This window comes from Parambassis ranga, chromosome 9 (assembly GCF_900634625.1).
Source record: "Parambassis ranga chromosome 9, fParRan2.1, whole genome shotgun sequence".
NCBI classification, from domain to species: domain Eukaryota; kingdom Metazoa; phylum Chordata; class Actinopteri; family Ambassidae; genus Parambassis; species Parambassis ranga.
Window position 1 is genome coordinate 5,954,136 of NC_041030.1, and position 144,179 is coordinate 6,098,314.

The 144,179-nt window shown below is 41.4% G+C and overlaps 5 protein-coding genes across 5 annotated transcripts; 2 read left to right on the plus strand and 3 right to left on the minus strand.

Annotated features, from left to right (window-relative positions):
- Positions 1 to 18,920: 18,920 nt before the first annotated feature.
- On the minus strand, positions 18,921 to 82,569 carry nr6a1a (nuclear receptor subfamily 6, group A, member 1a). The gene is made up of 11 exons (XM_028415331.1): positions 82,311 to 82,569; positions 69,264 to 69,311; positions 46,585 to 46,608; positions 24,262 to 24,492; positions 23,179 to 23,234; positions 22,150 to 22,310; positions 21,219 to 21,449; positions 20,816 to 21,070; positions 19,752 to 19,873; positions 19,502 to 19,654; positions 18,921 to 19,051 (listed from the first exon to the last, which is right to left on the minus strand). The coding sequence occupies exons 1-11, from the start codon at positions 82,375 to 82,377 to the stop codon at positions 18,921 to 18,923; spliced, it is 1,479 nt and encodes a 492-aa protein (XP_028271132.1). The 5' UTR covers positions 82,378 to 82,569.
- A 4,995-nt stretch (positions 82,570 to 87,564) lies between these two features.
- olfml2a (olfactomedin-like 2A) lies at positions 87,565 to 102,607 on the plus strand. Its single transcript, XM_028415011.1, has 8 exons — positions 87,565 to 87,833; positions 93,608 to 93,871; positions 94,882 to 94,989; positions 95,078 to 95,254; positions 96,120 to 96,369; positions 98,701 to 99,021; positions 99,189 to 99,374; positions 102,003 to 102,607. The coding sequence occupies exons 1-8, from the start codon at positions 87,765 to 87,767 to the stop codon at positions 102,605 to 102,607; spliced, it is 1,980 nt and encodes a 659-aa protein (XP_028270812.1). The 5' UTR covers positions 87,565 to 87,764.
- Positions 102,608 to 131,034: 28,427 nt separating this feature from the next.
- On the minus strand, positions 131,035 to 132,792 carry LOC114441110 (uncharacterized). The gene is made up of 4 exons (XM_028413889.1): positions 132,476 to 132,792; positions 131,963 to 132,063; positions 131,656 to 131,874; positions 131,035 to 131,180 (listed from the first exon to the last, which is right to left on the minus strand). Exons 1-4 carry the CDS (start codon positions 132,790 to 132,792, stop codon positions 131,035 to 131,037), a joined length of 783 nt encoding a protein of 260 aa, XP_028269690.1.
- Positions 132,793 to 133,984: 1,192 nt separating this feature from the next.
- Positions 133,985 to 136,319, minus strand: rpl35 (ribosomal protein L35). Its single transcript, XM_028414379.1, has 4 exons — positions 136,224 to 136,319; positions 135,562 to 135,698; positions 135,002 to 135,083; positions 133,985 to 134,173 (listed from the first exon to the last, which is right to left on the minus strand). The coding sequence occupies exons 1-4, from the start codon at positions 136,224 to 136,226 to the stop codon at positions 134,024 to 134,026; spliced, it is 372 nt and encodes a 123-aa protein (XP_028270180.1). The 5' UTR covers positions 136,227 to 136,319; the 3' UTR covers positions 133,985 to 134,023.
- A 5,418-nt stretch (positions 136,320 to 141,737) lies between these two features.
- Positions 141,738 to 144,129, plus strand: LOC114441827 (kelch-like protein 10; the record flags this gene model as incomplete). Its single annotated transcript, XM_028414927.1, has 4 exons — positions 141,738 to 142,214; positions 142,861 to 143,436; positions 143,563 to 143,712; positions 143,830 to 144,129. Coding segments are annotated over exons 1-4 (1,464 nt in total), but the record flags the coding sequence as incomplete, so codon positions are not given.
- Between the last annotated feature and the right edge of the window lie 50 nt (positions 144,130 to 144,179).

The following is a 144,179-nucleotide window of genomic DNA, read 5'->3' on the forward strand; positions in this document are numbered from 1 at the left end:
TTGCTTAGTAACACGTTTAACATATTTGAGGGCTCATCTGTTAATGCATGATCTCAGAGAACTGACAATCTGATTCCTTGTCTGTATTTGAATGTAATATTTGTATTACATGTTGCCTTGTTTATCTCATGTTTTATATGGTGCAATGCTTTGTTTCTCTCTTCTCTGTCGCTGCATGGGGAGCATGGTCACCTCCTATGAAGACGCTGTCAGCGGCTTACATTCATCATGAGCACATGTGATGGATGACGATTGACCTTTACTGTAAGTGCAGAGAAGATGAGGGGTTCAGGAAGAAAAGATTCACATTTTTTTGCAAATGTAACTGCATTCATTTATTCATTTATGATGAAATCGTCTGCTTGGAAAATACACACTTAACTTATCAATAAAACTGACAATGAATCCCACAGTTAAGGAGGGAAAGAACACTTCCATGCCCATGATGTCCTACAATTTAAAAATAAAATTCTATAAAACTAAACAAAATACTAAATTAAATGAACTCTTGGACAGATATTAATCAAATTAGAATGTCAGAATCCATTTTAACAAAATATGTATAATCTTGTTTGATGATGCTTGTAGGAACAATATAGATCGATGACTTGAGTTTTGACAATAACAGCCTCTTCCAAATGATGACTTTAAATCATTGAAAATATTTGCAAACATTGCACCGTCTTTCAGAAAGGCCCATCTTCCATTGGCGATGCGCAGTCACAACCTTTACATTTAACTAATTGGTTAATGCCAGTGTGAACAGGTAAGAGCCTTCCACAATAACAAAAGAATAGTGAGCATTTGCACGAAACACCCCACACTCAGTGTCCTCACGTTTGTCCTTGACCAAGCCGGGGCACAACCACAACAAACCACTTAGAAAAGGGAAATTAAATAGAATGACTACAATAGTGCGGAGAGAAAGCAAACTTGGCAGGGTTTTTCCTCAGTGTCGTCCTGCAAGGTCAAAAAAAAAAAGAAAAGAAAAGAGATCCATCTCTGATCCCTTCATCACACAGCGTCTTAAAACTTACTCAAGACTGACCTGCATTAGCTCTGCACTGAAAGGTGGATATATTGAAGAGGGTAATAAATCCTTGCTGTTAACTTGTCTGATCGACTCATGCCCCCTGTTGGTATATTTTAAATGCTGCTGTCTTTTTCATGAGGCACAAGGTAGTGGAAAATCAGGCTCTGTATACATATAAGGGCGGGGTGGGTTATAATAATAATAATAATTATTATTATTATTACAATTTCTCTAAAGAAGCACAATAAACAGTGAGTTTGAGTACAAAATATTTTTATTGATACACAGGATACAATAGTGATGCAGGAGATGACTGAGTGTGGGTGGATTTAACACAAATTTAGTAACTTGTATTAATTAATACAGTATTCTTCTTTTGTTAAAAGCAAGCTTTCATGTCATACATAACTGCAGCATTTTAAAAACTGAAGAGATCTATATTTTGCATCTAATCTGATTTTTTTTTTTTTGCTCTATTTCTTTATACCTTGACCAGTGTGTCAGTGTCTTTAATGGTACTGTTTATTTTATTCTGTTTTTTTGGGCAGAATTTTAAAGATGGTCCCTCATTTCCTTGTGTTATTCCAGGTGTTACTGACCTCACTCAAATGACCACAACAAAAGGGAGACACATCATGATAGATGTGGTGTGTGAAGGGTGTGAGTGCGGGATGAAATCAGAAAATCCAACATGGTGCACCTATAAGCGCAGAGGGAGAGAGCGTGATTAGACCGCAGGCTTGGAGGGAGGGAACCTCAGCACACTGACAGAGACAGGTTAGACTCACCAACAGAACCAACATTAAGATGACACCAGGACTCAATCAGCGCAGAAACATGTGGAAATACTGTAATCAAAGCACAGTATACACTGAAGCCTTAAGCTGCAATATGTCACTGAAGGCTGCTCGTTCCAAAAATGAGCTCTATCTGTATTAATTCTGTGTAAAAGCCTTAATGCCATTTAAAATGCTGATGTTCGACACAATTGTTGAAATTGTATTGAAAATTTCTTGTTTTTTGTTAGTACTTTTTTATGTGTGTGGAACGCAGGTTGTGTAGTTTTTACATTCCCAGTTGCTAATTGGGATTTAAAAATAAAATAAAAAGTGATATTTTGCTTTTTCAAATGAAGGCTCCATTGTTGAGGTTGGAAGGTTTTAAGAAGGCAGTTTGGCTATCGACTGAAAGCTGACTATTTTAAAGAGCATCCTGTTACCTAAGGGAAAAGACATTGTTGCCAAATGTATTCTTTTTATTCTTTTTTTGTGAGTTCCTCTCTGCCTTTCCTTAAAAAACGTCTTACAATTTAGACTAAATCTACGTTTATTTTACAGCACCATCACTTTTTTATTTTAGTGAAAAAATGAAACCAAAGATTACAAAACAAAACAAATAAACACATCATGTAAAGTGATAGGAAGCCCAGAAGCACTAAGCAAAACCAAGAGGGAATATTCATAATAATCTAAAGATCTGTGAGATGTGCCAGCTCATTGGTGGCCATTTTGAATGGAAAGAAAAAGGAAGTTTACAGCAATCCAGCTTAACAAATGCCATATCACTGGAAAGAGTGCAATGTCCTCTACAGAACAGTACAGAAATAATTATATAAACCCAGTGTCCACTACACAACTCAAACATCATGGCCAGCATTCATTCAGCTTAATGTATCATATTATCAAAAATAATATACTATTTATTTAAACTGTAATTTTGTAGCTATTTGGCTTAACTTTAGGGGCAGGCTGTGGTTCTTGGAAGGATGCATCACAAGACAGCAGATGACATCCAACCCAGCCACCTGAGAGCAGTGATTTATGCATGATAATAACATTGATTATCTTGTAAAGGAGTTCCATACTGAGACTGTTCTGTTCATACAGTGCACATCTGTATTTGACCTGGAAAGCGATTATCAACTTGAAATAAGAATTCTTTCTAAACAAATTTCAAATATATGTCATTATGTCATGTCATCATGAAGACAGTGAAAGCCTTATGAATATCAGAACAAAGACATCACCTCAGCAGTAAACATGCAGTTCTCCTAACAAGTGTGAGTGTGTGTGTTGTGAGTAGTGTAGACAGGGCGCATAATAATTCACCAACACCTCTTGCCCTTGACAAGGTTCCTGATTTTGAACAGCAAGTGCTACTTTGAGAATGTGGCTTTTGTGTTCAGCTAACAATAGGAAAACACTGTTAGTTAAGGCTAAACTCAATTGCAACCTTGCACGCTTTTAAATATATCCCATGTATGGCAATCTATCACAATGTGCAGGAGGCTCCTAAATAAGGCATCTGGGTTGCATGGATTCTCATGTGAACCTGCCTCCCTCCAACACAGTCGCCAGTTTCTGTGAACCGAAAATACGTACACTCTCAGCGTTTCTGAGCCGAAAATACGTATAATACCAAAATCCAACCCTGACAGCAAAAAAACGTTTTATGTCAACGTTTTAGTATACGTGTCATTCAATGTAGGCCTACAGTATACCTACTGATCGATGTGCTCCTACTTGGCATAAAATTATACGACATGCTAAGGGTTTCCCCCCATATCTATCTCCAGTTTTTTGTCATTTTGCTCTTGTCATGTCTCAGCAATGGCGTCCAACAGAGCAGAACAGTGCCTCTGTCTGGTGCCACTGGAATAAGCCAGGAGAGGACCGAGGCAAGCCTGAACTCCACATCCTGACCCCTGACCTTTAGTGGCTAATTTGAGGCAAATCAAATACCTGCACCTACTTACAACCAAAGCACATGCCTGTGAGGTGGGTTTAATGTTTTTACTTTTGATCAAAAATAAACGTACATGTCTGTGAAAGAATGACTCCTAATATCTTAAGTTCTTTCATTGACTGACATAATGGATTTTTTTTCACTTTCACTTTTCAAAAAAGCCTGTGAATGGGTGTGAAGAATGAAAAGTCTAGTATATGCTTCCGGCATAAAAAAGATACAATTAGGGGATTTATCAAGTTGTTTAATTGTTAAATGACACAAAGTGATTCCAAATAACTTATTGCCATGTCACTGTATTTCTGTCCATAGTGTTATAGCATGATATATTATGTGTTATGAATGAACATCCAACAATTAAAACAGCCCTGCTGCATTCAGTACAGCATTCACAAAAATATAAATTCCAAAGACAGACCTAATAACTGACCAGAGAAAAACAAAACCACAAATAAGAAACATCTAGGGATTCCTGTTACATCTACAGGCTTTTGTCTGCTTCTGTGCCCACTCAAACCTTATATTATGGCTGTGCTCCACTTCAGGAGCTGCAACCTTGAAACAATGTGGTATACACATGTGTGATGCAACAACAGTGGTTAAATGGCACAAAGTCTGGTCTGTAGGGGGGAAAAAACATGTTCACCAAGACGCACTGGTAAAGGAGCACTTAGCAATTAGCAGTTGACATTAAAAGTTTTTTTAATCTCTTATATTATTTATTATTTAATATTGTGGAGTCAGCTGTGTTGTAAAAATCATTAAACTGTCACTGCTGCACAATGAAACTTAGAGATATGGAGCGAGAGGATCAGATGAATTGATGAATAGTAATCTTCTGGTTAAGATTATATGTTATTCATGGTACATTTGTACCTTAATGTAATGAAATAACATTTTAATCATTATTCATTTCTCTGGTCGATCTTTAATAGCAAATGAATATGGAAGCCTACATGGCCATGCTCATTCCTGGGAGCAAAGTGATGCTGTGAAAACACTGCATATCAATAAAACCCTCTACAGGTCAGGGGTCAGGGTGTGGAGATCAGGCTTGTGCTGCACACAGACTGCATTGAGAGAAACTCTGAAAAGCCATACAAGGTATAAAAAATATACTATATACTAAAGCCAGGGAGCCATAGAATTGGAAGTGCATTTAAAGGGTTAAAATCCTGCAAGTGGTTTAATATTTGGTAGTTTTGAGCAAGGTTGAAGTTGTGTAAGTGATTTATGAAACAAAAAGCAGAAAAAAAATATTGATGTATGATAATTTAATAGCAGTTTTAGGGTGCTGACATTTTTGGCCACGAAGATGTTCAGAGGGTGCCTAATGTTAAATCTGATAGTACATTAAAAAATACTAATGCAATCAAATCAATTTTGTTGTTAATCTTTGACATATCCAAGACCCCAATTACCATGAAAGCCCCATACACTTACTATTTATTCTATAAAAAATAATTCTGTTTTTGTGTGTTTTTTGTGAACAGTTGAATCTGGTGGAATACAGTGGAAATGTTAAATAGCAAAATGAAATGCTAATATTACAAACTGCATGGTTTATACTGTTATGGCAGTTGGATTAAAAAATGTGGTTTGAATGGAAGTCAATGGGGCATTTTTTGGCCACAAAGGTGTCCAGAGGGTAGCACGATGGAGGAGGGCAAAAGATAACAATAATTTATATAAGATAATAAGATAATAAATATGAATATTTGTAATTAGTTATCTAGCCTATCTTCATTGTGTTTCCCCAAAACTCCTAAAGCACATTGATCAGTTGATAACTGTAGGCCTACATTACTTTACACATATAGTGACACGTTGACATAAAATGGGAAAATGTTGGCATTATACATATTATCGGCTCAGTTAAATGGAAACTTTTTTTTGTGTCCCCAGAGTGCATATAAATATATAAATTATAAACTAAAGAGTGCACTCATTTGTGAGCAGGAAGTCTAATGATCGACTAAATAGCTAGCCAATGTGAATTTACAGAGTGTGATTATAAAATGGAGACATTCCACAAGTTGAAAATATTTGTTTACAACTATTTAGTCTGCAGTCTTGTTTAGCAAGGCTAAATGAAATAGGGTTGAAAAAAGGGCACACTATAGTATAGCCAAAAATGTCTTAACCTTGTAGAGTGGGTAGAATGTAAAATATAGTTCAGAATAGTGTTGTTCAAAAAGAGTTGAAAGAAAATGTTATTCTATTGTGCAAAAAGTGCAGTTGAAATTTTTACAACTTACTGAACCATAGCCCTGTCCCCATAGAACCATTAAAGTATAGTGTGAAATGATTTTCTGATAATTGCCATAAGTCTCTGGCTTTCACCACCATGGTAGTGTCAGAATTTGAAAGTTTGCAGTAAAGATGCTGCTTGGTGAACTTTGTACACCCATGGACTGCAGAGGTTTGGCAGCTACAGCTCCACATGGTTTACCAGGTGTTTAGGTGGCACTGCCAGCCTGGTGGCGTCACAAAGGTTCATGCATATTTATCTACACTGGCATTCTGACTGTGTGTTTGTAGCAGCAGGATGTTCTGTGTGTGTATGCCAGTGAAGAATAGGATTCATCGCTCTCTGGTTCACACACTTCACTTGCGTGAGATTTGTTGACAATAGGAAACTTGCTGAATCATCTTCATAAACCCTGAAGATCCGATTCATTGAGCAGGTTGCACAGCAGGAGTGAATCTTTCTGGCACACATCAGTGTTTACAGTATGAAATAAATTGCAATATGCCTCATGGAGCAAATATTGCTACAAGCCAGGCCAGATGCTTTCCAAAATGTCTTTCAAGTAATCCTTGACCTGCGACGCCCTTTGACTGTTTGGACGGAGATCTTACAGGTTCTGCTTATATTTCATAACAACTGAAAACCGGAAATAAAGCAGGCTCCATTTGGTTCCTTTAAATCTCTTCTCCTCACCAGATAATTGACAGTCTTATCACTATTTATGCTGAACATGATTATTATTTTTTTTTATTGCATTATGAGCGTGGTGGTGAGAAATTTTATTATCTGGACACCAGATGTTCAAGTGTAGCTCTACGCCAAGACCACATTCATTCTCAAGGCCGCTGCAGGCTGGTTGGTAATTAGTTGTCATAAAAGATGCCTTTACAAAACGAGCAAAGTGCCGAGGAGAGAAAGGCAATTCTGAATGCATTTACTTACAAAACACACTGACAAAATGTGAACTCAATTAAAATCAATTGAGTCTCTTTCCATGCCCATTCCGATCCAGATTTACTTCTCAGTGTGTGGGAACAGATTAGTGCAGTCAGGGGGCATGTGTTGGTCCAGATGCCACTGACTAATTATGTTGTCAGTGAGCACATTCAATGGTCCACACTGTTTCTGTGGATACTCAGTGCATAACACAGTGACAGCACAGTAGTTGCCTGTTCCTTACATACAGGAGGAGGTACGTGAAGGTCCGCAGAAACGTACCGATTTACCTGGCTGTTGGATGAATGTTGTATTTTTTTTCAATGACATGTTGAATGATGGTTAATGACTCGATTAGATTCAGACTGACTATTGGTGTTCAGGGTGATTCAGGTTTGTATCAATGAGGCACATGGGGTCATGCTAACTTGGCACTCTCTTGCAGTTATGAGGATTTAAGGACTTAAAACAGTGCATGTCACGATGACTGGTGCAAGCTGCCAACAGCTTTTCCACATTTTTAATTTGGTTCCTTTAAAAATTTGCTTTGCTACCCTTACAAATGTTCATGATAGTTGAAAAGCCTTCACCTCTATTATTATATTTTTAATAAAAAGACAGGGTCTGTACTAATTAAATAGTATACTAAGAAATCACATTAGCTAAGATGTTTACTGTCACTGGGTTTTCCACTGTCCACCAGAGTTCTCTGCTTGTGTGTCCCAGTACATCAGCAGGTTAAAGTCACTGCAAACACTTTTCTTCCATGTCTAATGCTCATTTTAAACTTCCGCTCCTCTTGTCTGTGGATGTCCTCATTCATCCAAGTCGTAGTCATGTCCAGCTTTCAAAAAAAGAATAATAATAATAATCCTTGAGTCCAGCTGCCTTGATTTAAATGATTGAACTTCCACTGCTCTTCTTCCTACAGTTACTTGCCTGCTGCTGTCATGTGATTGGCTGATTTGATTTTGCATTGGAAGCTGGGAGTTGGACCCAAACAGTGACTGGTGAGTGTAAATGTCTGTGTAAATTATGTGGCCTAGAAACTTTATATTACATTACTATTCTACCCTGATGCTCAGCTCAGCATCTTGTATGATTAACATCTCAGAGCTACTTCACTGTTGGGTTATATCAGCAATGTGGACATGTATTTGTACAGCTAAGTCATGATCTGGTCAATAAAACTTATGAGCAGGAAGAAAAGGCAACAGAGGCATTGCAGAAATGTGAGGAACAAGGTTATCCCCCCCACACCCCCCAACCCACCCCTGCTCTGGAAGTGTGTCAGTTGGCAAGGGGTGAGGAATGGCAGGGCCGTTGTCCCGTTATCAGAGTCTAGGTCTCAGTGTGTCAGGGTCAAGGGGAATAAGATGAGAAGGAGAGGGGAGAGGAGGACGAGGGGGCGTCAGAGAGTGGCGGAGGAGGAGGAGGAGGAGGAGGAGGAAGAGGAGGACCACACCTGGTGAAGGCACACTTCAGGAGTGTGGTGGAGCACGCGCGGTTAGCTAGGAAGATGCCAAAACAGGGAGAGTTTAGGTAGAGCTGCACAGCCAGTTCTAGCCTTGACACACGTGTCGGCTGACGTAAATACAGTAGGCCGAAACCTAACTGAGGTGGTGGTGGTGGAGTAGGAGGAGGAGGAGGAGGGTGAATCTGCAGAGAAGAACATTGTGAGCTGAAGTTTTGAAACCTTAGTACATCGTTTGATTGAATCAGATTTGTGTGTGTGTGTGTGTGTGTGTGTGTGTGTGTGGGGAGGGGGGGGGGGGGGTTTGGTGGGTGGTTGAAAATAGAGAGGGGCTCTTTATAATACTCAGTGTGCCATTATTCACAGCGCTATTCATATCTGATACAGGTTAAATCAAGCTTTTACTTCCTATGACAGCAAAACCACTCCCTCACTCACACAATGCAGCCTGAAAAGGAAAAGTCTCAACTCAACTCATGCATTGAAATAAAATGTGTTGCATTTGTGACTGTGGTTGGTCCTTAGCTTTAATTTGAATGTGTTTACATGTTCACAGAAACAAGGCTACGAGTTTCTAAGAAAGCACCTACACACAATTTTGATGGTGTAAGATGCTACACAAATAAAATTAAAAACTGAAATTGAAGATGGAGATTAAGCAAGGTCGACCCTTTAACCCTTACACTGTGTTAGAAAGCTGCCGACGTCTTCGGTGTTAGCGGGACAAATTTGACGGAGGACTTAACTCGGCCCAAAATACTTAAAGGATAGATTAAATTAAGGGAAAAAGTAACAGCCAGATTTGTCATTTCAAGCAGGATCTTCTCAGTAGGTGGTGGTATGAACGACTAAAATGCTGTCTTTGCCAGCCAATAATAGCATGCTAAAACCACCGCCACAAATGTTGTCAAAGTGCTTTTATTATTGGATGTCATGAAGCCTCGTTCCAATACTTAAAAAGATACTTTTTACACATTAAAACTTGCAAACGGGTCAAATTTGACCCTAATGGTCACAAACACATGTAGTAAATTGGTCCATTTTCTCTGGTGCACTCTGTCTTCAGCTATTTGAGGTTATTCCACCACTGGACCACAGAAAAGCTTTTTCATTTTGTTGTCTGTTTTGGATCGTTCTCCAGCTGAATGGTGAATCAATTTAAATGCAGTGGTCTGAGTGCAGAGCAGTGTCCATTTAAACCTAGCAACAGCTTCCATGCTGAGAAACCAGCATAAGATGAGCTGCACCCCACTGATAACATTTCTATCATGGGTACAGTGCAAACCCAGTGCATCACATGTTAGGTGCTGGCTCAGCATCCCTTTGTGTGATGGCAAATATAAAGTCAGTGATGCAGGAAGTGGTGATGGATGCACCAGCTTTAAATCACATTAACCCTGTTTTAGCACCAACAGGTTATTTTTGGCCTAAAATTTCATTTTCACTTGCTGCTTACTTTCACTATAATCTTCAATTTGGTCTAGTTACCATGGAAACAGCAACAACTGCAGGCCAGATTAAAATTCATGGTGGCAAAGTCCTACCATTTGTTAGAAGGTTGCTGCCTCGTTCTGTCTCCACCGCATTTCTCCTGAAGCAACCTACAACCAATGACGTCACTGTTTCCTAACTGCACAACAGATTGACGCTATGACTCACAGAGGCACTATTTTTATGTCGAGAACTGTATTTTTTATCAGAGCAACTATTTTTTTTCGCCACTTGTTATATCTGTTGTATTTATAGCAACTTTTACAATCAAATCTGAGGATGTTTAACTGAAACATGTATTTATTTCTCCATAGTGTCACATCTTGAAGTTTTTTCACCAAAGCCATTTCTTTTTGTTTATTACTGAGGCTGTGCTAAAAATAACCACAATGACCCGAAATGTTTTCTTCCAACAAGAACTGCACTTCTGAGGAGGACCATGCAACATTTGTTTTTTTTATTATTATTTCTGATCAGAGGTTGTATGAGATGCTCTGATCAATTTGTTGCATCTTTTCACAGGTTTTCTGTGCAAATGTGTTTTTTTCTCATAGCCTGGGCGACATCTCTGCACATTTTACAGCAGCAAAACTGAGTTGACTGTGTAGAAGCAACACCAAAAGAGTGGATACATAGATTTCTGTGGGAAGAAAAACGCACCATAGACCTTCACAAATGCGACAAATAAGCCTGTTTGCAGATAAGTATGTGACCGTTTCTAGCTTCAAATTTCGATTATATCAATTATGCAAAATACCTGCCTGGAATAACTTCTGCTGGCATCAGAGGCCAAGGGTGTACATTCTGTTTCCATAAAAGAATATTTTATCTATTGATATATGTTGAATAAATGCTTAAAAAGCTACTTTACCTTGGGGTCTTCTTACTTCAAAGAGGATCATGTAATGTTCTGTAGTATCCCTTTTACAAGCTGAAGCAGAAAGTACAAAGATGTGTGACCCTAAGCTGACCTGAATGAAAAGCTTGATTTCAGTTCTGTTAATGCCAAATGCTGTTTAATGAGTTTACAGATTGATAGTGTAGTTTTTGATACAGTGTTAGCTTATTGTATATAGGTGGTAATGGATTACTGCACCTTTGGCGGGTCAAACTTTTGTATGTTTGTGGTGAGTGGTGCAAAGCCAGTACTGAGCCGGGACAGCTGGTGGAGACCAGTTCCTTTTGGATGATTTTTAATTTCAGGGAAGCTTTGGGCCACACTTGGACCAGAGAGAACCAAATCAATCAATCAATGAACGAAATCAATGAGCTGAAAACATTGTATAACAGTGGTGAACTGCAGACTGTGTGGAAAAATACACCTTTATCTGTCCCTGTTTGTGCTGGTGCTATCAGAGTTTAATCTCATCAGCTGTTTTAGTAACAACAAGATGGTAAAAAGCAAAGTGCATTCTGGGAGTTGAAGTTAGATTATTTATATAGCTATATTTACAACTTCCTGGTCCTGCAGCATCAATTTCATCGTCATCCTTTCATTTTTTTTTTTACAGTTAAGAAGACAAAGTCCCTTGTTTACTGTTCAATCTTTAACATTTTAAGAGTTATATGAAGCTCTGGTGTGAATATGTGTAACAGTCTATCACTAAAAGTCTGTGCAGCCTTCCTTATTGAATTTCTATGTGAGATGTATAAATAGATTATTGATAACTTATCAGCCCAATCAGTTTAGCCAAGGGTTTGGTGAGGAGAAACAAGCAGAGGCAGCTGATCTCTTCAAGCGTGATATGAGTCATGCAAATGGTATATATTTAAACATATATATATATATACATATATATATATATATATATATATTCTTCAAACAGCTCAGCTGGCTGAATCAGCTCTTCGTGTTTTTGGACAATTCTCTGATTTGATGTCAGAACTGTTCCATTTCTGAGACACCGGTGACGCAACACATTTCAGGGTCATTCTTTGAAATAACAAGCAACAGTGTGGGCACTTCCATGTACGTCGTGCAGACAAGATAAATAAACACAAAAGCAGCACGCAGTCACGTTCTGCTGCGGAGATACAGCCATGTATGTCATGTACGACTTCAGCTCCGATCTGTCAGCTCTTACAAGGCAACAATTGCACCACTTCTCTGTAACCTTTTTTGGTTACCATGGTGATGAGTCCCACCTTTGGACAATACATTTTAAATGCAGTAGATACATACATACAAACTGATTATATTATAGAAAAAAATATATTGACATGTTTTACAAAACAAGCACCAAAAATAAGAACCAAGAACTCACAAAGTGAGGAAGAGATGCGGACGAGGAACACAGGGAGATACAAGGAAGCCAGACCGAGAGGAACAGGCAGGTAACGCAGGGAGGGTGACAGCAAGCAGGTGAAACACTGACACAGGAGCAGGAAGGAGGGACACACACTAGGACAGGAAGTAACCAAAGATACACAAGGATGGACAATTACCAAAATAAAACAGGAAGCTCAACAAAGAAGAATGAAACGAAGGACGGATGAAGGATTTTTACCAAAAGACACATTTTATTCTAACATGTTATTGACCCATAACTATTAATTGTGAGATGTTATTTGGTGTAGGTGTTATTTGGCATTATAGAGACATATTGAATTTCTTAGTGATATCTGATATGCCTGTATTGTTAAACTCAAGCATTTCCTACAGTAATTGTATAATTGAACTTGTAGTGCTGAAGGACATTTAAAAACTAACACATTAAAAATTGTTATAGTTATATATATAATATTGTTATAAATGGAGAGTAAAATAAAGCGAGGAAGCAGCAGCTGTGCAGTGGATTTGAAGTCCAGTCCAGAAATCTTATCACCGTGTCAAACATCTCTGCGTTTTATCGTAGAAAAAGAGGATGCTGGACTTTTGGTACAGATAACGCAGCAGTTGGTGTTTTTGAAGGGCAGCGTCTGATGCCGTTTGCCAAGGTGAGACCAGAAACACCAACACATCAGGCAAATAAACACTGATAGTAACATGTCTGTTCTCCTGATGCTTATCTTCCACCAAAGGTCCTGCACTCTTATATAATCATGTATGAAATCCATCTTCCACCCCCCCACCTCCACCTTACCACAGTCGGTCAGCCGTGTTGTTGTGCCCAGGGGGATCGGCAGCCTTGGACTGGCTGTGATCTGATTAGAGGCTGCCGGGGTAGGGGAGGGTTAGGACAGCCTGTCAAAAGCCACTCTGTCAGCCTTGAGGAGATAAAGTGATGCCTCCTGGACCTCCAGCCTGCTCCACACTCATGATGCAATCAGCAGCCACACTGACAACCATCACTCACCGACAGGATGACCTGCGTGCGATCCATTCTGATACACAAGAGGGATTTGGTAAACAGAATAAAAGCTGCCATTTTGGGGGGGGATATGTGTATCTTTTATGAGCAGAATGCTTTTCATCTCTGTCCTGTAGTAACCTCCATCAAGCCATGAATGTGCGTCATTTTTAACTCTTGAAACAGTTTAGATCCAAATATGACCGTTTATAAACTGTGATGTCACCCACAGGGTTTCTTAAAAAGTTGTAGTAATGCCATCAGAGCATGCTTAAGTACCAGGTAATTTAAATTTGGGTGGTGAGTGTGAGGTGTTGAGTGTGAGTGAAGGTGAGGCAGACAGATATTAACCTAAGACAACATGCACCCTTTAGTCAAGGCACTCATAAATCTACTTGTTTAAACCTTAATATAATTCAAACAAGTAAATATAATAAAAAAACTCTGTGTAGGCATCTGTGTTTTATATTTGACTGACATGTTTATTTTACACTGTAAAGCTGGACACCTTCGTTGTGTTCATTTGCTTTTAGAGCCCTCAGGTGGCCACTTGAGAAACTACAGTTTTTGCAGCCTGACCTTTGACCTTTCAGATATAAATCACTTTGTTATAAGCTAATTAGTTTAGTTATAATTCAAACAACTAATGATCTGATGCTAATGAGCGCATCCTTGTGTCCAAGTGACTCTTGTTATGTCACACAAAGAGAGTCTAGCCAGTACTGAGTCAATGTTACATTTCCTATACTCTGATAAAACAGCATTACTACAAGAGTTAATCTCCCCATAATTCACTAACAAATCATCAACCAACACCTACAAAGCTATAGTTTCAGTACATCAGGGTTAGGGTTAGGTGGGGCTGAGAGATGAAGGGTATAAAGCTGCAGTTTAGCTGCTGGTGGCTGGCCCCAAGTCAGTCAATCCTCAGACTTCCCTGTTCAAATCTGAACTTTACAGCAGAAATGAACACCTGGGTTTCATACTACATACACAAATAACGAGATAAAGCCAGAATATTTACGTTATTCTCCAAATTTTAACTAACAAACATTCAGAATCTGTGTTGTTTATCTTGAAAAAAAAAGTCTGATCTCTGGGGGAGGCTGGATAATGTTGATGAACCTGAATCCACAGGTTACATCACTGATGATGTGTCCAACGCTGATACAAACTTTAAACAATGTATCCACCTCATGTTTTCATTACTGCACACAGTGAAACATTTGAATGTGACTTTTTCTTGGTGTATAAGGGAAAGTTTCATTGTTGATATTTGAGGAGTAACCTGTTTGTTTATTTTCAGTCAGTGAACTGCATATAATAAGCTAATATGAAATAAATTCTATTTGTGCAGCCCTAGCTTGCAGTAAATGAGTGGACTTGTTTCAAACAGATCACTACCCAGCTCACTTTCTGTGTTGGTATTAATGATGCTATCTCGCTGTGAATAACGTGCTGGAGTGCACCAAGCAACAGGTCAGGGACAAACACATCCAAATTCCTGTCAGGCGCAGCATTCAGCTCTAGACCCTCTGAACAGAACATCATCTCATCAGTTGCTATCAACTCCTGCATATAAAAGCCAAGGACGGACAAACAGCGAGACAGGCGGACAGACTGGAAGACGATCTGTGTACACTTGCATAACGTTCACATTTATTTGGTTTCAAGTCCTAATACACATTCTAAACATGCTTTTAACACGTAATGGATCACATTCTTCACAGGTAGTTAAAGTAACAAGAGCAGACAAGAGATTTCTGAAGTGAAAAAAGTAAAGGCGTTTCAGTTGTTTGATGATGATGATGGCTGAAATTTTTCTTCCCTGAGATATGTCACCCTTCCCCTTGCAAACCCCCGTGTGCTCCTGTGCAGCAGCGCTATAGCATTATAGATGCCTCTCATACTACAAGCTGCAAAAAACAGTGCAAAATGCTGCACGTCCACACAGAGAGGACCTGCTCTGGATATCAATGTACAACGGGGGGCTCCCCAGATCTCTGCAACCCACTGTGGAGGTGTCATCACGTTCCACATCATGTGACCCCACTGATAACACTGCAGCCTGTGGTCACGTGCCACCGGGTGTCAGGGCCGCACGCACGAGCGAAGGCATGTAAACACGAGGAGATGTCAGCCTGACCACAGTTACATTCTCTGATTGATAATCGATCACAAGCAGCATTGACAAGATATGATAGGGTTCCCCAATACTACCTTGAACCACCTCATGGAGTGGAACAGTGGGGGGGTGGAACACACATACACACTCACTCAACACACACACACACACAAAGTGGCGTATCATGAATACAGTGTACACAGCAAGAAATAAGAGATAGCACAGAAAAATAAAGCACTGCAAGAATGCATCACGTGAATGCGTAATCAGTACGCTGACATTGTCATTGACATTCTTTCATCTTTGGTATTGGATTCACAATAACAAGGGCAGAAGTGAAAATATATGATGACGCTAATTTAAAAAGAAGACAATGAGGAGGAGGAGGAGGAAGTAGAAGTTCCACGAAAGGAGAGATAAGGAGTGTTTGACAAAGAGCAGTGTCTGAGGTAGAGAGAAATATGAGGCAACATGTTTACGCATTAAAAAAAAAAAAAAAAAACTGAGCGAAACACAAAATAACAGTACATTGGTGCAATGAAACCAATAAATAAGACAAAAAAACTTGAAAGTAAGCAACATGATGACAAATAAAGAGGTAGTTTCAGTACAGAAATTGCAAAAATGACATATCCCTTGTCTGCACACAAACAAAATACAAATACAGGAAATAAAACATTCTTCAGCCTGTGTGTATCAAAAATATGAGAGTAAGGTGAGATACATTAAAGGAAGAATCCCCCCTTTAGATCCTCCTCCAGCGTGTGATGTTCAGTGCATTCCTGAAGTTACTTTGTTGTCGGCCACCCTGATCTTCTCTCTGGGAGACAGAGAGAGGATCAGACGCACGCCGATCTGACGGCGTTTGTGTTTGCTCTCATGGATCTTAAGTGGGGGGGATTGTTCCTTTAAAGTCACACCAGACTTCTGTCACAGAAAATCATCTGTCCCTGGGTTCAAGTGGTCTAAAGGGTCAGTTCCCCAAACTGTAAAAAACATGGAATTCTGAGACTAAAGTCTGAATTCTGAGGGGATTTTCTCAGATTTTAATCTTAGTTTGAGAAAAAGTTCATTTTTTTTTAATTGAAAAAATATTTATAGTAGTTAATTCTCTGCTGCATGTATGCCACATAAATCCCTTAAGTTTGTATTTTGCTTCCATTTGCTTCAGTTGTTTGGGAATACAGAGAAAAAGCAAATACACAAATCTATAAGGATGGCTCCACACAGCTGCAGGCTAAAATCTGTTCTCAGGCGAAATAACCCTTTAGCACTGTCCGGAGGCTCTTCTCCTGAAGCCTGGTGTACATTTTTCTGTGTCGTTTTAGTCCAATTGGAGTCAGAACTCATATCTGCAGTGTAAAACAATTCAGAGAATACATAAAAAGCTCCATTACTGTCCATATAAAACATGGCGGACTTCACCTGCCTGAGTAATACATTCTGTGATAAACCATACACTGTGGACGAGGGGATGAGCTGTCCAAAAAATAAAAAAGTAAAGAAGTAATTCAAAGTTTAGAAAGTAATAGGGGTTGTCTTCACTCCAAAATAAAAAGACAATGAATAGGTGAAAAACAACAAAACATTCACAATAACTACAAAGGTATATGTATAAAAATCAAAAGAGGCTAACTGAACACTGCATTGGAGTGGTGGAGCTGTTAAGGCTGCACACACAGAGGGCCGATGGAGAGAGAAGTTCATGACACCTCCACCTCCTTGTTTTGGAAAAAGCCTGCCCTGCGCACCCTTTGCCTTCAAGCCACACACACTGTCACTGAATGAAGGGAAATTAGGTGGAAAAGAAAAAAAAAATAACACTTTTCTACCAGAGGACCTACAATGTCCTGGAACCTACATCTACTAATACTACAAGTACATCAGCATGGTCACTGAGGAACTCCTGAATGCAATACATAACACTCACTTTACCCTGTTTAGATCCAGGCCGGCAGGGACCTGAGAGAGAGGAACACACTGGGTGGGCAGTGGCCAAGGTCTCCAAACCTCACCGTCGTGTGCAAAAAAGAGAGTCGTTGCGAGGACTGCATTTTGTCTGCATTTCAAACTTGTTCGTACGTCGTGAAAAAACTGGAGGAATCAAAGAAGACACTTGAAGCGGTCTGAAATGATCATCTCATACTTCAAAAATAAAGACCATTTTTTTATGGCTATTCTTTCTTTCTTTTTTTTTTCTTTTTAAAACAATGTGCATATCTGTCACAGAGGGTATGTGAGCCAGAGGTAAGTCACCTAAATCCTCTAAACCTGGATTCATGGGAGACGTGGCTCGGGTCAGTCACACTGAATACACTCGCAGGTTCGGTGATAATCTGCTAGACTGCTACTGGTCCTGGGTCTGTGCAAAAAATTCTGATTGGACCAAACAGGATCTGAAACAGTCTAAGTTCATCCATGAAGCCAACAGAAGTCAACAGAAGCTAACTTTGAATTGTTCTTGTGTGTGAGCTCATGCATTTTAGCGGCATGGACTGCCACATTACCTGCACGTTGTCATGGTAACAGTATGTCAAAACGCACCGTGTCCCCCTGGCACTGAAGTCTAAAACCAACACCACGAACCCTCTGACAAGATGAAGCGTCTGCTCTATGCATATATGTGTGCACAAGAATGCGCCCGTGTTTAGCAGCATTTAGAATGAAATCCGGCAACATACTTGTCTGTCCAGCAGAGGGCCCCCACCCTCTGACACAGATTGATTCATTTCTTATCCTGATCCTTCATTGATAAGAAAGACTTTTTTTGTATTTGAGCTGTTAGCTCCTTACCCATCGATGGGTGTTTGAAAAAAGCATTGCATAACACTTTGGTCAAGAAAGAAAAACAATCAAACAAAACAACAAAAAACAGCAAACCTAGCTATCCTCCCCTTCCCCTGCAATAAAGCCTTACATCCCCAGTCTATGATTGTAAAAAATACCCGTATGCTCCTTTTTTAAATGATCCAACAACTGTCACCTTAACTCATGGAATGTTAAATTGACAAGACCGCCTCCCATAAGCAGGATGTTTGAGAGTCCATGCAGATAAAGTAGCTCATATTTAGCTAATTGTGCAGTGTAAGAAAACACTGCTTTTCTAACTCTGATTTAGGCAGCTCCTCTCCACATTCAGTCGCTGATTGAGGTGCCAAAGCACCCACAGGGATTTGGTTTTAGACTGGGCAACTCTTCATTTAACAGCAAGAAAAGGTACCTGAAAATAGCAACAACATCTTCCTGAGGTAGTCTCAAAACACTCGTCACATGTGCCTAGCCGCCCCGTCTGAATAAAATAAACTCTTTTAAAGTCTAGCTCTAACAATGGCAACACTGACACATTGAGCAAACTGGATACACACTTGTAAACTCCAAAGACCAATGCATCTACGAGCATTTGTTTTGTACAGAAGCATGTGCACAGTGTAAATCAGCATACATTCAGCTCTGTCGTGTAATAAATATATAAAGAAAAAAGTTACAAAAAAAAAAAGAAAAAGAAAAACAAACTAGCTGCTTGTCACATTCACAAGAGGGGGGACCAGTCCCTCGACTCGGCGGTCAGGGAGGGTTTAGTTTCCAGAGGAGGCGGTCACGCAGGGTGAGGGGCCGGTCCTGTAGCTGGTCAGGCTGGATTTGCAGGAGTGCAAGACTGCTTTGAACAAGAGGGGGAGCTGCTCCAGGGGGACGTTCACCAGCTTCCCTGTGAGGACAACAGTAGCGTGTAGCTTGGAATTAGCCTAGATGTTTCCATATGAAACACAGTGTAGGGCACTCACACACTATGACATGGTACCTCCTCCCATGTCCTCAGTGGGGAGGATAAAACTTTGTTATGAGTAAAGAGCAGAATTTATATATATGTAGGTACATTATATTTTACTGTAATTAGTTTAGTTTGGTGATTATAGGGCAAAAGAATTGGTTAAAATGTCAATTTTTCTCATTATCAATAATAGTACCCACTGCTTGTCTACTAAAGAGGCAGAAAAAAGGCCCATGTGACATAGATACAGGAAATAACTGCTCAACATGTTTGTTGTCATACTCAGTGCTCTGCTGCTTTCAATCGTTTTCATTCATGAATATATTTCAAATCATTGATTCTGTGTACTCCGGTTTACGCTCTGCAAACGGTCCTCGGCCTGCTTACCTGCGATGCAGCGGATCTCCGGCAGACACATCATGATCTCGGGGAAGCGTTTGGGCTGGTGCGGGTACTTGTACTCAGTGTAGTCCTGACACACGTACCAGTAGCGCTTGTTCAGCTGCTCGAGCTGGGAGATGTTGGACAGTCCTCTGATGTCTGCAGAGAGATGAAAGTTAGCAGAGAGTCATGTAGGGAGAAAGTTTACAGCCAGGGCAGCAAGGACAGCCTGGGCTCAGCAATCTCTTGTGGATACCTTGGTTGAGGAAGTTGATGGCTTTCATGCAAGCGTATTCCTCATTGCTGATCTTCAACTGGTGGAACTTGCGGTACAGATATATCAACCTCTCCATCACTTCCATCCCATCCTCACTGAAGCTGAGGAGTCACAAACAGAATTGTTAAAAATGAGGAGGTAACAACTACTGTCATTTTAAGGCTGTAACTTGAAAACAAAGCAGAAGACAGACAGCGCTTAGCTGGTTTATTGTCTTGGTGAAATCCAGTGTGAAATGGAGCAGCACGTCAAAAAAATGTGAAATCCCCTCAGTAACATTATCTTAAGCTTCCATGCTTCAATGAACAATGCAAAAATGAGGGAGGGAATATGTCAGATCTACTGAAAGTACTTAAAAACATCTCTCTGATCCCACGGCTTTTTGAAGGAGTTAGAAACATCCATAAAGTTTAATTCCACTCATCAAACCTCAATTCTTTCTCACACACTTATAATCTCTCTCACAAACTTTATTGTAAATCAAACACCAACTCCTGAAACCGCTAAACTTACGAGCCAATAGACCAAAGCAGCGGAACCACACAGTATATTAGGAGAATGTGTGTCATGGGGTCAGATAATTCTGAGTCTGATTTACACAGGAACAAACCCTCCCATGTGTCTTTTTCTACCCAGCGTGGGACATGCATACAGTATATTTCACATGCCAGACGGTGCTAGCCACAGCTCTGTCCTGAGAAGGCCTCCTGTTCACGGACCACTTCACTGGCCCTCACCCAACAACAATACTGTTAGATAGAGAAAAGTATCAAACCCCCTTTAGAGATACAGAGCTCACAGAGTGGAACATCTTGAATTTGTTGCAAGATGTTGCAGTGAACAGTTTTTCATTCCTGATATCCACCTTCTGTTTAATATCTTTCCCACACCTAATAAGCTACTAAGTTGCCAGTGGACAGGTTTGTGCCCTTTATGTTCATTTTTCCTGGTGATATTCAAATCCAATATTAGTCCGTCTGCAATGATATATAAAAAAAGCTCCAAACTAATTTTACCATCTCCACTTCTTTACAATTACTCACCCCTGCAGCTCGTCGTCAGACGGCGTGTACTTGGCAGTGACATCAGCCAGGTCTCCAAAGATCTGGGCGCTGTAGATGGTGAGGCAGGAGAGCAGGATGAGCTCCTGCCAGGTGGAGCTGAGCAGGCAGGTGTAGTCCTCTATGGAGAGCTCACAGAAGAAGGGCAGTTTCTTGATCCAGGAGATCTGACGGAAGAGCAGTTCATCCGCCAGGCGACAGAGCAGGGCAAACAGCTCCACCTGAGTCACCTTGTACCTGGACAACAGAGAGATAAACGTTAAGATGTATTTTTATACATATTTAAGACTGAAATGCTACAAGGTAGAAGAAGAAGAACAGAGGCTAATTGTACATGCATTTTTGCTTTCAGTCGTTGCTTTTTGTTTTGTATACATGGACTCACCCGTCCTCTATAAGCATAGGTGTGGCGAGCGGGGCCAAATCTTCAGCAGCCACCAGCTGTAGCACCAGAGGGTGGGACTGTGGGTAGAGGCTGCGGGGCTGTGGGGCCAGCAGGCCGGACTGGGCAGCATAGCTGAAAAGGTGAGGTAGGAGCTGGTAGTGCGTGGACATGGAGGTATTGATGTACTGGTCCCTGAGGGCTGCCGTGTAGCCGTTCATCTCCACAGAGCGACTGGAAGCAAGCAAAGGTCAGAGGTTAGATATGCTTTGGCCGCATACGGGGTATTTTTGATATGACACTGACCTATTGCAGCGCAGGCTAGCAGCGGTCTGCGTGTGTGCTCAGCTAGGGTAAACATCAAACTACTATACCTGAACATACAGACAACTCCTTTAACTTCATAACCTTGGATCTGTATCTGGGAACGCATGGTGGAGCTTGTTCTCTTCCATTAAAAATCTTTGCATTTTTTTAGAAACTTGCAGTCAAAACTTTGCATTTCACAGCTGTATACTGGCTTTCTGTGACTGCTGTTCATTTTTGTTCAGATTTGATTTGATAAAACAATCATTCCTCTGAATAGCTATCAGGCTGTGTGGCTGCTGAGATAAATCTAATGTTTACACAAAATGAGAAAAATAAATGCCGTCACATATGAGCACCTAGACAATATTTGTCCTTGCTGAGTGCAGACAGACAACGCGCTTGTCTCCATAGCAAGAACAGCAGATAGTGCAGTGGGTTTTTTGTGTTTGCTATCATCAGCAAGCCTGAGGAGCTGCATATTCAGGCATTCTTTGGCTGATGAATACCTTAACTAAAGTCTGGGTGAGACAGGAATGGAGTTAAGACTGTCAGGGCCGGCTCATTATCTCAATGATGGGGCAAGTGCCTGCGCTGCACAGGTGAGTGGATGAGATGATCGACTCACTTGGACGACAGAGTAGAGGCAGGCGACGGCTGGTTGCCCTCCGAGGCTCCGTTGCTGGGAGAGCTGTGGTCGCTGTCGCCGTTGTTGCCCCAGGTGTGCTCCGGGGCGTCCTCCTTGAACTCCTGTCCCGACATGATTCGCTCGATCTCCTCCTCTGTAATCTAAACAGACACATAAAAGTTTTGTTTTTCTTTTTGGACACAACCTCATGTGACGAAAATCAGTTTTTGTCTCAGTTCAACTGATTAGCATTGACTAGCATCGAGCTGCTTTTCACTAAAATGTTGCAGAGCAAGGACGCTATTGCACAATAAAACAGGGAGCTAGAGCGAAAGAAAGAAAGGTAGGAGGTATGTGTGTGTGTGTGTATTTGACTGAGTGATGCATACACTCAAAATAATAGAATCCTTGCAGGTCAGTGCAGGGAGAAAACATGGACAAAAGCCATTTTGAAAGGCTTTAGCATACCAGAAAATGTGGTGTCTTGTATCCCTGGCTGGGGTCAATTCACTTTCTTTCTATCAATTCAGCACATACACTGAAACTGGCAATTCATTCCATATTAATGACAGAGAGGTCCTCCTTTCATTAGCGCTTAGAAATAAAGCAGTCTCTTAATGGAAGCGGCTGTCTCTGTGTTTTGACTTGCTGAATTGAGCTCGAATGAATTGACCACATCCCTCTGTGAATAGTGGCTCAGTGGTACTTATCCTCATGTCACACATTTTCCTGACCATTTTTTTCTCTCACCAGCGTTTATAATGAAGCCAGCGATGAATAGGGGTAATCAGCGACTACATGATTAAACTGATGATATAACAAGGTCAGGGCCCACATATTGCATGCTTCACAAGTGTTCCTACACCCGAAAGAGTTGCATTAGAGCACAACAACTCAGTGTTATTTAAGTGAATGTCATGTGCATTGAATGCACACTGTGGGGCTGAGGCAGAATAATGTATTTGGACTGACACTAAGCTGGGAAAAGGTCAGCTAATGTCAAAACAAAAAACCTTCCCGGGGTTTTACCTGCACAGGCCCGATGCTCTTGTTCCTTCCTCCTGGCATGCCATCCTCTCTGATAGCTATGTGACAAAAAGAAAGAGAAGACTGATGACTGATGGTATTAACAAAACAGGATTAGGATCACAGCTCTACCTAGTGGCTGAAATAAGTTACACATTGTTTTTTTTTTTTGTTTTTCCATTTTAAACTGCAGATTTTGTTGATAATAATTAACGGTTTTCATTCATCCAGATAAACTTGCCTTAAACTATCAGGTTATCCCTCTAAACCCAATAATAAGAGCACATCGAACCGAACCGAAGCCTAAAATTTAGATATTTTATACAAAATGTCTTAATTAAAAAACTAAAAAATGTGCATCAATCATTGTGACCACCGACATACTCATGTGTCCAAAAAATGTTTTACCTCACAGATAACACATGTGGACACTTGGAAGTGATTCCATCTTCATTTCAAAAAATACAAACTTAGAACATTTCCCCATTAGGGGGCAGTGAAAGCCCATGTAAGGGAGAAACATAGAGCCTGGAGGAGGACAAAACTGCAGCTCCACTCTGCTTACTTAACATTAACCGGTGTGTGTGTGTGCCACTAAGCATTCCAGAAGGAAAGGAAGTGAAAAGATTTATTGGTAGAACTGATGCATCTCAGCTTTCTTTAGGACAGCTCTGAAACAAAGGCAGCTGTTTCTTAACCCTTGAGCAATCTTACTCAACTGTTGGGAGGAAGCAATTCTAGCACCCATTGAAATAAGATAGTCCAAAAACATCTGTCAAGATTGTGGTTCAGGTGGTTTTCTTCCAGATAGCTAGCAGCAGATAAATCACAAAAACTTCCTTGAATACACATGGCAACCTAGAGACATGTTATTTAATGTGTTGGTAAACACTGGTTGTTGCAATGGAATACAAACCCTGGCAGATAAACATTGTCAAAAAAATTGAGATGGCAACAGACCAAAGCAGGCATACATTAAATAAAATAAGTGGAGGCTATTTTAATTTCTTAGACACCAAAAACAATATTAACAAATGTTTTGTTCCTAAAGGGAAATGCAACTTGTGTTTTGTGGACAGACTTTACCTTTGCGGTTCATCCCCATCTGCAGACACTTGAGCAAGCGGCAGTACTGGCAGCGGTTGCGCTGCTTGCGTGACATCTCACAGTTCTTGTCGCGACTGCAGCGGTACACACGCTTGTTGCATATGCTGCGCTTGAAAAAGCCCTTGCAGCCCTCACAGGAGATGATGCCATAGTGCAGGCCTGTTGCACGATCTCCACAGATAAGGCAGGTACGCTGGTCAGCTGGATCATCTGCAGAAGGGGGGAGAAAGTGGAACGGAAAAAGGATTTAGAAGCATTTCCACCCACTTCTTTTTGTTAATTCATCCTTACTGTGGAAAAAATAGTGGGTGCAAAAACCTTGCTGAAGGCACAAGTTTTTAATTGAGATCATGGGGGCGGATGAGGCTTAAGTGCTAGCCAGGCACTGGCTAATCCAAAGGATTCTTAAGCTCCAACTTTCATTTTGTGAAAGTGGAGGTGTAACAGGCAGGGACACAGAGAGCGGTGATGTCTTGGGGTATGTTTTATTCAGAAGCTCTGATGAGCTGAAATGACATGACTGATTTGTTTACATTCTCTCCTTTCTCCCCTCTTAACAACAACAGTATCACATGAAGAAACCTGACACTGAGTCTAAAAATGTTAGGCTACAAAACACATGAAGATGAGACACACACTTCCATTCAGCACCTGTAGTATTCTTTAAAAAAAAAGATCCAGCTGCCCTCTCTTTATGCACAGACACCATTAACCTGCATCATGTTTACTAAAAGAGCATGCACATTCTGACTATCACTCCACACTCTGGACAGCTGTTAGGACAGGAATAAGCGAGGGTGGTAATTTGGAACACATGTGAGGTGATATGTATGGGCTGGGGAATAGTAGGCAGAGTGGTTTTGCAGCAAGGAAGTGGCTTGAATAGAATGTACATCAAAATTTAGTGGTTGAAGTGATAGTGATGAGTGTATGTATGCGGCTGACCATGAAAGACAGGCACATTAAGACGTGCAGGGATGTACAGCAGAACATGCAGCGTGTGACAGTGGTGGGAGAGGATCAAAGAAAACCGAATCCCACCGAGGACAGTCCTTGTGAAGCTGCTTTGCTAATCGTGAAGGTGCTCTGAAACTGAAACTGTAAAGACAGCAATCTGTGAAAGCTGTTGAAAATCTGCTTAATCCTCAATCTACCTCCAGGCCACATAATCAAAGTTACTGAGGAGCTGAGAATTAAGTTATATTCTCTGCTGAGCTTCATCCCTGACACACATATACACAAGAGATGGATTCTTGCACTGCCACTCTTCATGCTACCAGCAGCAGATGGATTGGACTTCCATGCTTACAGACACTAGCATTATTCCTGCAGCAGGAATGTGTCCTGCTGCTGATCCGTACTACTGTCAATTTGCCAGCCCTGACACGCAGAGGAGTCCAGAACTACATCTGGATGCAGTGATGCTGTGTAAACTGATAGGTGAGGAGAGATATCTGCAGGATTATGATGATGACATAATTCTACTATAGCAGCCAGTATTTTAATATCTGACTTTTATTTTAGGCAATTATCAGTTTAGTTTTTTTAACCTTCACAACTTGTACGTTGGTTTTTATTTATTTGTATGCATTTGTTTTGCATGTGATTTAGTGTTTAAATGTAAAGTTTTTAGTTGTCTAAAAAGGATTTCAGTGGTAAGGCATCTTCTTTATTTTCAGGTGCTACCTTTCTTGCATCATACAGTTGACTCCTCATCTCAGTCAGACCAACAGCCCCTCTTTAGCTTCAACACTTCCCCTTCTTTGATGAGCTAGCTAACTCTTACTATAGCTTTTCAATTGTCATTTTTGTTGCATACTAACTAGAATCATGAAACCTTCTTTATGCTATTCCAGCTCCTGCATCTTCAACTCTTGAGTGCACTCAAAGCTCCGCTTTGTGTCATCATGTTTTGGCAGAAGATGGAGGCCTTGGTTGGCGATGCATACATCGGGACAAGTGTCTGTGTTTTTTCTTTTTTTATTTAACTATGGAATACATGAGAATAGGAAAGATAAATGTATGTGGTTGGCAGCCTGCATGCTTTCATGTGGAGAGTGATGGAAAAAGACATAACAGGTCCGAGGCTGTTAATGGTGCCTGCTGAGCCTGGAGATTAACATGGATGTCTGATTAATGTAAGACTCTTGTGTAATGCAACAAACTGCACGGCACACAGACAGGGGACCTTTACCCTCCTGTGGGATTCTGTGGTTAGAAAGCCAATAATGGAGGCAGACAAACAGCTTTCCTGAGAGTGCTGCTTTGTTTACACACGGTGCTGCATGTCCTTTTAAATGCTCCTAACTGACTGGCATTATTCAAGTGTTGGTCACACATTTGTGTTGAAAGTACATAAACATTGTCTAATTGGTCCATTTGTCTCCATATAATATTATTATGTTTTTACTGAATATTAATTTAATCTCCCAATCAAAGGTTTTGCCTTTTGTTGATTGCTCAACACTCAAACACAATGTGACTCTTGAACCTGCTGTGTGTACAAGAAGCAGCAAAGGAGCCTAACGCACACACCACCACGATGATGTTTACCTCAAGGGACATGGCTTGAGGAAACCTGATATTGGGAATGTTGTAAATGGTTGACCCAGTCATCCCCTCCCTGGTGTGAAGGCCCTATGTTTTGACAATAAACAGGCCATAGTAACATAATCTTTAATATTCAAATGAGCAGGATTAAGCTTTTGTGTGTGTGTATGATTTAAAGGGGCAGCTCATCAGAGGCATGTGACTGAGCTGAAAGCTAAGCCTCCCAGAGAGCGGGGGCTTTCATAGCAGGCTGCAGGGTTCATGTACTAAAGGTAATTAGAAGGAGGTGGGGTTTGGGTTGGGAAAGAAAGGGGGTGGGGGGCATAAAGCCTCTCCCAGATAATGAATGGTGAACAGAGGACTTCTAAAGCCCAGAGAGAGATTACCATTTAAATAGTGCAAGGTTTAATTTTGCTGTGGCAGCCACACTGTACAGAGACAATGGGGCGTCACGCGGTGAGCCCGTCCTGGGATTAGATTTTAACTGTTTTGGTGATTAACTCTATATGGTGCAGAGGTTAAGTCAACTCTAAGAAGAAACCCCCAGCAGTCAGAGAATCATCCTCTACTGCTACTTAAAAAGCCAGTGATTTCTTACACAGCTCGCAGAGACACTGTTCTCATTTAAAAAGATGAAAGTACAGCATGCATTAAAAATTTATCTGCCCATTAAGTTCTTGATTGAATTGCCCCTGGGGATAAATAAAGTATCTATCTATCTATCTATCTGATGAAACCCTTAGTCAATAAAAGGCTAGTAATGATGTAAGATATGTATGTGTGTGAAATGTACTGTATGTGTATGTTTATAAGCTGCTAACAAGTGACATGTTCACTCTCAGTCCTCTGCTGAGTAACTGTGAATAAACTTCAGGCTGGGGGACAGAGTATTTCCAGTGTGAGTTGAGGGGCAGTTCAACTCAGCTTCAGCTGCTGTCTGAATATAAAGAGCTTTTCAGCTTTATGAGAAAGCAGAGCCATGAAGCCAGTGGAACAAAGTTTTTGTCCTGCAGAATGGCACTTTCAGCTAGAAAAAAAACTATGCCTCTACTGTATACTGAGAACCTCAGCCTGGCATCATAAAACATGTGGCAGATCAAATAAATGATCCTCACCCTCTCAGCCAGCCATTTGTCAGCCCATGTGCTCATTCTGAGAACACATTAAAACCATATATTTCTCTGGCCACCCCATGTGAAATGCCTGACTTCCTTCAATGAGCTAAAAACACAATAGCTATTAGCTGCCTTCACTCAGACTTATTTGCCAAATCTATCACCCCGTCTTTCAAGTGCATGGCCACCATATAAACAGGCCGATTCACACCTTCACACACACTTGATCTCAGCGTGTCATGTCCTATTACTCCTCCTCCTCCTCCTCCCACCTGGAGATGACAGTTAAATATTCATGACATTTACATCAGAGTTTCACTTTGTAAAAGGCTCTGGCTGCAGTGTGTTTGACCCGACTCTGTGGAAGTCTAGTGGCATGTCTCACACGTGACGATGTTCTTCCCACGCTGCTTGAAACTGAACTCCAGAAAAACAAATTGTCACAAAAAAAATGACTTTTACATTATAAGCATGTGACAGATACAAAATTCTGTCCATCTAGAGGGACATTTGTAAATCTTATCAATAAAAATGTTTTTTTCCTTTAAGAGCTCATTAAAATACAGCCTTAGACAAGCTAAGCTCAGTTATCAAATCAGAGCCTGTGCTAGCAATTAATTCCATTATTAGTACAATAAAAGTTGTGTTTTACAGCAGAAACTGGAGCATTTTAAAAAGGAAATTCTAAATAAATTATGATGACCACAAATTGGGTCTTGAAGTTTAAATGTTTACTCTTCTCACTTCTGAGATGTGGAACAAATACTACAAAGTGCTTGGTTTGTTGACTGGGAGGAGGTGTACATAAAAAAATGTTTTAAAGCAATGTAGAAACAGCAAACTGTAAATGGGAGGTATGCGTTTACATACCAACGGCATTAACAGGCATGAGGTTTATCCCACAGTTCTAATGGAAAATGATATATAGTTGCACTGTGGGAAATGTAGGACTGAGTGTGACTTCAGGGTATTTATAAATGTGAATTAAAAGGTATACATTTAAATGTATACTGTTGTTCGACTTAGAGATTAAAGCAAGACATTCTAACTTCCACTGGTTTAATAATAACATAATAATAATAAATAAGTCAGAAGGTCCTAACAGGAGGTGCGATGATAAAGAGTCATCCTGAACTACTATTATATAACTTCTCTCTCTAACATGGGATCAGGAACCCCCCCAATGCTGTTTCACCCCTACACATACACGGTCATCCCAACCCCCCAAGGCTCATTAAAGGCTGCATTGTTTCCCAGGGGTCAGCCTGGGTTTCATTCCAAACTAACGCAAACCAGGAGATGCAAGTCAGGCATTTTAGGCCCTGGTCAGCCGCTAAAGCTAACAGCATTCTACAGCTTGCTCACTCTTCTTCACTGTAAGTCAACCATCCGAGTAAGACATCCATGAGGAATTCTCACTTAGTAGAAGAACAGTGTGGTGTGCCCAGGTTTCTCCATCTCTGTTAGGTGCATCATGCTGAGAGCTGAGATGTATCGTGGCTAAATCTCCCCATTGTCCACACCACACGCACACAAAGGCTGGTGTATAGTGTAAAGCAGCCTTTAGAGTGGCTGACAGAGCAAGGACTGCCACTGAAGAGGTTTTCTCTTTAGGTTTTTGTCCCGGGCTTTCCATCACAATCACGCCCAGCTGAGACAGGGAGCGGGGGTTGCAGGAATCTGCTGTACTTTTCCGCTGCTAGCAGCTGCCCATCCTCCTTTCTTTTTCTACTCCTCCTCTCAAACATATCTTTCCTACCTGGGGGAGCATCCACACAAACACATACACCCGACACTGGTATGTACATGGACACACACATTAACACACTGACAGAGGTTAAAGGCATCTGAAGACCCTGTAGGATCGTGACCTCACATTCCTTGCAGGCCACACTGATGCTAATCTTTAAAGTTACATGCAGTTACAGATTAAGCTGGTCCACAAGAATGTGCCAACCTGTTGACATTACTATGCTGAAAATATGCATCCAGGCTTAGAGGCTAGGTCATTTACATTGAGTAATACTTCACCACAGAGTCTACATATTAATGCTATGCAAATGTGATGCTACTTTGTTAAATGATGTAAAGGAAGGGCCGCGACAGTAGGAGTCTGCCTTACTGTCTCAGCTTTTCTTTGCATCTGAAAGGATCATTCAAATGTTTTTTTAAGTCATTGTAAATTCTAAATAAGGTGTGTGGATACTTTCTAATATATTCTTAAACTCACAGAACATGCTAATCATGGGTATTGCTGCCGATTAAAAAAGAAATTAAAACATGTCTAAAATTGATCAATTTGGTGACAAATGTGACTAAAATGAACTTAACACTAAAACAAGTATTTCAACTTTCTACTAGAGATTAACCCTAAAGAGGTGGTTTCTACAGCAATAGTTAAATTAATTTCATTAAACTGATTTTAGTAACAAAGACAAACTATCAACTGTATATTCATCTGGCACTGTAAAATGTGAGTACTTGTGTTTATCACTCTTTAAGCTTCCCCCCTTTTTTCCTCTATTTCCTCAGACTATGAAATCTTTTTTCACGTCCCAAGTCAACCAGCGGCATTGACCATGCGGCGACTTCTACAAGTTATACTTTGTGATACACAAATGTATAGGAACATTGTTAGTGAATGCTCTGTATTAAAAGGCCCCCGGGATAAGTTCCCACTGATATGTATCCTCATTGAGCAACCAGAACGTTTCTTCACACTCGGCTGAATACAAACATACGCACGGCAACAAAACTGCATTTACAACTGATAAATTTAAACTTGTATGAGTGTGTTGCTTCGGGGGGGAGGGGTGCAGGGGGCAGTTGAAATAACACACCCTTGGAAGACAAAGGTCTGCAACATGACAGACCTGATGGCTTGGTTTGACGTGGCCACAGAGAGGGATATGTTTCAGTGAAATTAAGGGAAACACAGCAAGAGGGGGCTGGAATGAGCCAGCCTCTGTCACAGGCTATTTATAGGCAAAGCATTACAGAGTCTCAGGAGTCCCTCACCTCCCCCCACTGTTACTATTGATCTTCACACTGCCTCTGTCCCTTGTATCCATATAGCCACATAAACAACCTTCTTTTTCACTCTCGCTTATGCATAGCCTTACTGCCATACATCACACAGAACAAGAAAACAGACTGTTAAAGTAAAAATCCAAAGTTAACCCTTACTGAGCCTGAACACAAATCAACTGTTGTTTGCTAGGTGGGCTGGGGGGGGATTATGAGGGGGGAGGGGATGAATACAGTAAGATGGTCTCTCCACATGCTACACCAAAGTCCTTCCAAGAAAAAAAAATGAAGGATGCTAAGGCGATGTACCCTGAATGCATCAATGTAAACACCAACAAACAATATACACCGCCAGATAAAACACTGAGACTTTGCCTCGCCATGTAGGGTATATCTTAAGAGTGAGAAAGGATCACATTCCAAATTCCTGCAATACAAGGGGAGGGGGGGGGGCATGGTTTGGTGGGTTGATTTGTAGTGTGAAAAGTGCCAAAAGGAAGATATTTTTTTTTAATTTATTTTAGATTTAGAGCAATTCAGGGATAGCATCATTAACAAAGTTCAAGGAGTGATCAACGCAAATGCAAAATTAGATTAGACAAAAAAAATAGTGAAATTTGGGTTAGCACTGACTGGATGTGGAGTGGATCTCCCATTACATCAACACTGCTGACTGAACAAACCCACAGCCACATAGTAAAAATCAATACATATGGAGGCACGCCTCTGTGCCATTCAGTACTGTGCCAAGATACATCAAAACACGCATGTAAATAAAGCACTTATAGGCATTAATCACAATGAAAAAGATGGAATTTCTCCCTTCTTTTTACCCTGGCCTGAAAATCATTAACCATGCACAGCATAAAAGGCTAATCCTATCAAGTGGAGCTCAGAGCAGTCATTTACTAAAACATTTGCACAGATTGTTGTTCTTTATTCTATTCATTAAAATCAATTTTAAGGGCATGCAGGGCTTTTATTCTACTGCAAACCTTATTGGTTATGAAGGTTTGCTGAATGAATGAACAAGGTAAGTGTTATGTAAACAAAAAATAAATAAAACAAATAAAAAATGCAAATACGCCTCCTAAACTAAAAAACATACCCAAATATGAAGCCACTAGAAAGCAGTAAACACACACAGATCTCCTCTACCATTCATTCTCATACATTAAGCCTTCCCAGCAAGCCTTCCTTACCTTCCCATGTATCCATTTCATGCTTCTCCCAGTCTGCCTGGACCCCATTCATGCATGGACACAGCTAAAGAAAAGGCACTGGGCCCGGTCGCCTCATGACTCTCTCCTTTGTTTTTCTTTCTCTGGCCTTTCTCTCTCTCTCTCGCGCTATCTCTCCCAGCAACCTCTTTCCTCGACAGCCTGCCCCTCTCTGACCACAGCCAGAGCTCAGCAACACTACTGGTCACTTTACTGCCTGGTCACATGACCAGCAGAGTTCAAGCCCCCGGGGTCACTGCTTGGCTTGAGGTCCAATGACAGCTAGGGGTTATCTGGGTGGAACTGATAGTCCTATTTTCGCTGGCGTTCAACAATAATACCTCCCACCCTCCCATCACCCAAATTAGCCTTCCCTTCAACCATGCCTTTGGCACTTCTGAAGAGGACCAAAGTGCATGCCCAAGCATAAACACAGGTTCAAGCTGACAAAACACACAGACATTAACTAATTGAAGCACTTAGTGGAACAGGAGGAGAAGAAGCTTTAAGCTAAAGTTTCACAGCTCACTTGGTTACAAATGGTGTAAAAGGCAAAGAGGTAGAGAAAGGTGAACACTCAGGTGGATCAGTCACTTTCTGTTCCAGCACATTCCTCCACAAAGGACTGCATTATAAGACAATGCTGGGAGCCCTCTACTCTTAACATCTTGTCTCACATTTGCTAATTCTTGCACTTTTATACTGTATTTTATGTAGTTTATTCTAGTAGCCAAACATACTTGCTGATGTATTTTGTGGAAATAATGCCATTGAAATTTCATCGTAGTTTTTTCTTTTTCCCTACTAAGTTAAATCTAAACTATCAAACACATTTGATACAAAAATCAATTATCTTGTTTCTGACATAAGCACATGAAGACACGACATAATAAAAAGCTAATGTTGGCCTATAACTAACATAGAACATAGTCACGTGACAGTCACCACCAAGTTTAGTGCTCTTGCCTCTTTTACGGCCTTGATGACTGGTGTATTTTGTTTTGTAGACTAAACGTTAACATTTTGTGTGTTCTTATTTCAGTCACCTAAGAAAACCTAAAGGGAAAACAGTTAGTGCTAAAAGGTTAACACATTTCTGCATTTATTACAAGCAGAAGGGCTAAAAAGGGCTGCATTCAGTTAAAAACCACGGATTCTCCTCATCCTCTGTAAACTGTATGGCTGATTCTCTCAATGCTGTTTTTGTATGTAGCACAGCCAAAAACAAAAGTAGCAAAACATACTGGCTTAGATGATGTACTCTTTGTCAGGTCAATTCCAGAGCTCCATAAAAATGAACTGATTTTAGATTTTGTTTCTCACAACTCTTGTGTGGGTGCTTTCAATCATTTCATTACAATATCAGCACTGATTTGGCATTACTGTGCTAAAACTCTGAGGACAATGTGACACAAACAAAGCCCAGTCCTTGCAAACAATTAGTACTAGAGACCTATTTGATTTGAATGCCCATCTCAAATTAAATGCATGTGCTTTTTTAAAAACCTCTGGTGCTATGTTAACCAAGCCTTAAATCCTCTAAGAGCTACAGAGAAGTCTTACCATCCAGTGGGTTCTCTTCCTTCATCCCCTCCAGTGATCTGGCTAGGGGAACATAATGAGAAGCATCCAGTGTTTCACCAGTGTGCCACACCCCAATCTCTACTGCCCAGCCTGACTCCTGTCTGTTCGCCCAGTGCAGCCTCTGCTCTACCTGATCTATCTTGCACCCCAGCGGACAAGTCTGATCGGCCAGCCCACCTTCTCCCACAGCTCCACCCAAAACCTAATACCACTTGTTCACTCTCACAGCAGCAGTGCTCATCCACACCCCACACCCCAGGGTCCCTGCCCCCTATGTGAATGCTAATGACCCTGGCTGCACTAAGTCACATACAAGAAGCTTTTCACATTCAAACGCAACACAGAGAGATAGCTCATGCGAATGTTTACAGGCAGCGGGGAAAGCGAGAAATGGCTATGGGCTCAGGAGGATTCCCAGAAACAGCCGGTGGAGCTGTCAGTCCGGCCGGTTCGGTAAGCAGGTAGAAATATGATGACACGTGTTGCCTGCAGGGTGATCAAAGGCAGCCTCATCGTCTCCCACTTTATACTAATACCATAAGAGTCTGCTACCATATGTCACTGTGTCAAAGGCAAGGCTTATAGGAAGGACCTGGCCAGGGTTTTGTAATTGGATATGTCTTTACATGCAGATTTGAGCATTAAAATACTTTACCGTGCACCGAGCGTTAGCAGTAAGGGAATATGGAAGAGGAATGTTCAAAGACATTCTACAAGCTGACGTTAATCTGCAATTCCTTTACTATCCCTTTATTTACCATTGAACCCCTGTTTAACAGAGACATTTTCAAAGGTTACTCACAGACAGGAAACAGCAGGGATTGTAGTGTGGCTGCATTTATGTTTATATCTTTAATAAACAAGCTTCCATAAAAACAGAGTCAGGGCTTGTTGGCATACTTTCAGGCAACCTCCCTTGTCGATACTAATAGGAAATCAAACTTGAAAGCTGCAGGGGGGAGAGAGAGAGAGAGAGAGAGAGAGAGAGAGAGAGAGACGGGTGGGGGTGCCCTATGTCACCCTTGACCTTAGCACCTTTCCTCCAATGCGGTGAAGATGAACGGCATAATCAGCCATGTTGCCTTTAACCTTGTAGTCAATGAGAGCCAGGACAACACCAAGGCTCCGCAGCCTATCAGCTGTCAGAGTGTGGAGAGGCGCTACCTGGGCCTAAGGCAAGGGAGGAGGGTGCCTGTGACATGCAGGATATCTTACCATACACCCAACAATTACAATGCTACAGCGCTAACGCAACTTCTGCTTTACTACACTTTTAGGCATATTAAAATACAAGCTATATCAGCTACATATAGTTTACTACAGATTCTTTGGAAAAAATCAAATTACAAATTCTGCATTAAATCACTGATCAAACATGTACTGTTAAGGAAAGACAGTTAGTTATGAAGAAGATCATCTAAAGATCTCACGCTATTATCCGTTAGCATTCAAAACATTACTTTAAGAAACTAGAGAAAGTAGAGCCAAAGCATGAACAAATATGATGGATGACAGCATGTTATGTATGTTATACATTTTCTGAGAAGTTTTCCTTTAAACAATAATTAATTAATCACACCTTCAAGATAATATCTACTAAGAGAAAACTAACTGCCAAGTTATACATTCAGTCCTGAGGGATAGAGGCCTCTCTCTGTTTGGGGCGCTTGGCTCTGGCACCAAGTCCAAAACCCGCGCTCACAGTCACTGACACATCATGCCTGACGAGCAGCAGACACCCTGTCCCTCAAATCACAGAACACAGCTTTACTTCTGTGACCTTGAATTTAAAGCTTGATTTATAGTTCGGGTTGAATGTAAAATATTTTTCAAAGTTGGCAGGTAGATGTGATGATTTGATTCGCTGTCTGTTATGAAGTCTAAATCCAATATGATGACTCAACATAATATATCATCTTTCCATATTGAGCTCAGAGCAGGTTGTATCGGATCTAAACAAAAATTAATTTAAATTCAGTATACCATTCTCTATGTTTAAGTCACAAAGACTGAGAGGTATAATGTGCAACAACAACTGAAGGAGTGGTCATCAAGAGTTTAACTTGCTCTGCAGCCATTCTACTAGGACTACTCTACAAACTTAACTTATTGTTATCTCTGCTGAGACTTAAAGTGTATTCAAAATGAAAATGTGATCGGAGCATTTCTGACTCCCCTGCTCTTACATAAATGCTGCAAAGGCTTTTTTTTAAATCAGGTCAGAGTAGTTAGCTGAAATGCTAATTTGATTCAATGTCAGCTTGAATGAGCTGTTTTGTGACTTGTTTTCTGCATTTCCCTGAACATTAGAGTAACAAAGGGCATTTCTTTTGTTTGAGCTCCCCTCCCCCCTCTGCACACTGTCACAAACCTCTCTGCTCTTCAGACAAAGAGCTTCAAGAAAAACAGGAATAGGCCACACTGCTCCTGCTCTCCTCCAACAAACATGCATACATTCCTTCTTCCCAAAGCCGAACTGTGTGTCTGTGTTAAAGGATCATACATTTGATGTATACACCAGAGCCAGAGAGAGGGATAATCCTCACTTTGAGCCTCATTTTTTTTGGACACACAGCTCCTTTCTTTTCCTTCCAGAGCTTCAGGGTGTCAATGTGAAGACTGAAACCTGAAATGAGCTGCCTCACCATGCCTGAAGGCCAGCGAGTCCACTTCATGACAGAAAAGAAAACCAAATGAGAGCAAACAAATCACTGTAAAATCACCTCTTTTTAGATAAATCTATATTTCTGTAGTGATAAGATTCCATCAAAATGTGAGCTTTTCTAAAGATGTATTTACTTTGAATGCTATTTATTTTGTACCCACACATCAGAACAGACCGAGCAGGAAGTGCTTTGCACCATACTTAAAGTCTTCAGTAGAAACACTAATAATGTAACATTTAATGTATTATTACCCTAACAAAACTAAAGTTAGGTGAAACTGCCATTTATTTTTTACAGATCATTATTGAATAAATGTAAAAATTGATTTAATCAATAATAAAAAAATCAAATACTGTCCCAGAGAAAATACTACATCAGTGGAGGAAAACAATTAAGGATGTCTAATTGTTTTATATTTTAAATTGTAATATTTTACAAAAATAGATGAGAAGTACATTTGATCATCTGCAACATATGTGCTATTAATCAATTATCATTTGACTAATTGAGTGATTGCCAACACAAGGGGTTGGGACCCTACAAGTGGCCCCAAGGTAAATGATTGAAAACACAGCAAAAAGAAATTTCTAAAATAAAATATTTTTGTGAACCGTTTCTGCACATGATGCTGACTGTTGTGCTCTGCGGTGGCTTTGTTTGCATGAGGCTGTACAGGAGCTGACCTCAGCGTGTCCGGGTCGTGTCCACTCCTGCAGATTAGGTTTACAATGATCCGTGTTACATTCCCCGGATGCATTTGCTTTTTGGAGGCCTGATCTGAGCAGCAGATCAATGCAGCTGTTCTCTTTCTGAACTTCCAAAGGGCATATAAAACTGAGCTGACCGGGCCACCATCTTGGGAGTTAATGACCACTAAAACAGCCACTCACAGGAGCCGTTCATTATGCTTTTAATTGTTGTGACAAGGAGGAATCATCAATATGTTTTACTTCTCTGCTTGCCTATAACTCAGTGTGATGAACACGATGTTTGATGTTATTGCATTTTAGTTAAGAGCATTTTTAGCTTCAGCTACTATGGCCACTAGAGTGGGCTGTCACTCATGTGACGTGAGGGTTTTGATGCATCTGTGTGTCACAACAAAGATAATCATGGATCACAGCAAGATGCTTCTTCAAACAATCTCTGGGCTTTTTTTTCTTGGTGAGAGCCTCCAGATTACACAAGATTACTTTAAGTTAGTTGGCAAGAGGTTTGCGATGTCTTCAAATTTAGATAGATAGGCAGATGTTAAAGGAAACCTCACATCCTCTTAAACCTTTACATCACCGCTGTGATGAAGCCCATACTGCTCATTTTACAGGAAGAAGAGTTATAACTTAATTTTTTTCCTCTAATATTACTCACTTCCTCCTTCAGTCTGCCTCATCTAGGACATTTATAGACCTCCTGAAAAATAACAAATATTGTCTCTCCTTTACATTACTCCCTGTTAGTATAAAAATATCTCTAGAAAACGTGCATGGATTGTGAGGGACGAAACACCGATGATGATATTTAATCATTTCATGCAGGGTGTCACTTTAGCCGACAACAGGAAGGGAAAAATGCTAAATGGAAAATGGAAAAAATATCCTTTGGACAATATTGTTTCAAAATCCACTTCAAGCCTTGCCTAAAGAGATCCTGACTAACAAACAGGAAGTATATCTGTGCCAGGCTGTTTTTATACATTGTAGCTGAGGGTTGTTTGCATGTGTAATCACTGTGTGTCAGCCATGTTGGACAGTAGATGTTAATGTATCTGACAAGAAAGGACATCTGCACTGGTAGCTAGGAGAGAGAGAAGTGCTGATGTCCATTACAGGGCAATGTGTATGGCTTATACTGACCAGAGATGATCCATCCTTGGTCTTGATGCATTCATATCATTTATTATATGGAAATGTAAACAGGAATTATAATGTGCCCACAATGTGTATACGCAATGTATTATCCTCAAAATAAAGGATTATAGAAATTCAGCCAATGTGGAGGCTACGATGGGGGGGGGGGGTATCATGTCATTGGGTGTGGTCCCCTATGCAAGGCAATAATGCACTGATTAAATGTTAATTGTTGGATCTCTCTTAACACTGTAAGGTCTTAGAGGTTGGATGACTCCTAAATCCTCAACCACTAAACATTTCAGTTTGTCTAAAATAATGCAGAAATTACACAATAACCAGTTTTCTGGAAGTGACCAAATCAGATTCCGAGAACAGTGGCCTGTGTTCAGCGTGAAGCTGGAGTCAAAGGTCAAACCATGCTTTCGTCACAAGATTGTGGAGAAGAGGCTGGACTTCCCCCTGTCTTACTGTTTTTCACCTATTCCTCAATACTGACCTTTCAGAATGAAAAGAAAGTGCAAAAAAACTGAACCACTAAGGCAAGGACATCATTCTAAAAACACATCTAACAGAGAACTCATGACACAGATATATAATATTGTGTTGTTTAACAGTAGGGGTGGGTTAACAAGTTTGCTGCATGTTTGTTCCTCTCTCTCTCTTTCTTTTGTCTCTCTGTCCTGTCTTCCTCTTCTACTCCTCTACCCAGCCGGCTATCAGCAGGAAGGTTCTCATGAGTTTTTCCTGCCACTGTTGCTCTTAAGGAGGTTCAGGCTCTGGGTTTCTGTAAAGTGCCTTGAGACAATTCTGATTGTAAAAAGCGTTATAAAAAATTGGCATGACAAGATAACAAGCACAGAGGCAAAAATAAGCACTACTCCAAATTTCTATTAGGTAATAATTAGTTTATGGTAATCAGTCCTCTGTAAAAATGGACACGAATATGCATTACAGAATAAATTCTTACTAATACTGAAAGTATATTTTAAGACTCACATCAGGTAATGAGACGTGTGCTTGAAGGCGCTTATTAATCCAGTACAGGTTTGCACACATGGAATCTGGGAATTCAGAGGTTTTCCCCTTAAAATTAAGACTGGTAAAGATAACAGGTAGTTATAGAGCATCTTAGCCATAAAGAGCTCCTAAGGTTAAAAAAAGCACAAGTAGGTAGGAGGACTTTTAAGAGGCTTAGAGTTTGTTAAACAGTGAGGAAAACAGCAGAACATTAAACAAGCAGAAGAAACATTCTGCAGCGACTTCATAACATGCTACATACTGTATCTGATTCTACAATCATGTCTGTTGTTGTATTTTATATTTAAATAGTTTTTTTATTGTTTAAAATCATTTACTTAGTGATTAGTATTTTATTAAATAAGTGGTTTATTTATTGGGCGGAATGGTTTAAGAAGTTTTGAATGAATTCTGACGCAAATAAACTATGTTTGAATCGTAGCCCTGTCCTGGCTATCACCCACATGATTAATGGATGTTCCCAAATAGCCGAAAAATAACTGCATGTCCTGGTTATTTTTAAATTTGTACCACAATCAGTTTATTTTAAGGTCACTTTTTATTTAATTTCAAAATATTCACACATTGTTTGAGGGTAATTTACTATATTATACCTCATCACACTGACACTGTAATGAATTAAATTTTAACACTATGATATAATTACTATGATATATTTGTTTAAAGACACAAGACCTCTCTGAAAGTTGCTCTGAGAATGCTTAAGCTATGCTTATTAATTAAATATTATTAATGAATAATACTTGTAAGCTTCTGACTCACAATGCTTATTTTGTCCTGTTGACTGGCAAAGTTGAGGTGGTTTGGGAAATGACAACACAGGATTGTGAATAAAAAAGTTAAAGAATGCAAAATTACAGATAATCATGGAGGTAGAAAGGGGAAAAATTACAATATCTGACTGTATTCCAGTAAAAAAAGATAAAAAGAAATGTAATTCTATTCACTAAAAGGTATATTGAAAGCCATCATGTAGTCCTTGGCCATCATTCCAGCCTGTCCTGAATGCAGCACCACATTATCACCACACTTCTCCACCAGAGGGCGCTATCACACAAAAGCACAGCATCTGTGAGCTCCCCTCCAGAAGACAAAGAGCCAGATAAGTCAGCAGCGTGAGCTGACTTGTTCACTCACGAATACCAACAGGCTGATCAAAGTGGATTGTGTGACCGGAGAACCCGTGCAGCAGCCATTATAATCTATAGATGTGGGCCAGCAGCTTTAATGACGGAGGCTGCTGTGGGGCTGCTCGGCCTCAAAATCGTCTTATCTGCTGCCAAACGACCAACAGCACCTTTGATGTTGTTTGGTCTCTGTTAACAGAAGTGGTTTCACGTCCAGAGGTGGCTGATCATATACTGGATGGAACTACAGATCCGGATCCAGCTCTGAAAAACCAGAGTACATCTTACGTTCATGGTTGGGAGACAGAAAATGGTGCTCACAGGTCTCTGTGGCTGCAGAATTACTAAAACAGCTAAATAACTAAAAAACATGTTCCTTGAAAGTGCTTCATGTACCCAACTTATACAGCAGAGTGAACAGCCTATAGATATTTATATGATCTGAGGACATTTTCTGTGTCACAAAGCCACAATTGGACATAAATCTTGCACCTCCAAGTGCATCTAAGAAGAGGGTGACACCAAAATGTAGACATATCTCTCCGTCTTTCTGCCATGTCGCTAATGACAGGTTAGGTAGGCAGCAGGGTGTCTGCTACGCCTCCTTCAAAAGAACTGCTGCCGAAGCCTGAGCAGGACTGGAGCCTGTCAAATTACAGTGGGATCCCACCTCGCTTCCCACTCCCTCTTCCCTCATCTGTCTGCCGTCTAACTCTTCACTGACACTCCTTCTTTTTCCCCCGTCTTACAACTCATTTTAAGGTTAAAAAAAGTCTGTGCCTGATCTGCTCCCTTTAAATCGAGGAGAGACCATGGATACAAAATGCGTGCAATGCTTTGAGAGAATTTCTGGTATTCCCTTTCAGGCAAATTTTCAAAATGGCTGCTGTTAGTGAATGTGTCCCTCCATTGGGGTATAGGGTGTGTGGCATCTTATAGTATTTGATAGACCAACCTTCAAATTTGCACTTTTATCTGTATATTTTGACAAAATTGAGTTGTTTAATATATTTATATTTAAAAAAAAAATGACTGTCAGAGGCCATTTTCTACTGCCGGTAACAATCGCTGTCCCTACAGTATTGCCTCTTTAGCCCTTCCCCTCCTACAACCCTCATCCCTGCTTTGTCCATATCTAGCTCATCCCCTATATTTCGCTCTCATCCAACACCCCCCATATACTCCCACCCCTACCCCCTCTCCATCCAACTCTATCTCTTAACACCCCCCTCCCCCTCCCCCCCGGACTCTTCTCTCTCTCCTCCTTTTCTGTCCAGCCCTCCTCTTCTTGCTCCAGAACTGTCAGATGGCATTAGCTCTTTTCACGCTCATGGCCTGTAGGAATAACAGCCGTGAACCTCGCCGAACAGCGCCATTCTCCTGCTCCAGTTAGCTCTCCACTCAGCACAGGCTGTTGCGCAAATACCAATGTTATTCACGTCGTGCCCCCTTCACTTACACAACATGCCCCAGTAAAAGGGCAAAGTTAGGCAGACGCAAATCTCAGTGGAGAAGGTCAAAAGATGCGCGCGTATTGTATAACACGGTCACGCTCGCTCATAATTATCAGCCTCATCCCCCCTGACTCAAGGATCGACCCACAGCTTTGCTAAGATCTGGCTCACGTGGATCAAAAACGGATCCACTTCTTATCTACTTATGGAGCCACAGGCCTGAAAATTTGTTAAATATATCGTGCTCAGCTTATTTCCCGTGAAGTTTCAGCTGCAGGGCAAGTTGTGGTTGGTATTAAAAGCCCACTGTGACCAATAAGCTGTAAAATGTGCAGAAGTTTCTATTGTGTGGAGAAACAGGAGAAAAATGATTCCGATATGGCATGCATACATGTAACAGATGCTCCATACAGCCTGCTGATTTTCATGCCAGTATTCACCATCTCCGAGTATTTTCAACATCAACACATGCACTGTAATCACGAACAGCCTCTTTTTAGACTTTATTGGTGGAGAAGTAGCAGAGTCCGGCTGAGCTGGGCCAGGTTAGCATCCCTCAGGGTGGAGAACTGAACACCTGAAACTAATACAAAAGGAGGGTTCTATTTGTAGCCGTTTGTCTGAACTGATTTGATCTAATAGTATTTACTCTGGAATAATTGATTAAACCACTAACACAAGTGTGACGAAATGTTTGCCAGCAGGAGGAAATCTGCAAATACAATTTTTGAGGGGGTGATCTGAACTACGGACGACGCAATTATCAGTTTGACAAGTAAGCACAGATAGATTAATACAAATATGAGGAGAGTGTAATTTCTCATCACTGTGTGCTCGACAAGCCCAGCATGGAAGGAAGGCTTAGAGGCTAATAATCAAAGCAGATTAGCCCAAGCTCTGATAGATGCTACGCAAGCCTGCTAATCATCCGAGTGATAACCATGAATCATCCCATCACAGTCAGAAATGAGCAGTGTGTTTCAAATTACAATTTTGATGGAATGATCTCAGTATCAGCGACCCATCAAAGTGACTCTCTTTGACTTCCATTTGCCTCGTCTAACCCATGTCGCAGTAATTCCTCCGTGTTAATACAGCATGTGTAAGTCAGTGCATATTAAGTGTGGCGAGGAAGGGTGGGCGGAAACGCTGGAGCTTCAGAGCACCGGTGTGACTGTGATCTCCGGCCTGCCTGCCCTGTGATTTAGGCTCAAAATGACAGACTTGCCCCTCATTGGGCTACGGGTGGAGAGCTAATGACATGCTGCGTGGGCTAATGTGACTATTAGCCCACTCTGAGCAGCAGGAACTGACAGGAACACAATTCTGTCATTATGCCCTGAGGAGACCTCTAATCAAGGAGGCAGGGACAGTAGACACAGTACTGGATTCAGTACGTAAAGATTCTGACTTTAGGAGACCTGCAGTTTGACGCAAGAGTCTCAGGTGACGTAATGAAAAACTACGCAGGAAGTGGTGATTCTTATGTTATAAACAACAACAGCGTGCATATTTAGTTAAAGATTCATGCAAAATATAAAGTCCATGTAATATCTTTCCAACTAACCTTCGCTGTCTATGGAACTACAGGAATCACCACTCAACATAAGCGCCACTTAGCTAGTGGCAACCAACCTGCAGAAAAGAGGTCACAGTGCCTCTCTTGAGGTTTATAGAGAGACCTCTACAGCAGTGGTCCCCAACCACCGGGCTGGGGACCGGTACCGGTCCGTGGGTCATTTGGTACCGGGCCGCACAGAAAGACTGAGCAAAACATATATTATTCATTATCTGAGTCTGAAAGCTGTTTCATTTATAAATCGATCAGATTCATCCGCCTGTGCCTTTAAGCACCTGTCCAGACGCTTGTCTCGGTCACGGGATACGGCCCCAAAATTAAGCCCACAAGCAGCAAACATGAATAAAAAACAAACGTCTTTGGAGAGCTTCTTCGGAAAGGGGAAAGACCTAACGAGGAGACAGAAGAAGAGGAGCCTGCCCCTTCAAAGAAAAAGAAATCCGCATTTAAAAGACTATATCAGGAGTCCTATTTAAAATACGGATTTATTGCAACAGGTGATTCTCACACACCCAGTCCGCTCTGAGTGATATGTGGCGACAGACTCGCAAATGAGGCAACGAAGCCTTCAAAACTGCGAGACCGAGCACCCTGCATTAAAAGACAAGCCATGGAAGAAAACATGAACAAGAACGACTGAAGCAATTAATGACGGCCAAAACAAAATTACGGAGTGGACTGGACATAAGAAACACACTTCGGGTGTCATGTCTCCCATTATCCCCAGATGGGACCGCTTCATTGCTGGGAAAGCTCAAAGGCTCCCACTAGTTAAGCATAAGAGTAAGTTGTCTCTTTATGCACTTTTTTTCTGTGCCGGTCCGTGAAAGTATTGTTTTACATGATACCGGTCCGTGGTGCAAAAAGGTTGGGGACCGCTGCTCTACAGCACATGATGCTCTAAAAGAAGCCCCTACCCCTTTAACCCCGCATTCATGGACATCCCATTTCCTATTTGTAATTGCAACTCTTAGTGTGACAAGAAACATTTTTTTTTTCCATTTGGCTCATTGGTAAATCCTATCATGCAAATTAGGCATTAAAACTTCTCAAACTACTTACAGGGCGTTATAAGGAACATCTATATGGTTTTATAAAAGCATATAATGCAAAATACATTTCTGAAGGTCTACACTACCGAACAACTACAACTTATATAACACATTAACATAGAACATATGAGCATGACTTCACTTCATACTTGACACTGTGTGAAATGATCTAATGCTGTAAAACCCACTCATCTTACTTCAAGCGGATTAAAGAAAATGCTAAGAATTATTAGGAGACAGCACTGATGCAGGTTTACCAAGGAACATTCCTCCCTGTAGTAGGTGGAACAGAGGAATGTGACAAGCCTCCATGCTGTAGCCCACAGCCTGTATCTCAACAGTGTTAATCATACTGTATAATCAGCACAGGCGCAAACATGAAGGATGTCTGTCTGAGAAAACATGGGCACTCATGTGTGTGTATAACACACTCCATCTCTGGGCTTCAGCTGACGTAGGATAGTATACGGTTCACAAAATCTGCCAAATAAAAACGTTCTACTGCCGGTAACAATCACTGTCCCTACAGTATTGCCTCTTTAGCCCTTCCCCTCCTACAACCCTCATCCCTGCTTTGTCCATATCTAGCTCATCCCCTATATTTCGCTCTCATCCAACACCCCCCATATACTCCCACCCGCAGATCTGTGACCCCATCCTTGCTTTGTGCTAGTGACTTAATATATGAATGTGCATCCACTTATTATCATATTTTCATTACATCTACTGCTTTACGATTCAGGGATCTAAGTTTATACTGTATCTTTTACGTTTCTGAGGCTGATATGGACGCCACAGATTTGTGGGTGCTCACATTATGTAACTAATGTAATTCTGAAATCTGTTTCAAAGTGAATAGCTTGTGTCCTTGTGGACAAGCACACATGGACACACAAATATCAGCGAGTATATGGAAAAAAAAGATTTATGCTATACAGACTCTCATGGATCAAGTATTAAATTTAGCTTTAGTCTGCTATTTAATAAGGAGATGGTTACTAACATCAACATTTTACATGTAATGTAATTGATTTGCTTAGTAACAGATTAACAACTTAGGTATAATGTCAGCACAACATATCAGGGGTCATTTATCACTTTAGTCCATTTTGTGTAATACTTCTGCATAGCCATATTACTCGTAGAGCAGCATTTTTTAAATTGCGACACCCACATCCACCCAAGATTTGAAATGCATGCTATATTTTCAAAAACTTCTCAAAACAAGAAACTACGTACTTGTGGACTGCAGATTTTTTTTGTAATAACAAAACATTCTGTACCTGGCAGCAAAACATAGAAGCCATGCTTGACTCGTTCGCAGGTAGCAGTCACATGACAAATACTCATCATGTTGTTTGCTGATCTGCAGTTGACTTGCACAACAGAGGGGAAAACGGTTTTTAAAAAATATGTGGAGTTTCAATTTCATTCATTTACCTCCAAGTACATGTATTTATAGGTTTTTACTTGTGTTATCCTGCACAGACACTTTATAATCCTCTCTACTCTATACTGCTCCCATAGAGGCGCAAGACTTTGTATTGCAGTGAAAAGTCAGCCCACACCGACTAATAATGTGACAGATGTGAAAAATGATTATAGGGAAGCACGATAACAAATAAGCAAACAAGTGACAGAATTCTGCATCGAGAATTTGGATGTCTGTTAGAGATCAAAGAAAAAATGAACCTGTTGTCAAGCGTGAAAGCTCCAGGTAGGTGAGTCAGCAGGCTGAACTGAGCTAATGTCACAGAGGCCGACACCGTTAACAGTAAATGTGTCACTGGGCAGATAACAGTTCCAAAGTATAAACGTTTTTAGACAAACATTATTAAAGGTACCTACAGGGTCCATCACCATGTGTGTTTTTCTAACTTCTATATTAAAATGTAACAAAGCCTCTTATAGACTATAGAAGCACTGACATGAGCACTGGCATTATTTCTGGTGGTAGAAGAGGAAAAATATCACACCACACTTGACAGATTAACTTAATCAAAAAGCACTCTATAAAGTCACTCAGATTATTCCACTTACCTAGATTACTTTCATTGATTGCATCTGTGAAAACAGAAAAAAACTCTTATCAATATAAGTGATAAGCAGTGATGGAATGACAGGACATATTTAAACAGTGAGTCTGCAGGCTCATCAGTGGTAATGTTGTGTCTGTGTGCTAAGCTGGGACACCGTCTGACATGCAGAGACCTGCTAAGCATAAAGGAGCAGGTATGCACACTGAAGCCAGTCCAGTGTTGCACTATGATGATCAGACTGCGCTGAAAACACTAAAATTCTCAGTCAACATTTAATTGGAGATTGACCACTAATTTGGATTGCACTTGTGTACATATTATATATATATTGTCATCTTGTGAGTTTTGCAAGACCCAACAATATGGGTTAACAATTACACAGTAGTATATCTGCAGTTGACATTGTGTGTACAACATAGTACCATAAGAACCACAAGCAGTTCCCTACAATTACCGTACAACTAAATGAATATCGAACATTTACTTGTCGTCAGCTCCACAATGAGTGGTCACTCAGTTTGGGCTGAGTTTTTTTTAGTTTTTTTTGGCATTTAGCGGTATGTTTATAACTTTTTCCTGTTAAAGAGGCAGCACAACATCATGGTATATGCTGGCCTATTTATAATGTTTGCTCATCTAAATCTAAATTACAGTGGAAGTACTATTAAATTCACTAAACATAAATAAAACAACTGTTTTATGATGATGACTCTATATTATCTACTCATGATGCAGGCAGGCAGACCTTGATATTAAGTGGCAATCGTATGCGCTTATGAGCTGAAGCCCATGTGGCAAGTCTCCAACACTACAGTTCTGGGGGTTGGCTCAAGCCCATCATCATCACTGATATCCATTGTTACAGTCTATGACAGTAAATGCTGCTTCAGCACTGTCTTTTAAGGGTATTAAAAGACCATACATGTTAAACTGACTACCTCCAGCTTTATATATATGACTGCACATTCTGAGCATGTTTGTGACGCAGTCAGAGTAAGACCTTCAGAAAATCTGTGATTGTGACCAAGTCTTTAAAAGACTAGACAATGCAGTGCAATCCGCACTTACTTACTTACTCACTTATCACCACATGAAGCCTGTTAACCATTATTCATCATATAAAATTAAGTTACGTCAAATACAACAACAGGGCATGTGTGAATATTTAATACTAGTTAATAGATGTTTTAAAAATTAAATATAACTGCCTCGGTTGACTTATCAGATTACTCTAAAGGCTACAAAACCCCTGCCCTCTTCATCAGCAGCTTAGTGAAAATGCTCCTGACATCCTCACACCGAGCGCTGAGAGCAAGGCAGCCTTACGAGGCAGAAATGGTGACATCACCCGAACAACTGCTAAACAAAATAGGCCACAGCTGTTTGGTTCTTTAGGCTACAAATTAGACTCAATATGTCACACGGCATCACATCACGGGAAAGAGTGAGGAAATAAGCACCGAGTTGTCTCTGTCGGACTGAGCTCCTGCTGCTGCTGCTCTCTCTTTCTGCTTGCTTACATCTCTGTTCTGTTTTCCACACATACAGATACAGAGCTCATGCTAATTTGCAATAGATGAGGAATGAGCAAAAGGAGGGTGTATTGGTGGGGAAGGAATGAATTATGGAGGGATTTAAATAATAAATGGGCCATCTTCAACCAGACGAGAGAGTCTTGAAAGAGGGGGTTACTCAGGGAGGTAGTGGGACACTTTGTGGATGCCATAGTCTCTGAAGAGATCTAGGGCATATGAATTATACCTTACTGGGTCCATTATCACTCATCAAAGCATCAAATGAATTATTCTGTGCATGGGAATCCATGAATGTGCGTACATAGCTACTATGGTTCCACTCCAGCAAGAAAACAGAAGGAGCTGGTGATGCTTCCATATGGAAGCAGGGATAGAAACACCTGGGAGAAATCAGTCAGCTGTCAGTGTGTCTCATATATAAAACAGTTCATGAAGTCTTTAATGATGCAGACAGTGTATTTACAGCACATGACTGAAGAAACATTAAACATTATTCTTACATTTATCCTCTCAGATAAACCTCTAGCAATCCTTAGGGGGAACAGACTGGCCAATATGAAGACAGAAAAAGCAAAAGGAGGAGAGAAGACAGAAAAGGGGTGGGGGATCATCAGTGTGGCTTCACAGACCTCCACTTTGTGATTCTAAACTAAAAATATCTCAGCCAATGTTGGTGGGAAGGCTTCCCCAAAAACCAGCTCAATATTTTACCAGCACTATGTGGGGAGCACTGAACTCCTTCTGAGGTATATGTAAGTCTCATCTTTAAATCCAGCTGATTTAAGTCTGACTAAGACTGGCTGTCATGCAGTCATCAGACGCAGAACAGAATCTACTAGCTCCTACTCCAGATGAAAGAGTGGTCGCCATTTGTAACAGTGATGATGACATCATTTCTGGATATTGTAAGATGACGTAAACAGTGTACTTGGAGCGAAATCTGAAAGGTGTCTGGCTGCTACGGGACAACACAGAGGTGGACACATTTCAGCCAAGTCTTGTGAGTATTGAGATAAGTGGTGCTCTGACGCAAGTAGATGATGGTGTGCAAGAGACAACAGGTTAAAGAATAAATAGTAGCCTGCAACCCTTATCCACAGAGCCTGGCCCACTTCTTATAGAAAGAATGTCTTATGATGGCATCTGACAGTTTTTTAAACTTTTGATGATCATCAGGTTTTTGCTACACATTCTTGCAGTATTCTGGTCCAGAAACAGGCAACACAACAACTGTGATCAGGGTTCTTTGAAGATGTTTTTCTGCTCATCTGAGCAACTCCAGCAGTTCTAGAAATTACACTCATCCATTTATAGTGAGTGTATCTATCTTCTCTTCTGTCATTTTATATTCTTCTGTCAGAGGTATATAATATAGAACCACATAGCTGTCAGAAAATCTGCTCTGATCAATATTGTTAAGGATTTTGAGAAATCAGATTATTGGTGAAAGCCAACAATAATTTTTTCTTAAGTACATGCAGCGAAAGGGGCCTCCGTGGCATTTTCTGCAGTACTAGATGGACAGCAAACTGATGAGCAAACCCACACATTTACACATTTGCTCCAAGAGTATCGAAACCACCACACTAATAGGAACTCAAAAAAGACAGAAGGGAACATGGAAATGTGCATCATTACTATTGAGTAAATGATTTATTCAGCAAATTTTGGCATTCCAAACCTTGGCTGCAATGTTCTTTGATGTCAAAAAAGAATGGAGTAAGACAAAGTAGACAACTGTAGAAGCAGTATGTGTCTCAGCATGTCGAGACACCTCCGGCAGCTCTGCACTGTTTGTGTTTGGTCTGAAGCTGCAACACTATCTGAGGCCCAGGCCAGGGATGTCACTCCTCAACCAGGTCCCCCAGGACATCCTCTCCCCCTGCAGCTCACCAGACCCTGGAGGGGCCAGGTCAATTTGATGACGTTGTTGCTCGCCCTAGCATTACCCTAGCTAGACCAGTCCTGACACCCAACCCCTCAGACGCCACAGCACTCAAAGTGAAGGTCAAAGAGCTGAGGAGCACGCACTGAGGCGGCCTGATCAAAGTCTAGCAACACCTCCAGAAATCTAAGCCCTTCTAAAGATGTTTTCATCTCATGCAGATCGTTCTGTAAGACAAACCCACACCACAATTTGGACTTAAGCTATCCTGAATTACATATATGATGCTGTTTAAGAAGCATCAAGATAAAAAAAGGAGGAAAACATATAGGAGCCCCTTATTCACACACCAACACCCTGTCATTTCTATACAGTATAATCCATAGTTGGCATATTTATCCCAACCATCCGATGCACCTTTTTATTTTCCACAACACAGTTATGAATGACAGTGCTGAAATGAGGGAAAACATTTTTTTCATTTAGTCCGAGTTTGGGAGTGTTTCATCTTATTGCTCAAATGACGGCTTTTAATGCGGCGGCATTCATAACCCGTGCCTCTTATCACGGCTCCCTCCAACACTTGATGGAATTTGCCATCGCACAATGGTTGAAAAATACACTTCAAAGGCAAGACGCATCTAATCTCCTCCACTCTGCACATTGCAAATTTGCTGTGATAATAAGATCCTGCCTTCCCAAGCGTTCTTAGGGATCTGAACCAAGGATGAGAATCTCCACCCCCCCTGTTTCTTTGTATCTCGCTCTTTCCCAGTGTGGCATCGAAGGGAGATGGTGGCGGTGGCAGTGGGGTTGTGCTGCAGTTTGAGAGAATCTCTGCAACAGCAATACTGCATATTTGTGGAGCCCTTCCCATCCTTATGTAAAATCCTTATTTTACATTTTTATTCTACACATACACACAGTAAGAGAGGGGCACGACTGACAGCACAGCACAGTGACCTAGTTTTCATGTGGCCCAGAAAGATCAAGCATGACTCCCTCAAAACTGCTATGGGCAAAAAAAACCTGCTTTGGTTCAGTCAGGCCAGTGCACATTACAGTCAACCTACCAATCACACAGATTTAACTACAGCTCATACAGCAGAGACGTGCAACCAAGATCCCAAAACATCCTTACCAAAGTTACAAGACAAGTGGAAACTGCGAACGGGAAGGCAGGCAGGAAGCCCTGCAGGTAAAGTCGTGTGTTGTGTTTAGTCTGACAGAGGGCAGGTTGAGGACAGGCTTGTCATCGTAGCACAGCTGCAGGACATGCTGCAACAATACCCCCTCTAACCGCCACTATCGTACTCCCAGCACCCTACATACAGCACTCCACCCCCCTTCCAGGTTATCTGTACACATGGAGAAGGTTATGGATGGAGATGCTATCACAGAGTACGCATTAGCACAACAAAGAGGTGTTTTAGACACAGGCCTGCCAGGATAATTAGCTGATCCCTAACAAAGATGCCATGTTCGATATAAAACAACATGCTAATGTGAAGACATACTTTTGAGTGTTAAGGGAGGAGATGCAATTTGAGCCATGGTCGTACAAAAAAAAAAGAAAAACACTGTGAAATCACAACAACTCAATATTATAACTTTAAAACTTTTATTCCTTAAAAGGAACAGTCCAACATGTCTCCATTACATATATCTAGGATTTATTAGTTCACCTGCATAAAAGCAGGATTTGGCAGGTTTCAGTTTGTTTTGTGTGACGACAATCTATGAGGTCAATAAAAAAAAAAGCGACTGTGTTGTTTTAAGTGTCCGTCTGCTACATGAAAAGTGAGAGCTACTTTTGAAAAGAGAGAAGTAACATAATCTCCTAAATCTCAATCACAGAAGCAATTTATAGCCAATGTCATAGATGTGTTCACTATTAAGATCTATTACTATGACTTGCTTGTTAGCTGACATGCCACTGTTGCAGATGTTGGAAGGATAGTTTTGGGATAGAATAGGATAGGGTAGGATAGAAGTTGCTAGTTGCAGATTGACAGCCTCTTTGAACATGCCACTAGCAGTTTTAAGCTGAAGAGAATGTTTTGGGACACCAAAAGCAACTACATCAAAAACCTAAAATACTATGTATGTATGTATGTGGCTTTAACAACCCTGCAATCTTTAACTTTGGTGGTGAAATCCTTCTAGGATAGTGACAGTGTTCTTATAATCCTAATACCTCCAGCATAGAAACAGAAACAGACAGATAAGCGAGGGACAATAAACCTATATTTTGCTTTACTCAAATACTTGAGAAAGTAAGCTGCAGACACATCTGTTAAATCCACATCTGTATGTGTCTGCACATATGTGCGGCTGGGATTTATGTAAGTAAACAACTTGCGAGTACCTCAGATGATGAGAGAAGTGGACAGGTAGAGAGAACTTGTCAACCTGACATGCACTAAGGTATCCGCTCTAATATCATCTCAGTGTGACTCGGAGGCAAGCGGTGCTGGAGCAGTATTTTAAGGCCATAGAAAAGGGTTTGTGCAGTTGTGTGTGTGTTTCTGAGCATGGAGTGCTGCGTGTTATCCAGGTCAGAGTGATCTAATCAGGTGTGAATGGAAGCACTTGGCCGCGCTCCAGGCCTTGCTATGCCGTCATCACTTTTTTTTTTGGGGGGGGGGGGGGGGGGGGGTTAACACATACAAAATGTATCTTATTAGACTTGTGAGAACACTGCAATCCAACAAATAATTACAATAACAGGAATATATATATAATATACACTGTTGAGTTCCACTGACAGATTAAGTAACCTAAACACATTACTTGGGTTGCTTGGGCATAGTTATCCACATTGCAAACAGCCAGTATATTTTGGGCAAAGGTGGAATATTTGCAAGAAAAAGAACCAAAGAAAAACATTCCATTGCATTACTCTACAACCAGGCTTCAGACACTACAGAATCAGGTTTATCAGATGTTTCAACATACATTCTGTGAAATAATTTTTAAAATATTGGTCTTTAACCATTTTTTTGTTTTTGGTGAGAGTGAACTAGATTGCATGGGTTGACAATCATGGCAATGATTGTCAACCCAGTGGTACTCACTGAACTGACCGAGCAGCAAAAAGTCATCACAAGTTATTTTGGTCTCAGTCAATCAAAATCAGTTTTGATCCGATCCTTAGTTTCGCCATATTGCTTTTGTGGGTCAGGATAGCTAGCATTATTTCATGCAATGGTGTTTAGTAATTTAGTTCAGCAAATCCTGCATCTGGGCTTCATCATCTGTGCGCTACTGTGCACACTGAGCACAGTGCAGAAGAAGTGGGAGTTTCTATCACATTAAACAGTAAAACCCCAGCTCTGTTTGTAGGGAAGAAAACATTGCATTAAGTGCTGAAAACCACATCTGTTTCTAGTGCAACGTCACTCTACTTCCACTTTGCTGATTTTATCATGGTGAACTGAATGCAAGGGTGCAAAAATAGCATGAAATTCTGAAAATGTAGAAAAAATATTTTCATTAATGCTGTTAGAGCAGAAATCCTAAATCAGTCCAAATTAAACTACAAATGACTGTGTGTCCGTGGCTGCTTTATAGTGCATGAAAAGCATTTTTTTCAGTTCATGAAATCCCTGCAGCCATGGGAAGGCAGCAGGACACATATGTTGATAAGTCTGCAGCCTCCAATTTGATAAGTGCCGCACCAGAGCGCAGGGCCCTTACGCACGAATGTCCACTCCTGTTTTTACCTATATTACTGCTGCAAAATAACCACAAACACACACACTCCTCTATTCACTCATGATCGTTTGGTTAGAGCGCAATAATCAGAGAGACATGGGATTATTGGAGCTCATTAATGCCATGCATAATGACCTCCTTTCCAATTTGTTAATAAATAATTCTAGAAAAATGTATTTTTGTATTTCTAGTAAAAGCTTCTAGTCATCCTGCAGGTGTGTCATTCTATGTTCGTAATGCAATTGCGGTTAAAAAAAAAAAACTATGTGCCAGGTAAGCAACCTACATCATGGAAGTAGAATGACTACATTATTATGAAATAAGTATTTGAATCACAATGCAGAAAATTGTGTGATTAAGTGAAGTTTTTTTTAATTAATTTTTTTTTTAATTCAAACATTTGTTAAAATGTGAGTTTTTCCCTTCTCAATAGCTGCATGTTTGGAACATCTTTTTTCCAGCAATATTGAAAATTCATAGAGAGAGCGAATACATCATCTCTTTTCTTTCCTGCTTCTCAGCTGTGACACACACACACACACACCTTTGTACAGACCAGCCATAGCAGTTAACACTCAAATTAAAAAGAAAAGGCACAAAAACTCTCAGGATGTTGGCTTTTTTTTTCTCCCAACAGTGTCATTTAAACTCCACCCAGAGCACCAGCCATTCAATAGAGAAGCCTCCTGCTTTCAATGGTCTGAGCTCTAAGCCAATCACAGGAGCCCCAGCCCCCCTCCCATCAGCTCCCATGCTGTCAGCCAATCGCGGCAGCTCTCGTTCCACACATGACTATGTGCTGCTGTCCATCAACTGCCTCATATATAGTGCATGCAAGAAAATGTGGAGCAGTTCAATAACTTGCGTCGTAGCCAGGTTCTTGTGTTTGTGTGTGTGTGTGTGTGTGAACAGAGGGAGGGAGGGGGGGTCATGCATTGGGGAATGCGTGTGCTTGTTTATTTATGTAGAAGCACGGAAGGAACGGGAGGCAGGGAGGGAGAGAGAGAGAGAGAGAGAGAGAGAGATTTGTAAGGCACTTGTATTTGCAAACTACTGGCTGAGTTCCCACTAGAGGCAGGGAAATCAGACTGAAAGACTGTGTGTGTGCGTGTCTGTGAGAGACACGGAGAGAGACAGGCAGGCAGACAGAGAGACAGAAAGAGAGAGAGAGGAACCCGTTCAACCCATTTCTGAATCAACTTTTCAGCCTGTCTACATGAGGTTTCTCCCCGAATATGGAAGCTTTTCACGCTCCTCTGATTTTTTTTTTCCACCATCCAGCCACCACAGCTGCTGAACTTTTGGCTGCACTTTAGTAAGTATTTGAATTACTCGTCCTTTAATTTAAAGCTTTACAGATTCAAACCTACTAGTTCTGATTTTACACTATCAATGACTCTTTGAACATTTAACATAATATGTGTGTTTTTTTCCTATTGTATATTTAAAATGATTTTATATATTTTTTAGATATGATTTTATTTTTAGTTACAGCATCTGGTCATGATGTGTGTGAGTGAGTACAGTTTGCCAAAACTGTGTGTGAAACCAGACAGGGGCTCTGTGTGTGGGAGAGTTTAGAAAAGGATGTATGTGCACGCAAGAGAGAGAGAGAGAGGAAAACAGAGAGATTGTGTGCACTGGACAAAGTGTGCCAAGTGTGAAAAGTGTGTGTGTGTGTGTTATTTTTTCTAAAGCTTACTCTGTGGGAATGCGGACTGCGGTAGCCAGTAGCGATGTTTGACTGGGGAGGAACTGAGCCAGACAGTAGACAAAAGCGAGCAGGGCCGTCCAGACAGGGCAGGTCAGCCATTAGAGGCTGCAGCGGAGGGACAGGTCAGCCAGCTGCTGCTCCGCTCCTCAAGAGGAGGGGACACCCCATCTTTAGCGTTAGGGTTAAGAGGAGGGGGGGGGGTGACCATGCTTAGCTTCTCAATGTGCTCACCTTGCAACTCTCTCACAAACCCCAGCATGCTTTGCAGGTCTAAAATCAGGCAGTTAAGGCATCTGTTCAATGATCTAAAAATATCTCCCTTGCATCATTCTGAAAAATGCTCCGGTATTAAATTGTGTAGAAATTTTGACTGGTGCCTTTTTAAAGGCTCCAAATACATATGTCTAAAACTGGTGTCTAAAGAGTAAGAGACCTTAGTAAGGTGAAAATGCAGCAAAGGAAGTGCATATGTAGGAGGTGGTTAAATATAGACAGTGACAAAAGAGGAAGAATAGGAGCAACACATTTTTCACAGAGGTTGTTTTTTTCTATTCCCCTTTTCGTTGGTTTTTCCCCGCCGGCTTGCATGGGGGTCGCTGCGTTTGGAATGTATTTAGTGACAGGAAATGCTGGCTGTCCCTATATTTATTTTTTATGTATTTTTTTGTAACCGGTCTGCTTTTGTCCAAAGCTCTTAATCCACTGCAAAAAGCTGTGTGCATGAGGGAGTAGCAACAACTGACAAAAACATCTCCCCGGATCACAGATGTACACCACGGCTGCTTCAGAAAAACACGGTCACAGGCACCACACAGGCTTAACACCAGGCCCAACAATCAACACAGGCACACAAATAAGTCTGGTCTGTTCTCTGAGGCCGTAAACAGTTAATACAGAAAGTGAAGAAGAACTGTCCAGTCTGGGAAATGGTGCATTTAAAAAAAAAAAAACATGAGTGTAAGCACCCAGCACATCAAGAGGCTGAGAGCAGTGTCATTCTCTGAAATGCCTGTACATGTAGAGTCTTGTTTCCCAGATACACATCTCAGCCCTCACCATCGGCAATGGCTGGAAGTCATACACTCCATAACTCCAACCAACAGAGCCTTTCAGTGAAAACGCAGGCCGCTAAACTATGCACTCCTGCCTACACACAGCTGCTAACACAAGACTGTTTTGTCTGCACAAAACAAACACAATGTGCAGGACAAACTTCTCTGATTGTTAAAGGATCACAGGTAGTCAAAGTCCTTTGTTGACAAACTGATAACACTTGGACTCTGTGGAGGTGAACTTGAGCTTTGATTTGTATTTATTTATTTTTTTGTAGTTTTGGGATGTCCCGTATCACTTGTTGATCGTCTTGTCAGTTGTGTAAGTGGTTCCTGTGACCCCCCCAGCCGGGGAACCGCTCGGGATGGACTTTGGTTCCAGGCTCGGAGGCTCGCGTAAAGCCCCTCCGCGCCCCCAGGGCTGTGTGTACCTGGATTTGAATAGAAACCAGACAGTGATGCCCCCCCTTTCCTCCCTCCTCCCCCTCCTCCTCTGTCACCACTCCCGCGCGGGACAATGAGGATTTGTTAGTGCTCAGCCGCAAGCCTACTGACACAAAGCGTATAGCCTCCCAGTCCCCGGGCCTGGAGTGTAGCAAGCTGAAGCACAGGCGGGCAGGACACCAGCAGGGGGGCCCAGGGTGGGGTGGGGGTGTTGTGGCGGTGGTGGGGGGAGAGAGAGAGGCAGTTTGCAGGGGTGGGATTAGCAGACAAGAGCTCTGGGTTGGGGGATGGGGGTTAAAATGAACAGGAAATTACTGCCTTTGATGAGGCAGAGGCAGATTCGCACAGGCTGAGCTCCTCCAGGCTTCTTCCCTTGGCCATAAAAACAAAAAAAAAACCTGTTTGAGCAGAAAATGTCACAACACTCCAAGGCCCCCTCAACTCTCCATGTGTCACTTCCCTCTGGCTACGATAGAGTTGTAAAGTCCATACACAGGTGCTAAGCAAACACTCGCAAAAGTTTGTGCTTTTTCTTTTTTCTTTTTTTTTTAAACCCTTCTTGCTGCTGCCCCCTTCCCAGCCTTTTCCCTTCCTCTTCCTCCCTTCAGACGCCAGCTTCTGACCATGTCATGGGAATCCTATTAAGCTCTGTGTCCATCCGACCCATTTTCACCCACTGAAAAATCACAGCCCACTCTGTATCGCACTGCGGCAGAAAAAAAAAACACAGGCCCCGGCACTTATATTTAGCCTTCCACATAAATATTTCAAAATTGATGAGGCAATGGAAAATATTGTATCTACACTGATTGTTACATGAAAAGGAGCAAAGTATGTAATCTGCCATTTGTCAGAAACTGGTCTGCCAGTTTGCCCAACAATGCTCTTACTGGATCGATCACAAGTATTTATAATTTCGTCTTCTTCAAAAGAATGGCATTCCTTCCATCGACACCCACTACATATGAATCTTTTTAAATATCTCAGATTTGTGTGTTTGCGTTTCGGAGCGTGAGGGGAGATGGTAATGTGTGTTCAGTGAATATCAGGGTCGATTAGAGAGTCTCGTCTGGTCAGGCTACAGCAGATTAGACAGGCGGAGCAGATACAGGCCGCGGGCTGGTCGTCTGGCGCTCTGACCCACATTGCTCTGATGTGCACGTCACTTCCCATTACACTGACAATTGGACGCCACATCAGCTGTGCACGCCATGATCTGCATATCCTCCCCACGGGCAAGTCACCCACCCCCAACCACACGACTTCTCCCTGTTACCCTCATGTTGCTATACGACAACCTTAGCCGCCCCACCACCGCTTGGTCACAGGAAGTTCCAGATGAGTCACAGCGAGCCACTGCCTTCACCCTAAGTGTGTGGTTGGCAGATTTGGCACTCTAGCAGAATGTTGACCTTGATGGTAATATGCTAATATCAAAGCGTAGGATGTCAAGTCAAATGAGTAAATGTGTCCTCTGCATAACCAAATTTATATCTGCTGTCGACAACAGAAAGATCACCTGGTTGTTTATCCTTGTCATCTCTCTGGTTCCATTTTGTTTAGTACATGATGGCAGCTACCGACATTCAACGTTGCTAAACATGCCCCTAACGTTTGCAGGTGATTCTGAATGAGAGTTTAAGCTTTCAATACTTGAATTTGATCTGTCAATTTCAACAAGCAATTGAACCAAAAATACATTGCGCACATACTGTTGCGCACACTGGTGTGCATAAAGAGTTGAGAGGCCTCGGTGGCGGCTCTGCAGCTGGCTGACAGAGACAGGTCTGTTTGCAGGCTGCCTGAAAGATAATTGGCAGCTATGGAGTGAAAAGCGGGCTCAGCAACAGATAAGGGCCGTGTGGAAAGCTCCATAATCAGCACGGATTAGCAAATGATAAATCATGGGTTCACACAAGTATGCTGTCACTGCTGGAGAGAGGGAGAGAGGTAGGAAGGAGAGATATGGATAGAGAGGGAGAGAAGAGAGTGAATAGCAAGGAAGATGTGGATGTTTTTGCTGTAATTCAAAAGAAAAACACAATAATACCATCTAGCAGGTCAGCAGGAGTGGCAGGCTGAGAGGGGGGAAATGAAAAGAGAGGAGAAATTAAAAGCTCTGCCAACACTCCGGCTAATACAATCTTCTGCCTGTCAGATTACCTTCTTTAATCCAGAAAGGTTTAACGCCTCTTAGAAATCTGAAAGGAGACATGAATTCAGCAGAGATTTTCCTCTGCTAGAGAGGGGGAAGGTGCCGAAGAGGAGGGTTAAGTCTCTGAGCAACTCTCCAAAGCACTGGCCTCAACAACTCTGCTGCACACTCGTCAAACTGCTATGCAGAGGATCAGCCAATTCAAAACCACCGCAACGTTTCGACTCAAGCACCCCCCGACTTATACCGCAGTGTTCGTTGTGCATTTATACAGCTCTAAAAATACACACGAGAGCTCCGTGTGTTTTATCCACAGCGTAGTCTTTCATAAATACAGTAGGACAAAAAAGATGAGCTTAACTTTGGCTTAGGCGGAGCTGATCAGGTCAACAGAGCACAAAGCATAGAACAGCGCATTAAGGACACAGTGTCCCCGCTGGTGCAACGCAGCGACATGCTCCCCTACTGGGACAGGGGCCACAATGCTTTGCAATGTTTGTCACTCAAAAAAAAAAAAAAAAATTATGCGGCTTCATGGGAATAAAGTAGAACTGCAGACAAAACATAGAGAGGATAACGGCCTTGTTTTGTCTCGTAGTTGTAGCAAGGCAGCATTCTGGTTTTGTGATAATGGAGACTGCTCTTAAAATGAAGCAAGTGTAAACTGTGGATCTACCATTGTGTTTTGTGCTGCACCTTCATTTTTGCTAAGCACATCAGTGATGTTGATCAACTAGGTCAGGCTGGCTGTGAGGTGGCACAGGCATCTGTGTGGAATAAAGGTCGATCAGTATCCAGGTCATTCCCATGCTGGCTCACCCTGCTGGCTCACACTGATAACAGAAATATGAAATCAGAATCGCCGCCGTCATTTCCACTCCTCTGCTGCGCTATTTCTAAATCTCTCAGTGTGAGGCTCCCCTGCTTTGCAAGCAGGGTGGGTGCAGGAGATGATGATGATCATGGCGGCGATGGTGATGGCGATGGCCTGCTTCACCTGCTCCTGGTGGCTTACTGCTGCCACAAATTCGAACAAGAACGCTGATCCCCGGCGCTCACCGACGACTGCACTGTGTCGACCCAACAGATTAAAAACACGGATTATGTGCCATAACCGAGTGTTGTATAACCTTTTGTTCGGCTTTCCTTTTGTGTTTTTGTAAGATATTTTGGTATTTCTTTAATAACTCAATTAACAGTTAAAAATACTGTGAGCACCCAAATAACAAAATATGGCAGTTCAAGCATGAATTTTGGGAGTGCGCTTTGACAATGCCAGCGTTCTAAAAAGGCCTGTGAGTCTGACCTAGGGATAAAGTCTGTTGAAGATAAAAAGTTGCAGGAGGCACCAGAGAAATGTCACGGTTAAATCCAGAAGACAGCCACAAAGGACTCTCTCATCCTGCTTTGTTAGAGATCCTCAAAAATGCTGCGAAAAAGAGCCAGGGATACATATTCATCAGCCTCCGTGCTTATGACTGAAATGAGCCGACAAAGCTTTGGTGAAGGGAGAGGAGTGTGACATACAGTGCAGTTCTCTCAGACGTGCTGCAGCAGTGGATAAGTCAACAGGAGCTAGACTGACGTGATGTGATCAAATGCATCAACACTGGGTTCAAAGGTGCAAAGGAGAAAGAAAAGAGTGTGTATGGGTGGGCGGGGGGGCAAAGCAGACAGACAGGCATGTCAATCAGCGACGAATGGGTGAGAATAGTGTCTGCTAGTGGAGAAAATAGGGGGGGGGGATTTATAAGCAGCAAATGTGAGAAAGCAGTATATGTCACCGTTAACAGAAAATCACTGGTTAATGCTGTCAGTGAAGCTGGCAGCAGAGATAGGCTCTGGCTTGGCCGCAGTTAAGGTTGCAAATGAAACCCCTGGAGCCTTGGCAGGATGATCCATGGCACGTGGAGGCAGGGTGTTTCTGGAAAGGCTTGGCACTCCGCCTGAAGGAGTCCCTGTGATGAAGCAGGGCCGGCCCAGCCAGTGCAAGTTCAGCCAGTGTGGCTTTCCAGTGGTTAATCGTTTACAAAAAAAAAAAAAACCTACGGCTTGTCAAAAAAGGGATTCAGTAAATATGCTGGTGCTTTGTCTGCAGGGAGGTTTCATCTAATTAAGTTTTTTTATGTTAGGCATGCTGCTGTTTTTGCACAAAATTTCTGTATCTTAAGTGTTGTGAGAGCCACACTAACCACTATCACAGCAGAGTGGAATAACCTGCCTGTAATAAAATGTAGCAATGTATGAAAGTGCTGCATTACTACTAATATCCACTTTACCAATGTGTAACAACATGGGTAGCAGTGCATCAGCTACACATGACACAGACCGACCCCGCTGCACCACTAAATCTCATTATAAACCTTTTAATTCGAGCAGATATTAAAATGTCCAATCTGACTTAAACCCTATTTTGCCACTGACACAGCAATTAAGGCATATTTGTTGAATTTGATTGAGTTTGCTCACGAAGAGGATCACTTATGACGCTAGTGACTTTAGCGATTTTAATCTCCTCGTGTGCTTCCATTAGAAGATTTCTCGCAGCGCCGGCAGATTGTATAATAATAATAATAATTGTCAAGAGGCATGATGGGATGGGAAAAGTGTGTGAGAGCATATGTTGGCAGCCTCCCAGGCTGAGTATTTTTGAACAGTCATCTAAACTATGCTGAGAGTGTCAGGTTAACTGTGGGCACAGTCCTGCTATGTGCATTTGTACTGTCAGAGGAAATGGATAGATGTAAAGCAAGTTTTGGATGTCCGGTGGTGGTAACTGATACTGGCCAAAATGCGAAAAGAAAAGTGGAAGAAACAAACTTTTACTTGGGCCATGACAGGAAACGGTAGGAGTTTTTGGCTGTAACAGTCCAGAGGAATGTCAGGGTGTGGAGGTTTTTGGATGGGTGAATACGTTCACCTTCCAATCCATGGACTCCCAGGTCACTTCCCAGATTTGCCTATCCTGGCTGTCTAACCTCAGCTCTAACAGGAAGAAACAGTGCAAGTTCTTGTTCCAGTTGCATGAGCTCAGCTCCCCTGGGCTTCTAGTCTGAGAATAGATTCCCACATGGACCACATCTTCATATTTGAACCTTTTAATACACAGCGACACTGCTCTGATAATGACAAAAAACTGCTTTTTAGTGAGTTTATTCTAAACCTCTAGGTTATCTTTTCTTACAAAACTATGTCATAACATTTGTGACTTTAAAAAATGTGCAGAATCCTGTGCATCTGTGTAGGGCTGGCCTTGTTTCAGGCAGCATGGAGTCCTGGCTGTACACCAGCTAGCTATGCAGGCAACACGACTGAGAGTACACAGTGTGCTTCTCATTGTCCAACCCCTGGAATGTGCTGACGACGCAGGGTTCACACTGGTTCAGTCACAGTGTTGCACTCTTCGCTCAGGCCCTGTCAGGCTCATATACTCACCCAGCTATTTTTACACGCTACTCTTTTGCAAGGTTTGTCAGTTATGCAAAAATTTCTGGCAGCGGGTATTATCAAGAAGTCCCCGCACGGAAGTTAGGGCCACACCTAAAACTGATGAATGAGTCTGTGTGCGTGCATGAATTTCCCATAGGTTCTCCCAAGTGCAGGGGCAGCGGAAGTCAAGTCAGTTGAAGAAAAAAAAAAAAAAAGAAAGATATTTGAGAAAGAAAAAAGCCTCTGTGTGTCTCGGGCATACAGCCAAACAGTACAAGTGCCAAGGAGGGAAGCCATTGGACTCTGAGCCAGGGGGACTGAAAAAACTATTACTTCCCACCTTGTCTGTGGGTGAAAACACATAGGGAAAATGGAAGAATATTTTGGAAAAACTGAAAAATTGGGGATGAAATACTGATATGTCATAAGTCATAGCGTGAGAAAATGTATCAAAAGTCCTTTATCCAACACTGTATTTGAATTAAAGGTAAGAATTATTTTTCAAGGTGGGTGTTTATCTAAGCACAAGTAAAGGCACAAAATGTGAGAGAAAATAATTCACAGAACACAGGAAACAGAGAAATGTTTTAGTATTATAGCATGGTAATAATGATGTCTACTCCACGGTCACTGAACTGTGTCAAAGTAGGAGGGAGTGAATTGTGCCTCTCTCTTCCCAAAGTGATCATTCATTATGCAGAAAGCAGGAAGAGTGTGGCTCCTTTCTGAAAGCCTGTGGTGTAGCACAGAACACGTCGAAAAATCTGCAGATCCAATTCTCTCATTTTCCGTCTGATTGATCTAACAGAACGCAAATCCTGCAGAACTGCAACAAATCCCCCTACAATGAGTTGCATCATATATTCACTTCACCTCCCTAACAGGTTGCTCTTCAAATCAAGACTCCATCCTACATAAAATGCCTCAATTTGACATAAAAAGAGGATGCAGAACAAACAAAAATACAGTGTTCCAAATCTCTTTCATGGTGTTGCAGAGAAAGCAAGGGAGAGAAATACAGAAAAAGACAGACAGACAGACAGAGAGCATTAATAAAACATGACTGCACGATTTTCCAACCTCAAAGAGGCGAACACAGGAAGGCGCACTCCCAGAGCAGTAGCTGAGGTTCAGCGCAGGGTAAAGGGAACAGTAATCTCTAACTAGCTCCACACTGCAGTGCACTAGTTTAAGCTGTGGGGCACAGCGGCGTCCTCTGATCACACTTGTACCAATTCGCCTGACTGACGTCGTCTTCTGTCCTTTTTATTCATGCCTTTTTTTCCTGTTCTTTTTGCTGCAGGCTGAAGGTGAGGGAGGCACAGTGGAGATGGATGGGAGTTTCATTAGTAGTTTGCAGAAGGTGAGGACGTCTGCAGGGCTATTTAAGGAAACCAACACCTTTGCATCGCCACCTATTCTTGCTGGCTTCTTCTCATCAACCTCAACATGGGTGGCAACGCATCTCAGTTCAGACTGGCTGTACGCAGGCCAAGAAACACACACACACACACACAAGAGGGACTATGATACTTACAGCTATATCTAGCCTGTCCTCCTTTGTGATGATTAGCTTTACAAAGTTTTCCACTGTTGTAACCATCTGTTGACAGCTGAGGTAGACATATAAAACAGTGGCAGGTCTGACATCATAGCAGGCTTGCAAAAACCAAAATATAAGTTTTGATTGGAGCTGCAGACATTTAAAATATATGTGGTTTGGATACGAACCAACAAGCAAGGGACGGGCTGTGATTTTCCACTTGTCTGAGACAAAGTGATCCTGGAGACGAACAAAAATAATTGTGGTAGCTTGATTTTTTTTTTACTCGTATGTTGTATATGCTGATTTTTTCTGACAAGTTAAATAGCGCCATCAGTCAAACAAACCAATGCCTGGTGCCCACGGGGAACATTCAACGCTGTCGGTGAGTTTGAGCTCTGACCAAAACCATCGACCGTTGACTGTACCCTGAGGGACACCGCAATGCATTATCCCCTGTAAGCTGTTCATTCAGTTCTGCAGTGAAATGCAGAAGCGCAGCAGCACGCGCGTGGATAAGACCAGCGGCCACCAGCCGGCCTGGATCAGCTGTGGCACAAGAAACACTGGCTCACTTAAGGCTGCAATAAACATTCATTGCTGTCGGTGGGTTTAAATGAGAATAACTCACTGATCAATGAATGCAGACTGCGGTTCAAACACCACAGTGACCACCCAGGTTAACCAGCAACTGCACTCACAAAAATGATGCTATGTCCCAACAGTAACGTGGAAAAAGAAGGTAAACTAAATCTTTCCATAGACATACTTGCAATTACAAACATACTGTGTACAAGATTCAGCCAAGATTTTTTTTTGGTTTGTTTGAGATATTTGGCTTTGAGAATACCAACAAAGTGGAATTTTATTAGTGTTCACAATTAAATTAAAATATTCAGATTTTTGCACAGAAATAGACATTAAAGAAAGAAATTAAAGAAAGAACTCTTTTATAGTTTTTCTGAGGACTATTCCGACAATTCCATTTGATTTACCTCCACTTTATGAGGATGAAAGATAACATTTCTGAGGCGGACGTCTCTAAATGTGAACAATTAAAATCCAAAAAGCTGCATAGAATATCCCACAAACGGAAAGAAAACATGTTGTAAATTGACTAAATTTAAATGGCTTTTCATGCTCTCATATGCTGAGCATTCCGTTAACACCCAAAACCTAAGTAAGAATATAAAACCATGAGAATGTGTGAAAATAAACTATGTAATGGAGTGTGGTAGTCATCCATAGCGAATATGCTGTTGGTTTGAATTTTTAATAGCAGTTTTTGCTCCGGTTATGCTACTTCTCTTGTCAGGGCACATTGGCTTTGAAACGTATGCTTTGTACTGTGGGTTCAGCACACTTGCAGTAAGAATAGACAAAAATACAATGCAAAATTAATCTAGAACCTGTATGCTTCATAGAACTGTCGACATTCCGTCATAGTGTTTTAAGTTTTTGATGAGCTGGGCTGACACCTAAAGTTGTAAAGCTGCTATATCAAAACAATCATGTAATACTAAGCAGCAGTGCTTTTTTAACTTAAATTAAATATAAAGTAAAAATATAAGGTTCTGACTCAGATTTTGACCTAAAGATTTACCGTGTCTGAATGTTGAGGACTGAAGGGGACGTTTGTTTTATGTTTTATACTCTGTTCTGTGGGCAGCAGCTTTAGCGTAGGCGTTTTGGCTGGCACTCAAACACGCAGGTGGGGGTACAGCACGTTGCCTGAAGCTGGTTCCTACACCTTAACACAGATGTTAAAATCCATTTTTTTAGATCTTCTATTACCAACTGCAGCCCTCACTGTACTACTGTGTACTGTCATATTTACTTTAAATTGCAACAAACTTCACACAAGGTGTTCTTTTTGGTCTTAATAGTAACACACGTACCACCTCTGTGTGATTCCAGTAATTTCTAGGGCCAGAGGGGAAGTCCTGTCAAGGACACTTTTAAAGACAGACATGGCCACTGCACGACATCTGTAATCAGGACAGACACCTAAATATGCTCTAAGTAAAACTAAGTCTAGGCAAAATTGACATATATACTTTTAAGTGAAAAAACCAACTATGTGCCTGTAATTCTTGGAAAGTAATCAGCCCTGTAACCGTGTTTCCTTATGTAATAGGAGGAGATATAGACATATGGGAATAATCTGGCTGCAATTGCCTCTGTTACGTTAACATGCTGGGAAATTTCAAGCACATTGACATTTTGCAGCCACAGCAGACCCAGAATGTGTGTTTTTTTCATGTATTTACAGTAAAATGTGTGGGATGGGACAATTACAAGCAGCCCGGGTCAGTTCTTGCCTTTCAACTGTCATAATAAGGAGCAAACGCTCTTCAATCTTTGATTGGTTATTGAAGTACAGATTTTCAAAATGTAAAAATGCAAAAATGTACATTTTCTTCTTTTTTAAATAAATCCCATCTTGGAAATTAAGCTCTTGTTGTTGTAATGCACTGCCAGCTTGAATGAACTTACTAACCCTAACCCTAACTCAAATAAATGTCTGCAGAGGCCTATATGTGGTTTGATACATACAGTATACAAGTCTGCTTGTTTATCCCCGTGGAGTTAGGCTTTGTCATCACACACTATGAAGTTATAGGCACTGACACTGGGAACAGCGTGACCCACTTCTCCCTGACCTGGAAACAGTCCGCAGGCTGACCCCCAGTCTAACGCCAACGCGAGTTGCATCAAGCAAGAGAAAAGGGAGAAATGGTGAATCAAATCTAGGCTGATCATGAATTATTAAAGGCTAAAATAATATAAAAGCACAGGGGTCAGGCCCCTGAAAAATACTTAGCCCCACTCAGACCATGTTTGGAGTGCAAAAGGGCTGCAACACCCAAGGGAGAAGAGAAAGAAAAATCAAGCAAAATGGCTGCTAGTTTTTTTTAACTTCATCTGCTTATCTACACATTCACTGCAGTCAAACACTGCCTTTAGGCTAACAGTAAAATCTGCTTTAAAGAACGACAAAGAAACAAAGAAGAGCAGTGTCAAGTGTTTGACTTCTCCACTATATATTTAGGAAAACTAAAAAAATGGTAATCTTGAATGACTCCTGGATACAGGCATATGAAGTTAGCCCAGTTATGTGAGGACAAAAGAAAGGCATGCGCTGGTTAACAGCCAAGTAGTTCCATATGCGTGTTGAGTTCATTGGGTCCAGGTGGCACGTGGGCGCCTACATCACAAGCAGGTCAGGCAGAGATCTGCTGCCCCCTTATGGGCAGAGCTGTGCATTACAGATAGAGGCCTGGCAGGGTTTTTGAGGTGGGTTGAAACTAATGAACCTAAAGCATATTGTAAACATATTTAAATTATATTGATTATTATCATTATATTATTTCAAAAAATGTTATAACATGTAACATCCATGGGAGCCCTGTGTGTTCATTTTCTAACATTTTTCATTAGACTGACATCCAGCTTAGCAAAGTCATTAGGAGCAATGCTGTAAAGAGAAAGTCTCATCCCCAGCTGGCAATGATTAACCAGGGGACAGAGGAACCTTGATAACCTCCCTGCACCCATTGGTCAATGGACGTATGGGGGGATGGGGAGGAGCTAAATCAGGGGACATGGCCAGGTCAGTCCAAAGGAAGATCCATGGAGGCAAGTTATGCCCTGATAGTCACACAGAGTGTGACCACAACATGACTTTCATACAATCTGCCTTCATAGAAATGGATGTGAGGGTGATCAGGTGTGCAGTAGTTTTTTTTTTGTTTTTTTTTTATTGAACATCACTGCATTTTTACTACCCCCTCAAAGAGCTACATCTGTGCCCATGACACCACACTGTCACAGTTTTACAACCCTCTGAGCTACTAATGAATTCCTAATAAATAACCATCTACAGCTTCATGAGGATGGTGATGCAACTTGTAGGTCCTAATGGTGCTAATAATCTGAAGGAATTTTTAAAAACAATCATATGAGCTGACATCACAGTTTCATCTACAAGACTATGTTGAAAACAGCTGTTGCTAACTCAGCTATTTGGCCCCTGACCTGGGTTTTTTGGTCACTGAATGGGGGTCTCTGAATTCCCACCCCTGTCAGAGCTTTTACAAGCCTGAGGAGCCCTGCATCAGCCCCCCTTGACCTCAGCATCACCCTTGCCCAGTGCATGCACCAAGGTATCCTGGGAGGAGAATAGGGTCAAGCAAAGGAGAGGGAGAGAGAGAGTGGCCATGGCAGCAAGCCTACCTCGTCAAGTTTACAACCCAATCAGGCCCCGCACTCATAAATCCACGCCTCCTCCTGTAGCAAGCTAACAATGCTGCCCATTCAGTGTGTGCGCAGGTTTAATAGTTCCTCTCCTGCTTCCTTCCACTTCATAGCGACCCCCGGCCCCCTTTGCTCCACTCACAGGTTTATAGAGGCACGACGAGAAAGCACAGGCCAGAGAAGAGCTGCACACAATCAGGTCAGTGCAGAGTCACGGTAAGGTCAGTAGTTTCTGAACTGTGTGTGACCTCTGACCCCCTCCAAGGTGCCACCTGGCGCTGCGATGGCAGCCAGGGGAGCCCTGAATGAACTTCGCCTGAACCTGGACCTTAACATTGGACCACTGACTCACCCCTGGCCCTCTCTGTTTCCCCTTAAGGCCAGGAGTCTCACATTTCTGACATTTTTACACCTCACCATTTTAGCAGGGTCTACTTCCACCAAGCATATATGCCCCTTTTGATGGTGGGAAAATGATATCATTACATTTGTATAATGGCTTGGCAGTGGCTCCCTCAAATCAACTTAGACTGAGATTCCTTTTATGATAATATGAAGATTTGACTTTTCATTTTATTTTAATACATTATCTCCCTACCTTTTATACACCTGAAGTGCCTATAAATTGCAGCTTATGTAGGAGGCTGCTATTATTAAGTTTATACTCCCCTCTTGTGGATTTGACTGGAAATTATAATACATTAACTGAATGCACATGCTTCAATTTTACCACTAGATGGAGATGTTACTCAGTGTCAGACCATAAATGCCACAAACAGTGATATGACCCAAGGGATGCTGATATTATAAGGTCTGTAACATGTCATTTTCTTAAGCGATTTAGTTTCATCTGTCATGCAACATGAAAAGATTTTATTCTAAAATAACGTAAGAAAGCAAAGTCAATCAAAAGTCACAGCTGAGACGTAAATAAATGTTTAAAACTCACCCATGCTGTCGTTGTGTTCAGACTCCAGTGGATGGTCACTGTAAAAACCTGTAAAGTACACAGATATCTATGTTATTAATTTTGTTAATTATGTTTTTCATACACACTGAAGTAATTTTATATTTCTTTGAAAAACGTTTTGATTAATTTTTATCCATGTAATTACCGTTTTCAAAAATACTTTCAGTGACACATGACCTTTCCCGTGGTACTTCAATGCACCATGTGCGACATGTGATTTACACAAAAAAACATTTTTTTTAATTTCTTTTAACTCAGAAGGTGCATCTTAACACCTTATTCTATATATCCAAACTAAACATTTAAACACAAAAAATTGTCTTTGCACTCTTATGATTCTATAAAGAACTGTAGTCCTACGTGCAACTTGGAAGCCGTAATTGACACACATGAACAGGAGCCACGTGACAATTTCTGTTTTTGTGAGAAAATGTGAGATCCGTCTACCCCTGATTGTGTTTCCACAGAGATGGACAACTTTATAGGGCAGAGAAAATGAGCTCACACAGACCAAAAATGTGACACTGTGGAGTGAAAACACCCATATTTCTAGGGGTTCAGATGGTTAAAGTTGTTAAAACCATTTCATTTCTGCCACAGAAACCTGTTTCCACGTCAGTTTTACATTGAGAGAAAAGACAAATAAAACCTTTTTTGTGCATATAAGCCAAATTACTCCATCAGGTTCACTCACATACACGCATAAATATTCTGACTGCCTTTGTCATTACAAATAGCTTTTACCAACATGATACTAAGTATAAAACATACTAAGGGCTGCTTCCAGAAAACCTCTGTATGTTAGCCCAGTTTAACAGAAACTTTAGCACACACTTGAAACAAACTATAGAAAGACGAACAGCATGACACCTCTTCAAAGTAAAGTCAAGACATCTCGAATGGCCCCTGGAGGCTGGTACAGGCCATGAACCCTGCCTCAACTATGTTAGCGGACACTCACCCAACTAGTTCAAAGGCTCATTGTTTAATTCTAATAAGTTATTGATGGCATCTATTTTCAACATGGCAGCACCTGTAAGCAAGATATTTGTCCATCTTTATATACAGTTACTAATTTGAACACAGTTTTACTCAGAAAAAAATGTTTTCCTAGAAATTAACAAAGGTAAAAACTCCTGGCCACATAGTTCCAGGAACTCACCAGAGAGAAAAAGCCTTTTTGCATGTTTGTTCTCGTTTGTGCCAAACCTGAAAGCACCTTATAGACCAGTGACAGATTATTGTATCACACAAACTAAAAACAAATGTCATCATCTAGTTCTATGTGTATTTATCTAGTGTTTCAGTGTATGTAATGGAATATAAAGGAGACACACAGAAGTCATAGTATGATTAAGTTCAGGACGTGGAATAAAAATGCAGCCTGGCACTCTTCTTTAAAAGTTGTTAACTCTCTTCCTGATCACACACAACAAAGATAAAGACAAAATAAGCACAGTTCATAACACAGTTAGCATCCATATGGTGGACTGAGTACTGATCAGTTACATTAAATAGATGCACTGTGCATGTGTCACTGTTAAATTGCCTATGAATTTAACAACACATTAGGTGATGCTGAAGAATGAGTTTTTGGGCTTTCTTTGCAAAAGTGATAAAAATAAAGTTGCTATGACAACAAAAGCATCCTAAACGTTTCTCTAAAAGCAGCCTTAATTGAACACATCATTTCAGTGGGCATGTAATTCATCTAGTTTGACTGTTAAAATATCAAATTACCAGCAACCATTTAGTATAATAAATTCTGGCTCCATTTGATTCTAATACATTTTACTGTACAAGCTGTACAACTGTACAACTCCATTTGGCCAATGTGGTAACACAGTTTGAGGATGATAAAGATGAATGTCCAGGGTCAAAACTCACAGCAGCAGAGCTCAGTACTAACCACTTTGAGGCCAAGTGTGGTTCTATTTGTGCTTGTGAGTGAACTAAACACTAGTCACAATAAAGCTGTGAAAATAAATGTACCTTATTTTCCACACATGTTGAGCATCCTAGGATACCAATGTTTGGGCAGACACATGGATTTCCAGTCTATATGACCCTATACTTATCAACTATAAATCTGATAAAGAAATGAGCAAAGACAGAGAATTCATTGTGTTAAGTAGAGCATTTTTGCTTTCATGCACAAGTTAAACCTGCAATCAGAATTCCTGAAAGGCAAATCAGACTTCTTAGTACTGAAATAAACAAGTCAACTCCAAACCCCTTGTCCTTTGTTTGAGACCACATCAAAATGCAATTAAGGGCAACAAGTCTCTAACTTGGCATTATTGCTCCATACTGAATCAATCAAACTGCATATCAGAGACCACACTGGCAGAATCAAATCTGATTTTTAATGCACAGCCTGATGTATCATCTAACTCACCACAACCCAGAACAATCTGTTTGCTTCATATTAGTTACCATCTTGCCATCTGAGCTTTATTTTATATCCACTTTTTTTCACCTCCATCAGCAATCCGGCCATCTGCACAGCCACGAGTGAATGCTTCTCACTTACACAGCAACCGGCAAGCTCCATCACTCAGTTCAAGACTCAAGCAGAGTGCTGCACCGTCGGGGACATCGGGACCCCGATCTGTGTCAGTGTACCACCCTGCTATCAACAGCTGTAGACCCCTGACCCAACACACGCTAGCTGCCCCCATCTCCCCTCCCCCTCCTCCTCCTACCTCCACAGTCAACACTGGCATATGTTCTCCCTGGAGCATACACCGACACACACGTGCCTCAGTGGGCCTCCTACTGAACAGACACACACTTATATTGACGCGTGCAACAAGCACAAATCTCTGTGACCATCCCCCACCTCGGCAATACTGAAACTTTGATATGTAGCAGGTTTAATGTGACCTGAATGTGTACATGTAGAAATAAGGATGCATTTTCTTAATTTCAGTGCATTACAAGACGTATAGTAATACTTGTAATTTCAACTAGTTTAGTTTTTCTTTGAGATCAATGATATGTATGAAATAAATTAAATTGTATTTACATTTCACCTTTACATTCAAAGAATTCATAGATTTGCTTTTAGAAAATTATGTCATCAATTCAGAAAATACAATAAGCCTCTGTATGGTTTCATATGGGGCATTAAACCTGCTTGAAATCCATGAGCACATCACCGAGTAAGCAGCAGTTTTTTTTTTTTTGTTTTTTTTTTAATCAAAGGAGCAGTTCAGGCTCTTCAAACTGTCCTGCTGTCAGAACAACACTGGTGAAAAGGAAACAGGCCCAGATGGATTACACATAACAAGCCGTTTCAAGCCACTCCAAGATGTTCAGACTTTGCTGCTGACCTTACTGGAAATGTTGGCTGCCACATTTGAAATCTAAAACATGACATCAAGCTAATCAAAATTGCTATTCTTCTGCTAAAATGATCTTTCAACAGAAGGCCAATGTCTGTACAAGGACACTGGGAGAGCCCTCCCACGCATCATTTTCCAGTTTTCTCCTCAAGGCTTTCTGGTCAGCTCTTAAAAGTGGTATTTGTAGGATCAGGATTAAGACTTGTTTCAGTTCATACTCCAAGGCTGCAGTGTTCCCTGATAATGGACCAACGGCAGAGAAGAATATAACTCTCCAGTGTGTGGTCTCTGTTGCTAATCCTCCTGACAGCTTATTGACCATTATAGCCTGAGGCAGGGAAGGCTTCCAGCAGCAGCCAATACAGCCGGAGCCTGCGCTGCTGTGGCCCATTGTGTGTTGACAAAGAAAGGCTGCATCTTTAACCTTTTACCTTTGAAACCTCCCGCACAATCAGCTCCCCATCAAAATAACATACCACCTCTTGTCCCCTCTGTCTCTGTCCTTGTGGATGAGGACATACTGTGCGCGCTCAATATGGAGTTTACCACACATGGCTCGATACTGTATCAGCTAATCATCACACGAAAGGCTGAAGGAAAAGCAGCATTTAAAGGTGTAAGCATGTGGTGTTTTAACCACTGATTCAAAGGTGGTAGTACGAAGTCTGAAGCCTTCATGAACCTGGTTCATATGGACAACTTATTTTACCAATTTGTACTTAGACTACAAGTCTTGGACAACAGAAGCAATATGAATACACTGTAATTTGGAAAGCTATTTTAAGAAACATATAGCCATCATGAATGATCAATACATTTGGAAAATAATATTGAATCCCAAATGGGGGATATCTTTTGGTTTTCCAAAACTTAAAGTTTCAGACTAATGGTAATGTAACCGAAAATTAAACAGTTTCCTAAAAAAGTTCTGAATGGGCCAGCCTTACCAAGAAGCAGATCCTCTGACTCAAAGTAATAAGGCAGCTTCCACAGAACATTACATTACAGGCAATATTATGTGGTCAATTACTTCTAAAGGGCAAAATGGTGACATGCAGAACTGACTGTTGCTATGGAAACAATGGAGAGGATCACATCAAATTAACCAAAAAAACTCACACGGCTCTTGTTTATATATCAACCAATAATAAACTGAACAATTTTAATTTTAAAAGGGAAAAAAACTTAAAGTTGATGATTTCCCAGGGGATAAAGAGCCAAAGCAAGACACTAAGAAACCCATACTTAAAGGATTTTAATTTTCTGCAAAATTCTCTAAAACTCAAGGGGCGCCTGTGAATAACTTGTTATTGCTGCTGTTTCTTGCCTATTTTTCTGTCCATGGCACACATTTCTACTAAAGTGCGGTTGCAACGCAAAATCTATATATCCAATAAAGAGTCACACCCCACACTGTAATGCATATTACAAAGCCACATTCCTTTCCAGGATGTGCCATATGGCTGGACGTGTTTGTGCATGAGGCCACATTGTAAAAGATTTACATGCAACAGATATTGAATGTACAACTCCCCCCAGCGTCTCAGATACTCAACCAAAGACATTAGCACTGCCCAGGAATCCCTCCCTAATATTCATACAGCCTCTGTTTTAGTCCATCACTGTCCCTGCGCTTCTGTCCCAGATGGCTGTGGTTCCGCATGACCAGCGGAGGGCAACGCCAGACTGTTATTTGAGCAGGCTGGCCTCTACCTGCAAGCCTGGCCAGCCCAGTCTGATCTCACAGCTACGAGCCGCATAGCTAACCATTTATCGCATGTCATGCTGAGAGGGTCTGCTATAAATGGGTGATAGAAAGTTGGTCTGGAGTCAGAATTTGATTAGTCATCCCTCCACAGAGGTTAGATCGTGTGCAGTCAAAGTGCTTCTTTAAACTTCTGATACCTCCCCTGAGCCTTCCTGTTACCATGAATAAGCCTATTAATAGGATATTGTCCCACTATGGCTGAGCTGCAGACTCCGGCTAGTACAAATACAAGACCTGACATTTTACATCAAACCTTTCATGTGTAAATGAATGACTGGCTTTTCAACTCTGACTTTGTAGAACCCCAGAGTGTCATAATGGTTTACTCTTTAAAATATATCACACAGTGACTATAGCAGTAAGGCATTATTGAACACACAGAGAGCTTCATCTGCAGATATCTAAATTTTACAGTATGGAGCAGCCACAGGCATAGATGGAAAATTGCACTTGAACAATAAAGTTGTGGGTTTTGTGACATCAGCTCTCTGCTTAATCATTAATTCAATCAATCAATCACCCCCTCCTGACTATAAGATGGATGAGAGGAAGCAGCAGCCACAGATAGATCATTGTTTTCACTCTGCAGCAGCAGGACATAATGAATCCTGTGCTAGCTGAGAGGTCAGAGTAGAGAGGCTTGCTTCACCCCTCTGGGCACCGCTCGATCCCCAACCCCCTTCCCTCCAACAGGGACCCCCATGCGTGACAGTAAGGAGTTTCAGTTTGCCTCAGACAGTCTTGAAGGAGCAGATGGGATTGTAACCAAGTGGAGAGGAGAGATGCTGCCACTGTTATGAGACCACCTGTCTGTAGCAAAGCTGCTGCATCCAGCTGGCTGTTAGTAAATCTTAAAAGTTATTTTATAGGGTCATGGGAGATTTCACTGTGAATAAAGCATAAAGAAACTGCTGAATATTAATTTGTCAGTATGCAACAGTTTGGGCAGAGGTTCCCTTACTCATTAAGCCTTGTTAGGTAGGTTAGAAATGTTATTAAATTCTGTCTCTTAAAATATTGTGCTAACTTCCAACTTCCACTTGGCTGCTGTTATGATGACTGCCGACACTGTACAGACAGAGGTCTGTTTCATGAGGGCGATTCAGCACTATGAACTCCACTGCTAGAGGTGCAGCAAAATGCTTTGCTGTCAAATATCTGCCTAGATTGCAGTTTCTACAGTTCAAGATGTCTTCAACAAAATCAATTTCCTGATGAGCTTACATTGTCCTTACAGTCCCCTGATCTGTGGGAAGATCCTAACTATGTCCAAACCTTTGCCTAAAACATTTACCTGGCCCACCCACTCGAAACCAACTCTATGTGCTCCCTGCGCAGCAAGGAGACAGCCCTGATTAGCAGTCTAAGTTCAGGTCTAGTCCGGCTGAGAGCTTCTCAGTACTCCTGAGTGGATATTGCATTTGACAGATAGTGAAGGAACTCAATTGCTGGTTTCACAGCCTGCTCACTGGTCATCCCTTTGACCTCTAGACCTGACCCTTGACCTCGTTGTGTAACACAGCATAGCACAGCGTTTACTCTGTCCTCGCAATTGCTTTTAGCTGACAAAGCGCTCGGTCCTGTGGTGCTGGCCTCTCAGTGGCACTCAAGTTCACAGAGCATGCTTCTCGCACTCCCATTGTCTGGAAGTCACCAAGGGCAGATTCACCTGGTATGAGTAACAGTGTTTAAAATGTCTTTTTATGGAATTTGTGATGTCAATTCCCAATTATTTTCATCACTGAAATAAACTTGACTTTAAGGTGAAAAGCCACTCAGTACAGCTAGCAGAGGCTGTCATCCTTGAGCCGCTTTGATTTTAAATAGTTAAGCCAGAATATTCACATGCAAGTGACTATGTCTTATAAGGGATATAAGGGATCTGAAAATAAAGCCCCTAAATATGTCACGGTAAAAACTTGTATTTCAAAAATTGAGTAACTGAATAATGGACTTAATGGGTAAATAGATTCCACACTTTGGAGATGCACATCACAATTCACAGTGTGGATTTACCTTTTTCTTCTAAAAGCATTATTCAGCATTGATATTTAAGTTGCACTGACTACCAACTTAAGCCATAAGAATTCAAACAATAGCTTGACTTTTTATATCATGTGAAGCTAATAAACGTCTGTCTTTATCTGCCAATTGCAATGGGCGGCCGTGCTGAGGGTCACACTCTGGTCAGAGGGGCAGGAGGAGAAGGTGAAGGAGGAGGGGGCCTCTGTCACTGCCGCTTGACACGCTCAAAGGAGCAACTTCCCTTTCATCATACCAGGGGTCAGAGTTTTACTGCTTCGCAGAGTCGGCGAGCGTGCTGCACTGTGCAAACTCCGGCCTATAACAGCCATGTGATAATAATCATCTCACAATACAGAAGAAAAACAGTCCAACCCAGTTGGATTGGATTGGTCTGTGGAGCAGTAAGTGTTTCTTATGTGTGCTCATCTCTTACTGGATTTAGTGCACTACTCAAAATATGTATTTGTTGTTGTTGTTGTTGTTGAAGACTTCTTAAAAAAAAAAAAAAAAAATCATATTTTTTTTTCTAAATCACAGAATAAAGAACTGTGTGTGTGTTTGTGTTTTGGTCAGTTTCTTTCACAAAACTGTTAATTATATAAAAAAATAGTGAAATTAGTGATAGTCTGAGATTTGGTGCCATCACTGTCCTATACAGAAAAATCCGCCATCAGCGTCCTATTCTTACATTTTGATCAGACTTTCTTAGTTTAAATATTTAAAGGAAATACAAGATGGACAAAATTAAAAACTGAAAATAGAAAAGGATAGGTTATTTATCATTTACTTGTGTCCTTATAGACATCCAAAATGCAAATTTCACCAATAACAAATCTAAAAACATAATTAACTGTTAATTTTTTAAACCCTCTGGACTGTTCTCATTGACAAATCCTATAACAACAGAAGCAAGTATTTGCATGTGGGTTTCTCATATGTGTTCTTAGCCTGTGAACCTTAAAATAGTTACAAAGCAAAACAATTTATCATATTAAAACCAACCTTTTACAACAAGCAACCTGAAGTAAGTGATGAGGCAATGTTTACTGGAATAATGAGAACAGAAACTCTTTAACAGATTCCTGCTAAAACAGTCAATGCACACATCTCTGTGTTTTTTTCCTGTTGACTGTGAAATGGCCGCGGTGCCTCAAGACAGACAGCACCTCAGTGTTTCAGGACTTTTGCATCCACTTTGTGATTCTTTTACTCAAAATGACACCTTGCTGATGTGCCTTCTAACAGGAGATCTATGTTGTTTTCCCTCTCAGATGGAAATATCCTCAGCTGCTCTTTTATAACCCCCTAACAACTGCATCCTCCAGCACTGCAGCTTCACAGGAAAGCCATCCCTACTCTACATACCAAGTTCAGTGTTTTACAGCTCCCTGTAAACTCATCCTCCACCCAAATTCAAACTCAAACTGAAGACATTTATGGCCTCTTGCCAGGCTACGTGTTGAATATCACAGAAGCCTGACAAAAGCGTGGCTCACAGATCCAGCATCATTTACCATGTGCCCCTACCATTTACTTACTGTAATACATTCCCCCCTAAAAATATGGTTCATAGCAGCATGCCGCTTCCTCCCTCATCATCCTCCTGGCTCATTAGCAGCTGTTAGAGCCGGTGCCTGAGCCAGAATCAAGCCAGTCTCGGAGAGCAGCCTCAGTGCCATCTCAGCCCCGTAGCTCATGGATCAAGTGGAGGCTGTAAATACTTTTCCTGGGTTACACCGAGGTCAGCAGAGAGCAGGGCCATTAATGCTTCAAGAGCAACATCCCACTGACCCTGGTCACCGTTCCCATAGCGCTTACCCGCCACCTCCCCCAACACATGTCCGTCACAGTGCATGCACACAACAACAACAAAATCGCAAGCAGAGCTGCAAGGGGAAAAGTTCAGCATGAGTCACACAAAATAAAGTGACAGAGATGTTTGGGAACAGAAAACAGGACTGGGAAAAAGATTAGGTTGTCAGTGTGAACTGGAAAAAATATGACCCTGATTTAAAGGCAAAAGGGAAAAAAACTGGAGAGCATCAACAGTCACCAACACCTGAGGATTTTCTTTTATTAACCAATAACTTATATAAAAGAAAGTCAAGGAAACTACTGTCTGCGTTACAAAAGAAGATTTAGGGTTAATCACTAATCTAATCAAACAAACAGCATTTTTGATTCTCAGCCCTGGATTATAGCCTTTTTTCTCTCCAACGACAATTCAGAGGGTCAACAGACTGTGTGCTAATGTGACTCCACTGACACTGCAGTGTGAATACAGTCTTGATAAAAGAAGAATATAGTGATCTTTGTATTGAGCACCAGAGCTCTGTGTTGCATTGCATCACCGTTCATTGCATCAGCACCTGATCGTTAATATTATGACCTGACACACACATGTTGCCACATACAGCAGCTTCCGCAAGAAGGACAATCAGCTTTCATAACTCTGAAACAGATGAGGTTTTTTTTTTCTCCAATACATCATCAAAGTCTATTATTTCCACATTGTTTTCCCTCTTTATGCTAAAATCCACATCAGCCCATTGGATGAAGATTAAAAAAATATATTACAGTTAATAAATATTGTTACATATTTTTTGTTTTGGTTTGCATTGAAACTTTCTCTTTAATTACTTAGGTATCTGAAAACTGAAAATGAATACACTCAGCATGCACAATATTATTGCAATAAAGACAAAGCTCTATACTTTCAGGTGATAATTCTCATTACACAGAACAATCTATGCCAACAAGATTACTAAAATGTATAGCAGAGCTTTCACCAAAAACACAAATAGAGCCCAAAAATATCATACTTTTTGTTGATTTAAAATCACATTTAACTACCAACATTAGAGTTTTACACAGTCGATTTTAATAGTTTGATTTTTATAAGCATTATTTCATCATCTTTCTAAATCGTGTAGACACAAAATTCAATCTAATTAAGAAACATTCCACAAAAATGTCAGAAACTAAATTAGAAAATAAATTAATAATACATTCAACCAGCTACATCAATGCTTGTGTTATTTTTTTAATTTCATGATTTAAAAAAACTGATACTGTAAATTGTGACTTTAATAAAAAAACATTTAGTTATTATATGAATAAAGCTTGATCAATCTAAAACAAACAAAAATAGCTGCATGTTTTTCTGTTTGCCTGTTTGAGACCTGATTCCTCGTTCACTGGCCAAAACATTAAAATAAAACAGTGAAGCCATCTGCTGCGTGGGAAGCATCACTTTGTTTGAAATGCTAATCAGTCAGCCGCCTTAAGACATTATCTTCACCCAATCCAGATTATACCTTCTCAGATTCAGAAGATAGTTGGATAATTTGCAGATAAGGGAACAGACTAAGAGAGAACACAAATCAGGCTTACTGTCAGCTGTAAATCTTCAGGTTTAAAACGTATAATCACTTACATGCTCCCAATTCTGTAATTTTATTACATTAAAACAAATTATTTGATTAAAAAAAAATCATAAAAATACGTTTAAGTATATTTTGCAGCAGAAAAGACAATCACTCTTTCTGTTTCTCAAATTCAAAAATTTGCCTCTTTATGTGCGTTTGACTGTTTCCGCTTAAATTTTTGCCATTTAATCATTTAAAATGAAATGGCTATTTTTTTATATTGTGTTGTTTTTTTATTGTTTTTTTTTTGCCCTACCTAAGATGATAAGTCGAGCTGAGTTTTCAGAGAGAAAAAGGCTTTTTTGTGCTCTCTTTAGTGTAACAAAGCAACCTGGGTGAGTGTGCGAGTGATAGGAGCAGCTCCTGTGACACAGATCTCCTGACAGCGGAGGAAATAAAGTTAAGAAGAAGAAGAAAACATGACATGATGGATCACATCTGCCTCTGTGTCTCCCCCACCCACCTCTTGCAACAGCCACTCCTCCTCTACTGTACTCCTCCTGGCTTATCATTCAAATGTCACAGCAGGAGATGATAGAAGGGGGGAGGCTGCATCCTGTCCCTGCCCCACCCACTGCCAGCCGTCCCCTTCACCCTGCCCCGAGGGACAGGACAGACCACCACCTCCACCGCCGGAGCCAGGGCAGGGGGCTGACAAAGCACTTTCTTTCTGATTATCTGCCTGCTCATGCCAGCAGGCAAAAAAAAATACTTAACCCCTCCACCAAACCTGTCCTTCCGCCTTTCTTCTACCATTGAGTTCAATTACATTAAAACAAGCACACTTCATTGAGCAGGGAGGGGGCAGAAAAGCCAAATTCCTGGTCAATTCAAAGATCAATGGAAATTGAGTTTGTTTTACAAATGTGGTTATGTGAAGAAGCTATATGGAGGCAGTGCTGCAAGAAGTCTGCAGCTGCTTTGTTTCTATGGAACAATGTGACTTGATTTGAGAAGGTTTTACACTTCAGCTGGTCTTTTAACATCTGGAACATCTATTTAGGACTCCCATCTCCCAATCAGACTCCTTATGGACCATACATCAGGAACATGGTTCTACTAATTCAAATGCCCTGCTTCATTTTGGAGACAATCCTAAATCTTAACTGTTTCCACCATCTGCAGTGATGAAAATTATCTTCTCAATTAAAGTTACGTCCTTATTTACAGCTGCAAACTGCTGTTTCCAACACAATGTATTTGTAAGTCTTTAACTTATGTACTAATAGTTAGAAATCTAAAGTCATTTCTGAAATATGCAGCTCTTATATCAGGTTTAGGTATTTATTTATGCTTTAATTCATTCATTCATTCATTCATACTTTGCGGGTAAGCAGAGCAAATGTCAAAAGTGTTTCTATTGTTGAGTATTTTAAAATATTAAATTAACAAATAGCATAAATAACAAATGCCTAATAAAAATATATAAATACGTTCAGTTTGTTAATTAGAACTGAGGACACCGTGGATTTAACAAAAAAATTCAAAAATAAAAAAATTGGATTCCATCTAATGTAATTTTTTGTATTTAATTCTAATTTGTCCTCTGTAAGACCAAATAGAGCTTTTTTGGCATGTTTTTTTGGGATGTCTTTATGTGTTTATTTATTCATTATCTTTCAGAACACACAGTCCACGTCAATGTCCACATAAGTCACGGCGAGTGTGCTCCTGGCAGGCAGGGTTAAAGGAATTTTAATCTTGGAAATGTCAATAAATCTTCAGTCACCCGCATGGCGGCACGATGTGGGACTGGCGCCTGGGTCAGACGCTGCTAAGAGGCATTGTGGGGCGCACATAGGGCCCGGGGCTGCTCAGTATCACGGATCATGCGAAGAGGAAAGAGAGAACTTGTAAGCTGGAGCAGAAACGTGTGTTCACCCAGCTGATGACCCGGCTAGTCTTCTCTCCCTCCTCCACCTCCACCTCCTCCACTTTTGACTTGCACGTATGCAGCACCGGATTTTGGGGACTAAAAAGCTAATGGCTTCAGGGCGTTCCAAGTTCAAAAGTTCACCTTTTACGATCTCCTCGAGCCTGACTGACCAGCTCCAAATAAAAACATTCCGACCTCTGTTCCCAGCAAGCCTAGCTATCACACACACACACAGCTCAAGAGGCAAGCAAACACACGGAGATAATAAAGACTATTCAGTCATCAGCCACCAACGAAACACTGCAAGCCCAGGCCAGACTCCTTCTCTCGTCAGCCATTCCCTCCACATGTTTGTAATGAATGTAACATTTACTGCCCTGAACTTCATTACAACAAACAGAAATGTTTCCCCACACGATGTGTTCAAAGCTGGATGCAGTGCTGTAAAATCACCCTGCACGCGTCAATGTTTGCAGGTGAGGAAAGGTGTTACGGGAGTGTGCCACGCTCCAGGTACGGTCGTGTGTGTGTGTGTGTGTGTGTGTGTGTGTGTGTGTGTGTGTAGGAGCATGTTTCGCCTACCGTTCACGGACTTGGCGTTGTTTCTCTCAGGGTAGTCGAACCCATTCGTCCTCTTCTCTATCTCCATCTTCCTGCATGGGCTGATCCCGAGTCAGCCCGACGTCGCCCCTTGTCGCCACGAAAACCCCCGCACACCGTGTGTGGGTGATGGAGGTGAGGTGACAGTTGCTGTGGTGGTGGTGGTGCCGTCTGAAGTGAATCGAGCTGGCGGTACTTTTGTGCCTGTGCTCAGCTTGTCTCAGTGCTCTGGCCGCCGATCCATGCTTCAGCTTACTGCTTCCAGTCAGCGGGGAATAACTGGATCCACACCCCCCCAGGGATGGTGCGTTCAACGTCTGAGGGGAGTGTGGGGGAAAGTGTCCGTTACATGTAATTATTAGAGAGACTTCCAACTGAAAAGTGCTGCCTTTAGAAGAAAGACAACTTTTAAAGATGTGAAATGCCACACATTTCTCCTAACGACTTTGTTTTTCAGTAATTACAAAAGAAATGTTCTACACAACGACGTAAAATCCTAGACACGTGAGCTAGTACAGACTGGAGTAGCAAGGACTAGCTAAACAGCTAATTAGCCACTCTTTAGCCGAAAACTCACCTGGTACTACGCAAAATACGTCAAGTATGGAAAAAACGATACAATATGTTGTAAAGATAATTAAATGCAATACAAACACCTTTTTTGAAACAGTAATTATAAGTCTGAAACACCGGATTATATGTTATAAAGCTAATGTTAATTGGTTTTTGCCCGTTATTCCAATGCCGGTGAACGCAGCACGAGCACACAACAGATATTACGCAACCAAGAACCCTCGTTTTCAAGCATTATGGGATATGGAGTCCGTCGTCCTCCCACGGGGCTAAAATGACCCGTTGCGTTTCTAAAGTCAAGAAGCAGAAAGTCCGTACGCTAATGTTAGTAAGTAATTGTCGCAATTGGTATCCGCAGTGAATTGTTAGACTGGATGAAACCCTTTTGCTTTTCGTGGTAATGTTTGGGACGTTGTAATAATTGGAAGTGTGTACGGTCCATGGCAGCGCCCCTTGGTGGTGACTTGGTAATTCGTGCAGTAAAAACAAAAATATATTGATTTTAATGGCTTTAATGCCGCTGCTCTAAGGTGCCTTTAGGCAAATGACCCTTGAAAACAATCATAAATGTGCTGTATTGCCTCTCCAAGTTACGTTTTGAGTAGTATTTCATTAATGAAATGTGCATGAAGAAAAATCCCTGCATACATTACAGTTTGCTGTATTTTTGTCCCCATGTCTTATTTTTGAATACTTGTGTCTTTTTCATTATATGGATTCTTGCCCAAACTTGTATGAGGTATGAGAAAAGTACATAGCCTATTTGTAGCCTAGGTGCTGTTCACCTGTGTGGTAAATGTCTTTTTGTAACAGCATGCTGAGCTGCAGGTGACAGCTCAGGTGGTGGAGCGGTTGTCCACTAAACATAAGGTCGCTTGCAGTAGGTATGCTGAAAGAAAAAGCCACCTGGCACAGGAAGTGCATGTAAACTCCTCACAGGAACAGCCCAGCTGGGTGGCAGGTATTTTTGTCCTTCTTCCTGTGAGGCAATAATACTAACCACTGCTCTGTCTTGTGATGTGGTCCAGATGTCCTCCCATCACCTCCTATTTTCCTTCTTTGACATCTTCAAGGTATCTCCAAGGAACGTGTGTTTTTCTCTGGAGGGTAAGTGCCTGTGGCCTCTGATAACACACCACATGTAGCCTCATGACCTGCTCACCAGCAGGTCATGTGTTTGTTTCAATGTCTGTGAGGAGCAGTGACCACATCCCATCATCCTCCTAGTGGCTGTAGAGTGCAAGGACAGTGGCATATTCTCACTTCACTTACTTGAGCAGACTGCTTTGGTGCAGCGTGGTGCATTTTTTTTTTACTTTGAATACTATTTTCTTCTTTTGTACATTTCTTTATTGTGCACTGATAATGTTTGATATATTTGTATATGTTGAGGTGCATTTCCTGACCTCTAGCTCCAGTCATCATCAAAGCGTAATACAAGGGCCCTTCTTATGCTGCTTGCAGCTTCATTGTTTTTCTTGGAATGTGTATTTTGTGAAAATGTTTATTTTATTTATTTTTCCATTTTTTAGATCTGGATCTTGTTTTTGTTTGTCTATGACTCTGTGGTGGCATCAGTCATCCTGTACGGTGTGGTCTGCTGCAACAGCAAGAGCCACCAGGAAGCCCGGCTCTGTCCTGGACTGTTCTCTGGACACAGCGCTGGAGGTGGGTGACAGGAGGGTCCTTGACATCCATGCTGGACAATGAGTCCAACCCCCTGCAGGACGCCCTGTCAGCACTGGAGAGCAGCTTCAGTGACAGACTGCTCCACCCTCGGTGGGTGAAGGAGCGATTCAGAAGGTCTTTCCTTCCAGCTGCTCCCAGACTGTATAATGAACACTCCTGATGATGTGCAGTGTTCCTACACATTGTTTATTTAGTTCTTGATGCACCATGTACAGTTAAATCTACAACCCACTCCTACCTCTACTCATCTGTGCAACATCTGTTAATATCTTATTTTAACTCTATTATATCTTTTATTAGTAGTTTTACTTTATACTGTATATTATTTTTAATCTTATCCTATTTTTACTGTATCTGTGCTGTTGTTCCCCATTGTGGGACAAATAAAGGTTTTCTTTCTTTTTTTTGTCAATGTTTGTAAAATATTAGGCAGGATAAAATGCATTACTACATTTAACTAGCAAATACACATTTAAATGTAAAATGGATCATCAAAGCATACTTAGTTTTATGACTCAATATATTCTGAAGAAGTTGGCTTATCTTAACATAAAAAGTCATGTTAATAAAAACATGAATAAAATAATTGTAGGAAGTAAATATACATAAAAGAAAATCTTTAATTAACATAAAAAGACATGAATTCATCATTTTAAGTGAACATAACTTTAATACATGCAACTGATGTACAAACATTTTTTTCAGTGCTAGTTCACATTGGGCATTGATAATTCTTCACTGGTTTGAGACGAGTACCCCTATTGGTGTCACCCCCCTTTGTAGCCAGACTCGGACCCCACAGAGCTTTTGTAACAGCTGATGGTTCCTCTTCTGCTCACTCAGCTCACCTCACTGCTGCTTCTTGGTTGGAGACACAGTTCTTTGTGAAAACAGCACAGACAGATGTGTTTAATTCATTCATTAAATTAAAGAGATCCACAGAACTGTCTCACTTCATCTGTTTACCTTTTGCTGGTGTGGGTGTCAGACATCTGATGACTGACCTGGATCTGTTTCTCATCTTCTTTGTTCTGTGGCTGTTGCTTCATTATTCTTCAGGGTTGTGGAGTGAGGCAGAGTCAGCTCTGATGAAAAAAGACAGACACATCTCTTCTTGATTCTGACATGTTCTCAGACAGTTACATATTAAGTCCTGGCACCATGGTTCATTGTGGTCCTCCAGACCCTCTGTTGGTCCTTATCTCTGCATGTCGCTCTCTTCTGGTCGGCTTGGTTTGTTTCTGTTTGGAATAAAATTGAAAAGTATCAGTTCAATATTTTTCATGTCCAATCAGTAGGTTAATGTGAAGTATAAATGATGAAACTCACCTGTTTGCTGCTGGATGACTTTTCCTCTTAGTGAACCCATCTTGTGAATAAAACAAACGAACTATGTACAAGGCGGATCCGATCAAAAAGTACAAAGATATTTCGCCGCCAAATTAATTCAAATAAATTCAAGTCTGATCGGACAAAATCACATCTGAATAATTCAAATCAAATCGGATCAGATGAAAATAATAAATCAAACGAACTATGTACAAGGCGGATCCAATCAATAAATACAAAGAAATTCCGCCGCCAAATTAATTCAAATACATTCAGATTAGACAAAATCGCATCAAATTAATTCCAGTAAAATCCGATCAGATCTGTCAAATCTCTACAAAATAAATCCCAAAATAAATAAACCACCACTATTGGACTACTTGCAGTCAACTCAAATAAAGCCAGACCAGATCAGATCAGAAAAAAACACACAACAGAATCATAAACTTTAATCAAATCAGGTCCAACATATCACATCAAGTGGTCCACAGGAATCTGGTGCCAATAAACCAATCAATAAAAAGCTGAACTTGTTTTTTTAGTTCACCTTTTTTGGAGCACGCTGCCGCTTCCTCTCCTTCAGGATCCCTCTTATTTTCCAGGCCCACGCTGGAGCAGCCGGTTTAACAAAAAGGCCTGAATCAGCTGAATTTACTGACGGAAAATATTCATCACATAAGAGATCATTGATCATGCATCTTCAGTAATATTAAAGAACAACTGTAAAGACGTTTTTATGATTTGTTATAATATGCATTTATGATGTTAATTTAGGTCGAATATTTAGTTGTTATTTTATGAATTGGAAATGTTGAACAGCATAAGCAGCAACGTGACTTTTTTACATATGGTAATATTTTATGAATCCTTGTTGATGATGTTATTTTTGCTCCTTTAAACCTGCTGTAAACTTTGTAAAGTCTCTTTGGTCTGAATGTTGTCAAAAGCTGCATCATTAATAAGTGAATTCTAAATGTTGCTGAAAGTCTGTATGAAATAAATAAATAGTCAGTAGAGTCAGTAAGTCTTACAGTCTCAAAAGGACAAAGCTTTAGACATTTCTAGAACAGCAATATACTTTATAAGTTAAATGAAATTGATCTCACCACGGAGACAGGATCGATCAGTGACAGCATTTATCGATATGTTGAGGAAAATGTATCTCTGCTTGTTTTATTTTTCTAATAATCACAATCACTATTATTTTACCTTAGTACGTAGACTGACACGGACCTTTCTCTTACTGGAAGGTTTGAGGGCTCTTAGCTGCAAATCAATTATTTTCCAGGTGATGGCGCCAAAAGCCCTTCAAATGAATAATGTGTGCCGAAATCAAGTGGTCTTCCTTTTGCTACTTTTTAAATAATAAAAAAAAATACTAGTCAAATGTAAAACATTATATGTACTGAGTTAGAAAGTATACTTTGTAAATATAAAGATAAATAATCAATAATTTAATTGTTGAAACTTTTTATTTCTTTATCTATTGTATTTTATTTTTCTTAGTTCTACTCTTCTTTTCCTTCTATTTTTCCAAGATAAAATGTGATAAGGACCGATGACACACTGACACACTGAGAGAAGGGCGTTTGTGTGTAAACCCCTCCCACCCATGAAAGACAGCGGATGATGGATGATGCGCGCTGTGCGCCTGGCTGAAGACAGAGCGCGCGGTGCAGACAGGGCACACACCGCAGCGCGCACACGGAACATCCATCCATCCATACGGACACATCATCCCTCTTGTGACGTGGAAATGGAGTTTAAATAGGCGCACTTCTTTAACTTACGGACAGTGGCTGTATTTTTGGATTTTTTTAAACTTCACGCGCAGATAGAGAGAAAATGTGGAGATACACGAACTTGTTGGCCTGTCTGCTGGTTTTGTGTAAGGACGCGTCTTCACAGAGCAAGGTAAGAAGAAAAGTGTATCTTTACGCACGTTTGGAAGCGCGTAGTTTAAAGGCAGACATGTTTCATCACATCATTACAGCTCTTATTTTCTTCACCACCTGCATGCTTGCTGCGCGTCACTGTGTAGACAAAAGTGACCTGAACAACGTTTTCTCCAAGCCAGACATTTTCTGTCTAACACCGGCAGATGGTCCGAGTTATGTGTCAATTTTTGTGACTCGAGGTAATCCTCCCAATGAGAGCTTTTGTGTGACATGAGTAACCATAGGTGTGGGTAATTACAGCTCCAGTGTGGTCTGGTGCCAGCAGAGTGTGAGAGAGATGGCACTCAGTGGGGTAACAGTAATATCTGGCCGCCCTTGTTTGTACAGCTGCTGGACTACAGTAACCCCTCACTCTCCCTCAGCCTAATCCAGCTCCACACACACACACACACACACACACACACACACACACACACACACACACTGAGATACACATTATATGAAGACCAGAGGCACTGTTGTCATTGTATGGCCAATATGGTGTCTAACTCTTCTCTGTATACAATCAGCAGCAGTGCAGGTCAGTATGAGTAAAACCCCTGTTATTCACATAACATCGTCTCACACAAGCCTCCTTAAAGTGATTTTGTGCAGTTTGTGTTGACCCTGACCTCACTCCTAACTGCTTGAAAAGTGTGACAGCATCTGAATCTATTGCACTATATGACACCGAACTTCACAGTTACTTTTAAACTATGATTAAAAGCCTGACACAAGAGAGTGGAGGTTGTTACAGCAACGCATGCACCAAGAATGATCAGGCATCCACATACTTTTGGAATTTTGCATACATTTTGTGGGGGCTAATACCAAAAGTAACAAGGTCACATATTTGGTAAATAAATGTGGCATGCACTTTACAAAGCCAAAGCCAAAATCATACAGTGGTCAAAACTGATCTATGGTTCAAAAGCTCACGCAAGACTCAGTTGTGCTTAAGGCAAGTGGGATCAGTTAATGGTGCCAACAGTGTTTTTTTTTAGCTTTACATCACTAATAGTAATTCCTAATAGTGCAGCAGCATCCCAAGAGTTGCACAGTCACAGTAGCCAGACTGGTGGTAGTGGTATCAGAGAGAGACAATGGCTGCTCAGAGGAGGGTACAGAGGGCACCAGAGGATGGCGTGGGAACCAGCGAGTGCACCTGCTTTATGTTTTGGTTGTAAACAATACCGAGGACAATCAGCCCAAGGTCAGCTGGAGGGTCGGTAGAAGGAGACAGCGTACTGGGATGCTCAGTCTGCTCACAGCAATGTGGAGCACAGACAGTGGCGTAGATGTGCTCTGATAAAGTATGTATGGGCCTGCAGGTGCTGTAAGGTGGCTTGAAGCCCTCCACAGTGCACGGTGACATTCTGTCAGACCATGTTATGCCAACAAGACTTGGTTTAATTGGGGGTGTCACATGGGGCTTGATGAGGAGTCAACATTATCAGTCTGCAGAGAGGCAAGTCTCTGTGTTTGTGGTTAAAACAGAGCAGCAAGCTGTTAGAAATGAGAAAGACTATTACATTTTTCACAGCGAGGCACTGACCTGAAGAAGACCCGCTCTGCTGAATGGGTCAGCACTTACCATATGACCCAGGTGTGCAACCCTGCACATGATGAAGCTGTTATGAAGTTTTGACTTTGCTTGCCTGTGGTACAAATGTGGTAAAGTGATGGTGCGGAGGTTGGGGTTGGGATTTCATGTGAGTCCGCAGCTGGGGAAAGGTCAGGGGTGTTGTATATACTCCCAGTATCCTGACCTGCCTCAGAAGTTTTGTGGCCCTAACTCTAAATCGGAAAAACATAGAGTGATATTTATGATAAGCATATTCCCCCTGGGATTAATAAAGGGGGTACGATGGGGCATTAAGCCCTGAAGTTAAAGGAATTAACAGTCTTTACCCACCCTCCACCTCGTTCTGTGGGCTTTTGGCACCCTTTATGCTCATGTATGTCAGCCCCATGACCACATTATATGTCACACAGATGGATGTGTTGCTCCCAACATCCAGCAAACATCTGCTATTTCTGGAAAATGTGTCAAATGTGCTGTTGATGTGTGAGGCTTTGTTAGCTAAACTGTGAATAAAACCACATTTGTTCGGGCTACTGCTCTGGTTCAAAATAGTTAATAGTCTGAGAAATTTGCTTTATTATTATATTATATTATTATTTTTGTTTTATTGAGTAGATTATCTCTCACTGAGCTGTGATCAAATTTGCAATACACATCTGTTGTAAGAAATCATCTGGAGAAAAGGCATTGGCAACACAGATCATTCCTCTCATGGCTGAGGTCACAAAACACACACTAATAATTAGGGAAGCGTCTGTTTGTGCTGATGAATGAATTTTATTAGGGAGCCACATTGACAGCTTGATTTGTATGTGTGTGTTTTCAGAAGATTTTCACCTTCAAAACACGCTGAGGATGTGATTTATTGTGGGGAAAATTAAGTGGTTGTTTAATATTAATATGGCTGGTAAAGGAGTTTCACATAAGTAACTCATTAAATCATAAAACACAATATGTGTCAGTGTTTCTCTAGTTTTTTTTGTGGCTGAAAGGTTCACAGATTATCTGGGCACATGAAACAGGCCCAGCAGGAATGTAGATGTGTACCCCGAAAAGCAGCGAGTGCCTGATACACTTTGTGTTCTGCTAATTAGCGTCTACATGCTAATGCCAGTGGTTTTGTCTGAGCCACCGGCCTTATGGTTCATCTCCAGACAGAAGGCTTTAATAGAATTCCTGCTTTGTACCAAGTTAATCTTTACAGTGGCACAGTAAGACTGTTAATCATAAGCACGGCTAATTAGATTAAAAATCAGGCGGAGTCTTTGGACTGGAATGTGCATGGCCCCCGCTTTTGGTCTTGAGTACCCTTGACAGGAGATGATGGGGATTTTAAAGGGATAGTCCATCCTTTAAAATCACAAGCTGAATTGGCTTAAGACTGCTTAGAACTGGTATTTTGGTGCATTTGTGGGAACATAGTTGAAAACAGAAAGAATTAGCTGCAGGTCATAACAGCGCTGGTGTTTGTGTTTGAGGAGAGCTGCAGCTGAACATACCTGCCTTCTGCTTTGCACAGTTGTCTGAGCGATTAGCAGCTGGCAGGGTGCTAAAAAGGGAGGATATCCTTGTTTATATGGACACTGCTGCAGATACAACAGGCCGCTGCTACCGAAACATTGACTTAAATTCTGTGGCTAATGAATGCAGGAGTCTTTTGTGGAGCACGTGTGTTTTTTAACAATCCTGAGCACAATTGGGGTTTCACTTCATCACTGTCAGTGCACGTTAGCTGTTAAAGACTGCAGCGGTTGATCTAATAGAGCTCTCTGCGGCGTGCAGGCTCTTTTCCTCCCATTGTGCAGACATGAGTTCACATCTGAGTCGCGTTCTTTTTGACCTGAAACTTGACTGCACTTTAGAGGTCAAAGCCAAAGACTCAAAGCTCAAAGCATGCGTTAAATACCCTCTACTCTTAATTATCAGCACTCTTAATTGTGTTGCCTGTTCTCATGCTGTTAGGTCAGCTTAGCATGAGATGCTGGACGCTCAGTTAGCACATAAGATTTGACAGGAGGAGGAAGCAGCTGCTCTGACTGGCAGAATGATTCAGATATTTCATGATAAGCTGCAGCCAAACCTCTCTTCTCCTAAAAAAAACCCAAAACTATGAGGACGTTCTCTACAAGACATAAAGTACCATGGTAAATCTTGCTGGAATTCCTTTGACTTCTCAAACTTAAAGCATCCTAAGCTGATGTTGCTATGTGGCGGTGAGCGTTTGGCTGGGGCTGAACAATGCAGCTCAGCAGGACCATAGGCACTAAGGAAGTTTAATCTGCTAATCCACTCTGTTTTCATGTGGCTGTAGCATTTGTCAACCTTCTGCCTCTTTGCTTGACATGGGTCAGAATCCGCTCACCTCTGCACACAGGAGTCCTGCCCTGAATCAGACCCTCACTCCCCCGCCTCACAGTATGTCCGTTGAGACAGAGGGAAAAGCACACACTCCCTCCACTGCCACCACCACCACCACCACCACCACCAAACCCTTCACATCTTCCCCATCATTCAGCCTGCATTCTTTCACTAATGAGCCCCCACCACCACCATTTCCAAAAGTACTCCACCCTTTACCTTCACTAAGCCTGCAGCTGCACTGCCAAAGGACGCCCAAGACTGTGTTAAAATCATAACAATAGAAACCTATCAAGTCATGTTACATCAGCCTTAACATAAAATAATATATAAGTAAAGAATTCCCCTGTCATAAATTATTAACTTATCATTTTGCACATGATCTGTCATATAAATCAGATTTAGTCTCTATTAGTAAACTGAAAAGATGTTTTAGCCTCAGTCACATGAGGACAGGACCAAAGCTCATTGAGACTCTCTGTGAAGTGATACCACATGTGTGCCTGTCCTGCGGTTTATTGAAGTCCCTAAATCTCACTGGGGGGAGATGACAGCCCAAACCTCCTCCAGCAGATAATCAAAATGTCATTCCTCCAAATGATGGGCTAAAATAAACCCTTTAAACAACAACCCTTTAAAATCAACTGAGCTCCATCACATTTTGCATTAACAGTTGTTGATGCCATGTGCCATCGCCCAAAACAGTAGAAAAAATGCACATGAATATGAACATATACAAATATTCAATGCTTAATACATCACCATGGATTTATCCAAGGTGTGCTAGCTGTGCCCTGTATGGTGGACTCAGTGTAAGCTCTCCAAACTCTATTAGCTTTGTGAGTGGGTTTCTTCATACCATGTTATTATTTTACATTGAGGGATACTTTGACAAACAACCGGGTATTGTATCCAATTTATGTTTATGACATGTGTCTAATGGAAAGGCAGATGTCGAATTTGGATCACACTGATTATCCATCATTTGGTTCAGGAAGCCTAAAGTTTACTACAACAATGGTGGTCTGCTTATCAGGCCAAAGTTCACAGCAAAAAAGGAGCTATTTTTATAACATTTAGTTGCTACTATTGTTTCTAATTCAGCACAATAAGCTGCCCACTTATAGGAAATGATGATAGCAACATTTAAGAGGCTAATGTACTGAGATAATGCAATGAACTTCCAATGAACTTGTCTTTTTGTGAAATAAGGAATGATGGATTTTAATAGAGATAGTGCCTCTCTCTCAGCCAGATGCTCATCATTGACCCAACATTTCATCAAATATGCAGTAAATCCGTGCAGCTGAATATTTGTGTGAAAGCGTTCTCCACCTTATGTCAGCTTGTATGTGTTTCACACAGGAAAACTGTGGAATGTCTGCGCCGGCTGCCACACATTGCTTCTTGTTTATTAAGTAAGCTGCGGTCATAGCATGCCTGTCATCATACATGGCAGCCAAAGTCTAGCTTGTGATGAATAAGTTATGTTTGTCTCGGAGGCTTTACTCTGAGTCACACTGGCAAACATTTGAAGAGAGGAAGCACGTGGTTATTTTTCAAGAACACTTTCCTTCCCTTGCTATTGTTTTCCTGCAATAAAAAATGGATTTATTATTCATAAGAGTCCAGCAGGGATTAGACTAATGGAAGAGATGACTGGAATAAAAACAACAAAGATTAACATGACCTTCAAAACCTGCCGCATTTTCTGAGTTTGGAAAAGGCCATTGATATGTGGGTTTGTAAAAATACAATGTTATTCAATATACAGAAAATACGTAATGGAAAGATCATCTGTCTTGCAGATCTTTGGGGAGACCGAGCCTGTCCGGATGACTTCAGAGGGTTCAGACTGCCGCTGTAAGTGTATCATGCGGCCACTGAGTAAGGACGCGTGTCTGCGACTGCGGAGTGGCAGCGTACGTGTGGAGGATTTCTACACGGTGGAGACAGTCAGCTCTGGATCAGACTGTAAATGCTCCTGCACAGCCCCGCCATCCTCCCTCAATCCCTGTGAGAATGAGTGGAAGATGGAGAAGCTGAAGAAACAGGCACCAGAGTTACTAAAGGTGAGCTAGTTTTAGAAGGTGAATAGTTTTACTTTACTCTCACCGAACAAAATCACTTTTTTCTTTTTTCTCTTTCTCTTCTTCCTAAGACTTATCATTTAAGATCATTTAACTAGTTATTTCCCTTACCACTTAGTGGAAACCAAAAATAGAGCTGAAGGAGATGTTTGGACATGCGTTTATCCCTTGGCCTGACATAAATGTTCCTCTACTAATTTACTATATTAGCTTAAATTAACTGGATTTACAGTCAGTTTTAGTCATACAAACAAATTACTGCGCAAATGAATTGTGAATTTATAGAATATAGATAGACTACATATTTAGGATGTAGGACTGATAGCCAGGCAGTATAATAACAGCAGTTTCTTCAACAACTGTGATGATCCAGAGCAATACAGTCTCACACCACTAATCCATAATCCAATTATGCTAATTAAATGCTTTTTACAGCAGGAAATGTAATAAGGTGTCAAAGGGATAAGGATATTTACAAGGTTGCCATGCATGTCAAACGATAAACTACGCAACAAAAATGTAGAAATAACCAAGGAACAAACAAGTAAGAGAAGGAATCAACAGAAAAGATCCTCACTTTTAAATTTAGAATTCCTCATCTGCCTCTCTGATGTGAACACATCAGCACACCCTGGCACATACCTACAATTCATGTTTTTTTTCTCAGGCAGGACATGCACGCTATGTACTGAAACAACGGGCAGTTCCAGATGTTTGATCTGACTCCACCTTAAACTATAGATTTACCCAATATGTCTCTAGAGGGAATCATAACACAGAAAGGGAGAGGTCTAAAATAGTTGAGATGGACTCAGAATGAACCTTAAACTGCGAGCGCTCTGCTGTCAGAACATGGATGTCAATACTGGCAATCAGAGTAAATGTTTTGGCAGGGCACTTAAGGTATTACTGCAGTTGAACTGAGGCACATAAAACTCTCAGGAGATGGTGAATGATGCTGGTTCTTTTCCTTTTATGGCATGAACAACCAGCTCCAGTCTATGGTGGACCTCCTCGAGGGAACACTTTACAGCATGGATCTAATGAAAGTCCACTCCTACATCAACAAGGTGGTGTCTCAAATGAACACCTTAGAAGAGGTAGGAAAACACCACACTCACTGTATCATATAATTCTAATCAAAGAATCAAACCACAATTACTATAACCATTATATGTTATGTTGCAGACAATTAAGACAAACCTCACTCGTGACAATGAATTTGTCCGGGACAGCATGACGAGCCTCACCAACCAGTTTAAGCGATATGAGAACTACTCCAATATCATGATGAGCATCAAGAAGGAGATCTCCAGCCTTAGCCTGCAGCTGCTACAGAAAGACTCAACTGAAAGCAAGTCACAGGTAAGGTGAAAGGCACAGGTTAATGTTTTTGCTTCAAGCATCCTTTACTACACACATGAAAAAAAATTGAGGGCCTTTGGTAATAGCATTAGAAACAGCTTTTCTAAAAATGCCAAGTATCTTAATATTCATCGGAGAGGGCGTGGGGTCCCCACTATGGGGTGGTTACTTTTGAGTTGCCCTCAAAAACCACATGTTCAAACTCATGGTTTCCTTCTACTGTCCAAAACCCCATCTAGGGTCTAATTCTAGCTGCAAAGGTATGGCAGACTAAGGGTAGACTCATCCAGAGTTCAGGCTGACCAGGGGAATGGTGAACATAAGTAAGTGTATATCACATCACCAGAACCTGGTAACAGTAGGATAAGGTAGAAGGCCAAGCCCCTGTAATTTTTCATAAAACTCTCAGTGACAAGTGACAAGAAAAGCTGTTCTTCATGGTCTACCATTGGAGACAGTGGATATGCACACTATGAGACAATACAGTACATAGTAGCATGAGATGTCAGATGCGACAGCTTGCACTGACAGGCATGTCCAAGTGACTGAGATAGTGTGCAGGAACTTACAGTGTGTGCCAAGCAAGGGTTAGAGGTCTACAAATTCCGAGGGGACACACTACCAAAAGAGGATGATAGCCACATAGCTAAGATTGGGATAAGTAGCTGCTGCCAACCAAATAAATATAGTAGTGGTTGAACTGTAGCAGTGGGCAGTTGTGAAATTGTGTATGTAGCACTTTGAACTGACATGAATAAGGCTCACTTGTACAGTTAGAAAAGTGAAGCTTTTGGAAGAGAACACAGGAATAACAGCATGCACATGTTTTGCCAAGAGTCCTGACACAACCTGAATGTCTTCACAGGACACTACTGATGAGAAAGCAAAGGAAGCTGTAAAAATACCCAACAAAAAGGCTCCTGCAGCCAAACCCCCTCCAAAGCCACCCAAAGAAAAGGTCGTCAAACCCAAGAAAGAGGTCATCAAACCAGGGAAACCTGTCAAGCCTGATCCTACGGCCAAAGCCAAGGCGGTTGGCCACCAGCCCGGCGTGGTCAGAGGCATCACATACTACAAGGCTTCTAAAAGTGACGAGGATGAAGAACACAGAGGAGGTGAGAGCTTTCTGCTTGGCTTGGACACTCTGTATACTCTCCCAGCATAGTGGTGTGTTCATAGAAAGCCACCCTCTCTGAGCTAAAGCAAACATTGTACTTGCACTTTAGCTGAGTTTGCACTCCCATCTGTGTGCGATCATCTGTGTGTGATCCACTGTGGGTGTTGAAAATGATCCAAATTAGTTTCTTCAGCAATCTAATCTGAGCCTACAGGACACTTTGCTGGATCCGGATCATAGAACCAGAGTTGATAAGCTGGATTTAGCTTCCAGTAGAGGACAGTACACAGTTGCCTCTGAGAATGCTGGTTTACACAAGTGTGAGATAAGACCGCAATTGTGTTGCAAACATTACACTTAAGCGCGAGGCAATAAAAAAGACAATTCCATCGCTGTGTGGCACACAAGATCCCAACAATACGATTTATACTGCTGTTGATTTTAGCAAAGCTGGCCCACTCTAACACGGTAATGGACTGCTGGTGCATTCAATGAGCAGGAAATCCAAAACTTTTATTGACAAAATACATGCAGCTGATGGAATGCTGTCTCAATGCAGCGCTGCCACGTCCATGACATGCCTCAGCTTCACTCCGCACAATAATGCGCAAGGACCCTGACCAATGCAGAGAAAACATTTCCTGACTTCTTACAATCCTCTTTAAGTCTAGTTGAGTGAATAGGTATGCTGCGTTTGCACAGGGCACACGCACACAGCGCTGTCAGACCGTGTGTTCTGCCATGTATGTGAGTCTGACAGGACCCACTGAAACTCTTCCAATGCATTTCCATAATCTGTTGCAAAGAGCAGGAAGTGGGGACCTCTATTCACCCAGGGGGCGTTGATGCACCTTCAGGCTTTTACGCCTTGCATGAAAATTAGCTACAAGGACACACATTTTGCCATGAGAAAAAACAGGAGGGTTAGGTTAGGGTAGCCGGTCCTTAAACTTTAATCAGCAGGAGAATTCATGTAAAAACTGACTGTTTACAACAGGAAGTGCAAGATTAATGCCTTGATGATGCTCAGGGATGGACTGTGTGCAGTCACATACCATAATCAGGGGTATAAAAACATGACGGTGGCCTCCTGACTGCAAAGGAAAAACCTCCTTTGTTTATTGTACTTGGCCTGAAATATAAAATAGGACCTTCATGACTTACATTTCTGGCACATGCACAGTCAACATGCTGACTAGTCTCGACTTTGAGCACACAGCAAGTTATGTTATTGTGTTAATAGTGCCTACATCAGTGATAAAAGCAAATATGATATCCAAGACTTCAAGAGATCTTGGTTTGGGGCCCATCTGCCTGAGGAGCAGCAGCGGTCTCACAGCATTAGCAGTGTCAAACATATGGACCAAAGCGTGCAGAAAACTGATTTTAAAATGACTGATCTTCTTTGATCTACATATAATAGTAAAGTAACAAACGGAATACAATGTGCATCCTATTTGCATTATTGAATCCAGATGTATGTAATGTCCATTAACAACTGGCTGATGTCCTCTTTCATGTACCCTCTCCAGCAGAGGTAATGCCCGTGGCCTTGTTTCTCTAGATGGTTTACATCTAAAGAAACAAATGTAAACAATTTTAACTTCTTAAAAGGCTTAACAGACTTCTGAAAACTCAAAACCGTTGCTGAATAAAATCTCGTCTGAAAACAGGTTCTATTAGCCCTCAGCAGGCCCATGTGTTCAGAGTATGCATGTCAGGAAGATGCTCTGCTCATGTGCTGAACTCTCCCCACATCTGTCCGGCAGCACAGAACGTCACCATATGAGGAACAGCCTTTGATACAGCCCACTGAAAAAAAGCCATACTCAACTAAAGAAAGGGCTTCTAGACAGAAGCAATCAAACGTTTGTCCAGTTTTGTTTTTCATTTTATCTTAAGAAAGAAGGAAACGACTTACACAGCTCTAAGAACAAATATAATAACTGGGATTAAAACAAGTGCTTTCTGTCACTTCTAATGTGTGTACATATATGTTTATGTGTGTACAAATATACATACACTTATGGGTGAATATGTATATATATATATATATATATATATATATATATATATATATATATATATATATATATATATATATATATAGAGAGAGAGAGAGAGAGAGAGAGAGAGAGAGAGAGAGAGAGAGGTTGGTATGTGGCCATTTAGCTTACCGCTGTCTACACCTAAAGTGTATGTGTACATGTTTATTTTTATTTATGTATATTTTCGCTTCAAACTACATCGTGGACTCCTCCAGCTGCAGAGACCGGAAGAGAAAAAAAAAGTGACACTTGTTTTGTTTGCTCCCTCTCCTCCCTGTCAGATCACTCTGTCAAATCGCACTCAGTCCACCACGTCATGGAGAAGCAGTCTGAGGACGGAGGGGCTGAGATGGTCCTGGAGACTGTTGACGCCACTGTGGCTGAACCCACTGACACAACTGTAGCTCCCACTACTACAACTACAACCACTGCTCCCACCACCACTACCACAACAACCACCACCACTACAACCTCCACCACTGATAATACACCCACCACTATCACCACTAAGACCACACCTCCATCTGAGAGACCAGCTCCGACAATTGTGCTTGTTTTAGACAACTCCAACAACAACAGTCGTCCCAGTCTCCACAGAGCAGGTACGTGCTGAACACCCCGCTGTTAGTAGGCTCAGTATCATGTTCTAATTCAGCGTATCGGTTCACTCTGCCAAGACATGATGAGTGTAAAATTGATTTAAGCCTGTAGTAATGCAGGTCATTCTTTCTCAGGCGCACATGTTGAATGTTCTGCTTGTTTCTTCCAGGGAAGATCCTCAACTGTGAAGGGACCCTGGCATCTATTGAGCAGCCAGAGAAGCATCACAGTTACGGGCGCAACGAGGGAGCCTGGATGAAGGATCCTTTGGCTAAGGACTCCAAGATCTATGTCACCAACTATTACTATGGAAACAACCTGGTTGAGTTCCGTAACTTGGACAACTTCAAACAAGGTATGCTTCAGTTGTGCATTTTGCATTTTAAACTAGCACCATATACTCAAGACTAAAGATGCAAAACTCTGACGGGCTAAAAATACACATATAATCATTATTATGGTATCTGTGTTCCACTGCCTGTGCAGCTAGTTGACATAAAGCCATTGATTATAATACATACTTCTGACCACATTAATTATACACTCACGTTACCTACAGAGCATTGGAGAGCATGAATAAATTGTAGTGATTTCAAAGTATTAAAAATATTTGTGCTGTAGGTCTTCATTGCTCACTGGTGCTAATGTTAAGTTGGTTGCTTGTTTATGCACAAAGGACAGAGGACTATAATAAAAACTCACAAAAATGACTGATGTCTCCATGTGAACAAGGGTAAAGCAAGATTAGGATTAAGATTAAGAATTACTTTCTTAACCAATTAAAGAACAATGTATACAGCCAAAGCTCTTATATACATACGGTGCAGATGCAGTACTGTAACTGTCACCATAGCTACATTACACTGTCTTTGATGCACAGCCATAAATCAGTTTTTGTGATCATTATCCTCTCTGCATTCTAATAGCCACCCACAGCGGTGTGGTTTAGGTGATTTCTATCATCTGCCCAGACCTGTTGCACAGACATCCGCAGGCACAGAATTTATAGCAGAGTGTGCACGCTGTGATCACAAAGAAATGCACAGAAGAGCATTAAATACATGAAGGATAGACTTTGTTTTTGTGAAATTGACACTGTAGAAACTCAAACACTAAAGAGCATTAATATGGGAAAGCAAACACTGTGTAACCGCATCTAATCTACTTAGAACAACAGAGGCCACAACCAATCCTCTGTGTTAAACAGGGACTGTAAACCCTTATCCTCTGAAGTAAAACACAGTATCAAAGCTCTGGACATCTTACTTTATCTAGCCAACATATTGGTCTGTCTCAGCAGTTTTAATCTATACACACATTTTCTTGAATAACTCTGGTGACACTGATTCATGCTGATTATCCAATGAGCTCTGTGAGATTGATGAGGTCTGTGGAATGCAGGTCTTGGTCATTTCACAGCTCTAGTGGGTGGGAAAATCCACTCCCTCCACATTCAAATCAACTGAGGAATTGGATTACACTCTCTAAGAGAGTTAAGATGATCTTGTCCCATAAGACTTGGCTTGTTGATCTAGATGTGGTTGGACAATGGGCTTTCTAACTGCACTTACATGTGAGGCATCCTGCAGGGAGGCGAGCTCACAGCTGTGTGCGGATGACTTGGTATCTTGGTGAGTGGCGGTGATGCCCGCTGTTCCCTGACATGTGCTTTGGCCTTTCCTTTGAACTAGGCACAGCAGAGAGGGATTAGGAGAGTAGGCTGGCCTCAGGGATGGGGCTGGTGTTCATGTGTGTGTGTGTGTGTGTGGAGGGGCGAGTTTTACTGCACATTGTTTTTGTCCTTTAGTTATCATCATCATCTAAATCAGACTTCCTGAGGTTGGAAGGTTAGGATAGCAGATAGGATGTGATTAGAAAATGACACTTATGGCACAGAGTGTGTTTGTTCAGGAGGGAAGTCCTAAACAAACTGTGTCAGTGTCGTGTGAAGCCAGTGTGTATACAGTCTGACACTGTAAAAACAGTGTCATTGGCTCTATGAAGGGCATTAAATAAGCTCAGCATGAGCAACTCCATGTATCCAACTCATGATAAATAAAGCATGATGTGAAATTTTCCAACCGGCTACCTACAGGCCATTAGGCCGACTGATGGCATATTCACAGTATGCTCTGCTAAATAAAAATCAGCCATGGCCAAAATGGTTATTTTTGTTCATAGCTATTATTGTTATTATTTAAAAGTAGTAGAAGTAGTAGTACTATTAGGTCACTTTGAGAAGCTATTACAATAGGAAGCATCAGAATAACATAAGGTGTTATGGTATTTTTTTTTAAATTAAAATTTAAAGAAATTAAAAGCTGTTGTAGTGTAGCTGGTTAAACTGCTAATTATTGCCAGCCCTTTAGCATTGTTAGCATCTGCTGAGCAAGTCAGCATGATGACGACGATGATGTGTTCACAGCTGAAGACAGGTTCTGTCACTACCTGATGAAAAATGTCTGACTTGGCTAGCTCACGTTTTGGTGTTACAGGCATCATCAGGTCAACCCAAAGCTTCAGTGCCTTTGCTTTTGACAAACCCTTACATTATATCACATTATTTGTGGTTTGGCAACATATAACGAAATACACACAGAGGTTAAAGTGTATCAAAAAGGCATTGGACTCAGATTGCCAGGCTAAGTGAGGTTAAGTCTTCATTGTGAAGCATATGTGCACCTAAAAAGAGAAGATGTGTAGACTGTAGGGAGGTAATCCATAGGGAGGGAGCCTGGTTTGATGAGGACTGTTGAGTAAGATTAAATACAGTCTGGCTTTTCTTGGATCTACAACAGAGCAGTCAGTGGGGATAATAAATACTTCCACGGTGGCAGTTATTGGACTAGGTGAAGGCAGATTGCATCAGAGGTGTGTGTTTGTGTGTATGTGTTATGCAACATGAGTGTGTTTCTTTGTAAAAAGAGATCTGAGTATTTACGAACTTTTTTGTGAACTAACATAATATTCTTGCTCATTCTAGGACGTTGGAGCAACCTTTACAAACTGCCTTACAACTGGATAGGCACTGGCCATGTGGTGTACAATGGAGCTTTCTACTATAACCGAGCCTTCACCAAGAACATCATCAAGTACGATCTGAGGATGCGATACGTAGCGGCCTGGACACTGCTGCACGATGTGGTTTATGAAGACACCACGCCCTGGAAGTGGAGGGGCCACTCCGACATTGACTTTGCGGTGGATGAAAGCGGCTTGTGGGTGATATACCCTTCTGTGGACTACGACTACCACCAGCAAGAAGTGATCGTCATCAGTAAACTGGACCCCGGAGACCTGTCCTTAAAAAAAGAAACGACCTACAGGACGGGCCTCAAGAGGAACTCTTACGGAAACTGCTTCATCATCTGTGGCGTCTTGTACGCCGTGAACGTGTACAACCAGAAAGAAGGCGAGTTGAACTATGCTTATGACACTCACACCAACACTGAGGCCATCCCACGCCTGCCCTTCACCAATGAGTACTCCTACACCACCCAGATTGACTACAACCCCAAGGAGAAGCTTTTGTACGCCTGGGACAATGGCCATCAGCTCACATATCGGGTACATTTTGTAGACGAGTGAGCTCATTTTATGTTTCAGATACGCTCACAGCAGGCCGACCAGTCTGACACCTCGATAGAAAGAAGATTCTCACTTTTTGACAGCAGCCATATTGGACTCAGCAGGACAAAGGATGAACTACACCAGCCTTCTAGTACCAATGCATGCCATTCAAACACCTGACCTCACAGTGCAGCAAACTGTGTGTTGGGATGTGATGTACAATATGTCAATAAAGTAGAAGTAGTCTCACAGGTTGAGTTAAAGTGCAGAGAGATGTTCATCTATAAAATGTCAGCAGGCTGGCTAACTAGAGCAGACAGATGTAGAATTTTTGACCTCAACTATTTGTTTCTGAAGGGAGGCTTGTGTTACATGTTACGACACAAACACAAGCTTTAACATTTCTTCAAGTATTCAGACCCTGTCACTTTTAGCAGATGTGAATAAAGCAAAACAAACATTAAAATCTCTCTTTGTAATGCCCCTTTGACAGTTTCAAGTCTTCCTGATTAAATCCCTGCAGGCTTTTCAAACATGGATTGAGGTATTTTTTTCTTCCCAGCAGATTCTGTCAAACTCCTTTAGATTGTAAAACAGACAATCTCACGTATCTCTTCATAGGGCCTGAGAGATGGACGGATTTCTGTAGTAAAATATGCTGATCTGTCAGCCTGTATTCTTAACATACACAGTGTACTGACAAGCTATAACTGGCTAGCGGCGTTGCTCAGTAGTTGTCAGGGACAGGGATATGTTGGAGCTACTGTTATTAACTCTGAAAACAGCTTTTGACTCACTGCACCACCATCTGCTCAGCTGTGGTGTGAGTATTGTAAACAATGGAGTGGATGCAGCTCAAACTCAAATGAGCATCTTTTGCATTACATTTAGTCACAAATGCTGACTACAGATCAAACCTGATATTTGTGTGATAGGTCGATATTGGCTGATAATATTAGCAGACTAATTTTTCAGTCAGAACCTGAAGCAACTCCATCAGCATCATGAAATACATATTCATTTTGTCGTTATTGGTTAATTGGTGTAGTGTAATTGCTGGGTTTCTGTCTATAATCAGGTCATGACCATATTTTTTCAAAGCGTCCAGAGTTTAGGTTACAAATTATACCGTGAAAATGAAATTCACATTATAAAAGCAGCAAAAAGTCAGCGAGTCCGTTTACTTTTAGAAGTTTCTCTACCTCTCACTTGTGGTGTTATTTTAAGGAGAGATATTTTAGTGTAAAATGGCCTTAAATGGATTAAACTGTTGTCAACTGATTTCTCTTTCAAATTTCACCTTGAGTTAATGTTTCATTATTTCATCATTTTTATTTTCATTTTTATTTGACACATGCATGGTTTGCACGTCAGTTGTAGAAATGTCACACAGACAGTCACACCAACATGCTGTAGCACAGCTATAGTTTAGCAACTGTCAGCGGGCTTCCTCCTCACTGTGATGTTTAGGTTTTTTTTCTGCCCCTTTAACTCAACCAATGAGATTATTTCTGATGTTTGAACAGATCTACTTCTGATAAATGTTTGCAAAATTAAACTATTAGCTCATCTACTCCATCCTGTCACCAAGCACTTTTGATGAATCTGCTTTGATTATTATTCCGGCCTCCTTCCTGTCTCTATACCATTGATGTTGTTTTGAGGTATGTGTTGAATATATGAACTCCAAAAAGCAATGTAAACAAACGTCTAAGCTTTTTAATTCTTTTATACATGAATTCATTTGACGATATCATATAAATATTTCTGTATAAAGTACGCTGCTTTTAATAACATTTGCATAACCACTGCATTTATTGTAAGTACTGAGTATTTTCACCACATGGACATTAAACAATGTGTCAGTGATAGGACTACAAATTAGCCGTGCCCTTGCCAATAAAAGCCATGAAACTTTTGAGTTTTGTTGACTGACAGTTCTCCCGTGAAGCACATGGTGGGAACTGGAAGCTTTAAGACACACACGAGGCAACTCTACCAGACCCTAATAGTATTGTTTTGCCTGTTCTTTATTTATCAGGAGTTTGTTCATCATGCCAACTGCAATTAAGTCATTTGTTTGAGTCTTTACATAGATAAAATGTCATGAAATGGAACACAGCACTTGGAAGCAGTTGTGTGTGTTTCTGTGCCATGAAATAAAATTTCCATTATAAAAGTCTGTTGTGGGGCTCGTAAATCAATGCAGCAATGGCTCAATAAATGCCACAGGATAGCAGGACTTGCCTTGCCCGCCGCATGTTGAAGGGATGATGACCAGTGACTCAGATCTTCTGATTTCTGGATAACAGCACTCGAGCTGTGTTTTAGTTGTGGGGTAAAGGTCGCCATGCTCAGCTTGATCTCAATCCCAAAATACACAAGGAGTGGCCTCAGGTCATGGTAATAAGGCCATGGCTGCCTGCATTTGGCTGAGGATTTGAAAATCTCCAACTTTAGTTCCAACTTTAGTCATGCAATTCTAGAGGGAGAAACAGGAAATAGCTGAAATGAGGATGGGCATGCATGTGGTCCTCGTTTGACAAAATCAACCCCTGTTTTTTCTTACACCCACACATTCATTAATGAGTGAAAGGCAGGGCCATAGGTTTGATGAACACAGCACTAATGGTGCAACCAATCCTGACCTCTGTCACAAAATGTTGACATGTTGTAATGGAACAATAATGTCCACACTAGCTGTGGTGATGAACACTGACAATTCACATGACCTATGCTGCTTCAGTCCCAGAGCCAACACAAAGGCTCTCCTGTGGCTAAATCAGGACTCCTCTTGATCCTGTTCACATCAGCAGGGCCTCCTGTTTATCACTATCACATATCCATCAAGTGCCATCATGTCCTCAGAGTACCCAGGAGGTAAACATTATGTCCCCATGCTGTATATGTTCAAGTAATCAGTTTAATGTAGGAAGGATCTTTTCTCCAAGACCCCCCAAACAGGCCTCCCCACTATGGGGGCTTTCCATTGCACGATCCACCCACATTCCCAGATACACGCCCAACATCAGGACCTCTGAGTATTAATCTGGTTAAACATAAAGAAAACGTTTACACATCCTGCCAAGAATATAACAGAATGCTGAGGTGTGTCAAACTCCAGTCATTAGATCGATGAAGTTAGAGTCTGCAAACTCATAAAAGATGTGCAGCTCAGCTCTGACTTTATGATAAATGGATGCTCCAAAAAGTGAAGCATGTAGCAAAACAGCTTCTCTAAAGGTTCCAGATATAAATTTGAACACATTAAAATGTCTTTAAAACTGACGCCTTCCTCAAACGTCTTGGTTCCTATGACGACCTGTGGGCTGATTCAATCAAGACCACATTTTCAGCAATAACTCATAAGAAGAGATTTTGTTGTTCTGATAATGACACTTGCTAACATTAGCCTGGTAGCTTTCTGATGTGTTCCTAAATTGTTGAGCTTGTTTGCATATTTTTCTTATTGCTGTTAAACACACGGCAGATCCATGCAGCTATGTGCCAAAGACAGCTGAAATACAAGACAGATCACTAGGCAGTTATTGATTCCACACAATCAATTAAATATTGGACCTATAAGATAAATATCTTCACAGATTCAGACACCAACAATGTATTTTTAGATAAAGAAATAAGGAAGAAGGTAACATTCTGTGAGATTTGGCATTGCCAACTAAGGAGACAGGAAGTGAATCATTTCTCTGTATTGATCCAGCTCTGAGGGGATTGATCAGGCAGTGGTTACCAATGTTAAGTTACTAATGGAGTAGTTCACTACAGTAGTACAATGTACTAATGCTAGCAAGTGTTGGCATTATGCCATCATGGCAACATTAATCATTCTTTAAATTTAGAGTCTTTCATTTTTTTCACATTCTATTCCTAGTTTACTAATTATAATAGGTTTTTATACTGGCATTAAATCTGGGGAAAGGTGCATCATTTGAGCTCAAAGTTTGCTCTTGAAGAGTTTCTTGTGTCTTGTCCCATGGAAACAGTCTAATCACATGATGAATGCGAGTCACATGCTTTTACTCATGTTGCTGAAAAATTATGAGCCTTCTGAAAAAGTGTAGAGCATGTTACAGGTTTTTTCTGATTAACACGATGCGGTGAGGTTTAAATTTTGGGCTCTCCTCTGTAACATATTGCAAACACATTAGTGCTCACAATGAAGTATGTGTAAGCGGAAGCGGGACTCGTGACAGCTCGAGTGTTGCGCCGGACAGAACTTCAATGTGACTTTAATTAAGACAGTTTGGGCTATTTCCTGCTGCAGCCAGCTAAGAGAATGGGCTGGCTGAACAGGATGTAAGAGCAGAGCAGGGACAGTGAACACACAGCGGCATCCTTTTCAGAGTGGCATGGAAACGTATGCTTGGTCGGCCGTCTGTCAATCCCCTAAGCTTCACATGTGAAATACGGCCTGATTCTCCAATTATGAAGAGCTTCCCTCTGGGAGCTGGCACACCTTCAATAATGTCCCATGTTCTTTTTGCAGAGAGGGGGCTTTCCTGAGTTTTGGGCTAGTGACTGAGGAGTGCACCAAAGAAGGCCTTTGTATGAGATACAATGGAGGCCTTTGAAACATTACAGAGGAGGAGTGGTTGTGTCAGGACCTCACATCAACAATTTGTAGCAGAGGCGCAGACAAAGATGCCCTGAAACACCCGCAGATTTTGGCATGCGATGGAGACAAAAACACTGCAGGGCATAAACAAATCACAGACAAAGATTATTTATGAAGGTCAAATATTCATCATGATGAAGAGTTGAACCACTGCCTGTGCTGAGCGTGAATACAGATCAGATAACTAGATAACAGGTAGACTGGCAAAGAGCCTTCAATAAAACACCACATGGAATCTGACATGCCTTTCCAAAATAGATAAAAGATATCTTTGTAATGTTTTTGGCAAGGAAGGTCGCTCCATCTGTTCACTATGGTGACAGGAAAATACATCTGTCAACAATCAAGAACAATAGAGCAGCACAGTGTGGACAGTACTCTGCAGTTACTTTCTTTCTAAATAATTACATTGATATTTAAATAAAGAAAAACTAAAATATTTACAAGGACCTAACATTTATTCATTTATTGCCACCCATTTGATTTGGTTTACTGTGCTGGTAGAAGACAGGGTCATGAATCAGACCTTGGCTCTACTATTGATATTGGATGCTGGCAGCAGCTAAAGTTATGTTGATAAGATGTATCATTTACATTTTAGCCAGATTCAAAAGAAAAAAAATAAAGTCACAGAGCCAACAGCCATGTTAGGATCTTTGGCACTGAGCTGAAGAACATTCAACAGCCGGGCAGGTGTGGGGTGAGGCAGAGGACAGAATTAATAGCATAAAGAGCAAAGCAGATTATTAACTGCTCAGCTAAGAATTGTACTGCATCAGTAAACCAGGGAGGAGAGACTGAGGTAGAAATACAAGAGGGACTCATTAGTGTTGAGCCTCAGATGAGCAGGTGAGCTGCACACTACGCCCAGACTGAACACACACACACAGAGTTCCTTTACAATGTCTAATACAAGACATGTCACAAGAGTATTTCTTCTGAAATGACATTTGATAAGACACATGTCTGTGAGATGTCACATGATATAACAGCAGGAGTGTGGTTTATTTAATGTGTGTCTAGAGGATTATAATAAACTGTTCAAACTGTCTGTGATCACCCACATTTTTAAAACCTATAGGGAAACACAGCATAAGGGTGAAACAGACTACGACATGTCTGCTTTATATATATGTTTTTATAAAAACTGCTCATGTGTATCCATGTTTTTCTGCACATTTATTGTGTTTTCTTATGGACCCCCATCCACATTTCCTCACATGTTCATATTTAATACCCCCTCCCCTCCATCTGCTCTCACTGTTTTGTTTTCGCTCGGCTCTTGCAATGACCCATCTTCCCCAGAGCAAGGATTCAGGTTTCATAGTACATATATCATGTTGTTTTCTTTATGGGTATCTCAGTTACTGTCCCAAACATACATTCAGTCAGAGAGAATAAATCGGCAACCATTAGTGGGCCATTTCTGTCCAAGTGGAACAACAGTGATGACTCTTTTACAAGCTTGGGCCTGACCGAGGGAAACCCCCTACAAAACGTATCTACAAATGGCTTCCAGACCACATTTATCCTGGCACACCTTCCTTGCTTGTTTTTGAGTAACAAAAGAGCAAATATAAGAAAAATGTATCTGTATTTTCTGTACTCAGTGTGAGTGGAGAAAGAATCTGGGATGTGTCCCAGTGGGAGACCTGACGGTGGGTAATGCAATCAACACAGACTGTCCCAGCTGCTGCCCTTGGCTGGTACTCATGGAACTACAGCCTGCCAACTAGACACACTGCCCCACCCAGCTCCACCAAGGCCAAACATCAACACAACTGCGCAGCTGTTGGGGGTTTTAAAAGAGTGTTGAGGAACAGGCTTGATTTCTTCTAAATGTCAGAAAATTCTTCACAGCTGTCAAAAAAAATGAAACAAGGTGCAATAATTAAGCCTCAGCTTATTGTGGAAATTACCTCAGCTGACATCACAGCTGATGCAGGCTCAAGCCCTTCTGACTTAAAACAGCGTTCTTAATGTCTGGTTTTATATTTAGAATCTATACTGCAGGTGTCCAGAGCAATATTGGAGACCTGTGTGTGTGTATTCCTCTAAAAACAAAAGACTTCAGGTATGATCTTCAGTGGTAGCCAGTGTATTACCTGGTGGATGGTACAAGTAGTAGTGGTTGCAGCAGTGGCAGGAAACAGCGATGGTATTAGAAGTATTAGTGTTGGTGCTCAACTTCTAATGCCATTTATACGATTACTGAATAATGTAATCTCAAACTATAGCTACATCTTATTAACTTGCCCCGTGTGAGGCTTTACTTCTGTGAAATGATTTTCTAATGGTGTTTAATTATTCAGAAAAAACTTCCAAAGCTTCATTCTTTTGTTAAACTGTTGGCTTTTAGTCCATATTCTGACTTTTTTATCATGCCAGCACCACTTACCCGTGCAGAATGTCACAGTGCGTAGGCTTTGATCAAAGCTTTTTGATTGGCTCCATGCAATCCCAGACATACTTGACATTCAGCACAAAGCCTCCCTGGTTGTGAGGAATGCCGCAGAAGCCTGAATCTAGGCTAATAAAGAATGTGACCATTGTAGCGATGGTCAGATTCTGCTTTTCTGCTCAGCCCCGCTGCTGCATGGACCAAAGACAGACAGCTGCTGTCTGGAGGCTAAAGGCTGTGACACACATTTCTCCTGCTTACACACACTCACACAGGCTGTATTCATGGGACAGTACCAGAGGGGACTTCTGGATGTGATCTGAATCATTTGTAGAGATGGTGAGGAGTCTAGGAAGGTAAGAGAGAGGGAGAAAAAGGACACCATTATCATGGTTGCCCCAGACAGGGATGATGGGAGTCATGTGTCTCCTTCTGTCTGAGTCATTCGGAAAAAAGTTTCTTTTGAATTAAAGCATCACACTGAATTTTAGTTGGATTATTGACGAAAATGTCATTCATTTGAGTAGGTGTGGTGCACACAAAGCAAGTGGACTGACACCATTTAACAGAGGGGGGTTTCAGCTCACCTCCAAACAAACTCTTGTTCGTTTGATCCAAAAGGCATATTACCAGCATACTGTTTTGCTGAACCTCCAACACTGAGCCCTTTGGAGATTCATCCACATTTATTATGATGTTCTGTATTAAGCACACAGAAAAAAACTATAATCAGGGTAGAATTGTTTAACAAAAAACTCATTTTGCCTCTTAGACCTGGCATAAACATGCAAACACAGAGGCTTTCCAGTGAGCTAATGCTAACCAATTTGTCTCTGGGTCACCTTTAAAGCGCTGAGAATGACCCATGTTTGAGAGCATGGTTCACTCTTGACAGGAACCATGATACATTGAGGCCAACTGCTGTTTAAATCAATTTCACCCTGCTGTCAGAACAGGGGAAACCCTGTGTAATCCCCTCTGGCTAGTTCACACTGACACCCACCCAGCGGTGCAGATCACTTTCACCGCTGGTTGCACTGAAGTTTGGCATTTCTTAATGCACTAATGCCTTGGGATCCACAGGGACGTGTCAAATATTCAACACTTAATGCTGCCTCTCACAGATGTCAAATTACCAGCTGTCAAAGTGTGAAGATGAAGAAAGACAGGTCGTGTTGTGAAAGAAGAGGGAAGATGTATCTCACATCCTTGCCTGCATCAAAAATATAAAACATTTGGTATCATCTGTGCTCAAGATGTGGTTAATTTGATTAGTGGAGAATGTATGTGACACCCTTCAAACACATATGAGGCAATGAAAAACAAAGGAAGCATGTCTCTGTCCTTTCTTCATGGGGCCTTGTGTGCTGACCTCAGAGAACAAGAATTCAAAGCAAAATAAAATCTCCATGTAGAGGACACACAGCCTCTTTAAGGCTTACACACTTCAGCAGCATAATCCCTCGTTCCTTACACACTTCATCCGAGTCCTGCTGTCATGCAAAGGTTCACTTCTGCAGATAAAAGGGAATTGTGGTTCTTCCTCCAGAGACAAGGGACGGGAACTGAGACGCCCAGACTTCCGGCAAAGCAGTGATTTCACCCACTGGTTTGGCCAATGCCAAGGATATCAGTGAGAGGAATCCAGTCTCTGCATCCTGCCGTCCTCAGAGACAGGGATCATGTGGCGCATCCCAGCACACTGAATGATAAAGAGTCGAATATGAAAGTAGATTTACTGCCAGATGTTGGCGAGGCCGTGCTTCATTTCACTTGTAAAACAGAGAGCCTGAAAGCCTGAATAATTCCAGGACATTCTTTCTGGGGGAATCGTTGGAGTTATCTTATGAAGGAAACAGCGAGAGGAGAGGAGACATAGGTGACTGTGAAACTAAAATTACTGTTTGTGGACTGCAAGAGCCAAACAAATCAGTCACTTTCATACTGCAGTCAGTTTGCTCTCATGTGTTTGATCTTAGTTTCACAGCTTGGAAGGTTCACAGGAAGTGATGTGTTTTTGTTATATACACAAATTGTAGACACTGAATGCTTATGAAGACAGACTTCCAACGCCACATTTTCACACAGTGCAGGTTTAAAGTTATTTATAATAAAGCTTGTTAGAGCTTTGTGTGACAGGCAGGTGCTTCTCATTTAGACACTGGCAGGACATCAAAGCCTTCCACACTGAACCTCTCTGCAGGAAAGCTAATAGGTAGGTTCATTCAGTTTGATCCACAGTCTATTTCTTCTATATCTGGTCCTCTCAAAGGGTTAAATAGATGTGGTTTGCCCCTATGTGGATATTGAGTATACGAGTCTTGGCGTAGAGATGGCCGATTGTGCCGGATTTTGTTTGATGTCTCTGATGGCAGCTTGTCAGGTGTTCAGAACAGCCTTAGTAAAATACTAAATAATTTAGGCAGGTTAAAATATAAAATTATATTCACTGACATCTGAAAGGTTTAAAAAAACACACATTTTGGTGCATCAGTGCTACTGGACAACAGAAGCCAAAAAACAATGGATGTCTGCAACCAAGATGTCTATGTTCTGATCAGATTATGGATAAAAGAGCAGGATTAACAGGATTTGGAACCTTGTTGAGGTAGTTTTAATTGGAGGCAGAAGCAGCTATTTGTGGAGTCTTACAGCACCATCATTGTCTTGTTTCTGAAAGATCTAATGTATTTACTGTACAACAGTCCCACTCTGGTTTCTTGAGTTATTCCTCTTAGAAGGGCAGTGAAGCACAATAAGGGAATTAAAGCTGTGTTTGTTTATCAGGCTGCATGCATCTGCCCGCTGCTGCTGGAAACGATCAGAACAGTGAAGCTGCAGGCTGTGAATCCAAAACAAGATGAGCAGTCATCATTTACTGTGGCGGCAATTATTTCATTTGATCCAGATAAAATTGTATTATGTTCTTTGGAATCCTTTCTTTAGATCTTGCTGAAATCCATGTTTGATTGCTCTGCCTTGTGCTTCACACACAAGCTTTTTCCAGAGAACCTCTGTCTGCGAGGGTTTAATAGGACTTAATAGGACTTATCTTATCTGAAACTCAAATTACTGTGCTAATAAGCCAGTACATCAGTCAACAGCAGGCCAGATGTTTTCACTGGAAACAAGCTTTGATTAGCATACCTATACAATAATGTGTGGTTCCTGTGAGTGTAAAAAAGGCAAACACAGGTCCACAACCTGCTCATGTCATTCAAATGTAGATCTAATCCTTCCGTATTCAGCTATGTCAGTCATAGCATTTGTGTTTGTGTGTTTTTACTGGCCACACGCCAGTCGCAGCATGAAAACTATTTCCAGTAGCTACAACAAAGTAGTTACCCACTTTCAGGGTGGGCTATTGCAACATAGAGGTCATTTCAATAATGTGTTTTGGCCCATTTGTCTTGGTGTGTAAGTATAAATACAGAAGAACAGAAACTAGTAGCCTCAGGGTTTTTTCTGAGTTATGCTCTAAGTAAAGCTAACAGAGATGGGATCTGTTTGAAAACAGTACATACTTTTTGGTTATAACTGCAGCAGGCAGAGTGTAGCATGGATCATCTGAGCTCTTCATCTTTCATATGGGAGACAGCAGCTAGTGATCAAGCAACAAACTTTCCATCATTTTAGCTGATCTTTTGAGAGGATTTCTCCCTCTCGTTGCTGTAAAATGACAGATTACTGCAATGAACATGGGTAACATGTCATTAAAGTGTCCAATATTATCATCTTCAAAAAAAGAGTTTTATTTAACAGTTATAGTACACTTTACTGATCCTGGTAGTTTTTGATGTGATGAGGCCCAACATTTTAAGATGAAGTCTAGTAATTATAATGAATATTGATAATATCTATATATTCTTTGTGTAAAATGTGAACAATAATCATGTTGATCCGCTCTATGTCGTCCAGTCTGTCACCATTGAGCCTGTCTGACATGATGAGCTGGCTGAGCTGTGTAAGGTTGGCCTCACTCACTGACAGTGAGTCACATATATGAGCCCATATGAAGGCACTTTGTCAGGTTTTTATGGGTCCAACAGACTTTAATGGAAAGATGTCAGTTTATTCTTTTCTATTGCAGAGGGTGTAACCACGGTAACCAAGACCAAAACTAAGATGTTTGTTCTTAAACTAACCCTGAAATGTAATCCCAATCCAACCATGAATTCTATAGCTCCATCCATCACCTCTCCTACCTATTCAGAAGGACCTCCCGTCGACATCATGCAGTATATGGTTCGAAGTCTCCTTCTGCGTCACACATGTAACGCCGAGCATGTGTCCAACATGTGATGAGATGAGAGAATGTTGGAGGTTCACAGGAGGTTTATCAGGCTGCATGCATCTGCCTGCTGCTGCTGGAAACGATCAGAACAGTGAAGCTGCAGTCTGTGAATCCAAAACAAGATGAGCAGTCATCATTTACTGTGGCGTCAATTATTTCATTTGATCCAGATAAAATACTGATTACAGATGATAAGAAGATGTGGAAGTGTGTGTGTGTGTTTTGGCGCACACAGCTGTGGTTCAGAGGGACGTGAGTGGTTTTCTTTGGAATCCAGCTCAGTTTCAGACACAAACGCATGTCCCTCTGCTGCAGCTCACTTGGCTTGCTGTAGAACTCACCTCACAATGACAAATAAATCATGACTCTGAAACTGGCTCTGGATCATGCAAAAAGTTATTTTCTCAGAGCTCGCAATTTACACACAAAAGCGTTGCTTCCTCTTTGAAAAGCATCACACCTGGGTTTTTATGTGAAATTCATTTCTGGGGTCAGAGCACATCAAGGGTTTTATAACGGTTGTGATATACTATTCATGCTGGCAGGAATGTGTGGAAATCCTCGCCGGCTATGCTCTTCACAGGAGTAATGGCTTTCTCCGCCGATAAAAACTTCAATCTGTCCGCAGTGAGCGCATGTAATGCCGAGAGGCCTGGGCAATCTCACATTACCACAGCTTCTATCAACACCACTCCAAGTTCTTAGAGGTCTGTGGCCAAGTAACAACATGTACTTACCTTCATGAAATTAGGAAACCAATCATTTATTTTACATGCTGAGGTTTTCATAACAAAGAGCAACTCTCAGGTTAACAACCTCAGTGAATTATTGAACTTGACTGGGGAGTTATCCATATACACTACAATAACACTTTTTCATTGTAAGGGAGCTTCTCATCCACACAGCTCGGTCAACTATGAGGGTCAAGGTAAACCATAAGAAATAAGGATCAGCAGCAACACCAGTTTTGAGCCTGCAGAAGTTGAAAATATGCATGCTTCTTCACATGTGATGAACTGGGCAGGTGGTGCACAAGGTCAACTAATATCAGGATATAAAAGAACTGCTGCTGTAATACTAGCAGAGTATTGATACTTACCCATAACAGTGGCTGACATGCAGGGCACAGTACTTTGTTTGCATAAACCAAAGCATGAAATCATCACAGCATAAGGCAGAAAGCAGTGTCTCAGCTGTAGTTAGCTGATCTGTTGATGTCTTATGAACACTGCTCAAATAATGCAACATGTAACATCATGCATTAATATTTCAATAAATATAATGTAAAAAATTAGTAAAGAAAACCCCAGAGACTTGCTTAAACTCACTGGGGGAGGGACGCATATCATTTGCAGAATGGTTTTAACTTTCCAGTGCAATTACCGTACTGTATCTGTTTGGTGTTTATCAGTGGTTTCCTGTAGGCACGCACAGGGTCACATGAAGATCTAAGGAGGTCATGAGAAGATAAACAGAGCAGAAAAGCAAAAAAAAGCAACATATTCCTAATTCTGTTAAGCATGACTGAACAAAGATAACAAAAAATTGTTGCATACTGGTGCATAACCTGACATTTGACAGCGACAGTGACTCTTACTCCTTTGCACTCTCCTCAGTGCAAAGGACGGATACAAAAACACCCAGCAAAGTTCATTAGCACCAGAAACTTAAACACAAAACATGTGCTGCATTGGTAGTTCACCAAAGCACACAAGCTTAATGTTCATCAATACCAGACTTACAAAAGAGCTGCTGTTGTGTTGAGTCTTCCTCACTGCGGTCCAGCTCATCACTACTGCAGGAGAGATAAAGGAGAGGCCCTCTTCCCTTGACTTGTTCTACTCCAAATATCTGTCACTCATGTCATGGAACTCCAACCAAGCAACACCACCACACAGGCCATTGAAATGATCAGTGTATCTAAAAAGCCTTTGGGGTGCAGTTGTGTAGTCATGTCCAATACACTTTTAAAGGGCTGGATTCGAAGAGCTCAAACCATTAACTTTTCCAGCAACCTGCGCTATTTCGAATAAGACATGCATCACAAGTAATTTTTGAAAACAACATTGTGTTACAACATTATTCAGACACTGACAGCATCGGTCTCAAACTGACCCGGTGGTTTTAACGTATAAACCCAACAAGAAGTGGAGTGAAGTGACGTCCTGGATGACAGACATAAGACACTAATTGTTTGGCATATTTCGTTAGTGTACCTGTAATATTGAGTCTCTTAGCACCACTCCACTTTTGAAAGATGCAGCTTCATTACCCCAAAAACTGCAGCTGTTGAAAGGGTGTAACAACATAACATTTCTCACAGCTGCAATCACACAGAACCACGAGAGGTGTAATGAAACACCTCATCAGTGTTGTGGGGATCCAAGAGGGATGGGTGGGAGCTCTGACCCCCCCACCCACAGCGCACAACATATCCAACGTGCTGAGTCTGACAAAAAGCATAATGACATCATGGCTCAGATCAGGAAAACCCCCAAATTATGGTGAGGAGGACACAGCACGAGGATCCTTCAGACAAGGGCAGCAGTGTGATGAAATATTTCCACATTCTCACACTGGGAGTCTTTTCAGAGGGGGGATTCCTCTGAAGGAGGGACGCGCTGGCAGTAAAGGGACAAATGGATTGATAATGAATATTCACTCAGATTTTATTGAACTAATCTGTTCCAGTTGTCGTCACTGGATCAATGGTGTAACAAAGGCAGCAATTATGCAATAACACTGATGAATGTCCAGTTTAAATCAAATTTGACACAGCTGCTTTGGGAGAAAGTTGCCTCACTGGTAGCATTGCAGTTCTCTGGGCATTGTTTCTGTTTTGGAGAACATTGTTGTTGCCAAGAATCTTTGTGTCAGTGGGAGTTTGGTGACATTTCACGGGTCTAGACAAACACTGTGGGAGAGGCCATTTATCATCGTCTACTGATGACCTCAGAGCATCCACAAATACGCACTAAAGACATGATTAGACTATTTGTTTGGGAACCCAAACAGTGACAATGTTAGGCAACATGGCTGATGTAGCCTATTGCCAGTCAACCAAATTAAGTTTCTATACAAAGAATTAGTCTGTGGGTTCGAGTTGGATTTCCATTGGCAATGTGGCTATACCCATAGAAATCTAGCGTTCTCTTACTGGATGCTGATTGGTCAGTTGGTCAGTAAACATTGTTAGCAGCAGATACTTTCTTGATCAAACTGCAGCCAGATAATTTCTACAGGAGGTGGCTTTTGGTATTTGACAACATTGATAGTTACAGAAAAGGGTTTTTATAACAAATTAATGCACAAAATCACAAACAAATGTATCTGTTGCATAAATTTTGCAGCTTTGTCTACAGCTCCATGAGACTAAGTTCAAGAGCACCCTGGATGTGACATGAAGTTCGAAGCTCTCATATAAAATATTGTGTTAATCCACAAAAAAACACACAAAAAGTGAATCAAAACAGTGCCGCTGGCCCTGACAGAGCCAGTAGCACGGCTGTACAAAGATCATCTTTTTCTTGTCCTTTTTAAGTAACTTTCCTCTGTAGGCCACAGTAGTCTACTGGGAAAGGAGGGAGGGAGCCTGTCATGAAAATGTTTTAAGTAGAAAAGCACAGCAGATTTACTTTTAAAATAAACAGTTCCCATAAAATCCCACGAGTTCAATATTTGTGCGTGGATTCCGATAAGAGAGGTTTCTGTAGCTGTCATGTGCTCAGCACAGTTAAAAGTTATCTGTAGCTTCAGATGATGTTCTTAACAATGGGATCTACAATAAGACCCTGTACAATGCACAATAAAGAACTGTAGCTGCTTCTCGCTGTACCGACAGTGCAGTAAGTATCCACCCATTTTTACAACGGGGTGTAAACCTGACTGAGTGGAACATCCGAGTGTGTTCCCAGGGGGAAAGTTTCATCGGTGTCCTCATGCCATAGATATACTCTTAAGTCTCCCCATTCTCTGTAGAGCCAGAAAGAAAGCTGAGGTAACATATTCATATTCTTTCTGACATCTTTACAATGCATCATGACTTCATCTTCAATATTGAAATGTGCATTGTGAAATCTCCGATCTCAAGAATATAGTGAGTAATGCAAGTGTAGTAGTCCAATATCTTGAGTTATTTCAGCGTTGCTGAATTTATTTTATTTGCTAGTTTTTGTAAATAAATTATCTTATCAACTTTGCCAACATGAAACCCTGTGTCTACTTATCATGAGGTCTATGGTGCTGAATCATCTCCTTATCAGCTATACTTTTTCGCAAATCTGGTTGTGACAAGGTCATTGTGTTATAATCACTGACTGTACATAAAAATGTGAACGACAGTCAAAGAGGTGGGGGAGCTCATTGTGCACCCCACAGAGGGAGAGGCATTCTTCTGTGGGAGGGTGTCTCCTCACAATGTTCAGTAAAATGCAAGTAAAACCGGCTCTGATGGAATTCAAGATGCATATTGGATGCAAAGCAAAATAAATGATCGTTTTAATTGGTTCAATAATTCAACATTGCCTCTCTGGCAGTGCCGGGTTATGACACTGTCTGCAGGCAGCAGTCCTGTATGATCAATGGTGCACATGGTTAACATACGTCACCCAGACAGCAACATATTAGCATCATTTAGATAACTCTACTTTTAAAAAAAACAAAAATGGAACTGGATATTTTGCGGAGAACTATGACCAAACCCCAGGCAAATCTGACATGACGTTCCCATAGTATTCATATACTGCCTATATGGTAACATGATACAGGGGACCTGGCTACAGAGCATTAGGCTGATCATTGGACATGCTTTGGGTCAGCAACAGAGGACTTAAGGGAAATCAAAATGTATTACACTATGTTTGTATTAATGGCATTTAAATAGGGTGATGGGTTGTGCGGTAGTTTAGGTTTTCACGGAAAAGGACAATATGTTTTTGATTATCATGGGTAAATTGATGAAGTGGATGTGAGAGGTTGAGGAGACTGCAGAGAAGAGTGGAGTGAAAGGTCACTATTTGTTGACTCTGTTTATTATTTCTGAAACCTGACTTCCCCACAGGGATGATAAGTTTCCTGTTATAGAAACACATAAAGCTGCAGGGCCCAGGGGGGGGAAAAGGTTGACGATTGATGTCATTTCGTTCCTAAAATTGTTAATGAGCTTTCTTACTTATAGCACAGCTGCTCAACATCCAACTGCTATAGGTGAGAAACACTTAAGAGCTGTCGGCTTGTGGCAGCAGAGGTGAAGGGTCATGTGAAGCATTGTCCCCAAAGGCCTGCACGCACACACTGTAAAATAAAATACCAGTGAAATCCATCAACTTAATGCAATTCAGTGCAGTAAGTTACTGCATAACAGTTTACAGTAACATACTATATGTTGATATAGGAAATACAGTATTTAATTATTTATGTACTGTAGAAAATGTCACTAAAAATTGACACTAATAAATCACAGTAAAGACTTTTGTATTGTGGAAAATTACAGCAAACATAAAACATATCAATACAACATCAGTCCCAACATAACTTCAACAACACAACTTTATTTCTGTTACTGCCACAAATCCTTTGTTTAGCCAAATGGAGAACCAGAGTCAGAAGATGTCTTCTAGAGTCCTGCAGGCTAAAAATGAAATTGCCCTCTGAGTGCGGAACTGGCTGCTCTGAAGGAGGAGATGGTGAACAAGGAGGAAAGCTTGGAGCAGGAGTGACATCAGAGCTGACAGTTAGCAACAACTAACTCTGAGCTGGAGAGACAACTGAACAGGCAGAAACATGAGGTCATCCTGCTCCAAGTCTCTGCTGAGGATGAGACACTGAAAGAAAGGTAGATCAACTCAAAGAACCTGGATCAGCTCAAATAGACTTTAGCTAAGGAGCGCCTTCAATCAGAGTCTCAGTGGGAGACTTGCTTTTTTGTCAAATGTGAGCAGCTCTGCAGTAAATTCCACAAAAGAAAAAGGGATGGAAAATCAAATGCAACAGGCGGTCCTGGAAAAAACTGAAGCAATCAATAAGCTGTCAAAAGAGAAGAACGCCCAGGAAGGTCAACTGAGAAGCGAGCAACAGGCTAAAGAGGACGGCCTAAAAAAAATGCAATCACTGCTCCAAGGCCTGGAGGAGCAGGTGCAGCGCCTGAACCAGGACAACGGTCAGCTGTGCTCAGATATGTAGATAGACTCTTAACTCCAAACTGACCTCTGAAAACACCACCCTCCAACAACAACTGAGGGACAACACAGACAGACTGAGCCAGATCATCTAGAGCCAGGAGGAAACCAAAACCAGAGTACTCACACTGTAAGATAAGCTGAAGCGCAAAGAACAGAGTCTGAAGACCAGCCAGCAGCTCCTTCAAATGATGGAGGAGGAGGCCAGACTCCTGAAAGCAAAACTGATGAAAGAGAGAAAGGAACAAGAAAAGAAAGATCCGAAGAAGACAAAGAAAAGAGAAAAGGAAGAATGAGAGAATGAAGAGAAGCAAAAAATGAAGAAGAAAAAAACAAGCTGCTGTCTGTTGATGAAGAAACAGGCCAAACATGCCGCTGGCATGAATATTAGGAGTATCAGTCATAATGTTGTGATGAACTCCTATACACGGCACTGCCACACTGTTCACAGCTGTGGACTGATCGTTTTCAAATGGAATCATCCAATTAAGTAAAATATGAGTATTTCCAAATGGAATTATTTGTTTAACAAAATGTGTAAGATCTTGTAATTTTGTTGTAAAGTATCCATGGCAACAAATCTCAGTCATGTGTGAGCATTACAACAGGAACTCTGCTATTTTGTGAGTATGAGTCATCCAGCCTGGTGTGTGATGTGCATTCTTTCACTGTGCTGTGTTTTGTGTGTATTTTGGTCTTTCACCTTGACTTTTTAAAAAAAATAAAGTTTGACTAATTAGTTTGCTTCCAGCTTGTCGGCAGCACTTGCTTTGCACTGCATTCAAATGTCCAGACATCTACTTTTTACTTTTATTAAATACACTGGCCACCCTTAAAAAGAACACACTATTAAACAGGCATGCAGTTTGTATACAAAAAGGAAACTATGAAATATCCTTCCAATCAAAATCAAATCCAACCCTGTTTTCCATCATGGACTTTTACTTCATAATGGCTCATTTATTTATTTATATTATTTTGAATGGAACAGTGTCTGGGTCCACTGGTTCTGTTAAACATTACATAGATGGATTATGTGCAGATTTTCATGGTAACAAGATGATTCAAGATGAGCACAGCTTGGCACCTTAGTGAATTGGCACATTGTTTAAATTATATGCAGGCATAGAATTATGGAATTGACTGCTATGAGGGGTCATCTCAGATTGCAGTGTTACAGAGATCTGTGGAGGTCTACCTCATAGAGTCTCCAAATCTGTCTGAATGTGAACGGAAATCACCAGCAGGAGTGGGATGCTGCAGAAGTATCTTGTTTGGGACTAAACTGGTGGAGTACCTAGTTTAATGTCTTTAGTGGGACAAAAAACTACAAACGAACATGGACTAAGAGACAGCAACTACTATTGGAATGAAAGACTTTAGCTTAGCTTCTGTGTCTTCTTCTACCTTTGCTGCCAGATCTCACCTGGATGCCATCAAAAAGGGAGCTCTCTGCTGCTGATGGTCTCAGTGTATAAATGAAAACAGCCTCCTCTGCTGGAGTCAGTCCCACGTAAAGGTGAAAGTGAAGACAGACACAGACTATATGAATTCCTTCTGCACCTGTCCTCCTTTTAAGTTAAATAAGTATGACGTGGTGGTAAAGGCATTCTAAATCCACTGAGGGAAGTTAAGCTGGCTCCTCACGCAAGACCTTTAAGTTTTACTCATTCACCTTTCGAATTATATGACCTTTGCTGATAGGGCCAGGGTCAACACTCCTTCTGGATACTGTCTGCAGTAGAATGGCGTACATGATGATAGGATGGTGGCTTAATACTGAAATTAGCTGGACTCCGATGGAATCCGAACTCAAATGCCTGGCTGGGAGAAACCATGTCTTATGGATAATGATTACTGGATAACCTGTACATAACACTGCCAACAGGTTTTTCAAAAGGCATTTTTATCACTATGTTGGCAGCACCACAGTCTACCTGAGGAGGTGGAGCATAAGTATGGCGGGCAAATCAGTCAGACTTATGGAGTCAGCACCCAGAGGCCAATTGAGGATTTACAGTTTTTGACACTGTCACATGGCCTTCATTTCTCAGCCCTGGAGGTTAACACTTGGATCCAATTTGTGTAGTTCCTTGTAGAATGGGGCCACACTTGTTCAGGTTAAAGAGCTCAAACACGTTTTATGATGATATACTATGCTGTACTTTATATTCCCCAAGCAGAAGCATGAACTGTGGAATTGATCCATTACCTGGAACTTGCACCAGGTTAGTGTAAACACTACAAGACATCAGCAAAGACCTTCAGTTCTTTTGGCATGAAACAAGCCGAGCCATGGTGAACACATGATGCTGCAGCTTCTATACTCCAACAGAGTCTGCTTGTGTCTGGTGTAGTGTATGCAGCCCTGAGGTCTGGCCACATGACATGCCAGCAACCTCCTGCTTACCTGGATGGGGCCTCACCTTTTGTGGTTCAACCTACCCCTAACCTTTAAGCCTTAGTGCTGCTATGGATCCCTCTTTATAACAGGGATGCTAAAGCCCTGCCATCCATGCATAATGTAGGTGGAACATAGTCTGGATCACATGCCTTCTGTGCATCAGGGTATTGCTTCACTAATCCCCTCAGTGAATGAAGCACTGAAAGACAAAATATCCCAACACATGGAGACCAATTTTCTCTCTACCACACATTCTCTGCACACCTCTTCTGTTGAATATGGATCCTCAGCAGATCCCTGTAAAAATGAACCTTCTTACCCCAGTCTGATGGGAAGGCTTAGCATCCATCGCCAGGCCTGTATCAGTTTTGTAAGATGTGATGCAGTACTTGAAGTATCTTTTTCTAAGGCAGGCCATGTTAACACCAAAAATTACCAGGCCAGGATGAAGTCTGATACATTCTGCAAACTACCAAAGGTCCTGCAGAACAGAAGGGCCTGATGGAAGGCACATGGCTCTTTTGTCTGGCTTGCATGAGAATGTGCATCGTTTTTCTTGATACCCATAAACCCCTGCACTTGTGGGATAGTTGGTTTGGATTTCATTTTCACTTCCACCACAACGCTCTTGGCACAGGACTGGTACATGTTCCAGCCACACTGTTCCCACCAACTGACCCATGGACAGGGAGGAAACCCTTCAGAGGTCAAATAAACGTCTCATGCTGAGTGTGAACACACACACACACACTGATTAACTGCATCAGCTGTTTTTTGTTGCACTGTGAGCTGGATCTGTGGATCTTCAACACTGTAACCGGAGAGCAAGACATCCTTGTTAAAATAACAACCTTAATGCCATTGTGTTACACAATCCAAGGCTTGTAACTATGGCAGGACAAAACTATGGCACCCCCCCCCCCCCCCCCCCCCCCGTACATCCCTACCAACCACAAACAAGCCCAGAGAGTGAGGTCACAGTCCCTTAGCAACAGTGGAAGAGATCTACACTAACAGGCCTGGGTGTGGATCTAGACTCAGAGGGATATTACAAAATGGGATTTCATTCAACCATGCACTATGTGATCCTTAAGGGAGAGCTGTTTAAGGACCTGAATCAGAGCAGGTAAGACCGAGCTTTTATCAGTGCAGGAGAGTCACTGGAGGTCAGTGTAATGAACTGTAACCCTAACCACACACACATGCTTCTTGTTAAAATGCTGTTGATAACCCTGCTTAGTCCAAGTCACTGAAACCAAACGGTTGAATGTGTTCCAGAGGTGCATGCCTTCTGTTTTTCTTTCAAATGTGTCAGGCTGTTAAAATGGGCTTGTAAAAACCTGTGAGAACTGTGGTGCAGAAATCTCCCAGGATAGAAGGAAACATCTGCCAGATTCTCTCAGACAAAACACACACAGTTATTCTCCAATCAGTCAATCAGTTCAATACTTTGTTGAACGAAGAGGCCGCCTCTGGGTCTCTTTTTAACAATCTATATTTGGCAGACATGTTCATATAAGTGTTACTTTTTGGAATAGGATATGTATTTTTTTTTAACTGTTGGTTCGTATTCAAATGTAGAATTCATCAAGCTTGGTTCGAACACGATTCTTGAGTTGAAATTGGACCTGGATTCTTAAAAAATAATAACAATAAAGGGTGTACATACATATGTACATTTTGATTCTGATTTGAGGCATTTAGCCTAAATTTCTTTGCAATGAGACAGAATTTACTCCTGGTTCCAGCTGGGATCTGAGGACCCTGCAAGGGTGCCAGAAATCGCAGGGTTGGTCGCAAGGCTTTGCGTGTTCTGAGGTTGTCAAAATTTGATTTACTACACAATCACCCTTTAGCAATGAATACAACTAGGCCAAAGAAAAGAAAAAAAATATTATTATATCTTTTTTGCTCATACAAAGTCAAAGACAAAGTCAGCTTTATTGTTAAATCTGCTATATGTGCTGGACATACAGAGAATCGAAATTGCGTTAATCTCAACTCCGTAACATATAACATATAACTAAAACCTTATGATACATATAAAGTGTAAAAAATGTACCTACAATGAGGCACACACAAAATACAAGGCAAAAAGATGATATAGTGCAAGACAGTGCAGTTGGCATAATGTAAACAGTTCAGGAAATGGTTTAACTTATAGCAGCTCATATGAGACTGGTATGACATGACTAAGGTGCAAGAGACTGCACAGGGTAAAGTGGCTGGTGCACAGAGTTCCTATCTTTGGGGGGGTGGACTTCTTTGGCACAGGGATGATCATAGTGGCTTTGAAGCAGGTGGGGACAACAGCCTGGCTCAGTGAGATGTTGAAGATGTCTGTAAACACCTCAGCAAGCTCCTCAGCACAGTCTCTGAGCACACGGCCAGGTATGTTGTCAGGACCAGGAGCTTTGCATGGGTTAATCTGGCTGAGAGATGTCTTCACGCTGGCTCGGGACAGGGAAAATACCTAGTCAGTGGGAGAGGATGTGATCTTTTGTGCAGGAGTGCTGTTTAGTGCTTTAAAGCGTCCAAAGATTCAGCAGAAAGCTGTTGCTGTCACAGGTCTGTGGTGGGGGCTTGTAGTCTGTGATGGTCTGTATCCCCTGCCACAGGCTCCGGGTGTCCTTGCTGTCGCTGAAGTGGTGGGTAACCCCCCTGGAGTACTGCCTCTTCGCCTTCCTGATGCCACGGGACAGGTTGGCTCTGGCTAACCTTAGGCTAGTCTCGTCGCCTCTTCTGAAGGCAGCGTTCCTGGCCCTCAGCAGCCTGTAGACCTCCCCTGTCAGCTATGGTTTCTGACTGGCTCGAATGCTGACAGTCCTGGTTTGAGTTACATCATCAATACATTTGGTGATGTATGCAGTGACAGACTCTGAGTATTCCTGGAGGTCAGTGCAGTTGTTGTGGGTTGCAGCCTGCTTAAACACATCCCAGTCTGTTGTGTTGAAACAGTCCTGTAAAGCTCCTGTGGCTCACTCCAGCCACACTCTGGAAAACTCTGAAAAAAAAACTAGTGAGAGATGAGCCTAGAACAAGGGTCTCAAACTCACCTTACCTGGGGGGCCGCTGGGGGTAGAGTCTGGGTGAGGCTGGTATTCCACAAAAAAAGGGTTTCAAATATTTCAAAAAAAAGTACAACTTCTATACACAACTACAACTACCATCATCTCTTATTATGCAGTAATATTGTTCTCCATTGGGGTGTGACTGTTTGGGTGTGAGAGGTTCAGGGTTCAAGACTGGGAGGAGGCGCGAGCTTTGTGAAAGTTGCCAGTATTTAGAATCCATGGCGATGTGTTTTGGGCGTGTGGGTGGTTGATGCGGTAAGCGCTCTCCACACACACACACACACATTTATATGCCCCCTGACAGCACGAAGGCGCAAGACATCACAGCAAGATAGCACAAAAGTATAGAATCGGGAAAACCCTGATCATGACCATATAGGCTACAATAGCTAACTTGCTAGTAGTTAACTATTTGTAATAACATATGATAACATCGACTGCCTCTTGGGCTCCTACCAGTGAATCAAGACAAATAACAAAGAAATGACTCATAATCAATCAAATAAAATGGTACAACTGCTTTGACTAGTTTTCTAGTGGGTTTCTGTCCATACGGGCAAAGCTTCCCTTTAACCTAACCAAGTGATAGACTGACCCATCCTTGTGCTTTTTGAGGTGCCTGATGAAGTTGGACGTTCTTAGCCGTTTGTTCTAAGGTGTCATATCCAAATGTTATCACAAACGCCACTACAGGAGAAGTTGTCGCTGCGCATAATAATAATCGTTATAAAAACTGAAATAATGGCTGAATATGGTTTCCAAAATACCAAAGCATGGTATTGCACAACTTTTGGAGAAAAAAAAAAGGCTTACAGATGCAATTCAACAACTTTAGTGTTTCTCACTAACCAGCCTCATTTACTGAAAATATGTGTGGTGCACTATTTGTTTGTTTGCAGGGACAGTGGCAGTGTATGGCACACTGTATAAAGTCAGTGTTAAGCTCTAAATGACCTTCCCTCAGCCACATGCTATATAAACTGTGGTTGCCTATTAATTCCTTCTGCTCCATGTGTATGTGACCACTCTGCACTTTTCTTCTTACAGTGCATACAGGAAGTTTGCACTGTAAGAAGAAGTATTCAGTCCAGCTTCCTTAAACCTCCAAAGTCGCCAGATGAGAAGAGAGATGGGCCCTATTTGTCTGACGCGCTGTAATGTGTGATAAATAAGACGCTGAATCCGGCTTTCTCTTGATGAGTTTTTATATAGATGATCATGAAATAGATCACTGCATTGTGGAAATGAAAACTTGTAAACCAAAAAGAATAAACCGGTGATGAACGTGTAAAGGTGTGCGCTATGGTATGTTAAGTTATGCTGCGTTGTGTTACGATACTGCGGTCAACAAAAACTGTGGCTACCAGGGTTGTGCAAAATTCAGAATTTCAGAATTTAAGTCAATTCAGTGAAAGGATTTGAATTTGAATTGGCTTCACCCCACAGGATATTGAACTGAATTGGAATTGGAATTACAGGAAGTGGAATTGAATTCATTGCAATTCAGAGAAATTCATTCTTACCACATATCAGTGAGAATGTGATACTGTAACATGTGTTTTTATTCCAAATGAGAAATACATCTAAAAAAAAACTATAAATCCAATACAGACACTATCATTAAGCTTACGTTCCCTTCTTGTTAAATAATTAGCAATATTTTTATTTCAAAGTAGTCAATAACACAAAGTTGTGGTAAATGTAATTATCATTTATTTACTTCACAGGGCAACATTGTTGCATTAAATGGTCAACAGTTCCTCAAATGTTTTATCATTGAGGCGGCATCGTTCTGCTCTGAATATCTTACCAACAACACTAAAATCCTCTCAACAGGTGCAGAGGAAGCAGGTATGGCCAGATATTTACATGCAAGTACAGCAAGGTTTGGGAAACTGTTTTGGTTTTCTTTCCAGAACAATAAAGGATCGGTACCCTCTGCCAAACATGGTGTGCGGTTGTGTTGTTACTCAGCTGCATTCCCTGTTAGTGTGTATCACTTACCAGTTATGAGATTTATTGATTTGCACCATCAGTGAGGAGGGCTGTTAGGGTGTGTATATGTGTATGTGTTAACATCAAGTCCATCACCATGACAACCAGAACTAACACACGATATGGCTCCCACACAGGCCACGAGGTCTGCACATTAACCTATTGAATCCAATGTAAATCCTGTTCTCACTAATGGGAGGCAGATTTTTCAGGAATTTTTCAGCTTCATTAATATAAATTCAGAACAGACAGTCATTAAAAGTATCTATGTGAGTCAGGCACTGTGATTCACTGGGCTTTAACCTGACTGTTCACCATCTGTGTTTGCAGCTAAACATGTCCTGATGAATGATAGGAGGAACCATCAAATGGCGTGTGGTCCAGATGAAAGCATGTATATTCACCGTGAGCAGAGAAGGAGCCTTCAGGCCAAACCCTGCCACGGCAGCGCTGTGTTTACCCTGATCTCACCCAGACCGAGGACCTCTGGAGAGGCCCGGCTTTTCTCCAGAGACACCCAGCCATCAGGCCTACAAGGTAATCATGTGTCGTTTTTTTTTTTTGGTGGTAAATTGTATGTATGGACAGCTGTTAATATGACACGTTACTGTCTTAGTGCAGGGGTTCTGCTACCCCCTTCAAGAGAGGCCCAGCAGTGGGAGGGTGACGCACAGGGTAACACCACAGAGCAGAGGGGAAGGAGAGGAGACACTCTTAAGCAGTCTCAAGGGAGGACTGGAGACCAGAGCAAAACCAGCAACCAGGTCTAGAAGACCTGAGATGATCTCACACAGTAAGGTTCCCACTGTGAGAAAATATCCAGGTGAATGAATCTCACAGTATGGTACATATCATTGTAAGTAGTGAAACAGTATATGGACCCTCAGGTTCCTCAGCTCATCGAGATCATGTGACTTGTAGCTGAGCAAAAAACAAATCAGGATCCCAGCAGCCACTGGTGAAAAATCATTTAATTAGGTGAATTCACAGCTGATCCGGTCACCTGGCATTTATAGGAAGTGCCTGCTTGTTCCAAACAGTGTCAGAGGACAACTAGGAACAACGACTGGGTTAGGGAAACCAGAGAAAGGAAAACGCACATGCCGCCTGGTACTAATGTATATTCCTACTTTTCATGATGCAGACTAAAGCTGCTGTTTATTCACACTGCTGGCTACTTAAAAGGCATGGTTGGCCTACACACACGCACACAAACACATGAGCTTCCATCTGCCTTCAAATCTCCATAATCATATCCAGACAGTGTGCATATGTAAATTCTTCTTCTGGCTGTGGGCAGAGCAGCTGTGCTTATTTGTCATGACTGAAACAAATAATCCAATTTTACTGCCAATTGACATGAAAGGTTCTCTGTTCTGCATTCTTGGTGGATAATTGGGACTGGTATTTGTGCTCTTTGGGTTAGTGAATGTTTGTGCAGCAGTTTGGGTAACTGCATTTTGTACACCACTGTTGTTTAGATGTTGTCATACTCGATCAGTCACCCAGTTCCAGATAGTACTGTTTGGATTGTTGGCGAGCTGTAAATGACATCTGCAGAGTGGATGTGGATGAATTCAAAGAAGCATCTCATCTCTTTTAGAAACTCCCACAACCTCCTGTGACAATATAAGGCAGGCTAGATCCGGACAGCCCGGCGCCACACAGGTCTCGGAACTCCATCTGTATCTGCCTTCGTCAGTCTGTGAGGAAGACGAGGAAGACGTTGAGGCAGAGGAGATGAGGTACGGGCTTTAAAGGTGTAGAGTCATAGGAGATCAGCCATCTGCATCACTTTTACAAACTGTTCCTCACATAGAATCTACGGTTTTTACCCTTCTCCAAAAAATGGAGCACAGCTCCAAAACTGGTCTCAGAAGTGATGTCAGTCAATGGGTGGAGACACAAATGATTTTCCCAAGCATTAGAAACACTGCAGTGCATGCAACAGCTGCCCACTGGGCCTAAACGTGCTGTGTTAAATCCACAGAATCATTCAGTGCAACAAAAAAGTCAAAGAGGACTAAACTCTGTAGATCATCAGCAGATGGAAGCAAATGGAGACACAGGATGTTTTGGAGCCTGGTGTTTATCACTTTATCACACTATGCATGAGTCAATAATTTATGTGAGGAGTGATTAAAAAAAGGCTGCAGAGAGAACGGTGTCAGAGAACTGTGGATTTATTACTCTCAGGGGTTGTAGATGCCAGAATACAGCAAATGAGAGGATTTTTTTAATTTAATTTTATTTTTTTATTTCTATTTTTTTAAAAGTAGTTTAACAATCTGACAATCTGCTTCTCACTTTGTGGTCCTGCCCACAGTGTTGATGGGTCTAAATTAGCAGCTCATCTAATATAGGTGAATATAACAGAAGCATAATAGGTCTATAAGTAATAGTAACAGTAAAATAATAATTTTGGCTAATAATACTAATAAACACAAAATTCTACAAAGAAACAGCACAGGTCCAGCAGTATCATCTGTGGTCTAATGACAAGGTCATTTATCTGAACAGGTTCATGGAATGTTTTATATAATCATCTGAGCATCAATGGAATATTCTCCCAATGGCGTCTGGATATGGAACAGGTCTAAATGAATAGCATAAATACAAGAAGTGGGGAAATGCATCCACTGTTGGACAAAAAGATGGGATGTGGGTAGTGATCTGAATGACTAGCACTCAGGAATGCTAGTTCATACTAAATGACTCAAACGCTTCACACACCCATGGAGCCCGGACTAACACAGAAAACAGCACCGATGGATGCTCTGATGACATCACCATGGAGACACCAGCTAACAAGTTGAGACAATCGACCCCTAACAAACCTCCATAGAAAAAAAACATCAGATATCTGCTGATAAGGCCTGCAGCTGTCACACACACACAGCATCCATAATGATATGTTGTAGAGTCTGGTGTGAGGGCCCCGCTGACCACAGGAGAATAAGTGTTTATGTACCAGAAGAAAAAGTAATAAGATACCTTTGGCGCACCACAAATGACTTTTAGAAGAACAGGTGCATTTGTTTAAAAAACAGACAGCTGCAAATACACAATAGGACCACACAGGAGAGAAAAATGCAAACCCACTAATTAGCTAAAAAGAATGTGAGCAAAGACACAGCTGATTAAAAGAGGGACATTAGAGACAGGTTGTATTTTATCAGTGCCTTAGCCCTCTCTCTTCCTCTCTCTATATATAGTTCACTATATAGTTCATATATAGTTCACTTTCTCTTACAGATAGAGGTACAGAATAGAGACTGTGTTGTAGAGTAATACAGATTAGCATAGAAAATCTCCATACCATCTTGTAAAGGCGATGATCTTCAGCAATCTCACTGCTGCCACCATGTGGCCACATTTTGTTGCAGGCATGCACACTAGCAGAAGGTCAGGCAGCTTTAGGTCAAAAAAAGAAACCTGACAGACTGAGACGTCTTGCAGTGCTCCTCATTGCTCACTGTGTGTCATGTCTGCATAGTGTCTCCTGGCGGGCCTCCTCTCAGTGCAGAGAGAGCAGGTCGTACACCACACACTGTGCTCTGGAGAGATCTGCACTCCACTGCTGCTCCGGAAAGGCCTCAGAGCACAGGAGCCTGTCAGTGAGAAGGCAGCTGTTTTTGTTTTCAGTCAATTTTTGTAAGTCAGAGGTTAAGGTCATTTTTTTATGAATAAGTCTGAACTAAAAACTTTATACATTTCATCTTCTAATACTGATGAACTAACATCAAGTCAGAATAAAAAAGGAATGAACAGGCGATAACTTACCTAATTTGGGGATTTTTGAAATCATAAAAGACAGAAATATCTTTAAAGCACATCATCGCTCACACACAATTTTTGAGCTGATGACTCAGCTAGTTTTCTTCCAACTCTATCCACTATTAAAACTGTTGTAGGTGTCTACACTTTATCTGCTTCTGCATCTCCACCACAGCTCCACCATCAGTTGGTATTGATGTCAGCTCTGTTGCATAGATTTTGTATGGTCTGTGATGCTTTTTCATTGTCATTTCATTTTAATTTTGCCTTCTTGCTCATATGTAGATTAAACACAACACAAAACCTTACCGAGGACAAAGTATGCAGCCGCGCTGAGGGAGAGGATGATGAGGAAGATGGTGCCTAGACCCAGATCTCCCATGGCACAAGCATTTAGACATGCACAGGGGCTCTCTACCCAGATGTGCAGGGGCTCCTCCATGCTGAGGCTCTGGACTCGGATCACAGACATGGACTGATTTGGATTGCAGTGATAATGAACTACAGTCATTGGCCGCTCATCGTGAGCTAGTAAAAAAGAAGAAGAGACGGAGAAAAGTGATTGGCTGTCTGCTGGGTCATAACCAAATGAACAAACACGTGTGTTTTAGCTCACCAAAGTATGAGACAGACAGCATCTTCAGAGTGTGATTATAGTGGAACTCATTTCCTTCGTGTCTTCCGTAGTTGATGTAGTGGCTGTTGAGCCCATGATATCTGTTTACATAAATAAAAACATTAGTCTGTGTGAAAATGTTATCAACTCTTCCCACATACATTGTCCTGCTGATAGAAATATTAAGTAAAACATTATCTGTGGATTAATCCGCCGCTGAATATAGTCCCCAACACATGCACCATTTTCCCTGTTTAAGTAACCTTTGCTAAAAACGGTATGGATCAGATGTGGTGGGAATGTTACAGCTGCTTTTAAAAGTGTGCCGCTTTTAATGAGACTCACTGGATTCTATTTAAAAGTTTACTAAAGGTTAGAGTAGCATAAACTCTCATGGGAGATATTCAAGGTTGCAGAGGACCTTGCAGAGTCTTGTGTGACCCCTGCAAACAATGCTGTAATAACACAGCAATGAAGAAGCAAGGGGGTCAGAGTCACTCTTGTCTGATGTACCTGACAATGAGGCATGCAGCAACGTTGGTGCAGTCACTTCCTGTCACGTCTTCTGGCTGAGAGAAGTGCTGGCAGGGGCTGAAGGACAGGAGGACCTCTGCATCGGCCGGCATGCCATCAGCTGGCACAGGCTTGAGGCGTCCCAGGAAGCCATCCACGTCCCCCATGGCTTTCAGGCTTATCACTCCACTGCCATCCTTCATGATGCATTTGCAGTCGTTGACTTTGAAGCAGCCGGATTTCTTAGCGGTGTTTGGATGAGGGGAAAGAGAAGAAGAAAACAGGCTGAAACAGACAGACAGCGTGAGGAGGCTCATGGTAACGGTGTCTGTGTGTGCCACAGCAGAGAAGGGTTGTTACTAAAGAGCAGCTGACATCATGGTGAAAGTAATTAGAATAAAGGTGATTGTCATTCCAGACATTCCTATGGCCCACTGTGTACAGAGCAGACTCTACCTAAAAGCAGATACATGCGTGGGATCTCACTGGCCTTCACTGCAGATCATTTACACATTTTCTGTAGGGGTGTGTGTGTCCCAATGAAAAGTGTCCCCAGAGAGGTCTGTTTAACATCTGAAGCAGCCGTGACATCAATACTGACTTATACATCCATTAAATTAAGATGAAAGTATGCAAACAATAAATCATAAATACATGTCCCACAATTAGTTTTATGATTCTGATTGTTCAATGTTTAACACTAACTCTAAATCATAAAAACAAGCTAAGGCTGAGATATTTGACATTTTTTGACCCCCTATTCTAGCTCCTAACACCCCACATAAAAATCATTTCCTGTTTAATATAATTTGTAGGGTTCCTTGTCTCAAAATTGTGAAACTTCATCTGACGTCAGATATTCTGTTTTTACTCTGGAAGGCAATCCTTAAACACACTTGATGACAAAATTATGACATCACCAGTGTCAGGTTTCGAACATAAGCACATTGAAGTTTGCTGCCCCCTAGTGCCATGGGTTTAAAGCTATATTTATTCCCCTCTTGGCATTTAATGAAATGCGTCTTGTTGAGACATTGTCACGAAGTACTGATACAAATTACTAGTATTAATTACTGAATTATTTTGATCCCAAATCATTTAAGGTATCCAAAATATAAATGTTTCATTAAATCTTCCTCACCGCTTGGAGAATTTGTCTTCTCCACCTACAGTTCGTTTTAGTCACCTTGACAGTTTCAATGCTTTGTAAAAACCTTTATAGAGTTAAAACTAAATGTTTAAGAAAAGGTTTGAATTTGCATTAGTCTATTGTTCTGAGCAATATTTAACCAGAAAAACAAGCTGTCGGCATAATCCGCATATAAAAATCGTAAAAAGCTCACCTTTAAGAAATATGAACATTTCAGTTAAAAGACACCAACACATACTCAAAAGATCCAACCACCTTCACATCACGCATGAGAAGCCACTATTATCTGCTTCAATGTAAATGAACTAGAGTGCGACATCTTTGGAAGGATTGTGGAGGACATAGCACACAACAAACTGTCTTTTACACAGATTTTATTTTGTCAATAGAAAAAGCCTCTAAGCTTTGACAGCAAATTTGCGGATGGAGTAGAGGAGGTCTTTCCTCTGCTGTTTCTTGGTGCGCAGGCCCTCTTCATGCTTGTTGAGCCGGCGGCGCAGAGCTCTGGTCTTCTTGGGTCTCAGGTCCAGGGGCTTGTACTTCTTGCCCTGAATTAAATTGAAATGATGTTTCAGTGAGGCTAAAAACTATCCTGGCAGATTTAACCAGAAGAGTAAGATGCTTGAGTGATGCATTGTGTAACATTTTACACCCCTCAGACGGAGAACAGGTGTTGCATGCATTTTGTTTCCCCATAGAGTGAGAACTAATCAAACTTTTTGTTGCTCAGCCCTGTTACTCCAATCTGATCAGCAAACACTGATCGTTACAAATGACAACCGTTAGTCGGTGGTCATCTCATGTCTCATGTAATAAACCACAAGAGGAAACGTGTAAATCACTATATTTACAATGACCGCAATCTTCCAGTAGAAAACAGTAAATTAATAGACGTAGCAGCACTTGTTGCTTTTGACTGACTGATGTCGAGTCAGGTTTGCACATAATTGTGTACCCAAGTCTTCTTAACACATCCAAGTTGTTCCAACTTCAAACCTAGTAAATGCACACCATTTGTGGCGTTGGCTTTAAGGAACCCATTTTGAAACACTTACAAATTGTAAATGTGAGCTCAACTTTAGGTTGGAGTGTTTGTGACGGAAACAAAAATTCAGTGGCAACCTCTGTTAGAAAAAACCTTAATGCTGTTGTATAACAGAATGAATGCAGTCAGTGCAAATAGAGTGAATATGTTAGGGACATTCAGGTAATCTCAAGCCTCAGTCTTTTGGTAAGCAGTTGTGAATGCATCAGCAAATCATCAGCTTAACAATTCATCATCTTAGAGCAGAGAACCATACAAGTAAAGTCCCAGGCAGGTGTGTGCAAGTGCAAAATGAGACGGCGCATTTGTAAAAATCCACATCAGTTCTCACCTTGTAGAACTTCCTCAGGTTCTCCTTCTGCGTCTGGTTAATGACAGTCAGGACTCTGGCGATGGATTTGCGAACAACACGGCTATGAAAGATAAAAAGTAAGTCAGATACTTGTGCGAGCAACTTTAGATTTTGAGGCACATAAGCCCCACAGAAATGTAATGTCATCACATTGAAGTGGTTACAAAGCAGATGTTGTATTATCACACCCAAAATCACCATCACCACAGACAATTTTGGATGCAATACAGAGAAGTTTAACATGTGTGGATGAGGACCAAACAGCACATCTGCAATCACAATACAGCAACTAATAATCTGCTTCATAGAACGCCCAGTTGGTGCCTTATGGTGTAGTGACAATAAATTACATTATACACAGACTTCTCTAAATCCACACACATGTGCTATGATGCCATATGAGAAGGGACACAAGTTGACTTCTTTGACTTTAGACAGACACCTTACAGGCAGGGGCAGCAATGTTCATCTGGTATCTAGTTCACTACAAAAACGTGTGATTCAGTATTTATCGGATCATTTTTCCATGCTATACTCACATCTTAGAGAGCTTGGAAGCAGCTCCACCGGTAACCTTTGCCACACGGAGTTGGGACAGTTCATTTTTCAGGTCGTCCAGCTGTTTAAGCAGCTCCTCCTTCTTCTTGCCCCGCAGATCTCTTGCCTTAATCTTGGCCTAAAATGTGACATAACAGAATTTTTTGTAAGAGAACGTATCACGTTGGATTCAAACATCATGTTTGCACTAGGTCAATGAGCTCAGGTAACGCCGCTTCTTCGCCACACGAGTCGGCCAAGCTAGCGTACCTTGTTACATTTAACAGAAACGTAAATCTTGCTTTTTGATTTTTTTTCGATCGCCCAATATGCCTCTGCAGTGCTCATTCAATAACTGTTATCAGAATTTACAAAGACGCCTTAGCTGAACAGCATGTCTGTCAACTTTATATACAACACAACTACCTAGCAGGCTACTACTAGCCTTCCATTTTCATTAGCTTGCGTTTAGCATGTCCGCTTAGCTCCATCGCTCGTTCCTTAATATAACATTTTATTCTATTCCTATAGCACCCAGGTCATCAATACATACACGGACGGGTGTCTAAGAAGCTTATGTGTACTTATAACACAAAATCAATAGACTAAGATAAGTATTACAGGTGAAAATGTCATTGTTAATAGGAGAGCGGCAGCTCCTCACCATGTTCGTTCTCGCTGCCCTGTTGGAAAGGCCGGACGCACCGCGTGCTCAGAAAAAGTAGCTTCCGGAGAATTTCTTCTTCGTGTTAGATTTCACTTTGACAGCGTGTCAACAGCGCCCCCGGACGACCTGAGGGTGTAGAGAAGCAAACTATCTTCAAAAATAGATCTTCACCCTTCTGAATTGTAATTCTATAATATCTAAACGTAATACAGATATTCCCTCACTTTTAAATGTGCTCTTTATGACCCAGTAAACTGATGCGTATTGTTTTCAGCAGAAAAGTGTGGTCTCTGTGCTGACCTCGTTCATGCAGGTGCAATCATTTTCCAAGTCATTTAAGTCACATAAAAGCAGAGAACTTTTCCTTATTGCCGTATGGAAGGTTTTACATACAGTGCTTTGTTTGCTAGTTTGGATAAATGCACCATGTGACATCAAACCTTCACCTTTTGTCTTTTTTCACCTTTTTATCAAAAAAGCAGACAGTCTTGACTTCATTTCAGATTCAATGTGGTGGAATTCAGAGGTCAGATGTCAAAAATGTATCATTGCTCCAATATTGATGACTGAATGGAAGCTGTATGATCATTGTAATTCAAAGTTTCACAATAACACTGCTTGCACACACTGCTCGGCATAAAGGCAGAAAATGAGACATAATCTGTGTCTCAATTAAGGTGCAGGACATTGCCCACACACCTTAAGATCTGTCATTTTAGTTATGTTGTTCATGTGTGTATGATCCTTGTAAAGGCTGATGTTTCTGTACTTAAAGCACTTTATTTGCTGCACATTATTTGTTTTGTTTGTGGGCTTTGAATAATGAAAAATATTTCTCTCTAACTGATCTTGTCATTTTTTTAATAAACATAAATCTATAAGTGCTCCTAAGAATGCAATAATGAACAACATATGAATGAACACATATATATAGGTTAGGTTTCAGTGAAGAATTGGTTGAACTACCATTGATTGTAATCACAATGTCAATACCATGCTCAAATCTTAAACACAAGTCTATCATTAAAGACGGCTATATAGTGGTTCATACAGTCATTGGGTCACATTGGGTCCTGACTGAATTGAGTATCCGCTTATTTAGCCTTAGCTGTGTCGATAGCACATGCTTCATTTCTCAGATTCTTTTACACATTTCATCAGTTTATGAATTGAAATTCACTCCCTCTCTTGTCTGCCTTACACACACACAAGCAATCATGCTTTCCCATGTTCAGGTTCCGGCTTCGTCTCTCCATGCTTCCTCTTCTGGCTCCAAGCTGTATCATTTTTCCAAAGCTGCATTTATCTCCTTTGGGATACAGAGACTGCTGAGAGCAGCGTCTTCTGTCATAGACCTGCTGCTGTTTTCATTGTTCAGTTTACTGCTGCACTCTTTATGTCTTGCTGTAATTACTGTACATTGTGTAATTGTGATATTCTTTCCGCAGCTCTGTGATCTTATGACCAGACCAGAGTGATAATCATCATCATTGTTTTGTTCAATCGTATATATATAATGTATTTTATTAAAATCCAAATACAGCAAACTGTTGCCAACATATCTGGTTTTCATTATTTGTGCAGCATTTAAAAAAAACAAAAAGACAATGAATGTTTACTGCAACAGACCACACACAGTTACCGTTTTTCAGTGAACAGATATTTATTCAGCGGTTTAATCAGAATTACAAATACTTTGTAGAGACTATTTGTCACAAATATTTGAAATTTTAACTAAAGAAAAACGTGCACCGTGGGTATTTGATGGCAGGGTTATTTTGTCTATGTTCAGACAGACAACCAGACAAACTTTTAGCCTGCTGTCTCTCCTGTATTATATTATCATATTGTTTAATAAATAAGATTTATTCTTAAACTTAATAACAATAAAAATAAAACTATTTACAAAAAAAACAAAATGTGAACAAGAAAACAAATATATACAGGAGGGTATGTACAGGAGGATGGAGTCTGCCCTCTTCTGTAGTCTGGAGAAGCACAAACACAAACATGATCAGTCCTCTGTGACACTTTGTGTGTGTCCACCAGCATCAAACAGCATTTTTACCTCAAGTTGTGGCTGCAGCCCTCTTGTCTCTCTTCCTCTTTTTCCCCTAAAACCAAGCACATCACACAAGTTACAGCCCTTTTGTACCAGACTGCTCATTACTGTCAACAGCAGATCAGGACTGTTCCTCCAACACACAGCTGCACAGAAACTGAGCAGAAATGGCACAAGCCAAGAACCATGGGAACTATTTACTATTATTTACCCTGTTCATCGCAGCCAAGACGTCATGTGGGCTTGTGCTGCTTGTGTTCCACTATCTTTTGATTTTAGTGATGAATATTTGAATAGATTGGCATTTTATCTGTCAATCAATCAAAAAGTGTCCAAACTGGATTTATTTTTATTCACAGAATAAGGCCTCTACTATTACTACTGCTATGTACTATTCACAATCTTTTCTCTTTTTTCATCTGTGGTTCATTCAAACTTGTGTTTTTCGTAGGAGCAACTTGTACAGGGGAGTCAGCTCACCTCTACCTGAGCTTTCCACCTCATCTACCTCAGAGTGTACGCATCTACCTCTGATTTTCCAAGTGATACAGCTCCATTAATAACAACTATGGCAATATGGAATGATGCACCTCTGGTTGACTCTTTATTTGGAAAAGTGTGTTGTTGTGTGTGATCCATGGGGGCAGCCAGCGTTCGGCCTTGTAGAGGTTAAATGCCCAAATGTGACAAGTTATGTAGATTGTCCATACATTAGGATCTGTGATGGCACAGAAACACTAAGGAAATCTCCTCCTTACTTTTGGCAGATCCAGGGCCAGATGTTGATTTGTGGACTTGACTGGTGTGACTTTGTGGTCTATGCACAGGAAGACCTTTTAGTTCAGAGGATACCAGAGATCAGGAGACCACAGGAAAAATCAAAGAAAAAGTCGACGGTTTCTTTTTTAACTTTTACCTCCCTGCTTTCCTCCAAAAGTAGAGCAAGCGTCCCACTGCAAACAGAAACATCTGTCTGAAGTTTATGATAAATGTTTGTCTCAGAAATCACCTCAAGCACGATCAGTTCATGTTGAATGATCATTACCACTCCTAATGTCTGGTTAAATTGGAGCTGTTTTGTTTTACAGGTGTTCCTTCTGATGTTCCTGTGTCAGATGTTCTACATTGTTACAGGTTTATTGCACTAATGTGCACGTTTTCTCTGCCTATGTTTATGTGTTTGTACATATCTGTGCAGCTGTTTTCTTCAGGTGTTCTATATATGTGTTAGTACAATGTTATCATGCTCCGTTTTGAGTGGCTTCAATCTCCAAATCTATTTTAATGTTACAAATGAAATGAAATGATAAAGCACGGTCAGATCACTTTGAAGGAACAGGTCATGATCGCTCCTGAACGACACATAAGGCGTGTGTGTGTATATAGGCCTATTAAGATGCACAGGTCGGACAAATGTTCATCTTACCTCAGTTAAACGTCAGAATAAAATAATACGTCAAAATAATACAGTAAATCAAATTAGCATATGAGTGTCACTGCTTTGTTAACTCGGTTAATTGTTAGCTTGTAGGTGAGGGGGACCAAAAACATAGTGCAAGTCAGGTTGGTCACAGAAAATGTGTTATCAGTATTCAATGAGTTGGAATTTTGAGATAGAACAGATCATTGTAATTTACAAGATTGGTGTTTGTGGCCTGATTGATCCTGTTGTGCAATTGGCCGACTGCACTCTGAGATACAGCTCATCACAGTTAACAGCTGTACAATTCTTCTACAGCAGGACCGCTCAACTGGTGGGCCTACAGGACAAATTTGGCCCGCCAGCTTTAGTTTTGGCCTTTCATGGCATTTGAACATTTTAGAAACCTGGTGACCCCTGGCCTGTTTTCAACAACCCCCCTTTAGTGTTAGTTGATGTTAGAAAAATGTGGACTACAACTGTATAGGGAGAACAACTTGTTTTGGCACACTGAAAAATCAAATGCATCAGCTCAGCCATGGATTCCTAATAATACAGCCATGTTATGACAGAGGATGGAAGGCTATAGGGATGGATCGGAGCACCTGATAAAGTTGTAGTTGTCATGATATTGGTGGGCAATATTTAAAAATCAACTAAAAACACAAATGCAATGTCAGGATGGGTAGTTTTTAAATGTAAACATGTACACATGTCACCATGGTGATGTGAAGTGCTTTGATGACAAGGGTCATGACCAGAGTCATCAAAGCACAAGAGACAGTGTGTCTTTACACTTCTGTTACAACCTGAGAGGAGACAGGCAGCAAACACCGACGGAAGAAGTCTGCAAATTCAACATGAACGCGTTCACAGAACTCCGTGAGCAGGGGCTGCTCTGCGATGCTGTCATCAGAGTGGAGGAGGTTGACTTTCCCATCCACAGAATCATCCTGGCGAAGTACACTTACTTCAGGTAAACTGATGATCTCAATTTTAAATGAATGTGTTAGTGACCTTTACATAGGGCAGGGGTGTCCAAACTTTTTTCTGGGAGAGTAGCTTTTATCCAGCCGCCGGTAAAAAGGCCCGAGCAGGCTGCCGGCCAGGACGCAGCCTCCCCGTGCAGCAGGGAGCAACGAGCGTCCCTCTCCCTCTTCATCATGTCGCTTTAACTTCTTTAACGGCTCCAGCATCGCTCCCTGTCCTCCTGCCCGGCGCGGGCAGGAGGACAGGGAGCGGAACGCTCCACTCCCCTGCGCTCCTGGAGCCCCCCTGTACTCCGGCACAGTCCCCAGAGAGGGACGCTCATTGCTGCACGGGGAGGCTGCTCCCTGGCCGGGCAGCCCGCTCCCAGGCGCCCCGTCTATGAATTCTAATAGGGCTACTATACTACAACTAATAATAACAATATTTCGTGCGCACGTTATACATAATTCGTGGCCACAATTTCTTTCTTTTTGACCATGTCACAGAGGGGCTCCGTAGTTTTGGAGAACTTCACTTGTACAGTACAGACGCTCTCTGATAGCAGGCTGTCTGCAGAAGTGTTTAGTCTCGCAGTGAATTGTGTCGAAGTGCTGAACCGGTGTTGTGCACCTTCCGAGCCCTCTGCGTAGCTGGAACCAACAACCAGGCCCTGCAGCACCGCGTGACGCACCACGATGCAGACAGAGAGAGAGAGAATGTTCTGCTCAGAGAGTCATGATGCAAACGTTACACAATGAGTTGAAAACAAAAATAAGAATTGCCTGTTGACTTTGTATGATTTATGATTGTATGATATGTTTGGCTGGCAGATCAAACTTATTTTATCTTAAACTTGAACTTGATGTGTAGGTTAGAAGTCATGAGTGAATTAGATAATGTTACAGCAATCAGATTTAGACCTTTAACTAGACTGTTGAATAAAGTTACCCATAAATCCCCCAGAGACTTAGTGAATAATTTTAATATCTGTTCTAAAAACTGAAATGCATAAAGTGGTGAATAATGTTGTGGAACTTTTTCTGTGTCTTTCAGAGCTCTCTTCACACGCTGGTCTGAACCAGACAAGAAGGTCTACAGTATGCCTGACATGTCCTCAGACATGATGGAGCTCATCATTGAGTTTACATACACCGGCTCTGTCAATGTGACAGAGTACAATGTATGGAGGCTTTTCATGGCAGCTGATTACTTCAATCTAGTGGAGCTGGTGCAGATATGCTGCAACTTCTTTGAGAAGACGCTCTGCCCAGACAACTGCATCGGCATCTGGCAGTTCACCAAAAACTACCACGTCCCTGAACTGCACCTCAAGGCTTTCCACTACGTCCTCAGTCACTTTGAGGAAGTGGCTTTCTGCAAAGAGTTCCTGCAGCTCTCAGCCCAGGAGGTCAGTGACATCATCAGCCGTGACACGCTCACTGTGAGACAGGAGGCAGCTGTGTTTGAGGCCATCATTCGGTGGATCGCACATGAACCTCAGGAACGAGAAGGAGACGCAGATCTTCTCTTGCCAAAGGTACTTTATATTATACATTATAATTTAATATTATAGGTTAATCTATTTCAAGACAGCGACTGAACCAACCTCAGCCCAATAGAGGCTTATCAGTTATTAGATGTGCTCCATGATGATGGCCAGTACAGCCATCCTTTACCCTTTTATAGGCCAGAAGCTGCAACATCATCTATTCTGATGAGTGATGAATAGAAAGCAACTCAGACCACCTGAGTGACGCATTGTGCTCATGTGCATGCTGGTCTTCTGGGTGACTCTGAAAATGGAGGAGAATTTATGCAAATCATCATCTTTCCAAAACCTTACCAAGCATTTGTGTTGTGACAACCGACCTATGAAAGAGCAAGAAATGAAAATATAAGAAAACCTCCTGTTAAAGCTGGGTGCTTTTAAATGTACTTAAAGTACTAAAAGTAAAACGAAGTAAAAGTACTTAGTTACTGCTGCGATGTAGAACAAAGAGAATGAAGACCTTGTTTGTTCCGGTTGCTAATAGCATTTCAAATAACTGACCATTATGTTAATGTTTTACTTGTTGTATTTATTGTGATGTTCTTTAGTAGGAACCATGCTTTTTTAATGTATTTTTATTTATCCTGACACAGACTGTTAAGTTATATCCTCTTTATTCTCTGTATTGTTGCAGGTCAGGCTGAGCATGATGCCTACAGAGTACATACAGCGTCATGTGCTGTCCAATAAGCTGGTGACGGACAACTTGAGGTGCCAGGCCATGGTCTCTGAGGTCATCGAAGACAGAATCCACGCTCGGCCTCGTCTGCCTTCTGCCATCTTATTGGCCATCGGAGGCTTGAGCAGCGGCATGGCTCTGACTAATGTAATCAAGGCATTTGACGTCAATGTAAATCACTGGATGAGCATAAACGTTTCTGAGCCTCCTCGCAGCCATCATGGTGCAGCCTACCTCGGTGGGTACGTCTACTGTGTTGGTGGCTTTGACCAGGCGTTCATAGCCAACAATAGTGTGCGCAGGTTTGACCTGAGCACACAGACATGGCAAGAGGTGGCACCGATGCACTCTCACCGCGGTAATGTGAGCGTGACTGTGCTGAATGGGTGCATCTACGCCATGGGAGGCTCTGATGGGAGCACACATCTCAGCAGTGCTGAGTTCTACCGGCCAGAAACCAACCAGTGGCTTCAAATTGCACCCATGCATGAGATGAGGAGCGACGCCAGCTGCACAGCACTAAACGGCAAGGTGGGTGGAACACAATGGAACACAACAGAGAACAGAAAGATCTGTTTACAGAACACTGCTGCCAGTTTGAGCCAACAAATATGACCATTTCTTATTGTCCCCCCCACCCCCCTTTGTTGTATTCAGATCTACATATGTGGTGGATTTGACGGGAATGTGGAACTGCAAACAGCGGAGTGCTACAACCCAGAGACCAACCAGTGGACCCTGATCTCTCCCATGAGCAGCCGGCGCAGTGGAGTAGGAGTCATTGCATACGACCACCATGTTTATGCAGTAAGTGCATGAAAGAAATGTGTGACCAGCTTTCATCAGCGGTTTAAAGCAGCTAGTTTTTTATGTGACAGTTGAATTGATAAGTGATGCATCTTCTTCTCATCTTTGCCTCCAAAGGTTGGTGGCTTCGATGGAACAGACTATCTGCAGACCGCTGAGGTCTACAACCCTCACAACAACACCTGGCGCAACATGACCTCCATGATGACCCCCCGCTGCAACTTTGGCATCGAAGTAGTTGAGGACCGGCTCTTTGTTGTCGGGGGCTTCAGTGGCTTCACCACCACCTCTAATGTGGAGTACTACGACAGGGAGACGAATGAGTGGTCTCAGGCCTGCGATATGGACGTCGGCCGCATCGCTCTGAGCTGCTGTGTGGTTTCTGGTCTTCCCAACATGGCCGAATACACCATCCCTCGTGAATTGTGATTTCTGTAAATGTTGTGTAAATATGAATGAATGAATAA

Coding starts and splice junctions, on each gene's coding strand:
- nr6a1a (XM_028415331.1), bottom strand. CDS start 82,377: ATGGAGATAGAGAAGAGGACGAATGGGTTCGACTACCCTGAGAGAAAC. Junction 24,493..46,584: donor AATCAATGAAAGTAATCTAG/GTAAGTGGAATA, acceptor CCCCTTCTGCAG/ATGATCCAGCTGACCAGCGT. Junction 19,052..19,501: donor GGAGATCCGCTGCATCGCAG/GTAAGCAGGCCG, acceptor TTGTCCTCACAG/GGAAGCTGGTGAACGTCCCC.
- olfml2a (XM_028415011.1), top strand. CDS start 87,765: ATGTGGAGATACACGAACTTGTTGGCCTGTCTGCTGGTTTTGTGTAAG. Junction 93,872..94,881: donor AGGCACCAGAGTTACTAAAG/GTGAGCTAGTTT, acceptor ATGAACAACCAG/CTCCAGTCTATGGTGGACCT. Junction 99,022..99,188: donor TCCCAGTCTCCACAGAGCAG/GTACGTGCTGAA, acceptor TGTTTCTTCCAG/GGAAGATCCTCAACTGTGAA.
- LOC114441110 (XM_028413889.1), bottom strand. CDS start 132,792: ATGAGCCTCCTCACGCTGTCTGTCTGTTTCAGCCTGTTTTCTTCTTCT. Junction 132,064..132,475: donor GCTGCATGCCTCATTGTCAG/GTACATCAGACA, acceptor TTATGTAAACAG/ATATCATGGGCTCAACAGCC. Junction 131,875..131,962: donor GCTGTCTGTCTCATACTTTG/GTGAGCTAAAAC, acceptor CTTTTTTACTAG/CTCACGATGAGCGGCCAATG.
- rpl35 (XM_028414379.1), bottom strand. Junction 135,084..135,561: donor GCTTCCAAGCTCTCTAAGAT/GTGAGTATAGCA, acceptor TATCTTTCATAG/CCGTGTTGTTCGCAAATCCA. Junction 134,174..135,001: donor ACCTGAGGAAGTTCTACAAG/GTGAGAACTGAT, acceptor AATTTAATTCAG/GGCAAGAAGTACAAGCCCCT.